The sequence below is a fragment of the Pristiophorus japonicus genome, chromosome 6 (genome assembly GCF_044704955.1).
Source record: "Pristiophorus japonicus isolate sPriJap1 chromosome 6, sPriJap1.hap1, whole genome shotgun sequence".
NCBI classification, from domain to species: Eukaryota; Metazoa; Chordata; class Chondrichthyes; family Pristiophoridae; genus Pristiophorus; species Pristiophorus japonicus.
Window position 1 is genome coordinate 171818679 of NC_091982.1, and position 144179 is coordinate 171962857.

A 144179-nucleotide genomic window follows, 5' to 3' on the forward strand; every position below is an offset into this window, starting at 1 on the left:
ATGCGGTCCTACGAGACGAATTTAAGGAGCTAGGAGCTAAATTAAAAAGTAGGACCTCAAAAGTAGTAATCTCGGGATTGCTACCAGTGCCACGTGCTAGTCAGAGTAGGAATCGCAGGATAGCGCAGATGAATACGTGGCTTGAGCAGTGGTGCAGCAGGGAGGGATTCAAATTCCTGGGGCATTGGAACCGGTTCTGGGGGAGGTGGGACCAGTACAAACCGGACGGTCTGCACCTGGGCAGGACCAGAACCAATGTCCTAGGGGGAGTGTTTGCTAGTGCTGTTGGGGAGGAGTTAAACTAATATGGCAGGGGGATGGGAACCAATGCAGGGAGACAGAGGGAAACAAAAAGGAGACAAAAGCAAAAGACAGAAAGGAGATGATTAAAAATGGAGGGCAGAGAAACCCAAGGCAAAAAACAAAAAGGGCCACTGAATATAAAGGGGCTGCAGGAGGGGTCAAAACTAAAAATCATGGTTTAAAAACTAGGATGAAAACACTCTACCTAAATGCACGCAGCATTCGAAATAAAGTAAATGAATTGATGGCACAAATCATTACGAATGGGTACGATTTGGTGGCCATTACAGAAACATGGTTGCAGGGTGGCCAAGACTGGGAATTAAACATACAGGGGTATCTGACGAATTGGAAAGATAGACAAGAAGGGAAAGGAGGTGGGGTAGCTCTGTTAATAAAGGATGATATCAGGGCAGTTGTGAGAGACGATATTGGCTCTAATGAACAAAATGTTCAATCATTGTGGGTGGAGATTAGAGATAGTAAGGGGAAAAATTCACTGGTGGGCGTAGTTTATAGGCCCCCAAATAATAACATCATGGTGGGGCGGGCAATAATCAAAGGAATAATGGAGGCATGTGAAAAAGGAACGGCAGTAATCATGGGGGATTTTAACCTACATAGCGATTGGTCAACTCAAATCGCACGGGGTAGCCTGGAGGAGGAATTCATAGAATGCATACGGGGTTGTTTCTTAGAACAGTATGTAACAGAACCTACAAGGGAGCAAGCTATCTTACATTTGGTCCTGTGTAATGAGACAGGAAAAATAAACGATCTCCAAGTAAAAGATCCTCTCGGAATGAGTGATCACAGTATGGTTGAATTTGTAATACAGATTGAGGGTGAGGAAGTTGTATCAGAAACGAGCATACTATGCTTAAACAAAGGGGACTACAGTGGGATGAGGGCAGATTTGGCTAAAGTAGACTGGAGACACAGACTAAACGGTGGCACAATTGAGGAACAGTGGAAGACTTTTAAGGAGCTCTTTCATAGTGCGCAACAAAAATATATTCCAGTGAAAAAGAAGGGCGGTAAGAGAAGGGATAACCGGCCGTGAATAACCAAGGAAATAAAGGAGAGTATCAAATTAAAAACCAGTGTGTGTAAGGTGGTCAAGGTTAGTGGGAAACTAGAGGATTGGGAAAATTTTAAACAACAGCAAAGAATGACTAAAAAAGCAATAAAGAAAGGAAAAATAGATTTCGAAGGTAAACTTGCGCAAAACGTAAAAACAGATAGTAAAAGCTTTTACAGATATATAAAACGGAAAAGAATGACTAAGGTAAATGTTGGTCCCTTAGAAGATGAGAAGGGGGATTTAATAATGGGAAATGTGGAAATGGCTGAGACCTTAAATAATTATTTTGCTTCGGTCTTCACAGTGGAAGACACAAAAACCATGCCAAAAATTGCTGGTCACGGGAATGTGGGAAGGGAGGACCTTGAGACAATCATTATCACTAGGGGGGTAGTGCTGGACAGGTTAATGGGACTCAAGGTAGACAAGTCCCCTGGTCCTGATGAAATGCATCCCAAGGTATTAAAAGAGATAAGCGGAAGTTATAGCAGATGAATTCGTTATAATCTACCAAAATTCTCTGGACTCTGGGGAGGTACCAGCGGATTGGAAAGCAGCTAATGTAACGCCTCTGTTTAAAAAAGGGGGCAGACAAAAGGCAGGTAACTATAGGCCGGTTAGTTTAACATCTGTAGTGGGGAAAATGCTTGAAACTATCATTAAGGAAGAAATAGCAGGACATCTAGATAGGAATAGTGCAATCAAGCAGATGCAGCATGGATTCATGAAGGGGAAATCATGTTTAACTAATTTACTAGAATTCTTTGAGGATATAACAAGCATGGTGGATAGAGGTGTACCGATGGATGTGGTGTATTTGGATTTCCAAAAGGCATTCGATAAGGTGCCACACAAAAGGTTACTGCAGAAGATAGAGGTACGCGGAGTCAGAGGAAATGTATTAGCATGGATAGAGAATTGGCTGGCGAACAGAAAGCAGAGAGTCGGGATAAATGGTTCCTTTTCGGGTTGGAAATCGATGGTTAGTGGTGTGCCACAGGGATCGGTGCTGGGACCACAACTGTTTACAATATACATAGATGACCTGGAAGTGGGGACAAAGTGTAGTGTAACAACATTTGCAGATGACACAAAGATTAGTGGGAAAGCGGGTTGTGTAGAGGACACAGAGAGGCTGCAAAGAGATTTGGATAGGTTAAGCGAATGGGCGAAGGTTTGGCAGATGGAATACAATGTCGCAAAGTTTGAGGTCATCCACCTTGGGGAAAAAAACAGTAAAAGCAAATATTATTTAAATGGGGAGAAATTATAACATGCTGAGGTGCAGAGGGACCTGGGGGTCCTTGTGCATGAATCCCAAAAAGTTAGTTTGCAGGTGCAGCAGGTAATCAGGAAGGCGAATGGAATGTTGGCCTTCATTGCGAGAGGGATGGAGTACAAAAGCAGGGAGGTCCTGCTGCAACTGTATAGGGTATTGGTAAGGCTGCACCTGGAGTACTGCGTGCAGTTTTGGTCACCTTACTTAAGGAAGGATATACTAGCTTTGGAGGGGGTACAGAGACGATTCACTAGGCTGATTCCGGAGATGAGGGGGTTACCTTATGATAGATTGAGTAGACTGGGTCTTTACTCGTTGGAGTTCAGAAGGATGAGGGGTGATCTTATAGAAACATTTAAAATAATGAAAGGGATAGACAAGATAGAGGCAGAGAGGTTGTTTCCACTGATAGGGGAGACTAGAACTAGGGGGCACAGCCTCAAAATACGGGGGAGCCAATTTAAAACCGAGTTGAGAAGGAATTTCTTCTCCCAGAGGGTTGTGAATCTGTGGAATTCTCTGCCCAAGGAAGCAGTTAAGGCTAGCTCATTGAATGTATTCAAATCACAGATAGATAGATTTTTAACCAATAGGGGAATTAAGGGTTACGGGGAGAGGGCGGGTAAGTGGAGCTGTGTCCATGGCCAGATCAGCCATGATCTTGTTGAATGGCGGAGCAGGCTCGAGGGGCTAGATGGCCTACTCCTGTTCCTAATTCTTATGTTCTTATGTTTATGACGAGATGCTTGCCGATGAACCCATGGCATCACCCCCAATACCACAGCAGAGGGCACGCGGAGCGTATGCCACTGCTAAATTGTTACGTCAGCAGCCCATAAATGAATGCTTTGCTTGAATGTGGAGAGCTGCGTTTTGGGACATTCATGCCTGTTACCCCAAAAGTTTGACACTGTACAAGAGTGCTTAAATTCAATTCAAACATTTATCTAAAAATTTTAAAAATGTACAACAATTTCAAAATTTTGTAAAAATTAACAACTGTTACAACTTTAATAAAAACTTTAACACAACTTACAAAACTTTAATATCAAATTTAACAAACATTTTATAACTTTAATAACAATCCCTTTACTTTCCCCGCCCACGCCCTCTGCCCCTTCCACGGCCGCATGGTACACCACCCTTGGGACTATTCCCCCTTTTCTTACTCCCGTCCTTCCCTTTCCTAGTGCCCGTGGGCATGTCCCTCCCCGGGTATATAACCAAGCCAGCATGCAGCACCACACCCAAGTGCCATTGCTGTCGTTGCGGGGGGGAGTGAGACATTGCAGGCAATATAACTGGGACCTCAAGAGAAGCTTGTGATGTGGAAGGCGAGGCATCAGGGCTGGGAGAGGATGTCAGCTCCCCACCCTCAGGTGCTGTCGACCTGACTACTATGACACGTGGGGGTCCCGCGCCATGTTCCCATCCTGTCAATTGCTGCATGACTTCGACTGCGTCGGCGGTTCGCTCCATCGCGGCAATCATATGCAACCTTTCCTCCAATTGCCACTCTGATAGAACCACACTTAGTGGCTATTGTAGTCATGGCCTTGAGCAGCTCTCGATGTCGACGCTAGCCTGTGACAGACACATCATGTCCTGGTACACGCCTACAGCAACCGACCTTTCCTGTACCAACCTCCGTCGCTGAGGCAAAGGTGCTACAACACTGGGGCTGCCTTGCTGCGCACGGCTTGGTCCAGCAGATTCAGAGGACCCATGGGAGAATTCCATGATTATAGACTCCATGGTGGATGATGTTCCAGTTGTCCCAGATGGAGCTGTTGCATCCTCCTCCATCTCCACCTCCACTGGCTGCCAGATCAGCGGCTCTTCCTGTTCTTCTTCTTCTTCCTCATCAGGAGAGGGCTGGGTGACGCCAGAAGTGGAGGCTGTCGTTGGTGTTATGTATGTAACTATGTTATACTTGCCACCAGAGGGCGCGACTGTTAGTCCTAATGGTCACCTGCACACACGTGCAGGGCCAGTATAAAAGGTTGGCTGCCATGTTGTTTAGACACTCTGGAGTTGTAATAAATAAGACTAAGGTCACACTAAATTTAGCTTACAGTACTCAGCCTCATGGAGTTCTCCTATACGTAACAGTTGGTATCACTGTGGTCTGAATCATCAGAGTCTGGAAGTACAAAACAACATTTAAAAAAGCTTGGCAGCAGGGAAGGGGTGAGGGTTACATTAATTCATAATACAGTGACTTATCACAGTCTTACTTAAATATTCACCACTGTTGCAGTACTGTATTATATATCGCAGACAGAATACATATATGAATTGTATTACATACTCCCAACATTGCAATACATCACATGAGGCCAACATTACAGTGCAATAAACTTACATTACATTACATCAGGCCAACATTACAGTTACAGTTAGATTACATGACATGAGAGGACCGCAACACAGACTGGATTGTATTCAACTTACCATCCTGTGTGAGTGGGTCAGCTCCAATGCCGGTGGTGGCACGGTTGCTATCCCCAACCAAGGACAGGGCACGGATCTCGATATCTGTAAGCGGCTCCTGGGTTGTGGGGCCGTCCCCCGTGCGACGCTGATGTCTTCCTCTGCAGAAAGTAAAGTAAATCAAAGTATAAATCTTCAATCCATTTAACATGGCACAGACACACGCGCACACACACACATTACTGCATTGATCCTCTTGTCATTGCCTGAAAAACAGGAATACATCACTTTAAGATAAATAACATCATCCGTGTGACACTGAACCTACATTTACATGGTACATAGCACATGGGGGGGGGCATAAATAAAATCATTACTTACTCTTGCCACCCTCACCAGGGTTGTTCCACCACTTACAGTACCTTTCCACAGTGCGTACCATCGTACTTCGAGGACGCAGCCTCCCCGATCTCGTCCTAAATTCGGATGTACTTCTTTGGGAGGGGCTTTCTACGACCACCCTTGGTGAGGTCGGAGTACTGTGATATGCTCCAGAAGGGCAGGTAACTCCATTTCATCGAAGGCAGGCGCCCTCAACCTCCCCTCCTTCTCGATATTCCTGTGCTTGGATGTTTTCTTTAACATTGGCATAATATTTTTCTGGATATTAATTTTCCCTTCTTAAATATCTGTTCTTGTGTTGAAACTGAATAATTATTAGTTTCTACCAATGTTTTTACCACTGTGCTATTTATTTTCAAACTCACTGGCCTTTGACTACCTTGCTGCTCCTTCTCACTCTCTCTCCTCCTCAACTCACTGCTCATGCGTGGGTGACCCCTGACCCCCAAAATCGCAGGTAAAACGCTTGTGAAAAAAAGAATCGGGAAAAACAATTTGCGCATGCGCAGTTCCGTGTCGCATCGCCCATCGAACAGAGAGTTGATCTTGTTCGACTACTAAGATGCATACCACCCGAAGCAGACCACTGACATACTGCCGACATAACACCAAAACATTTTTTACCAATTTTGCCGCCTTCAGTTTCAGTGGTATGCCGGCGGTATAGAACGATATACTGCCGGCAGACTGCCGAGAAATGGGCGGAACATCGGTTTCGACCAATTTCGGCCCCCTTGAAGTGTATCGGAAGTTCTAACAGTCACATTTTTACCGATGGTGATAATATTAGAAAAGAACATGCAGTTCTGCGTGGTCACTGCAATTGAAGAACCACGCAGTTGTTGAGCTTTTTTCTAAATAAATAAGTGCTTTATTAAGTGTTTTTTTTAACTGGGGAAAGTACATTTCAAGAAAGTAGAACACAAGAAATAATAGTAATTCCCTCAGCCATGCAATATTCCATTTTATAACAACTCCAGGAGTGTCATGGACTCTCCAAGAATTAAAGATTAATCTCCGGGACATTGCAATGAGCAACTGGGGCAAAAATCACAGGGGCATTAAAAACAAATGTTTGTTTTTCATTTTCTCTGAACTCTTTTGTTTATTCATTATAAAAATATTGGAAATGCGAGAAAAATGTCACTTGACAATCCAGAATCATGCAATCGGGTACTGAAGGATCTGATAGATCGCCAATTCGCGAGGAAAAGCGATGTGCTGCACGGATAGGTGTGTCAGGCGACCGATGGCGGGAGGGATGGGGAGGATGGAGGGGGGCGGGGGAGCAGTTGGAGATGGGAGGTTATGTGATGAAACCACCAGAAATACATCCAACCAAAGTTAGAATCCCTAGTTACAGAACAATTAGCAGTCATTTCAGATCCAGCCGATCTAGTCTGATGTGAATTCAAGATATTAAGCTGGTTTTAAATGGCAGGCACATTATCAGAGGACCTCGCTGCTGTTAAATTGCATTGACTCCTGTATTTTCCCTCATTCGTCTGCAATTGCTGTGCATTGCTCAACTTGGACTCTTATGGGGCATGAAATTGGTTGGAAGGCCTAAATTTTGTGCTTTAAAATTAGACAGCACCTGCCAAGCTCCAGTGTTATGCAGTCTATGAAATAAAGTTCTTTAAATGTGTCAGCAGTGTCCTTGGATCCTACAGGAGCTCGTTTCCAGGCCACTGGCATTGTAACTGTCAAAACAACACTACCAAATAAAATGCGCACGGAGTGAAGGTGAGAGGGGCAGCAAAGGTTTCTGTTATACAGTCTCCATTAAGGACCTATTGAAAAAGATTCATTGTCAAGCTATCACCAAATATGCTACAGATATAAGACTAATTATTCCATTTCATGTAGAAATGTCAACTGGGGCAGTCAATCGAGTCTGGATAATCAGGCAGGCAAACTTGAAATTTGTGTAGGAGCAAAAAGGCCCCTGTTACAACACACTGAAGATTTCTGCTCTGCCCAGGGCTTTCATGAAGATTTCAAGCACCGAAGCTTCTTTACTATTTAATTTTAAAAACCGAGTTGAGTTATATAAAGGCTGTTTTCCCTCAAGTGGCAGGAGCAACCAAGAACATCCTTAATAATTTTTTCTCAGCCTCTGGCTTGGTAACTGTTGAACCAGCACTGTAATCAGTTCCATTAAACCCTCCTTATCATAAGAACATAAGAAATAGGAGCAGGAGTAGGCAGTTGGAGCAGCGCGAGTCCGGGGTTGGTGAGGCCTATAAAAGGCCCAGCGGGAGAGTGAGGCGGCGGCAGTTGGAGCAGCGCGAGTCCGGAGTTGGTGAGGCCTATAAAAGGCCCAGCGGGAGAGTGAGGCGGCGGCAGTTGGAGCAGCGTGAGTCCGGGGTTGGTGAGGCCTATAAAAGGCCCAGTGGGAGAGTGAGGCGGCGGCAGTTGGAGCAGCGCGAGTCCGGAGTTGGTGAGGCCTATAAAAGGCCCAGCGGGAGAGTGAGGCGGCGGCAGTTGTAGCAGCGCGAGTCTGGGGTTGGTGAGGCCTATAAAAGGCCCAGTGGGAGAGTGAGGCGGGGGCAGTTGGAGCAGCGCGAGTCCGGGGTTTGTGAGGCGTGCTTGTGCAGCTACAGGGAGAAGGCAAAAAAGAAGTAAAAAGAAACAGAAAGGTGATGTCACAGCCAAACGGGTAAGTGATTGGCTGGTGATTGGTGAGTGGTTTTTCTTTCTTCTCTTCTATAGCAGTGAGTAAACTTTAACATTATTGTTGCCTATCTAAAGGTTAAGTCATGGCAGGACAGCTCGGTCACATGTTATGCTCCTCCTGTACCATGTGGGAACTCAGGGATGACTCCAGTGTCCCTGACGACTACGTGTGCGGGAAGTGTATCCACCTCCAGCTCCTGACGGTCCGCGTTACGGAGTTGGAGCTGAGGGTGGATTCACTCTGGAGCATCCACGATGCTGAGAATGACGTGAGTAGCACGTGTAGCGAGTTGGTCACACCACAGGAGAAGGGTCCACAGCCAGATAGGGAATGGAAGACCAGCAGGAAGAGCAGTGCAAAGAAGGTAGTGCAAGGGTCCTCTGTGGTCATCCCCCTGCAAAACAAATACACTGCTTTGAGGATTGTTGAGGGAGATGACTCATCAGGGGAGGGCAGCAGCAGCCAAGTTCATGGCACCGTGGCTGGCTCTGTTGCACAGGAGGGCAGGAAAAAGAGTGGGAGAGCGATAGTGATAGGGGATTCAATTGTTAGGGGAATAGATAGGCGTTTCTGCGGCCGCAACCGAGACTCCAGGATAGTATGTTGCCTCCCTGGTGCAAAGGTCAAGGATGTCTCGGAGCGGGTGCAGGACATTCTAAAAAGGGAGGGAGAACGGCCAGTTGTAGTGGTGCACATTGGTACCAATGACATAGGTAAAAAAAGGGATGAGGTCCTACGAAATGAATTTAAGGAGCTAAGAGCTAAATTTAAAAAGTAGGACCTCAAAAGTAGTAATCTCGGGATTGCTACCAGTACCACGTGTTAGTCAGAGTAGGAACCGCAGGATAGCGCAGATGAATACGTGGCTTGAGCAGTGGTGCAGCAGGGAGGGATTCAAATTCCTGGGGCATTGGAACCGGTTCTGGGGGAGGTGGGACCAGTACAAACCAGACGGTCTGCACCTGGGCAGGACCGAAACCAATGTCATGGGGGGAGTGTTTGCTAGTTTAACTCCTCCCCAACAGCACTAATATGGCAGGGGAATGGGAACCAATGGAGGGAGACAGAGGGAAACAAAAAGGAGACAAAAGCAAAAAACAGAAAGGAGATGAGAAAAAGTGGAGGGCAGAGAAACGCAAGACAAAGAACAAAAAGGGCCACTGTACAACAAAATCCTAAAAGGACAAAGGGTGTTAAAAAAACAAGCCTGAAGGCTTTGTGTCTTAATGCAAGGAGTATCCGTAATAAGGTGGATGAATTAACTGTGTAAATAGATGTTAACAAATATGATGTGATTGGGAATACAGAGACGTGGCTCCAGGGTGATCAGGGCTGGGAACTCAAGATCCAGGGGAATTCAACATTCAGGAAGGATAGAATAAAAGGAAAAGGAGGTGGGGTAGCATTGCTGGTTAAAGAGGAGATTAATACAATAGTTAGGAATAACATTAGCTTGAATGATGTTGAATCTATATGGGTAGAGCTGCAGAACACCAAAGGGCAAAAAACATTAGTGGGAGTTGTGTACAGACCTCCAAACAGTAGTAGTGATGTTGGGGAGGGCATCAAACAGGAAATTATGGGTGCATGCAATAAGGGTGCAGCAATTATAATGGGTGACTTTAATATGCACATAGATTGGGCTAGCCAAACTGGAAGCAATACGGTGGAGGAGGATTTCCTGGAGTACATAAGGGATGGTTTTCTAGACCAATATGTTGAGGAACCAACTAGGGAAGAGGCCATCTTAGACTGGGTGTTGTGTAATGAGAGAGGATTAATTAGCAATCTCATTGTGCGAGGCCCCTTGGGGAAGAGTGACCATAATATGGTGGAATTCTGCATTAGGATGGAGAATGAAACAGTTAATTCAGAGACCATGGTCCAGAACTTAAAGAAGGGTAACTTTGAAGGTATGAGGCATGAATTGGCTAGGATTGATTGGCGAATGATACTTGAGGGGTTGACTGTGGATGGGCAATGGCAGACATTTAGAGACCGCATGGATGAACTACAACAATTGTACATTCCTGTCTGGCATAAAAATAAAAAAGCGAAGGTGGGTCAACCGTGGCTATCAAGGGAAATCAGGGATAGTATTAAAGCCAAGGAAGTGGCATACAAATTGGCCAGAAATAGCAGCGAACCCGGAGACTGGGAGAAATTTAGAACTCAGCAGAGGAGGACAAAGGGTTTGATTTGGGCAGGGAAAATGGAGTACGAGAAGAAGCTTGCAGGGAACATTAAGACGGATTGCAAAAGTTTCGAGAGATATGTAAAGAAAAAAAGGTTAGTAAAGACAAATGTAGGTCCCCTGCAGTCAGAATCAGGGAAGTCATAACGGGGAACAAAGAAATGGCAGACCAAATGAACAAGTACTTTAGTTCGGTATTCACTAAGGAGGACACTAACAATATTCCGGATATAATAAGGGTCAGAGGGTCTAGTAAGGAGGAGGAACTGAGGGAAATCCTTATTAGTCGGGAAATTGTGTTGGGGAAATTGATGGGATTGAAGGCTGATAAATCTCCAGGGCCTGATGGTCTGCATCCCAGAGTACTTAAGGAGGTGGCCTTGGAAATAGCGGATGCATTGACAGTCATTTTCCAACATTCCATTGACTCTGGATCAGTTCCTATCGAGTGGAGGGTAGCCAACGTAATCCCACTTTTTAAAAAAGGAGGGAGAGAGAAAACAGGGAATTATAGACTGGTCAGCTTGACATCGGTAGTGGGTAAGATGATGGAATCAATTATTAAGGATGTCATAGCAGCGTATTTGGAAAGAGGTGACATGATAGGTCCAAGTCAGCATGGATTTGTGAAAGGGAAATCATGCTTGACAAATCTTCTGGAATTTTTTGAGGATGTTTCCAGTAGAGTGGACAAGAGAGAGCCATTTGATGTGGTATATTTGGACATTCAGAAGGCTTTCAACAAGGTTCCACAGAAGAGATTAATGTGCAAAGTTAAAGCACATGGGATTGGGGGTAGTGTGCTGACATGCATTGAGAAATGGTTGTCAGACAGGAAGCAAAGAGTAGGAGTAAATGGGTACTTTTCAGAATGGCAGGCGGTGAGTAGTGGGGTACCGCAAGGTTCTGTGCTGGGGCCCCAGCTGTTTACACTGTATATTAATGATTTAGACGAGGGGATTAAATGTAGTATCTCCAAATTTGCGGATGACACTAAGTTGGGTGGCAGTGTGAGCTGCGAGGAGGATGCTAAGAGGCTGCAGAGCGACTTGGATAGCTTAGGTGAGTGGGCAAATGCATGGCAGATGAAGTATAATGTGGCTAAATGTGAGGTTGTCCACTTTGAAACATAGAAACATAGAAAATAGGTGCAGGAGTAGACCATTCGGACCTTCTAGCCTGCACCGCCATTCAATGAGTTCATGGCTGAACATGCAACTTTAGTACCCCATTCCTGCTTTCTCACCATACCCCTTGATCCCCCTAGTAGTAAGGACTTCATCTAACCCCTTTTTGAATTATTTAGTGAATTGGCCTCAACAACTTTCTGTGGTAGAGAATTCCACAGGTTCACACTCTTTGGGTAAAGAAATTCCTCCTCATCTCGGTCCTAAATGGCTTACCTCTTATCCTTAGACTGTGTCCCCTGGTTCTGGACTTCCCCAACATTGGGAACATTCTTTCTGCATCTAACCTGTCGAACACCATCAGAATTTTAAACGTTTCTATGAGGTCCCCTCATTCTTCTGAACTCCAGTGAATACAAGCCCAGTTGATCCAGTCTTTCTTGATAGGTCAGTCCCGCCATCCCGGGAATCAGTCTGGTGAACCTTCGCTACACTCCCTCAATAGCAACAATGTCCTTCCTCAGGTTAGGAGACCAAAACTGTACACAATACTCCAGGTGTGGCCTCACCAAGGCCCTGTACAACTGTAGCAACACCTCCCTGCCCCTGTACTCAAATCCCCTCGCTATGAAGGACAACATGCCATTTGCTTTCTTAACCGCCTGCTGTACCTGCATGCCAACCTTCAATGACTGATATACCATGACACCCAGGTCTCTTTGCACCTCCCCTTTTCCTAATCTGTCACCATTCAGATAATAGTCTGTCTCTCTGTTTTTACCACCAAAGTGGATAACCTCACATTTATCCACATTATACTTCATCTGCCATGCATTTGCCCACTCACCTAACCTATCCAAGTCACTCTGCAGCCTCATAGCATCCTCCTCGCAGCTCACACTGCCACCCAACTTAGTGTCATCCGCAAATTTGGAGATACTACATTTAATGTCTAAATCATTACACTGTACATTAAACAGCTGGGGCCTCAGCACAGAACCTTGCGGTACCCCACTAGTCACTGCCTGCCATTCTGAAAAGTCCCCATTTACTCCTACTCTTTGCTTCCTGTCTGACAACCAGTTCTCAATCCATGTCAGCACACTAGCCCCAATCCCATGTGCTTTAACTTTGCACATTAATCTCTTGTGTGGGACCTTGTCGAAAGCCTTCTGAAAGTCCAAATATACCACGTCAACTGGTTCTCCCTTGTCCACTCTACTGGAAACATCCTCAAAAAATTCCAGAAGATTTGTCAAGCATGATTTCCCTTTCACAAATCCATGCTGACTTGGACCTATCATATCACCTCTTTCCAAATGCGCTGCTATGACATCCTTAATAATTGATTCCATCATTTTACCCACTACCGATGTCAGGCTGACCGGTCTATAATTCCCTGTTATCTCTCTCCCTACTTTTTTTTTTAAAAGTGGGGTTACATTGGCTACCCTCCACTCCATAGGAACTGATCCAGAGTCAATGGAATGTTGGAAAATGACTGTCAATGCATCCACTATTTCCAAGGCCACCTCCTTAAGTACTCTGGGATGCAGTCCATCAGGCCCTGGAGATTTATCGACCTTCAATCCCATCAATTTCCCCAACACAATTTCCCAACTAATAAGGATTTCCCTCAGTTCCTCCTCCTTACTAGACCCTCCGACCCCTTTTATATACAGAAGGTTGTTTGTGTCCTCCTTAGTGAATACCGAACCAAAGTACTTGTTCAATTGGTCCGCCATTTCTTTGTTCCCCGTTATGACCTCCCCTGATTCTGACTGCAGGGGACCTACGTTTGTCTTTACTAACCTTTTTCTCTTTACATATCTATAGAAACTTTTGCAATCCGTCTTAATGTTGTGCAAGCTTCTTCTCGTACTCCATTTTCCCTGCCCTAATCAAACCCTTTGTCCTCCTCTGCTGAGTTCTAAATTTTTCCCAGTCCCCGGGTTCGCTGCTATTTCTGGCCAATTTGTATGCCACTTCCTTGGCTTTAATACTATCCCTGATTTCCCTTGATAGCCATGGTTGAGCCACCTTCCCTTTTTTTATTTTTACGCTAGACAGGAATGTACAATTGTTGTAGTTCATCCATGCGGTCTCTAAATGTCTGCCATTGCCCATCCACAGTCAACCCCTTCATTATCATTCGCCAATCTATCCTAGCCAATTCATGCCTCATACCTTCAAAGTTACCCTTTTTTAAGTTCTGGACCATGGTCTCTGAATTAACTGTTTCATTCTCCATCCTAATGCAGAATTCCACCATATTATGGTCACTCTTCCCCAAGGGGCCTCGCACAACGAGATTGCTAATTAATCCTCTCTCATTACGCAACACCCAGTCTAAGATGGCCTCCCCCCTAGTTGGTTCCTCGACATATTGGTCTAAAAAACCATCCTTTATGCACTCCAGGAAATCCTCCTCCACCGTATTGCTTCCAGTTTGGTTAGCCCAATCTATGTGCATATTGAAGTCACCCATTATAACTGCTACACCTTTATTGCACGCACCCCTAATTTCCTGTTTGATGCCCTCCCCAACATCACTACTACTGTTTGGAGGTCTGTACACAACTCCCACTAACGTATTTTGCCCTTTGGTGTTCTGCAGCTTGAGCAGTGGTGCAGCAGGGAGGGATTCAAATTCCTGGGGCATTGGAACCGGTTCTTGGGGAGTTGGGACCAGTACAAACTGGACGGTCTGCACCTGGGCAGGACCGGAACCAATGTCCTCGGGGGAGTGTTTGCTAGTGCTGTTGGGGAGGATTTAAACTAATATGGCAGGGGGATGGGAACCAATGCAGGGAGACAGAGGGAAACAAAAAGGAGGCAAAAGCAAATGACAGAAAGGAGATGAGGAAAAGTGGAGGGCAGAGAAACCCAAGGCAAAGAACAAAAAGGGTCATTGTACAGCAAAATTCTAAAAGGACAAAGGGTGTTAAAAAAACAAGCCTGAAGGCTTTGTGTCTTAATGCAAGGAGTATCCGCAATAAGGTGGATGAATTAACTGTGCAAATAGATGTTAACAAATATGATGTGATTGGGATTACGGAGACGTGGCTCCAGGATGATCAGGGCTGGGAACTCAACATCCAGGGGTATTCAACATTCAGGAAAGATAGAATAAAAGGAAAAGGAGGTGGGGTAGCATTGCTGGTTAAGGAGGCAATTAAGGCAATAGTTCGGAAGGACATTAGCTTGGATGATGTGGGAAAAACAGAGAGACAGACTATTATCTGAATGGTGACAGATTAGGAAAAGGGCAGGTGCAACGAGACCTGGGTGTCATGGTACATCAGTCATTGAAGGTTGGCATGCAGGTACAGCAGACGGTTAAGAAAGCCAATGGCATGTTGGCCTTCATAGCAAGGGGATTTGAGTACAGGGGCAGGGAGGTGTTGCTACAGGTGTACAGGGCCTTGGTGAGGCCACACCGGGAGTATTATGTACAATTTTGGTCTCCTAACCTGAGGAAGGACATTCTTGTTATTGAGGGAGTGCAGCGAAGGTTCACCAGACTGATTCCCGGGATGGCGGGACTGACCTATCAAGAAAGACTAAATCAACTGGGCTTGTATTCACTGGAGTTCAGAAGAATGAGAGGGGACCTTATAGAAACGTTTAAAATTCTGATGGGTTTAGACAGGTTAGATGCAGGAAGAATGTTCCCAATGTTGGGGAAGTCCAGAACCAGGGGTCACAGTCTAAGGATAAGGGGTAAGCCATTTAGGACTGGGATGAGGAGAAACTTCTTCACGCAGAGAGTGGTGAACCTGTGGAATTCTCTACCACAGAAAGTTGTTGAGGCCAATTTACTAAATATATTCAAAAAGGAGTTAGATGTAGTCCTTACTACTAGGGGGATCAAGGGGTATGGCAAGAAAGCAGGAATGGGGTACTGAAGTTGCATGTTCAGCCATGAACTCATTGAATGGCGGTGCAGGCTAGAAGGGCCGAATGGCCTACTCCTGCACCTATTTTCTATGTTTCTATGTTTCTATTTGGCCCCTCGAGGCTGCTCCACCAGTCAATAGGATCATGGCTGATCTGATCATGGACTCAGCTCCACTTCCCCACCCGCTCCCCATAACCCCTTATCCCCTTCTAATTTAAGAAACTGTCAATTTATTCAATGTCCCAGCTTCCACAGCTCTCTGAGGCAGCGAATTCCACAAATATTTTAAGTCACAAATAAAGGCCTGGTTTAAACCCACTTTAAGCACAGAATTAAACTATAACTCTTAACCAGGATGTGTTGTAAAAATAAAATAGTAAAAAAAACACATGTATAACCACGGGACTGCATTAATTTATTTTCCATTTAATATACTTGATTAAAGTAGAAATCTTCAACAGGTATTTGTTTAGCTTAAAGAAGCTTCATTTGAAACACAATTCAGTCAACATGACACCTTTGTATTTTAAGAACCATACAAAAATGAATCAAGTGGCCTAAGAAATAAAACTGGACAAATTATGATTTTGTTTTTCTAAATAAACTGCTATAAAATCTAGGTGCCGAAATTGATGGCCTTAACGCCCACTGCTGCCGACTGCCGCCCACTGCTGCTGACATTCCTCTGGTCGAACTGCGCAGTGCCACTTTCGTCGTGACCTGGAGTGGGTGGGAGGGGATAGCTGCCGGGAAGCGCCACCCACGTCAGCAGATGACCAATGTGCGTAAGTAGACTCCCGCTCGCCGAGATGCCATATCAATGACCATCATCATCATCATAGGCAGTCCCTCGAAATTGAGGAAGACTTGCTTCTACTCTAAAAGTGAGTTCTCAGGTGACTGTACAATCCAATGCAGGAATTACAGTCTCTGTCACAGGTGGGACTGATAGTGGTTGAAGGAAAGGGTTGGTGGAGAGTCTGATTTTCCGCATGCTCCTTCTGCTGTCTGTGCTTGGTTTCTGCATGCTCTCGGCAACAAGATTCGAGGTGCTCAGCACCCTCCCAGATGCTCTTCTTCCACTTAGAGTGGTCTTGGGCCAGGGATTCCCAGGTGGGGAAGTTGCACTTTATCAAGGAGGGATAGACCAATGGCATAGGAAGGAAAAGAGTTGATGTTCTGCGGTCAAAGATTCAGAAATTCGTGAGGAAATGAAACAGCAGGATCCCAAAGGTAGTAATATCTGGATTGCTCCCAGTGCCACGTGCAAGTGCGTGTTGGAATTGTAGGATAAGACAGGTTAATGCGTGGTTGGTGAAATGGTGTAAGAGGGAGGACTTCAGATTTCTGGGGCACTGTGACCAGTTCTGAGGTAGGAGTTTGACAGGTTGCACCTCAACAGAGCTGGGCCCAATATTCTCATGGGCAGGTTAACCAGTGCTCTAATGCTGTGAGGGAGGGTTTAAACTAATTTGGCTGGGGATCGGTACCAGGATGAAACATTAGAGAGGAGAAACAAGGTGCACTAGGACTGGGAGAGACAAATAGCATTAGAGTAAAGAATAGTTCAGAAATAGAAGGGATCAGACAAGGGGCAAATGGGAGGCAGTCTAAGATGAGTATGGAGTGCATGTGTGTATATGCACATAGTGTGTAAATAAGGTTAGTGAGGTGTAGGCGCAAGTCATCTGATATAATGGTCATTTGAAGGGGTCTTAATGTATTTGGACTTAGAATTAGGAGTTGATACCTGAGTTATATTGCTAGTTTCATGCCAGTGCACTCTCAAAACTGCTTCCGATCAGTGGAAAACTAGCAGTGTTCCTACATCCAGTGATTAATCTTGTATTGTGAACTCCAGGGCACTGTGCAAGTATGCTTTTTTAAAGGTTTAATTTTGTTTTATAAAAGAAGTTTAGTGCATGTAATTTAATAATACCAAGAATAGCAAATATATATATACTTTACTGCATCTCTTCACATTTCTGGAAGCTTTATCACACACAAAATTAAAAAGTAAAATTGAACTGCCAGAATCCAATGGGAGTTATTGCTGAGACGGACAGCATTAAGAGCACCTTTGTAGATTGATGGCCAGGACAATTTATATCAGCCATTTCAGTGATCCATCATTTATCTGTTTTTCCACAGAACGGATCCAGATATGAGTTATTTTAAAATGTGTTTTTAAGTTAAAGCTTGTTTTAAAGGGGTTACATTCAGAGGAACATGGGGCTCGCGGGTATGTATTCAGTTCAGAGGCCCCCATCTGAGATCCAACAACCCAAAGTCAATGAACGAAAATGTTATACTCGAGCAACTGTTCACACTCTTTACTGATGCATAAACCCTACAGCAAGATAGGTTGGTGAACTTAGCTCTGGGGGAACAGGAGGAGTGGAGGCAGTAGTCAATTTTGATTAAAAGCTGACAATGTGGTCAACTTAAAAAAAAACGAAGCTCAGATACCAAAGTGTCAGGTAGCTGCAGGAAGGTTACAATGGGAAGAGACTGCAGGGAGACAGTTTCTGTCCTGGGCTGTAGATCAGGATACAGAAAGATTACTTTGTTTAAGTCACTGGAGTGAGTGTTCTTTATTTTGCATGGTTACATGAATATAATTTGTACCAATTAAACTAAACTACTCTGACCTTACCCATTGCTCTGTATGTCCACATTACTGTGCTCTAAGCAGCTTAATAATTCAAGGCAAGCTTCGCTTAGCTAATTCAGCATGGTCAGCTTTCGGAGTGATTTGAGGAAATACACTTGCAAAAGACAGGGACATCCAGATCAAATCACAAAGGAGTTCTGTGGTTACTCACCGAAACGTGCTGCCTTACAAATCGATGCAGGGTAGTGTGAGTCAAGCCCTATTAAAGTAAGGCACTCATACTGTCTACGGGAACCACTGAATCCGAGAGCAGCAGACCCGATTTATAACTGCCTTCTCAGTTCTTTGGATGCCTGTTACAGCTCCTCCACATCTTTGCCAGGAAATTATAGTTATTATTGTTATTGCTCTTATTTTGTTATTCTGCTGCATATAGCATGATATTGACCTAATATAGAATCGCAGATTTAGAGAATTTTACAGCACAGAAGGAGGCCATTCTGCCGTTTGTACCTATGCCGACTCTATTAAATATGCTGGACAAATCAGATATGTGCACAACACACATCGACTCAAATTTTTGTTCTCTCTTTCTGTCTCTCTAGATCTACTATATAGTAAAGAAAATTATAGGATGAAATAATATATTGCACACTGTAATACATACATTATATAGAAACATGAGGCAAAAAACATTTCACAATTTGGCCGTGATTCAGCCCTCCGAGGTGGGACCGAGGCGGGTGATATCGGTGGTGGATCCTGTCTCCACACGACTTTCCCCTGATTGGGCTTGTTAAGCACCGGCCAGCGCGCTTCCTGGCCAATTAACAGGAAGCGGGTCTGATGACGTCAGAGAACGTGTGCAAATTTATTTTGACAGTTGTGCTGTTGGTGTTCTACAGCATTGAGGTGCTGCAAACACTGACAAGCACTGCACAAAGGTGCAGGGCTGCACCCAGTCTCTCCCACAACACACAGGGAGGTCCTCTTCCCTTCCAATGGGCAGAAGAGACCTCCCCATAACAGCTATGCAGTGTGGTTGCATATTGCACAGGAGGTCAAAAGCAGGGATGTCATCAGGAGGACCACGCTGCAGTGATGCAAACCTTTCAATGATCTCAGCAGATCACAAAATGTTACTGCAAAGCCACACCCAACCTTATCCTGCTGTGCCACTGATCACATCCCCATCACTCTGCCTTCTCTACCCTCCCAGGAGATCACATGGCTCTGGTTGGGGTGGAGTGTAGAATCTTTTCAGTATAAGAGGTGCCGCAGTTGTGAGGCGGACAGGTTGGGCTGGGTGCTCTTTGCCTTTCCGCCATTGTTCTTAGGTTTATATGTAAGCTTTAGGGCTGCTGACCAAGGGCCGTGTGGCTCTTTGTCGGCCGGCGTGGACAGGATGGGCCGGAATGACCTACTTCTGCGCTGTAAATTTCTATGTTCTGTGTTCTATGTTCTATTCCTACACATCTTTACTCACACCAACTTACCTTGCACTTCCCTCTCTATCTACATTATCACATCCACATCTCACTAGCCACCCCTCACACTCACCCTCAGCCTAGTACAAGCATACCAACTAACACCATACAAGGGTAGGCACTTGGGTGTTACCGCCAATGTTCATACAAAGTTTCTGTTAATGTGGTATCAAACTTTGAAATCTTTATTTTCAACGCTTTGCGTCCTTGGGATGTTTTACTATGTTAAACGGTCAGTCGGGAGTTCAGCAAGTCGAGAGGTCAATTAGACGGGAGTTCAGCGAATCGGGAGGCCCTGTGAGTTCGACGAGTCGGGAGGTCGGAGGCCGGGCGTTCGGAGGCCTCAGAGGGCGGGAGTTCGGAGGTCGGGAGCTCGGGAGTTCGGAGGCCACAGAGGTCGGGAGTTCGGAAGCCGAGAGGTCGGGAGTTAGAGAGGTCAGGAGGCTACAGAGGTTGGTGAGTTTGGGAGGCCACAAAGGTTGGTGATGTGAGTTGGTAAATTTCTCTCTTTTCTCTATTTCTTTTTTTATTAGATTTTAAACTAGATAAGTCTAACTAGCGGGATGGTGGTGCAGCTCAGTTCCGTGGAGTGCACATCCTGCAGCATGTGGGAAGTCCTGGATGCTTCGTGCGGCCTAGACAACCATGTATGCAGGAGGTGTCTCCAGCTTCACTACTTGAGCTCCGCGTTTTGGAGCTGGAGCAGCAGATGGAGTCAATACGGTGCATCCGCGAGGCTGAGAGCACATTTCAGGAGGTGGTCACCCTGCAGCTTAAAGGCGTGCATGCAGGGGGGATCTGGGTGACCACCAGATGTAGTAAGTGTGCTAGGCAGGTAGAACAGGAGATCCCCCATGAGTCCATCTCACTTTCAAACTGATATTCACTTCTGAGTATCGGTAAGGACGATGGTGCCTCTGGGGAGTGCAGCCAGAGCCAATTCCAAGGCACCACGGGTGGCTCAGCTGCACAGGGAGGAGGGATGAAGAATAAAAGAGCTCTAGTGATAAAGGCTTCTATAGTTATAGGAATAGACAGCCGTTACTGTGACTGTAGACGTGACTCCCGAATGGTTTGGTGCCTCCCTGGTGCCAGGGTCAAAGACGTCACAAAGCGGACACAGGGCATTCTGAGGGAGGGAGGGTAAACAGCTAGAGTTCATGGTCCATTGGGACCAACGACATAGGTAAAATGAGGGATGAGGTCCTACAGGCAGAATTTATGGAGCTAGGAAGAAAATTAAAGGGTAGGACCTCAAAGGTAGTAATCTCTGGGTTACTATCGGTGCCACATGCTAATGAGTATAAGAATAGAAGGATAGAGAGGATGAACACATGGCTGGAAAGCTGGTGTAGGAGGGAGGGCTTTAAATTCTTGAGGCATTGGAACCACTTCTGGGGGGACATGGGCCCTGTACAAATCGGACGGGTTGCACCTGAACAGCGCTGGGACCAATATCCTCGTGGAGAGTTTTGCTAGTGCTGTTGGGGAGAGTTTAAACTAGCTTGGTAGGTGGATGGGAACCTGAGAACAAATTCAAAAGGGAAGGAAGTAAAGCAGAAATTGGATAGCAAGAATCTAGAAAGCCAATCTGTAAGACAGAGAAAACGAGGCTTAGTAAGTAGTAAGCAAGGAGGTCTTCCTGTGCTAAATGATATATACTTTAATGTAAGGAGTATAGTGAATAAGGTGAATGAGCTAAGAGCACAGGCAGACACTTGGGAGTATGACATTATAGCCATTACAGAAACATGGCTGAAAGAGGGGCAGGTTTGGCAGATCAATATTCCTGGTTACAGGGTTTTTAGACAAGATAGAGAGGGGGGTAAAAAGTGGGGGGGGGGGGTCGCAGTACTGATTAAAGAAACTAATACAGCGGGATGATATGTTAGAGGGATCATCAAATGAGACCATATGGGTTGAATTGAACAATAAAAAACGGACGAACACACTGCGCATGTATTATAGACCACCAAACAGTGGGAGGGAGATAGAGGAACAAATATGTAGGCAAATTGCTGGGAAGTAAAAAAAAACATAGGGTAGTAATAGTGGAGGATTTTAACTATCCAATATTGATTGGGACAAATTTAGTGTGAAGGGTATAGAGGGTGCGGAATTCTTGAAATGCATTCAAGAGAACATTTTTAGTCAGTATGTAGCAAGCCCAACACGAGAGGGGGTGGTCTTGGATTTAGTTTTGGGGAATGAAGCTGGGCAGGTTGAAGGGGTATTAGTGGGAGAGCACTTGGGTGCCAGTGGCCATAATTCAGTCAGATTCAAGTTATTATGGATAAGGACAAGGATAGGCCTGGAATAAAAGTTCCGAATTGGGGAAAAGCTAATTTTGCTAAATTAAGGAGTGATTTGGCCATAGTGGACTGGAAATAGCTACTTGTGGGTAAATCAGTGTTGGAATAGTGGGAGGCATTCAAGGAGGAGATCTGGAAGACTCAGGCCAAACATGTGCCCTTAAAGAAAAAGGTTGGGAATAATAATTTCAAACCCCCTGGATGTCTACGGACTTACAGGGGAGCATAAAGAAAAAAAGAGACACTTATGTCATATACCAATGGCTAAATACTATAGAATCTTGAGAGGAATATAGAAAGTTAAGAGGCAAAATTAAAAAGATTAGGAATGCTAATTCTTGGCTAATAAAATTAAGGAAAACCCTAAGGTGTTCTGTAACTATATTAAGAGTAAGAGGGTAACTAAAGAAAGGGTAGGGCCTATTAGAGACCATGAGAGTAATCTTTGTGTGGAGGCGGAAGATTTTGGTAAGGTTCTTAACGAATACTTTGCATCTGTTTTCACAAAGGAAAGGGGTAATCCAGATAGTTCTATCGAGGAGGAGTGATATTTTGGATGAAATAAATAAAATGAGAGAGGAAGTACTAAGGGGTTTAGCAGCTTTGAAAGTAGATGAGTCCCCAGGCCCAGATGAAATGCATCCCAGGCTGTTGAGCAAAGTCAAAGAGAAAATAGCAGAGGCCTTGACCATCATTTTCCAGTCCTCTTTGGATCTGGGCATGGTGCCAGAGGAATGGAGGACTTCGAATGTAGTACCCTTGTTTAAGAAGGGAGAAAGGGATAGGCCAAGTAATTTCAAGCCTGTCAGCCTGTTGTAGGGCACTTTCAAAGGCAAAGGCACCTGCTGAATATATGTATGCACGTATGTATGTTTAAAATGGTAGCCAGATATAAAATGGCTGCCAGGGACTCCGCAAAGCATGATGGGAATTCAGCTAGTCAAGTTAGCTGAATTGCTGGATAACTGCTGACACTGCAGTGTCTGGTACCAGGAATGTCTCTAATTAACAACTTCAGACAAGATACCCTAGCAGAACACTGCGGTGCCTGGTACCAGGAATGTCTCTAAGATAGGGAGGGCCTGGAAAACATCACAAAGACCCTGAGCAACCCCGAGCTCAGCACGAAGTGATCACGCAGTCACATGCTCACTAGGGGGGCAATTTGATTGGCCTAGGTAAACCTATATGTAATCTATAATCAATGTGATTGGATATGTCCAGCCGAAATGGGCTGAAGTAACTGTAATGAACTGTTGTAAAACATATAAATGTCGATGGATTTCTTTGTTCTGTGGAGTGGAGTGCCTGGAGTTGGACCAGAGACTTCCTCCCCGCCGGTGTAATAAGGACCGTTTTGATGTATGGAACCGACCCAGAGTGTCGAGTGATTCTTCCGGGAAAACATTCGCGCTAACACAGCCTAACCTAAGTGGTGGGAAAATTATTGGAAAAAATCCTGAAAGACAGGATAAATCTACATTTGGAACGGCAAGGATTAATTAGCGACAGTCAGCATGGATTTGTTAAGGGAAGATCGTGTTTGACTAACCTGATTGAATTTTTTGAGGAGGTAACCAAGAGGGTCGATGAGGATAGTGTTATGTCCAGAATAAACTAATGTGATTGAGTATTATAGACGTGAGTAAGTGTGACCTTAGTCTCTTTATTTTAACTCCACAGTGTCGGTACAGCATGGGAGGCCTGCTTGTATATGGTGCTTCCAAGAGATGCTGGGATCCCTTGGGACTCCAAAAGATACGCTCTCTGGTGGCAGTAGAATGCTGGTTACACAGGGTTGTATACATAACATCACTCCCTCCCAAAGCCAAAAGTACAATTATTTACAGGATGAGACGATCTGGGGCTTTTCGCTCCCTAGTCGATCGTCTCGGTACAAATGCAGGTGCAGGTGAGTTGGTTGGTTCTTCGCTGGGCTGCTGCACAGCTGGTCTTGCTGGACTGCTGGGGATGATGAGTTCAGCTTTGTGGTCAACCGTGATGTCGGTTGCCACTTGTGTGTGTGTCGGAGGGTCGAAGTTGGCGGTGTCCTCTTCAGGTTGCTCGTGGCTGTCTGTGAATCGCAGTTTGGTTTGGTCCAAATGCTTTCAGCAAGTTAGTCCATTGGTGGGTTTGACCTGAAACACCCTACTCCCTTCTTTGGCTATGACAGTGCCAGCAAGCCATTTGGGACCATATCCATAGTTGAGTACAAATACAGCATCATTGACTTCAATATCTCGTGACAAATTTGCGCGATCATGGTACATACTTTATTGATGCTGCTGTCCTCGACGTGATCATGGAGATCAGGGTGGACGAGAGAGAGCCTTGTTTTGAGCGCCTTTTTCATGAGCAGCTCGGCTGGGGGAGCCCCAGTGAGTGTGTAGGGTCTGGTGCGGTAGCTGAGCAGGACTCGGGACAGGCTGGTCAGCAGGGAGCTTTCCGACACGTGTTTCAAGCTTTGCTTGATAGTTTAGACTACCCGTTCTGCCTGGCCGTTGGATGCGGGCTTGAACGGGGCAGATGTGACGTGCTTGATCGCATTATGGGTCATGAATTCCTTGAATTCAGCGCTGGTGAAGCATGGCCCTTTGTCGCTGACAAGGACATCAGGCAGGCCCTGCGTGGCAAACATGGCTCATAGATTTTCGATGATGGCAGTGGATGTGCTTACAGACATTATTACACACTCAATCCACTTTGAATAAGCATCCACATTAACCAAAAACACCTAGCCTTGAAACGGTCCAGCGAAGTCAACGTGGATCCTAGACCATGGTTTGGAGGGCCATGACCACAAACTTAGCGGTGCCTCCCTTGGTGCATTGTTCAGTTGAGAGCAAGTGTTGCATTGGCGCACACAAGACTCCAAATCTGAGTCGATGCTGGGCCACCACACATGGCATCTGGCTATAGCTTTCATCATTACTATGCCTGGGTGGGTACTGTGTAGGTCGCGTATGAACATTTCCCTGCCTTTCTTGGGCAAAATCACACGATTACCCCAAAAAAGACAGTCCGCCTGAATGGACATTTCATCTTTACGCTGCTGGAATGGCTTGATCTCTTCATGCATCTCCGCTGGGACGCTGGACCAGATCCCATGGAGGACACAGTTTTTTTTACAAGAGACAGTAAAGGATCCTGGCTGGTCTAGGTCCTGATCTGGTGGGATGTAACGGGTGACTTTTCATTTTCAAATGCATCCATCACCAAAGGCAAGTCTGCAGGCTGTGCCATTTCCCGGTAGTGGGCAGTGGTAGTCGACTGAGGGCATCAGCGCAGTTCTCTGTGCCTGGGCTGTGGCAAATTACATAGTTATATGCAGACATGGGCATCCATCTTTGGATGGGAGCAGAGGCATTGGTATTGATACCTTTGCTCTCTGAGAATAGCGATATGAGCGGCTTATGGTCAGTTTCTAACTCGAACTTGAGCACAAATAGATACTGATGCATTTTTTTCACCCCGCATGCCAGAGCTTCTTTTTCAATCATGCTGTAGGCCCTTTCGGCCTTGGACAAGCTCCTGGATGCATAAGCGACCGGTTACAATGTCCCCGATTCGTTTGCTTGTTGTAACACACAGCCGACCCCGTACGAAGATGCATCGCAAGCTAACACTAAACGTTTACAAGGATCATACAGGATAAGTTGGAACATAACAGATTTCGGGCTTTCTCAAAAGCTGTCTCTTCTGATTTTCCCCAAACCCAGTCATTTCCCTTGCGTAGCAGCACATGTAGGGGTTCTAGCAAGGTGCTTAACCCAAGTTGGAAATTATTAAAATAATTGAGGAGTCCCAAGAACGAGCACAGCTCCGTCACGTTCTGTGGTCTCAGTGCGTTCTTGATGGCCTCCGTCTTGGCGTCGATGGGTTTGATGCCGTTTGCTGCGATTCTTCTCCCTAAGAACTCGACCTCTGAAAACAAACTTCGAGCGTTTCAGCCTGAGTCCCAGACGATCTGGCTGACTTAGAACCTCTTCCAGGTTCTGCAAGTGTTCGTTGGTGTCCCGACCTGTGACCAGTATGTCGTCCTGAAAGACCACAGTGCACGGAACCAACCTTAGCAGATTCTCCATGTTCCTTTGAAAAATAGACGTGGCCGATCGAATCCCAAAAGGGCATCTATTGCAGATGAACAGACCTTTGTGCGTGTTGATGCAGGCGAGGCTTTTCGAAGATTCCGCCAGCTCCTGCGTCATGTAGGCCGAGGTCAGGTCCAACTTGGTGAACGTCTTTCCTTCTGCCAGCGTAGCAAATAGGTCGTCTGCCTTGGGTAGTGGGTACTGGTCCTGCAGCGAAAAATGGTTAATCGTTACTTTATAGTCCCCGCAAATTCTGACCGTGCCATCGCCCTTGAGAACCGGAACAATCAGACTGGCCCACTCGTTGAACTCCACCGGCGCGATGGTGCCCTTTCGTTGCAGCCTGTCTAGCTCGATCTCCACATTCTCTCGCATCATATATGGCACTGCCCGTGCCTTATGGTGGATGAGTCGTGTACCGGGAATCATGTGGATCTGCACCTTCGCCCCCGAGAAACCTCTGATGCCTGGCTCAAACAACGACGGAAACTTGCTCAGAACCTGGACACATGAGGCGCCATCGACGGACGAAAGCGCTCGGATGTCGTCCCAGTTCCAGCGAATTTTACCGAGCCAGCTTCTGCTGAACAGTGTGGGGCTATCTCCTGGTAATATCCATAGTGGTAGTTCGTGCATTGCTCCATCATAGGAGACTTTTACTGTTGCCAATTACAGCTCTTTAGTGTAAGTTCTCAGCTTGGTGTGAATGGGGCTCAGCTTGGGCCTGTGTGCCTTGTTGCACCACAGCCTGTCAAAGGCCGTTTTGCTCATGATGGACTGACTCGCACCCGTGTCCAATTCCATGGATACTGGAATTCCGTTCAGTTCAACTTTTAACATGATCGGTGGACATTTCGTGGTGAAGGCGTGTATCCTGTACACTTCTGCCTCCTTGGTTTGAGTTTCTAGTTCAATTTGATCCACCATGGATCGATCTTCCTCTGCAACGTGATGATTTGCAGGGTTCGAAGCTCGTCTTCACATTCGCTGGAGGTGTCCCATTGTTCCACAGCCTTTGCATGCACAGTGTTTGAAGCGGCATTGATGTGCTCGATGATCACCTCCGCAGCGCCAACAAGATGTTAACTGCCTCACACTAATGCTTGATGGCAAACTCTGAGTCATCGGAGGTCATGCAGCTGCAAGCGTGTATGTTGTGCCATATGCATTCCTGCCTGAAAACGACGTTACTTTGCGTACTTGCCGAAACATCTTTATGCTGTGAGATTTGTTATCGCTGGTGGACATAAATGCCTGGGCTATTGTTATGACTTTGCTCAGGTTCGGTGTTTCAACAGTCAATAGTTTGTGAAGGATAACCTCATGCCAAGCACAAAAAAGTCTCTTAGCATTTGCTGCAGGAATCCATCAAATTCGCAATGTCCTGCAAGGCGCCTTAGTTCAGCAACGTAGCTTGCCACTTCCTGGCCTTCAGACCGTTGACATGTATAAAATCGATATCTTGCCATCAGAACACTCTCCTTCGAATTTAGGTGCTCCCGGACCAGCGTACACAGTTCTTCATACGACTTGGTTGTTGGTTTCACCGGAGCAAGAAGATTTGTCATGAGGCCATAGGTTGTTGCCCCACAGATGGTGAGGAGGATCGCCCTTCGTTTGGCAGCGTTCGCACTCCCTTCCAGCTCGTTGGCCATGAAGTATTGGTCGAGTCACTCCATGAAGGTCTCCCAATCATCCCCTTTTGAGAATTTTTCCAGGATAACAACAGATCACTGCATTTTCATGTGATGGTTTGTTATCTCGTTGCCAGTTGTTATGTCCAGAATAAACTAATGTGTTTGAGTACTGTAGACGTGAGTAATTTTGACCTTAGTCTCTTTATTCTAACGTCAGAGTGTTGGTACAGCATGGGAGGCCTGCTTATATACAGTGCTCCCAAGGGATGCTGGGATCCTTTGGGATTCCACAGATGCACACTTTGGTGGCGGTAGCATGCTGGTTACATAGGGTTGCATACATAACAGGTAGTGCGTATGATGTAGTGTATATAGACTTTAGCAAAGGTAGACTAGTCATGAACATTAAAGCCCATGGGATCCAGAGCAAAGAGGCAAGTTGAATCCAAAATTGGCTTGGTGGTAGGAAGCAAAGTGTAATGATTGATGGATGTTTTTGTGACTGGAGAGATGTTTCCAGTGGGGTTCTGCAGGGCTCAGTACTGGGTCCCTTGCTTTTTTGTGGTAGATATCAACGATTTAGATTTGAATATAGGGAGTATGATTAAGAAATTTGTAGACGACACTAAAATTGGCTATGTGGTTGATAATGAAGAGGAAAGTCATGGGCTGCAGGAGGATATCAATCTACTGGTCAGGTGGGCAAAGCAGTGGCAAATGGAATTTAATTCAAAGAAGTGTGAGGTGATGCACTTTGGGAGGACTAATAAGGAAAGGGTGTACACATTAAGTGGTAGGCCACTTAATAGTGTAGATGAACAAAGGGACCTTGAAGTGCTTGTCCACAGATTCCTGAAAGTAGCAGGCCAGGTGGATAAGGTGGTTAAGAAGGCATACGGAATGCTTGTCTTTGTTGGCCGAGGCATAGAATATAAGAGCAGGGAGATTATGCTTAAATTGTATAATACACTGCTTAGGCCACAGCTGGAGTACTGCGTGCAGTTCTGGTCACTATTATAGGAAGGATGAGAATGCACTAGAGGGGGTGCAGAGGAGATTTACTAGGATGCTGCCTGAGATGGAGAATCTTAGTTATGAGGACAGATTGGATAGGCTGGGTTTGTTCTCATTGGACCAGCGGAGGTCGAGAGGAGACCTCATTGAGGTGTGAAAAATATTGAGGGGCCTGGATATAGTGGATAGTAAGGGCCTATTTCCATTGGTGGAGGGGTCTATTACGAGGGGACATAGTTTTAAGGTGGTTGGTGGAAGGTTTAGAGGGGATTTGACGGCGGGGGGGGGGCTTCTTTACGCAGAGGGTTGTGGGAATTTGGAACTCTGCCTGGAAGAATATTGGATGCAGAAACCCTTTAAGAGATGGTTGGATGGGTACTTAAAGTACCGTAACCTGCAGGGTTACCGACCTAGAGCTGGTAATTGGGATTAGGCTGGATGACCTTTTGTTGGACAGCACAGATATAATGGTAAGTACTGCAGAGAATCAAATACGGCCAGGGTGATCTCCTGGACTAGTTCCGATCGCCTGGATGGATCGGAGAGGAATTTTCCCAGATTTTTTTCTCCCTAAATTGGCCTGAGTTTTTTATCTGGTTTTTGCTTCTCCCAGGAGATCACATGGCTCTGGTTGGGGTGGAGTGTAGAATGTTTCAGTATAAGGGGTGTTGCAGTTGTGTGAGGCAGACTGGTTGGGCTGGGTGATCTTTGCCTTTCCGTTTCCGTTATTGTTCATAGGTTTATATGTAACCTTTAGGGCTGCTGATCAAAGGCCGTGTGGCTCTTTGTCAGCCGGCGTGGACACGATGTGCCAAAATGGCCTCCTTCTGCGCTGTAAATTTCTATGTTTCTATGTTTCTATTTGTGAGCACCTTTGGAAGTGGCTTAGTGAGTTTCAGTGAATGGTGAGACATAAGGTCCCCCCTCCTCGCTCCTCTCCCCCCCTCCCAATGGTGATGAGTGTGAAAGGAATTGCTTGGGCATTGTAGGGCTGAAACCTTTCCTGGTGTCCCGGGCAGCAATGTGGTTGGATGCTGATGCCCTATGACCTGTGCAGCTTCAGTTGATTGCGGAGAAGGTTGGTGTTGTTGTTGCTGCTGCTAGTATGCCTGGTGCTGCTGGTGTTGGGCTGATCACGGTGGGATTCTGAGGACCAAGGTGAGATAGCTTCAAGGCACTGATGTTGATGTAATAGATGGCAGGTGAACTTGAGATGACAGAAGCGATCTGTCAATGGAGAGAGAGGTTGTTCCAATGAAGTGACATTGGATAGAGACATTGCAGCCTGCATAAAGCTCAATGTGCCTTCCAAATGCAGTAAGCAACAGCTTTTGATCTTGGAAAGTGAACAGCTTTGAGATGGGAGCTTTTATAGCACATTTTCAGCTGTCAGATAACAAAATGACTTCATGGTCGCACAACTCCCGACATCATTACCTGAATTGATCCCTGAACAGCGGGAACCTTGTGGAAAACCTGGTAAAATTGCAAGTGCAGCTCAAAATTGTCTTTAGTAGTCTCTTAACAAGGTCTTAATCACCTAAATTGCCTCCCTCGCCGTTGCATGTTGGGTCTGTTCAGCATTGACAGACCTGACATCTTGGAAAATAGCGTGGTGGCGGGTTGACAGCAGGGATCCGACCCACTGTCAATCATTATAAATTTAAAAGCTGACCCACTACAGATCCCATCCTCTGAGCGCAGGCAATATTCAGGTCTATATATATTTTTACACTAATAGGAATGGAGTGAATTTGGTTAGCAAAGTATCGTGCTGTGTTACACAGAGATATTCTCTACAGGCTTAGTTAGAGGCTGCTCATATTCATCAAGTGTGAAATAACAGATGGTCTGGGTGAGTTGCAGTCATGTTTACAAGTCTCAGGCTGGTTTGGGGTCAGTTTGTGCATTACTGGAATTACCTGTGCAATTTGTACATTATTCTTTTGATTCATATTTCATCATACAGATGGGAACAATCCCTTGACTGTTTGGCTGAAATTAGAAATTTGTTGTGTGGAAAATCACAAGCAGTAATCCACATCGTAGACCTGTGGCTGTTAACCATTTTCCCCAGCAATGTACAGTGTAAATCATTCTGTCTGGTAATAGTACATATATATGAACTATTGATAGATGAAAATATTGTTTAATGCAAATCTTCCACTGATGATTCACAACAACACAACCTTATTTATTGCATATTTTCCACTTAATTGTTAGCTGCCTCTTTCAGATCTCTGCTTCCTTGCTGGACTGTTCCCATGTTGTAGGTGACGGGACAACCTATCTAACTGCCAGAGCACCACCACTCATTACCATGGGAGCCAATGCTTCCACGACTACTTTTTCTTCAAGGATTAAATTTACTGTTTTCAATTTCTCTTTTTATGGATTTCACTTTCATTATTTTTTTGTTCCATTTTAGTAGCTTTGTTGTATTTTTCTTTGGTTTATATTTTCTTGACTTTATTCATTTTTTCATACTGCTGTTCAGCCCTCAATGCTTTCTTATATCTCTTGCAGATTTTCCTTTCCATCACCTTTTAATGGGCCCAATTTTGGCCATGAATTGCATCAATTTTTTTGGAGTAATTTGGTTTTTCTGACTTAAGTTTAAAAAAAACCATTTTCCCCAATAAACCTGCTCCAGCGTTAGGTACGATTTTTTTTAGTTCAGTTTTTTTTTCAAAGGGGAGCGTCCCCAGATACTTACGCCAGTTTTTGGCCATTTATGCCACTTTGGCCAGCTAACACTTACACCAAATCGACTTAGGTCAGCCCATGTGGCCAGCTCTGAAAGTTAAGAAATCGGCGCAGGTAAGCAAGTAAGGTCCTGCACCCAAGCACCAAGCAGAAAACATTCCAAATAAAAGTTAAAATAACTAAATAAAAATAAAGAACTCAGGTAAACAATTGATTACCAATTAAATATTTGAAGTAAATCCTACCTTGGGCTGGGGAAGGCAACGGGCTGGCCTGCACGGGAGACCTCTCGGCGTGGGATAGGGGCAGCCAGCAAAGACGCATCGGGAAGCTGGGGGGCGGTGGAGGGGTGGGGCTCGGCAGCATCAGGGGATGACATCGGGAGAGGGGTGGGAAAGGAAAGGCTGGGCTCGCCGGCATCGGGAGGCGGGGGAGGGGGTGGGGGAGGGAGAGGAAAGGCTGGGCTCGGCGACATCTTGGGTAGGGTTCTGGCAGCCTGGGCTGCACTCAGATGCGGGCGACCATTCAGCCACGGCTAATGGGCGGCGAACATCGGGTCCTGCTGACAGCTTTTGGGACACGCTGGGAGGGTGAGGAGCATGCGTGCAGACTCCACTGCGCAAGCAACAGCTGCCAGCAATGTTTTCAGCGCAGGGCTGTAGCTCCGCCCCCCCCCACTCCACTATGGACGCCGCCCAGGACCTGAGACACTTGGCAGAGGGGCCGGATACTAAGTACATTTTTTGGCGCCCTTTCCAGTGCACAAAGTCGGCGCATAAAGGGTCAGTGCGCTAAAAAATTGGGTTGGCCATAATTGGGTCCAATTAGTGTAATTTACTTTTGTTCAGTGTTTTTCCATCCTCTTTCATTTTTTTGATCTTTCTGTGTCACATCCTTCCACAATCATAGAAATTGGGCCTTGGGCCTCATTGATGTTGGAGCGGGGCATCTTGCAGTGTTCCCTGTTAGATTTTCTCCTGCACCCATTAGCTCAATTTTTTTTTTGCCCTGTAAGCAAGGGCACGGCAAGGGGAACAGGGCATCTGGGACCTTGGTGGACAATAGGTGTATCTCCTTGACCAATGCAAATTAACAATTGAGAAATAAACAGAGGAAGGAATGAGAAGGAGGGTGAATTACAGTGGGTGAATTCAATGTCACATCAGATACAGAAAGAGAAATAAAGTGAGGGGAAGAAAGATTGAATTCAGAGCAACAGAAAAAAAGAGACAGAAATGAAAAGTAAGAAAAGCAATTACAAATTTTTTAATTTAACCTTTTTAATATCTCCAACAACAATTCCTAACCAAAGGTAACAAGAGAGGTTGATTGGCAGTCAATAATTATTATCACATCATTAAAAGAGTACTTGCGCTATTAATTACTAGACTTAACTTTCTGTGGTGAGTTTAATCAGCAATTAATGTGCAACTTCATGAAACTCATGGGGAGATTAAGCGCACGTTGCTGTTTTTGCAAAGCTGAGCAACTTGTGGTGATTCGCAATTCCCAGTATTAGGGCTAGGGTTAGGGTTATGGTTAGTGGTCTTCCTCACCACAAGTTGCTAGCTGATTTGCACATTAATACCAGTGAGTGTCATTCACATGCGGTTATTTTTTCAGAAATCTCCACCCCTATATTACTTGGACGAACTGCCAGCACCTGTTGTGTCTCCAAAGGGAGCTCACCATTTGAAGAAATTAATTTTGGGACACTTGCCTCGCCAACAGCGCTGAACCCTGAGAGGGGATTGGGATGTAGAGCAATAGGGTGAGGTGGGGGTGGGTGGGGGGGGGGCAGCAATCAGTATGGAGAAGCATTCCTGCTCCTCTTGCCTACACAGCAAACATTTCTTTAAAAAAAATATTTGCCTTTTGATGGCATTCATCCAGCAATTGCTTCAGAATCCCAAGCAAAGCATTTTTGGGTTGGACATTTTTCAGCCCTCCTTTGGCCATGGGTTAGGGTTAGGGTTGTCCCTGAAAAACAGGCACAATGAGATTCAATTTCTATCACCATATATGGATCCCCTGGTAATGATGTAGTTAAAAGCTTCAGTTTTGTTTTGAAATAAGTAGAGTAGGGTGTTTGTAGGTGTAACATCTCTGTTATTCAGAGTCCCAGGTTTCCTGGCACTGCAATATACCCAACTCTCTCACCTGCAACGCCTTGGATGCATTGTTACTGGCCAGTGCCCACAGCCAGAAACTGCCTTGATTTCAGGTTAACTTAGGAGTTGCTGATGGGAATGAGGGATCCCTAACCTCCAATAGATGAAGACTGTGTGTGATAGAGCTAGCAGAGAAATCTTTTCAGTTGGTCAATGGTAGGAAAGTCGCAGTAGGAAACTATGCGGCATACAAGGAGTAAACTTTGGTATGAAGTAAGTTGCAGCCGGCTACCAGAGAGCGATTTTATGGGAACCCACTGATAATTTCTTGCTTATCAACAAAAGCACTCATGAAGTGCTCAATGAATGCCGCCAACCTCCACAACATAGATGTCGTAAGTTGAGTGGTTCACTAAAATACAGTATAATTTTCTAAAGATGGCCACATGCGGAATAATCATTGACTTTCTGAAACATCAATTTAGCGAAAGGAAAATAAACTGATGCAAATAAATTTCAATTACTTCTTTACGCACAATAAATATTTGGCCCATTGTTAGATGAGGTCAAATCTTCAAAAGGATCAATACAAATTTGAGTCAAGAAAGCCTAGAAGGGATGAAGAAAAGGTAATATTACACTTTTCAAAATTATGTTTGGTGTACTAAAAAGGGAATTATTGCTGATTCCATACAGATTGTATGCTGGTGTTAGATACAATTGCATGTACTGTATAAAAAGCAGCAAAGGTACTTTTACAGCTGGGATACCAGTCTGGGGATTGTATGCTCACAGTGGCTTACTTCTCAATGACCATTGAAGTTATAAGGCTTCTATTATAGGATTACAGGTTTCTTCTATCTATACATTAATATGCAAACACTAAAGCATATTGTCTACAGAAATTGAGTGTGTTGCTAAATACAGGAATCACCTTGCATTTGGTCAATGGGGGTAATGCAATTATTCTAATGATGCTGCTAACACTTCTCCTTTCCTATGGTAGTAGCAAAGCAAATCAAAAATCTTCTGGTGTAACAGCTTGGATATCTTGTAGGCTGGTTTTCGACATTTCCAATGTCTTCAAACCACCACTCGTACAAGTGGCCTGACCCACCGCTCCCTCCGAGCTAACATCCATCCATCCAGCTCGGAAACTTTAATAGCCACCTAACAATGTGGGACTATGCAGATGCCAACTATAATGGAGAAGAAATTATACAGTGGGCTTCACTAGAGAATAAATTCCTCCTTTTTGATGTCAAAGATCAACAATCAAGGTGGCAGAGAATATAACCCAGACCTATGTTTCCTCTCAAGACAGCAAAGGAAACCCAATCATCGTCTCCAGAACAGTTCTTGACAACTTCCCCAGCAGTCAACACAGGCCCTGAATCACTGATGTTGGCATCAAAATTCCTGTCATTACATCAACCCCCGAACCATGATGGAACTACTGGTTCTGTGAAATCTTCCAAAGGTCAGTTGACATCAACATCAGGTGGATTCCATCAACCATCAATGCCTTCGACAGATTTATTGGAATTATTAAAGCGGCTGCAAAATGCAGTATAACCCCAGGGTTTAGAAAGACATATTGGGCCGAAGATTCTGGCCTTGCTGGGTCCGTACGGAGTGCACATGGACCGGGCGAAGCCTTGCAAAAGCCGTTTTTTACGATCTGTCAAGATTTCTCTTGACAGATCCTCCGCATCGCTGAGAGAAGGACATACGAGCGGGAGAGATTGGGCTATTTGCCCAACTCATGCCCAACTAATTTTTACATTAAAAACCCTGTCCATTAAGGTAAGTTTATTTTTAACACTATTAAAACACATTAAAAAAAAATCCAAAAAATATAGATTTTTTCTAAAACATTTAATTACATTTAATTTCAATTAATTTATAAATATGTGAAGTGTTTCATTTATTTATTATACTGTGTTTCGGTGTTTTAGTTTTTTTCTCATTGATAGTAATGGGAGTCCGCACAAACAGATCTCCCATTTTTATCAATGAGAATACTGCATTGTGATTGGTGGTCCAGGCCCACGTGACTCAAGTGTGTATGTATGTACCTGAAAGACATCTTCCCATGTGCTGTGCAGCGAATCTAGGTCTCCGACCGGGATCCTACATTCCTCTGGGACCACCAGGTGCTTTCATAGATTTTTTTCGGGTCGGAGGCGATCGTACAAAGGAAGCCTCTGACCGCAATTTTCCCCCCATATTCTTTGTTAGATGGAAGAAAGCAAGGCTCTCTACCAGGAGTATTTGCTGAACAAGAACCCAGCCACAGCCACTGCAATGTTGGAGTCCTTAAACTTGGCAAGACATGAAAGGAGGAGGTATAGGCAGTCCCTCGTGACGAGGATGATGCTCTTCGCACCAAATAAAAAGGTGGGCTCACAGGTGTTACAATGAGTTACCTCTTAAAGGGTGGAAGATGCCTGTGTGTGGATTTTTTTAACGTGTAGTGACTATTGCACACCGGCCAGCACATGGGCTTGACAGAGCTAGGCCTTGGTCCAGTGGCAAGGATTGACCAAGACGACTGGAGACCAAGCTCTGTTGCACCTCCCCTGGACCCCGACCCTGCTGCTGTTAAATGCTGCACCGCTCCTGAGCCACGACCTCTCTGATGTCACCTCCGCCCCTCACTGGGATCAAACTCCGCCCCTCGCTGGGCTCGAACGCCGCCACCTCGCTGAGATTGACTGCCACCCCTCACTGGGATCGAATACCGCCCCTCACTGGGCTCGACCTCCATCCCTCGCTGGGATCAAACGCCGCCCCTCACTGGGATCAAACACCGCCCCTCACTGGGCTCGACCTCCATCCCTCGCTGGGATCAAACACCGCCCCTCACTGGGCTCGACCTCCATCCCTCACTGGGATCAAACGCCGCCCTTCGCTGGGATCAAACACCGCCCCTCACTGGGCTCGACCTCCATCCCTCACTGGGATCAAACGCCGCCCCTCGCTGGGATCAAATGCCGCCCCTCACTGGGCTCGACCTCCATCCCTTGCTGGGATCAAATGCCGCCCCTCACTGGGCTCGACCTCCATCCCTCGCTGGGATCAAACGGCGCCCCTCGCTGGGATCAAATGCTGCCCTTCGCTGGGCTTGGATGCCGCACCAATGGGCTGCCTGGACTCCAATGACGTCAGTCCAGTCACCCTTCAAGAAGTGGTCGCACTCCTGGGCCAGCTCGCGCCGCTTGCTCCTACTTATACCCAACCTGCCGATACTGTTTTCTCGCAGGTCGGGCGGTAGGTGGAGCCTTGTGGAGAAGACAGCAGAAAAGCATGGGCCCTGTTCCGTCATCTTGGCAGGGCAAACCCCGCCTATAAACACAGGACGGCCAACAAAGTAGATGCCATTGCATCCCACTTGATGTAAACATCAAAGGCTCCGATGGACAAATAATTTCGATGGCAGGTGATGCGGCAGCTTTCAACAAACTTGATGGCGGCACCAAGATTGTCAACTATTCAGCTTGGACAAACTAAATGCAGCCCTGTCGACAACCAAATCCGGTAAAGCTGCTGGTCCAGAATTCTTAAAAGCACTGGGACTCAAATCAAAGAGATGTTTGACCTCCTTCTTCTGAGGTACTGGAAACTGGTAAAATTTCACTTATTTGGAGGAAGACTAAAATAATTGGTCTCCTGAAGTAGGGGAAGAATGCTTGTGGAGCACACAGCTACCACTCGATCTCCTTACTTTGCACTTGTTATAAAATGCTGGAGAGGGAACCACTCCACAGACGAGCCCCCATCATCGAGCCAACCATTCCTAAGGAGCAAGTGGGCTTCAGGAATGGCCGTAACTGCTGCGACCAAGTGGTAGCTTTAACAGTGCACATCAAAGCAGGCCGTTTACAATATTACCATCACGTTGACACTATTACCATCACGTTGGCACAAAGAAGTTTTGAAGACATATCCATGAAAATACAGTTATCTAACTTGGGAGTCTAGTTGCCCATCTGTCTCTGGAGTATACTAAATAGAAAAAGTTCATTTGGCACAATGTATATGGCCGAAAGTATCCCAGGTACAAATGTCTTCTTAAAATAACAGAAGGTCAATCATGTAAATTTGCAGACATTAAACTAAATATGTGGTTGTTCCCAGACAGGCACAACAGAAGGTCAGTGGTATCAATCTGGATATACTATATATAGATGTTAATGCTAATTTATTGTGGCACATGTTAATATAGAGTATTTTGTCTTGAGGCCTTGTCTCACATGTTCTGTTAATTAGTCTAACAGTGACAACTGAAGCTTTAAGTGCACCAAAATGAAAAATAGTAAGTTACAGTCTTTTAAATTAATAGACTATAATGTGCAGGAGTGTGTTATTAATGTAAGCAAAAGGGAATCATATAATTGTATAGCACAGAAGAAGGCCATTTGGCCCATCGAGGTTGCACTGACTCTTTTGAAGAGCGGTCCGGATGGTCCCACTTCCCCGCTCTTTTCCCATTTCTCTGCAGTATTTTTCTTCAAGTATTTATACAATTCCCCTTTGAAGGCTACTATTGAATCTGTTTCCACCACCTTATCAAAAAGTGCATTCCAATCCCAACCACTCGTCGCGTAAAATGATTTTCCTCATGTTGCTTTTGGTTCTTTTACCAGTCACCATAAATCTGTGGGTTATCGACCCTTCAGCCATTGGAAAGGTTCTCTTTATTTACTCTATCTAAAGCCTTCAAGATTTTAAACACCTCTATCAAGTCTTAGTCTTCTCTGCTCTAAGGCGAACAGCCATAGCTTCTCCAGTCTATCAATGTAACTGTAATCCCTCATCCCTGGAACCATTCTAGTAAATCTCTTCTATACCCTCTCCAAAGCCTTCACATTGTTCCTAAAGTGTGGTGCCCAGAATTGTACTAATGTCTGTGTTCTCGACCAGGCCAACATTCTCAGCATCAAAGCATTGACCACACTCGACCAGCTCTGTTGGGTGGGCTACATTGTCCACATGCCAGACACAAGACTCCCAAAGTAAGCGCTCTACTCGGAACTCCTACATGGCAAGCGAGCCCCAGGTGGGCAGAGAAAACATTTCAAGGACACCCACAAAGCCTCTTTGATAAATCCCCACCAACACCTGGGAGCCCCTGGCCAAAGACCACCCTAAGTGGAGGAATAGCATTCGGGAGGGCGCTGAACACCTCGAGTCTCGTCACCGAGAGCATGCAGAAAACAAATGCAGGCAGCGGAAGGAGCATGCGGCAAACCAGACTCCCCACCCACCCTTTCCTTCAATGACTGTCTGTCCCACCTGTGACAGAGACTGTAATTCCCGAATTGGACTGTTCAGTCACCTGAGAACTCACTTTTGGAGTGGAAGCAAGTCTTCCTCGGTTTCGAGGGACTGCCTATGATGATGATGATGACACAATATTCCAGCTGGGGTTGAACTAATGTCTTATATAAGTTTAGGATAACTTCCTGGCTTTTCTACTCTATGGCCAGAATTTTCTGACATCCGTGTGGGCGGGATTCGAGGCGGATCGGGAGGAAAACATAAATAACTTGGGAACTTGGGAACCCATCGTCTTCCCACCCCCACGAGCCTTTCCCTCAGGCACATTTGTCAGTGTGGCAGCGACCCAACCGGCAGTGGCGGCTGAGCTAATTCAAATGATTATGAGGTACTTGTCAGATCCTTAAGCATCTTTTTAACCCTACCTTTCAAATTTCCCTGGAAGACCACAGGAATCATGCAACTCAGGAACCATGTCTGTGAACCTGAGGCAGAAGTTCAGTGGCCATTGATCCAGCTCATTAGTGGACAGCATGGAAAGCACAATAAATACTCCCACCTGACACCTGGTCACTTTCCTATGGCAGATGCTGTTGCTGAGTGCATTGTCAGCACAGATTTAGCTTTCTAAAGGTTGCTAGTTTTTTCTGCAAAGTTGAGATCCACTGTCATCTCATTGGTAGAACCTATCACACCATTGACAGATTGCTTCTGTCATCTCTACTTGACCTGCGATCTATTATTTAAGCATGGGTGCCATTTATATTGTCTCACCTTGGTCCTCAGAATTGGACCTTGATGAGCCCTAACATCAACAATGCCAGGCACACTAGCAGCACCAAGAACAACATCACCAACCTTCTCCTCACCAACCTGATGCTGCCCAGGATAGAGGACATCAGCGCAGGGCTGTACCGTGCTGGAGGTGATACCCCCAACACCTGGTATACAGGCGGAGGATGAGTTTCCTCAACATGATGGAGCAGCAGTGCCAAAGGAGGCACAGGCTACTGTGTTACATCGTCGCATACATTTGTAGATTGCTGGAGCAAGACCTGCAGCCCAGAGGAACCGGTGACCACACCTTACCAGTGGCTGTCAAAGTCATCAGCACCTTCAAATTCTTTGCCTCAGGCTCCTTCCAGGGATCTGCAGCAGACATTTGCGGCATCACTCAGGTCACAGATGCATCACTCAGGTCACTGATGCCCTGTTTGAAAAGTCAGCTAATTATATCAATTTTGCCACTGTTGAAGCCAGTGTTACTGAACGGGTGTTAGGCTTTGCTGCTCTGGCTGGCTTCCCACGGGGGTGCAGGACATCATCAACTGCATACATGTGGCCACCAGGGCACCCCAGGATCACCCAAGGGTCTTTGTCAATCGCAAGGTCTTCCACTCCTTCAATCTGCAGCTCATCTCCACTCATAGGAAGATCATCATGCAGGAGTGTGCCAAATTTGTGTCAGCCCTGGCAGCTGCTGTTATGTATGTAATAACTCGATAGACTGAATACTGTAAACTAACACAGGTACAAACCTGGCTCTGTTTTATTCGAGCCCAAAGTGGATACATTACATGATGGCTTGCCTTTTATACCTGGCCCCGCACACATGCGTACAGCCCAATGACCTCCGACAGTGGCGCCACCTGGTGGCTATTAACCCCAATCATACATACATGACAGCTGCCATGACGCTTTCATCCTGCGTCAGTCCACCCTCCCTCAGCTCTTCACTTCTCCAAACAGACTTTCTGACTGGCTGCTTGGAAACAAGGGCTATCCCCTGAAGACGTGGCTTATGATAACCTTTAGGAGACCAATTATATAGGCCAAGAAGAGATATAATAAAAGACGCATTTCCACCAGATGTGTCATACAGCAGGCAATAGGGATGCTAAAAATGCACTTCAGATGCTTTGAGGAGCTCTTCAGTATGTACCAGCCGGGGTCTCGAGAATCATCATGATCTGCTGCTCCCTGCACAACAAGAGTGCACAACCTCTTCAGAGAAGGAGGAGGAACAAGAGCAGAAGGAGCATCAACTCTAAGACAAGGAGGAGGAGGTGCAGAAGGAACCTGCAGTCCACATCCCATCAGCACCCGAGCACATTGCTGCCTGACAGGCCAGGGATGGCCTCATCATGACCAGATTTATTTAATTTCAACCATTACATCCACATGGCTGCCATTTGGTGAGCCAGGCTCCCAACACACCACATCAACACCATAAAGCATCCCGACAATGACCAAGCCATTCTTTTCACACTGACCACCATTGCTGGAGGTAACGTTATGTCTCACCATTCGCTCCAACTCAGTAAGCCACTTCCAAAGTTGCAGCCATAATTGGCATAACTGGAAAGTGGTGAAAATTAGAATTTTTATCTGTGACATCACAGTAACGGAAACTTCACATGAACAGGTATTAAAATATCCAAGTGCTTACTCTTGTGTGTCACCCTTCTCTTACGCGAGCTTCTACCCATGTGGCTTTGTAAGATTCAGGATCACAGGTCACTCACAGATACCCAAAGGGTCTTAGGAGTCATAAGGCAATTTATTAAATTCAAATATAGTCAAACATAACACACAATCAGGATAGGCAGTAGACATACGACGAGACAAGTTATTAGTCTCGACTGGACAGACGGCTGGTGGTACAGCTCTTATCTTCACTGTCTGAGCTGAAACGCCTTCTGGGTCTTTCTTTTACTCTCTTTTTAGGGGTGGGCCTGGTGTAGGATATTGGCAGGACCATTTAACCTATGATATGTTGAGTTCCTTGTATCAACTCTTGGGTGAAACCCTCCTCTTCACATCCTCCCAAGGTTGGAGTCAGACAGGCCATTCTTGGCCTTCAGGAGCTGCCTGTTTATGCTCATGCTGTTCAAGTTGCTTTAGCTAGTGTACCATGGAATGAATCCTTCAATTCTAACACCAGGCTGAAGAGACATCTTGGTCTCAAGTTATATCATCCAATCCACGATTCTCACAACCAGCTTTTGACTGCGCTAGTTATTGCCAAATTATTTGCTTGTTGCTTTCTCCACTTGGGTGTTACTTAGTAGGGAGACTCAGTAATGAAGATTTCCCCTTTCTTACAGTCCAATCCTTTGAGGGGGAGGAGCAACCTCTGACCTCTTACTCAAATTCAATTAATTGTTCCAGTGTTCGAATTCTGCCCCACCTGGGGTATCCTCTGCTTCTATCTTTCCTGATCTTGCCCAGCCTGGGGTCTCCTCTACGTTGCTTTGGATCTTTTCTTTCGGTGTGCTCAATTAATTATTTTTTTTAGTGCTGGTTAACCATAGACATATATTAAATACACTATCATTACAAGTTGGAGAACTACCAGAGTGTGAAATAATACGAATGTAAGGGTGTGCTGATAAATGAAGCGCAATGGGACAGGTCCTGTTAGACCCATAAAGCATGGTAGTTGCGGTAATAGTGACACAGGAGGCACCACCAAAACCACCTCATACTGGAATCGTACTAGCTTTTCCCATGCTCTGTTACCTACAAAACACAATTATTACAGGCACAGTTAAATTCAGTCTCTCAATCATTTCAAGCAGTTTAACATATATTCAATAAGTCATGGACTTAAAAGATTCTCCAGATCTCACTTTTACTTATATCCATCTTATGGGTAATTCTTGCTAAATTTATTTCTCCCTAGCTTTCAATTGTCCCAATCCAAAATCCATGTAACTCTCCACTTCAACTTCAATTTGAATCCCTCCAACAATGTGTTTAACTCTATCCTGATTATTTAATTAATTAGATAGTTTCTCATTAGAGTATGTGTCAATGCTTTAAAAGCTATCTCACTCTCCTAAGCCACATTAACCATTTCATGTCTTGCTGTTGTCAATTAAATGAGCATGTCTGATTCCATTCTTCAGTGCAAATTAATTTGCACACCCATACCGGTGTGCTCATGCCACATATGCCATCCGATACAAACCATTCTCGGGCTTTCAGATGATCTTATCAAAAGATTGTAGTCGTCTGCAGATCTTTTCTTATCTCCCAATGCATGGTCCCGATATCTTGGATTGTGGCTAGGCGATTAAATTCAGTTTTCTTAAAAGGTGCATTGGCAAGGACCCAAATGCTCCAAGAGAAATCTATCAGTTTACTATTCTTAACTACATTTTCCTGACTTTCACTTGAATGTTAGGAAAATTCAATTCTCTTGTTTCTATCTTATACCCTCATTCACTTGCTCTCTGCATTTTACACATCCCATTAATTATCATTGATATCTCATTCATGATATATGGAGGAGCTTTACTGTCTAGTGCAATATTAAAGATAGAATGCATAGATCAAATGTTCCCACTTGGTTCAAGTCATTAACACATTTTTAAAAAGTGTATAACCTGTTACATTTTATTTTCCTCCTGGCTGTGGGAAAACATTCACTTACAATTAAGAAACTTAAATTAATAATGTCCAATATTTAAAAAATTTAGTTCAGCGATGCTAAAGTTGTTTGGTGAACCAAAAAAAATAACTGTCAGCGGAAAGGGTTAACTCCTTTGCAGGTTTGTAAGAAGGCGGAGCAAATATTGTCAGGCGCAAGCAATTGCGTCATTTTACGTAATTTTTTAAAACCTTTCCCGATAGAAACTTTTTCCCCGTCTTTGTGCCTTCAAAACTTGCTTAGAAATTAAACATCTGTTAAAACAGCAGAAATCATTAGTAAAGCTGTCATTATTAGTTTTAAATAAAACCTTCTCATCAGGAAAGACAGCAATTTAGATTACACTCCAATTGTTTCTAAACTTCCAATTCAAATACTGCAATGATTTTTTTTAAAGGTGAGTATCTCTTGTACGGAACTATAAATTCACATAGTTAAAATAACTGTATTTTCACTGTGGTCACAATGAATTTTTACAATTAATGAACATCACACATTCTATACAAAAGGAAAAAGAGGGTTGAGCTTCCCTCAGCTTACATTCAAACAGGCTTTAAAAAAAAAAGGACACTAAAAAAGACAGTGTTTTTTAAACGTTCAAATTGATTTAAAATGAGACAATGCATTTTTAATTTAAACTATATAAGACAATAGCAATTTTGTTTACCGTAATCCAATTTAAAACAAAATACTGGCAACAGTGATTTTAAGGCCAAATTTTATCTTTTTTCATAGTTCCGAAAATCATAGTCAAAACAATCAGGGAAACTGCCAATTTTAACACATTTTCTTACAAACTACATACATTCCAGCATTTAGTTTTTTAAGGTCCCGTTCACTGAGCAAATCTTGTGTTTTATTTCTCTTGGCACAAAAGCTAAAACTTCTGTGCTGGTTCCATTTTTTTTTAAATTGTCGTCTCAGCAACATATTTTCTAATTCCCAGTTCTTATCCTTCCTTTGCTGAGTTCTCAGGTGGGATAACACATAGCTTAGATCTTTTCCCCTCGTTATCTCCAAAACCCCCTCCTGCTCATTTCGACTGTGACTTTTCTCGATAATAAGTACCATCCGATTTGTATTAGGCTTCACCTACTTGATACGTTCCCTCCCGTTCCCTTCTTTCAGAGAGAAGAAAACTCGGTCTAAATGAGCAGGAGATCCGACATCTGATACCACTAAGATTCAGGATCATAGGTCACTCACAGGTACCCAAAGAGTCTTAGGAGTTTTAAGGCAATACTTACATAAGAACATGAGAAATAGGAGCAGGAGTAGACCATTTGGCCTATCGAGCCTGCTTTGCCATTCAATAAGATGCTGGCTGATCTGATCCTGGCCTCAACTCCACTTTCTCACCCGCTCCCCATAACCCTTGGCTCCCTTATCATTCAAAAATCTGTCTAACTCCACCTTAAATATATTCAAAGAACCAGCCTCCACAGCTCTCTGGGGTAGAGAATTCCAAAGATTCAAGACCCTCTGAGAAAAGAAATTCCTCCTCATTTCTGTTTTAAATGTGCGACCCCTTATTCTGAAACTATGCCCCCTAGTTCTACATTCCCCCATGAGGGAAAACATCCTCTCTGCATCTACCCTGTCAAGCCCCCTCAGAATCTTATATGTTTCAATAAGATCACCTCTCATTCTTCTAAACTCCAATGAGTATATGCCCAACCTGCTCAACCTTTTTTCATATGATAAGCCCTTCATCTCAGGAATCAACCTCATGAACGTTCTCTGAACTACCTCCAATGCAAGTATATCCTTCCTTAAATAAGGAGACCAAAACTGTATGCAGTATAGTTGGAGCAGGATTTCTCTACTTTTATATTCCATCCCCCTTGCAATAAAGGCCAGCATTCCAGTTGCCTTCCTGATTACTTGCTGTACCTGCGTTTCATGCTCCACTAGGCCATCAGGGCAGCGTGCGACCGGAATGCCGGGCTGCACAATGGTGGCCCGGACTATGCTAGGGCCACCATCGTTGAGCCGAGCCGAAAGTCAGCAGACAAAAGAAGATGGCGGCCGAGGCGCTGGCACCCTCCCCTTTCAGGAGCTCCCCGAGAGCGCATGACAGCCAGCTTCGCTACCTACAAAGTCAGCGTTGACATCCACTCACGCCAGCCTCATGGACCATAGGGTAATTTCCCCCGTTCCCCGGTGGGGTGCTAAGTGGTCGGTGTAAGGCGGTGAGGGGTCGCTGCGCACGCCGATGATGTCATCACTGGCTGCGCAGTGGCCAGTGGCAGCGCCTCCCCAAACTACCGGGCAATTTCCCTGGAGGCGGAAGGGCCGCCCTCCCCTGGAAGAAAAGTGTCTTGCGTTCCGTTACTACCCCCCGTAGGTGCTAGCAGGGCTATAAAAAGGGGCAATTTCGCCCCCTTAAAATTTTAAATTTAACATTTTAAAAATCTTCAATAATAAATAAAACCTGAAGGAATGAGACTCTACAAGAGGAATAGTTCATTTTCAGTGCCATACAGTTTGTTTGGCAATAATTAACAATCCTCACGTTGTTAAACGGGCACTTAGACTGAAATAGATAAGACTTAACTTTCTGTGGTGAATTTAGTTCATATCTACTTTGCAAAAAGAGCAACCTCACACTGTTCAATGCATTTCAATGATGAGGCAGACAGTGAGATGCTGTATTCGGCAAACTAATGGCAGAGTGGTGCAATTTGGACAGCAATTGTTGGATATTTGAATTTAACCACGCATCTGCCCCTCGCCTAAAGCTGCTGTACCATTTGCCCATGATTAAGGTTATTTTGACAGCAAATTATGGCCCATTATTAATCCATCACATGGTTACCATGGACCAATGCTATGCTTGGACGTGGATAGATAGATTTTAAAAATAAATACAAGATAGATAAGAGAAAAATAACTGTGAAATAGAAAGTCTTGACTTTCCATCTTAACTAATGACCATTCTACCCTCAGCATGCCAACACCTAGGTAAATTAAAGATGTTGCAAGGAAAGAACAATATTGTTGTGGTGATGCTGTGCTACATTAATTAAAATATTTTGGTCCAGTACATATAAAGATGCTGTCATTATTAATAATTATGTCAATTTATAAATTTGGTGTTTATAAAAATAAAATATTTGTCTCCACATATTACTCTTAGGAGTGGATTTCTGCATTAATGTCAGAAATGCAGCAGAAATAATGTCAGAGATTTTTGTTATTTGAAGTGGAATGTTAGATGTAATGTCTGTAAGCTTGTAATGCTGTAGCTCCACACTGTGGATGTGGATGTATTGTGTACTGCAAATGTAGGGTTAATAATAAACAGCCCAGGCAGATTTCCGGAGACTTCCGAGAGAGCTGCCTGCCATGTTAGGAAGCTGTGTGTGCTGTGCTCTGTGAAGATATCACATTTGGCGACGGAAGATGGGATTTTTCGGATGATTTAAAGCTTAATTTTTGTTGGTGAAGGATTCAGCCAGCCTACAGAGAGACTTTGGAAGTTTCTGCCTTTGGAAAAAAGCTACAAAATCCGAGGTAAAATACAGCACACATTGTGAACAGCTAGAGATTAAAATGGCAGGTTTATTGGGATATTTGGGTGAATATAGACATGACCGGGAATGTTTTAAAGTGTATGTGGATCGGCTAGAAATGTATTTCACTGCAAATAACATAATCGAAGTTCCAGACAATGCAGTCCAGAACCGGGCTGTGTTGGAACATAAGAACACGATCTTCTTATCGGAGGCAGGTCCGGCATTATACGAAACCCTTGTAAATTTGCTTGAGCCTGACGAGCCAAAGGACACAACGCTTAAAGAGATTTTAATGAAGCAGGAGCAGCACTATAACCCCAAACAGTTAGAAATTGCTGAAAGCAATTGTTTCAGGATTTGGAATCAAAGGCTGATGAAAGTATCAGTGATTACTTCGTTGCATTAAAAAAGCTATCGATGCACTGTAATTTTGGAAACTTTCAAAACCGAGCATTACGGGAATGTTTTGTTTGTGGGGTGAAAAATGATGCGATCAGAAGGAAGTTATTGACGACGGATGACTTGATTTTTGAGATTGCTTGTCAGACAGCGAGGTCAATGGGCATGGCCGAACAATATTCCCGAGAATTAAATAATGATTACGGTCGTCAGTCAACCAAGGTAAATCACCTGCAGGTTCAAGGTAAAAGACGGTGGGGGCCCAAAGTCTCAGAAATTCTAACAGAGTGTCGAAATCGTGCTATAGGTGCCTGGGACAACACATTGCTCAAAGTTGTCCATACGTGAAGGCAGGGTGTTTCTTCTGCAGGAAGACTGGGCATGGAAGGCATGCCAACTGAAGGGTAAACCAGTTTTTAAAGCTATGAGTCCAGCGTTCAAAGCGATGAGTAGAAATCCCAAGAGATTACATAGCATGGAAGAACAACAACAGGACGAGGAGATGTTAGAGTTACACGTCATCAGGAGCACGAGGTTAACGGACAGCGATTCGGAAAGCATCAAAATCCACATAGATGTTGCGGGATTCAAGATACCAATGGAAATTGACAAAGGTGCATCCATGAGTGGAGTACCGGAGTCACTATACCGCGACAAATTGCGTGATTTTCAACTGGAGAAATCCAAGATAGAGCTGCAAGGCTACTCGGGAGAGAAAATTCCTGTGGTAGGTCGTATCACCGTACCGGTGAAATATAAAGCTCAATTTAAGAATTTGCCACTAATAGTAGTGAAAGGAGACAAGTCTGCCTTACGAGGAAGAAATTGGTTGAGCTGGATTGGAGTAAGATTTTCTGTGTGGAAACGAGATTTTCATCAACGGATGAGGTTATCAAGAAGTATCCGAAGGTGTTCTGTGAAACGGGCAGTCCGATCCAAGGCTTCAAGGTGGGTGCCAGGGTACAGAAGGATGCTAGATCAGTTTACTACAAGCCACGATCCGTACCATATGCACTCAAGGAGAAAGTTGAGCAAGAACTCAAAAGACTGGAGACTGAGAACATTAGATGTAAGATAGATCGATGTAATTGGGCTACATCCACTGTTGTTGTACCTAAGTCCGATGGTAAGGTAAGATTGTGTGGTGATTATAAGGTAACCGTAAACCAGGTTCTCGAGGGTAATGTCCCCAATACATTGCGAATATAGACGATTTGTTCACAACACTGACAGGTGGTCAGATCTTCTCAAAACTGAATCTTACAAATGCCTACTTACAGCTTGAACTAGATGAGGAGTCCAAGTCATGTTTGACTATAAATACTCATCTAGGCCTATATCAATTTAATAGGCTTCCATTTGGAGTATCTTCCGCCCCTGCCATATTCCAAGGGGTGATGAACCAGATTTTGCAAGATATTGAAGGGGTAGTATGTTATTTGGATGACATACTAATTTCAGCACCAAATAGGCAAATTCATAATAACATATTGAATGACGTCCTCAAACGGCTAGAGAAGCACAGAGTACAAGTGTCTGCTCGTAAGTGTGAGTTATTTAAAAACTCAGTGGAGTACTTAGGGTACAGAGTAGACAAAGATGGTTTACATCCAATCATGGAAAAATTGGATGCAATTAGAAATGCACCCACTCCCAGGAATGTCACTGAACTTCGTTCATTCTTGGGTCTTTTGAACTATTATGGGAAGTTCCTACCAACTTTGGCTACAGTATTACATCCACTGAATGAACTTTTGAAAAAACAGGTCCATTGGAATTGGTCAAAAGAATGCAATACAGCATTCAAGGAATGTAAAAGCAAATTGGTAGAGAGCACCATGTTAGTTCACTATGACATATCTAAGGAGATTAAGCTAGCATGTGATGCCTCTCCGTAAGGAGTTGGGGCAGTAATCTCTCATGTATTAAGTAGTGGTGAGGAGAGACCAATTGCTTTTGCTTCACACACTCTCAGTGCCAGTGAGAATAATTATGCGCAAATTGAAAGGGAAGCTTTGGCATTAATTTTTGGGGTCAAGAAGTTTCACAAATACTTGTATGGTCATTACGGACCATAAGCCCCTAATCGCAATCCTCCATCCAAAGTCCCCAGTTCCAACATTAGCTGCAGCCCGAATGCAGAGATGGGCTTTGATTTTAAGAACATAAGAACATAAGAATTAGGAACAGGAATAGGCAATCTAGCCCCTCGAGCCTGCTCCGCCATTCAATAAGATCATGGCTGATCTGGTCGTGGACTCAGCTCCACTTACCCGCCCTCTCCCCGTAACCCTTAATTCCCTTATTGCTTAAAAATCTATCTATCTTTGACTTGAAAACATTCAATGAGCCAGCCTCAACTGCTTCCTTGGGCAGAGAATTCCACAGATTCACAACCCTCTGGGAGAAGAAATTCTTTCTCAACTCGGTTTTAAATTGGCTCCTCCATATTTTGAGGCTGTGCCCCCTAGTTCTAGTCTCCCCCACCAATGGAAACAATCTCTCTGCCTCTATCTTGTCTATCCCTTTCATGATTTTAAATGTTTCTATAAGATCACCCCTCATCCTTCTGAACTCCAAGGAGTAAAGACCCAGTCTACTCAATCTATCATCATCAGGTAACCCCCTCATTTCTGGAATCAGCCGAGTGAATCGTCTTTGTACCCCTTCCAAAGCTAGTATATCCTTCCTTAAGTAAGGTGACCAAAACTGCACGCAGTACTCCAGGTGCGGCCTTACCAATACCTTATACAGTTGCAGCAACACCTCCCTGCTTTTGTACTCCATTCCTTTCGCAATGAAGGCCAACATTCCATTTGCCTTCCTGATTACCTGCTGCACCTGTAAACTAACCTTTTGGGATTCATGCACAAGGACCCCCAGGTCCCTCTGCACCACAGCATGTTGTAATTTCTCCCCATTCAAATAATATTCCCTTTTACTGTTTTTTTTCCCAAGGTGGATGACCTCACATTTTCCGACATTGTATTCCATCTGCCAAACCTTAGCCCATTCGCTTAACCTATCCAAATCTCCTTGCAGCCTCTCTGAGTCCTCTACACAACCCGCTTTCCCACTAATCTTAGTGTCATCTGCAAATTTTGTTGCACTACACTCTGTCCCCTCCTCTAGGTCATCTATGTATATTGTAAACAGTTGTTGTCCCAGCACTGATCCCTGTGGCACACCACTAACCACTGATTTCCAACTGGAAAAGGACCCATTTATCCCGACTCTCTGCTTTCTGTTCGCCAGCCAATTCTCTATCCATGCTAATACATTTCCTCTGACTCCGCATATCTTTATCTTCTGCAGTAACCTTTTGTGTGGCACCTTATCGAATGCCTTTTGGAAATCTAAATACACCACATCCATCGGTACACCTCTATCCACCATGCTCGTTATATCCTCAAAGAATTCCAGTAAGTTAGTTAAACATGATTTTCCTTTCATGAATCCATGCTGCGTCTGCTTGATTGCACTATTCCTATCCAGATGTCCCGCTATTTCTTCCTTAATGATAGTTTCAAGCATTTTCCCCACTACAGATGTTAAACTAACCGGCCTATAGTTACCTGTCTTTTGCCTGCCCCCTTTTTTAAACAGAGGCGTTACATTAGCTGCTCTCCAATCCGCTGGTACCTCCCCAGAGTCCAGAGAATTTTGGTAGATTATAACAAATGCATCTGCTATAACTTCCGCCATCTCTTTTAATACCCTGGGGTGCATTTCATCAGGGCCAGGGGACTTGTCTACCTTCAGTCCCATTAGTCTGTCCAGCACTACCTCCCTAGTGATAGTGATCATCTCAAGGTCTTCCCTTCCCACATTCCTATGACCAGCAATTTTTGGCATGGTTTTTGTGTCTTCCACTGTGAAGACGGAAGCAAAATAATTGTTTAAGGTCTCAGCCATTTCCACATTTCCCATTATTAAATCCCCCTTCTCATCTTCTAAGGGACCAACAATTACTTTAGTCACTCTCTTCCGTTTTATATATCTGTAAAAGCTTTTACTATCTGTTTTTATGTTTTGCACAAGTTTACCTTCGTAATCTATCTTCCCTTTCTTTATTGCTTTTTTAGTCATTCTTTGCTGTTGCTTAAAATCTTCCCAATCCTCTAGTTTCCCACTAACCTTGGCCACCTTATACGCATTGGTCTTTGATTTGATACTTTCCTTTATTTCCTTGGTTATCCACGGCTGGTTATCTCTTCTCTTGCCGCCCTTCTTTTTCACTGGAATATATTTTTGTTGAGCACTATGAAAGAGCTCCTTAAAAGTCCTCCACTGTTCCTCAATTGTGCCACCGTTTAGTCCTAGTTTCCAGTCTACTTTAGCCAACTCTGCCTTCATCCCACTGTAGTCCCCTTTGTCTAAGCATAGTACGCTCGTTTCTGACACAACTTCCTCATCCTCAATCTGTATTACAAATTCAACCATATTGTGATCACTCATTCCGAGAGGATCTTTTATGAGGAGATCGTTTATTTTTCCTGTCTCGTTACACAGGACCAGATCCAAAATGGCTTGCTCCCTTGTAGGCTCTGTTACATACTGTTCTAAGAAACAATCCCGTATGCATTCTATGAATTCCTCCTCCAGGCTACCCCCTGCGATTTGATTTGACCAATCGATATGTAGGTTAAAATCCCCCATAACTACTGCCATTCCCTTTTCACATGCCTCCATTATTCCCTTGATTATTGCCCACCCCACCATGAAGTTATTATTTGGGGGCCTATAAACTACGCCGACCAGTGACTTTTTCCCCTTACTATCTCTAATCTCCACCCACAATGATTCAACATTTTGTTCATTGGAGCCAATATCATCCCTCACAACTGCCCTGATATCATCCCTTATTAACAGAGCTCCCCCACCTCCCTTCCCTTCCTGCCTATCTTTCCGAATCGTCAGATACCCCTGTACGTTTAATTCCCAGTCCTGGCCACCTTGCAACCATGTCTCTGTAATGGCCACCAAATCATACCCATTTGTAATGATTTGTGCCGTCAACTCATTTACTTTATTTCTAATGCTGTGTGCATTTAGGTAGAGTGTTTTCATCCTAGTTTTTAAACCATGATTTTTAGTTTTTACCCCTCCTGCAGCCCTTTTATATTCAGTGGCCCTTTTTATTTCTTGCCTTTTGTTTTTCTGCCCTCCACTTTTACTCATCTCTTTTCTGTCTTTTGTTTTTGTCACCTTTTTGTTTCCCTCTGTCTCCCTGTATTGGTTCCCATCCCCCTGCCATATTAGTTTAACTCCTCACCAACAGCACTAGCAAACACTCCCCCTAGGACATTGGTTCCGTTCCTGCCCAAGTGCAGACCGTTCGGTTTGTACTTGTCAGCAAATACATGTGATATTGAATACAGATGATCAGCTGATCACAGTAATGCTGATGCAATGTCTAGATTGCCTTCCCCATCACAAGTTACACCCGATAGGGAAGAAGTGTTTTATTTTTCATACATTGATGAACTGCCAGTCACAGCTGAAGAGATTGGTAGAGCAACCAAACATGACCCAGTGATGTCAAAGGTGTATCAGTATATTGCAAATGGATGGCCAAACCAGGTAACAGACAAAGATACACATCCATTCTTCATTCATAGGAATGAATTATCAGTCGATAAAGATTGTATCATGTGGGGTGCAAGAGTGGTTGTACCAAATAAATTCAGGTCCAAATTATTAGGAGACCTCCATGACCAGCACCTGGGAATGTACTTGACCAAGAGTTTTTCACGCAGTTATTTATGGTGGCCAGGTCTTGATAAAGATATAGAGTACATCATGAGTCAGTGTACAACATGTCAATCGGTAAGCAAGCAACCACCACCAGTACCATTACAGCCATGGAAATGGCCTCCCAGGGTGTGGCAAAGGCTACATATTGATTTTGCTGAGTTAGAAGGACAACAATTGTTCATTGTGATTGATAGCCATTCAAAGTGGGTTGAGGTGTTTCCAATGTGGAAAATAACAACAAGTAAAACATTGGAAATTTTCCAAAAATTATTTTCTGCATTTGGCCTCCCTGAAGAAATTGTTTCGGATAATGGACCACAATTTCGTTCAGAAGAATTTGCACAATTCACGAGCAAAAATGGTGTGAAACATACCAAGTTTCCACCATACCACCCTGCTTTGAATGTTGCAGCAGAGCGCACTGTACAAATTGTAAAACGTGCCCTCATAAAACAAATGTTAGATCCAAATCCAAGGAAATGACAGTTGGCATTGGATCACAAATTGGCTAATTTTTTGATTACATATCAAAATACTCCTCATAAAACTACTGGTAGAACACCAGCAGAATTGTTTCTCAAACTATAGCCTCGAACCAGATTCTCGTTGTTAAAGCCAAATTTGGCACAGTCCGTAGAAGAGACACAATTAAGACAGAAAGAGAATCAGGATAGAGGTAGAGTAAAAGAGAGAAGTGTGAAATTAAACCAGAAGGTGAGAGTGAAGAACTATCACCATAAATGGTTAAAGTGGTTACCAGGAAGAGTGGTGAAGATATGTGGTCCTCGCACATATTTATTTGGTGAAGATGTTCAATAATGGACAGGTTAGGTTTGTTCATATTGATCATATTTTACCTACAGACATGGAAGGAGTTGAAGGTAGAAATGATTCAATTATTTCTGACTCTTCAGATAGTTTTGATACACCAGTAGCAAATCCTAAATCCAATGAACTGGAAACAAATCCAGGAGAGAATCAGAATGAAAGTCTGAGTCCGAGTCAGGAAAACAAAGAGCCTGAAGTTAGAGTGAGTTCAAATGAAAATCAAGGAAACTCTGTGGAGGAAAACATTCCTCAGGATGAGCCTCAAATGAGTTTGAAATCGAAACCATGTTTGGAAGGTTCTGTTCGAGAGCAAAGGTATCCTTTTCGAAACAGAAAACAAGTGGTAAAGTTAAATTTGTAAATATGTAAAAAAATAAGTTTATATCCTGTGTTATGTATAAACATGAAAGTTATGTATGATGTTTGTTATGATGGCTTCTTCATTAAGGAGGGAGAAGTGTAATGTCTGTAAGCTTGTAATGTTGTAGCTCCACACTGTGGATGTGGACGTATTGTGTACTGCAAGTGCAGGGTTAATAATAAACAGTCCAGGCAGATTTCCGGAGACTTCCGAGAGAGCTGCCTGCCATGTTAGGAAGCTGTGTGTGCTGTGCTCTGTGAAGATATCACATTAGGATACTTTAGAAAGCGTGAAAAATATGATTAATGCTAACAAGTTGAAAAGCTATATATTGTATTGTTAAATGTAAAATGAATAGCAATAATAGAAATAATGAAATGTGCATTCAACAGTGAATATTCATTTCAAAAATACATTTGTTTCACATAACATTGGGAAATCAATAAATTAATTAAAAATTGCATGTCGCTCATTCATATTTTTTTCAATAAACGAAACTGCTGAGTGAATCTGGTTTCTATTTCTCCTATCTCCTACTGGAATTAAATTATTTAATAGTACCATGCATTGGACACAAAAAACATTCTGTGATTGTGATTGTGGTGTATTATCTCTCCTTGGCCTCCTCAACTTCTCTGCAGCCTCTTCCATTATCCAGCTCAGTGGGACATCCGTTCCTAGTCTCCACTCGTACCTATCTGTTTGTAACTAGAGCAGTGGTGGGAAAAATACAGCCTGCGGGCCATATCTGGCCCGCCAGGTAATTCTATCCAGCTCACTGGATGGGACAGAAATAGAACGTGAGCCAGAACTCGACTGCATATTCGTCTATCCACCTTCATCTCATGTGTCAGAGACAGACCCGAACTGCAGCCAAGGAAAAACAATAGTAGTACTTCATTCAAATTAATAATTCGCAAAAACGATTCTCCCTGGCCCGATCTTAAAAGGATCCATTCCGTGATTCTGGGCCCCAGTGGCAGATGTCCGTACCCAGAATGCACTGCGCACTCAAATTTACCCTATCCATGTTAGAGTGGTGTCATGGCTGCTCATCTCCACTACGCTTTTACCAAAGAAAGTGCTGCATCTTTCCTCTCCCGGTATCCAGAGTACGACGGTAGGGGAGTTTTCATCTGGCATCAATTGGGACTGCATTAGTAATCTTTGCAGAGGGTCATAAGGATGATTGAGGTGGGGAATTGATGCTGACAGGCTCTAAAGAGGGTACAGTCTATTTCACGGCACTGATTTACAGAGTCCAGAAGACACCACCACATTTTCAACTTTTATCTTTTGATTCATTTCTAAACAGTATCCAATACAAATTGTGTATGTAAGATAGCATCTGACTAATATCTGAATTTATGTTTATGCAATATTTATGTTTATACAATGTTCCCCCTAATTTTTTTCAAGCGCTCCCTTTAAATTTCTTCCAGTATCTCTTCCAGCGGCAGGAGCGAGGGAGTGGTGTGCGCGAGACCACACGATTGTTGTGACCGTGCAGCCACACACCTTGGGGGGAACATTGTCGTGCGGCCCTCAACAGCTCACCAAAAACTTGTTAAGTGGCTCTCCAGCCCAAATAATTGCCCACCCCTGAGCTGCAGCATCTGCTGCAATGGGTTCTCTTCCCTCCCTTACATGAAGCTATAATTTCTTACAGCTACAGATAATCAAGCCACGTTCTCGCCAATCATGGCGGGTCCGGGGCAGTCAGTGCAGGGTAGCGACCCCGCTCCTGACTCCATCGCACTCTCTGTGAAGAATCTTCTATTGATGGGGCTTGTTAAGCTCACCCTGCGAGGTTCCCAGCCAATGAAGGAAGTGGTTCTGATGATGCCATTTGATGATGCGTCATCAGCCGGTTTTCTTCAAGGGACCATGCGCCAATTGATTTTGACAATTATGCTGTCAGTGTCCTACAGCATTGAGGTGTTGCAAACACAGCCAAGCACTGCACAAAGGTGCACAGCTGTACCCAAGCTCTCCCATGATTCCCTCCAGATGCTAATGGAGGGAGTAACAGCATGCAGGGAGGTTCTTTTAATTTCCAACGGGCGGAAGAGATCTCCCCAGGAGACCAACGCAGCCTGGTTTCACAATGCACAGGAGGGCACAAGCAGGGATGTTGTCAGGAGGACCAGGCTGCAGTGGCGCAAAACTTTCAATGATGTCAGTCGATCACGAAACACGACTGCAAAGTAACACTTAATCTCATCCTGCTGTGCTACTCATCACATCCCCATCACTCTGCCTTCCCTACCCTACTCCTGCACCTTCTTACTCTTAGGTATGTAATAACTCGATAGGCTGAATACTGTAAACTAACACAGGTACAAACCTGGCTCTGCTTTATTAGGACCCAAAGTGATTACATTACATGATGGCTTGCCTTTTATACCTGGGCCGCACACACGTGCGTACAGCCCAATGACCTCCGACAGTGGCGCCACCTGGTGGCTAGTAACCCCACGCATGCATATATGACAATATCTCTCTTTAAGATATTAGGAACAGTCTTTTTACAAATTGAGACGCTCCAGAGCTTTCTGTTCCTGAGTTGATCGTCTCAGTTCAACTCCAGCTTGGGCGAGCATTCTGAGTCTGTCATGACTGGGGGCTGGGTAGCCGATCTGATGGGAGTGACAATAACCATGTCAGGGATTGAAAGTCCAGATTCATTGATAACAGCAGAGTCCTCTGATGACTGAGGGTAGGTTGGTTGGTCACCGATTGTGTCTTCCTCAGACTGTTCCGGTTCATCCGTGTGCCACAGCTTTATCTGATCAATATGTTTCCTGCATGTTTGCCCATTCTTGAGCTTGACGATAAACACTCTGTTACCCTCCTTGGCCGTAACAGTACCGGCGATCCACTTGGGACCTTGACTATAATTTAGTACGTACACAGGATTGTTAACAGAAATGTCGCGTGACACAGCAGCGCGATAATTATACCACTGCTGACTTTGACATCTGTATTCAACATGATCGTTTAAGTCAGGGTGGACAAAAGAGAGTCTTAAGACCTCTCTTCGTCAATAGTTCAGCAGGGGACACCCCGGTAAGCGTGTGGGGTCTTGTCCTGTAACTAAGCAATATGCATGACAAGCAAGTCTGCAGTGAACCTTTAATTACACGTTTCATATCTGCTTGATGGTTTGAACAGCATGCTCTGCTTGACCATTAGATGCAGGTTTAAATAGTGCTGACCTCATATGTTTGATATCATTGAGTTTCATGAACTCTTGAAACTCCAGACTAGTGAAGCAAGATCCGTTGTTGCTTACAATGGTGTCAGGCAGACCATGAGTGGCAAACATGACACGAAGGCTCTCAATGGTAGCTGTGGATGTACTGGATGACATGATTATACACTCTATCCACTTGGAATATGCATCCACCACAACTAAAAAATCTTTCCCAGGAAGGGACCTGCAAAGTCAATGTGGATCCTGGACTATGGTTTAGATGGCCACGACCAAAGACTCAGCGGCGATTCCACTGGTGCTTTACTTAGCTGCATGCAAGTGTTGTACTGATGCACACATGATTCCAGATCAGCGTCAATTCCAGGCCACCATACATGAGACCTGACAAGGGCTTTCATCATGACAATACCGGGATGAGCGCTATGTAGGTCATGTACAAATTTCTCTCTGCCTTTCTTCGGCATAACAATACAATTACCCCACAGTAAACAATCTGACTGAATGGATAGTTCGTCTTTGCGACGATTATAAGGTTGCATCACCCATTTGCTTGGGTTTGACAGACTAATCACCACTAAGGACACAATGTACCACAACTGATAACATTGGGTCCTGGCTGGTCCAGGTCTTAACTTGTTGAATCATGACAGGGGTTCCTTCACTTTCAAAAGCATCCATAACTAACAGTAGGTCTGCAGGTGTGGCGTCTCCATCTCCGGTGTGGGCAACGGCAGACGGCTCAGTGCATTGGCACAATTCTCGGTGCTAGGTCGATGATGAATTACATAATCATAGGCAGATAATGTCAGCGCCCACCTCTGGGTGCGGGACGATATATTGGTATTGATATCTTTGTTTTCCGAAAACAATGAAATGATTGGCTTCTGATCTGTTTCCAGTTCAAACTGAAGACCAAACAGGTACTGATGCATCTTTTTAACCCCATACACACAGGCTAATGCTTCTTTTTCTACCATGCTGTAGGCTCTTTCCGCCTTTGACACACTTTTTGAAGCATACGCAACAGGTTGTAGTTTACCCGACTCATTAGCTTGTTGGAGCACGCAACCAACTCTATATGACGAAGTATCACAGGCCAATACTAGATGCTTACATGGATCATAATGTACCAGCAGCTTGTTAGAGCAAAGCAGATTAGTAGCTTTCTGAAAAGTTCTATCTTGAGATGCATCCCAAACCCAGTTGTTGCCTTTTCTTAGCAGCATGTGCAATGGCTCTAATAAAGTTCTCAATCTAGGTAGGAAATTATCAAAGTAGTTGAGTAGACCAAGGAACGAATGCAACTCCGTCACATTCTGAGTCCTGGGTGCATTTTTGATGGCTTGGTTTTCGAGTCCGTAGGCCTGATGCCATCAGCAGCAATTTTCCTCCCCAGGAATTCGACTTCCGGTGCCATAAAGACGCACTTCGAACGTTTCAGTCTGAGTCCCACTTTGTCCAGACAATGTAGAACCTCTTCCAGGTTGTTCAGATGTTCGGCGGTGTCACGGATGTGACCAGGATGTCATCTTGGAACACGACAGTTCGAGGGACGGACTTCAGTAGACTCTCCATGTTCCGCTGAAATATGGCTGCAGCCGAGCAAATTCCGAAAGGACACCTGTTGTAGATAAACAGTCCTTTATGAGTGTTGATGCACATAATTTTCTTTGACATCTCGACCAGCTCCTGTGTCATGTAGGCCAACGTCAGATCCAGTTTAGTGAATGACTTCCACCCGGCTAGCGTTGCAAACAGGTCATCAGCTTTCGGTAACGGGTATTGATCTAGTTTTGAAACTCTGTTGATCGTTACCTTGTAGTCTCCACAAATCCTGACAGTGCCATGACTCTTCAACACAGGAACAATGGGGCTGGTCTATTCGTAAATTTGACCGGTGATATGACCCCTTCACGCTGGTGTCTGTCCAGTTCGATTTCAACCTTCTCCCTCAACATGTACGGAACCGCACGAGCTTTATGATAGATGGGTCTTGCATCTGAGTCCACAAGGATCTGCACCTTGGCTCCCGTGAATTTGTCAATGCCTGGTTCAAATAGCGAGGGGAACTTGCTCAGCTCTCTGACAACAACGCTTTGATATCGTTCCAATTCCATTTGATTTTTTCAAGACAATTCCTGCTGAACAGCATTGGACCATTGCCTGGAGCAATCCATAATGGTAATCATGAACCGCACCAACATATGACACCTTGACTACTGCACTGCCAATCACCGTTATGAGTTCTTTAGTATACATACGCAACTTGGCATTGACTGGACTCAGCTTAGGCCTCACAGCCTTAGTATCCCGCAGCTTGTCGATGTCTTCTGGCTCATTATTGATTGACTCGCACCCGTGTCCAATTGTATTAGTACCGGCACACCGTTAAGTTTCACATTAATCATTATTGGTTGGCTCTTTGTTAGGAACGAATACATTCAATACACTTCCTCCCCTGGTATCTCGGATTGCATATCCGGATCTGTGCTATACTGGTCATCATCCTCCACGTGGTATGTCGCAGCACGCTTGCTCAGTTGCAGACACATGCGCTGGAGATGCTCCAGTCTCAAACAGCCTTTACAAATGTACTGCTTAAACCAATATTGATGAGGCCCCCACAACACCAACATGGTGAAATCGGATACATTCCCGTTGGTGGACTTTGGACAGCCATAGGTTTCACATACGCAGTTGAGCAGGCCCTGCCATATGCAGCTCTGCCAAACGACGATGCAATCTTGTTTACAGTACTTGCCGAGTTCCAATTTTTCGATGATATCTGCTTTAAGTTTTTGTTCGTCGTCATGCATGCCTGGGCAATCATGATGGCCTGGCTTAAATCCAGTATCTCCGCCGCCAGTAGCTTACACAGGTTCATCTCGTGGTTGATGCTGATTACAAAGGAGTCCCACAGCATGTCTCTCAATGCATTTTTGAACTTACACGGTCTAGCTAGACGTCTTAGATTGGCAACAAATTTCGACACATCCTGGCCCTCAGAACGAACGTGCACGTAGAATCGATATCATGAGATGATGATGCCATCTTCTGGTTTGAGATGGTCACGTACCAGAGCACACAATTCCTCATAGTCCTTGTCCATTGGACTTGCAGGCGAGAGAAGATTCTTTATGAGTCCATAGATTTTCGGACCGCAAACCGTGAGGAAGACCTCCCTTCACCTGACTGCGTCAGTGGGTTCCTCCATCTTGTTGTCCACGAAGTACTGGTCCGGGCGAGCTACAAAATCTGCCCAGTCCTCTCCCTCCACGAATCTCTCCAGAATTCTAATTGTGCTCATTTTTGCATGCAAAGGTTCTTAAGTTACCTCGTCGCCAAATATTATGTATATAATAACTCGATGGACTGAATACTGTAAACTTACACAGGTACAAACCTGGCTCTGCTTTATTAGGGCCCAAAGTGATTACATTACATGGTGGCTTGCCTTTTATACCTGGGCTGCACACATGTGCGTACAGCCCAATGATCCCCAACATTGGCTACCTGGTGGCTAGTAACCCCAAGCATACATACATGACACTTACCCACAACAACTCACCTTGCATCTCCACCATCCCTCTTTACATTATCACATCCCCATCTCACTAGCCACCCCTCACTCTCACCCTCATCTTTGTCCAATCATACCAACTAACAACACACAAGGGTAGGCACTTGGGTCTTTTAGTCAATGTTTATGTAGAGTTTCTGCTAATGTGTTGTCAAACATTGAAATATTTATTTTGAACACTTTGCGTTCTTGGACAGATTTGTATGAACCTTTTAAAGTGGCTCATTGAGTTGTAGTGAATAGTGAGATGTAAGGATACCCCCGCAATGGTGATGAGTATGAAAGGAATGGCTTGAGCATTGCAGGGATGCTTTATGTTGCTGATGTGGGGTGGTACCAACCTGGCGTATCATGTGGCAGCCAGGGTGTATAGTATCAAGTGCAGTAACCATGGTCATGGTGAAGCCATCCCTGCCGTCCCGGGCAGCAATGTGGTCGGATGCTGATGCCCTGTGTTTTGTGCAGTATCGGGTGATTGCGGAGAAGATTGGTGTTTTTAGTGATATTGGTGTTGGGCTGATCGTGGTGGGATTCTGAGGACCAAGATGAGATTTTTTCAAGGGCACCGATGTTGATGGAATAAATGTCAGCTGAATGTGAGATGACAGAAATGATCTGTCAATGTTGAGAGAGGTTGCTCCAAGGAGGTTACAGTGGATAGAGAGTTCACTGCAAGTACTTCCAAACTGCACACAGCTGAAAAGTGTCTTCCAAATCCTGAAGTCTTGAGCTTCTGAGATTGTAAAGTGAACAGCTGTGAAATGGTAGCTTTTATACCACTTCTGGAGCTGTCAACTAGTCAAAGCAAAGGAGAGTCATTGAGAACCTGGCACACTTACCAGACGTGAAGCCCAATTGATGGGAAACTCCTGAAAAAGTTGGAAAAATGGTAAATATCTGGTTAAATTCTTTTTGCATACCTTAAAATACCTCTTAATGATGTTAATTGGCTGGCCCATCACTTGGTGTTGGGTCTATGAACTGCAACCAGACCCGGCACTTGCGAAAATGACAAGGAGGTGGGTTCAGAGCAGGTCCTGCCTCTTTGTCAATCGTGGCCATTTTGACAGTGGGCTCGCCTCCAAACCCGCACTCGCAGGGCTGGTAAGATTCCGGCCTCAGTGTGAATGCATCAATGTTAAAGATCAACTTGTTGTGTTTTGGGTTTTCTCCAGTAACCTTTCATTGTGTGAACAACTTGACAACAATTTCCATCAGCAGCTCAAGTCTCCTATGAAATGCTTTGTATTCTCTGCACCATTGAGTTGGTGTAGTCCAGGTTTAACAACTAATCCCAGTAAATTGGAAACTGAGGATCACAGGAATAATGGCAAATACTTCAATAAATCTCACAGGGCAGTTAATCTACCCTTTTAAGAATGCTTTCTTTAGATTTACTTCATTTCTTGGAATGGACAGTTTCTTTGGATGGATGAGGTAAACCTTCTCTTGATCCTCCGCAAACATTGATTGCGTTTGGCTATGGAACTTTCATTTGTTAGAACATTTGGCAGTCGATAAACTTTATTAGAGGAAAGTCTGGAAGCAAATAGTACAAACGGTTTATTTCCAGGAATTAAGAGAACTGTAAAGACAACTAGACATAAAACAAATGTATGATGTATAAATAGAACTATAAAATAATTGAAACGGACATCAATAGATATGGAAATAAAAGATGCTTTAATAGAAAGATCAATAAATAACACCAATAAATGCCTGCATTGAGAGTGAACATTTGGCTAATGCATTGGCTAATGACAGAACAATTTTCTCTGTCAGAATGAACGGTTACACATGAGCTGTTACACATAGAGCCTGCTACATCTATTCCAGAGCTACAAAATAAAAATAGACTACAATGTTTGTCCTGCTGATTTACTTTTATGTAAAGCCATTTTTTTGAATATGTCTAGCAAACATTCTCCTATTAGCAGCCCTCATACCTTGTTACAATGCAATAATGGACTGTAATACTGTGGCCGGAATCTTCCCAGCTATGTGAGGGCAGGTTTGGAGGTGGGCCCACTGTCAAAATGGCCCGAATTGACAGTGGGTGGGGATCCCTCTCTGAACCCGCCTCCATGTGAGTTTCTGACCCGTCAGATCGTCGTTTGGATTGCAGACCCGACAGCAAGCGGCAGGACAGTTAATGAACATCATTAAAAGGTACACTTTTACCAACTTTTTCACGGGTTTGCCCAACCTTTGGGGAACACGCCAAGAAAGTGGAGTCAGGTTCTCAGTGACTCTCTATAGCTTTAGCTAGTTGACAGCTGCAGAAGTGCTATAAAAGTTACCATTTCACAGCTGTTCACTTTCCAATGTCAGAAGCTGAAGCCTTCAGGTTTTGGAAGAGATTTTTGACCTGTATGCACTTTGGAAGTGTTTGTAGTGAACTCTCCTTTCACTGTCACTTCCTTGGAGCAACCTTACTCACCATTGACAGATCGCTTCTGTCATCTCAAACTCATCTGCTATCTATTCCAGCAGCATCGATGCCCTTGAAAAAATCTCAGCTTGGTCCTCAGAATCCCACCACAATCAGCCCTAACATCAACATCACTAAATACGCCACCATCACCACCAACAATACCAACCTTCTCTGCAATCACCTGATGCTGCACAGTACACAGGGCATCAGCACCCGACCACATTGCTGCCAGGAATGGCCTCACCATGGCAACATTTACTTCACTTCAAGTTGTACACCCTGGTTGCCACATGATGCACCAGGTTGGTACCACCCCACACCAGCTCTATAAAGCATCACTGCAATGTCCAAACCATTCCTTTCACACTTATCACCATTGCAGGGGGTACCCTTATGTCTTGCCATTCACTACAACTCACTAAGCCACTTCCAAAGGTGCCCACAAATCTGTCCAAGAATGCAAAGCGCTGAAAATAAACATTTCAATGTTTGACAATGCACCAACATTTACTCAACATGAACATTGGCTAAAAAGACCCAAGTGCCTATCCTGGTGTGTTATTAGTTGGGATGATTGGACAAGGATGAGGGTGGCTAGTGAAATGGGGAACTGATAATGTAGAGAGAGAGAGAGAGTGATGGGTGGAGGTGCAAGGTAAATTGGTGTGAGTAAGGATGTGCAGGAGTAGGGTAGGGAAGGCAGAGTGATGGGGATGTGATGAGTGGCACAGCAATATTAGGTTGAGTGTGGCTTTGCAGTAACTTTTCGTGATCTACTGAGATCATTGAAAGGTTTGCACCACTGCAGCCAGATCCTCCTGACAACATCCCTGCTTGCGCCCTGCTGTGCAATGTGCAACCAGACTGCGTGGTGTCCTGGGGAGGTCCCTTCTGCCCATGGGAAGCCAAGAGGACTCCCTGCATGCTGTGACTCCCTCCATAAGCATCTGGAGAGGGTCGTGGGAGTAGTCGTGCACCTCTGTGCAGTGCTTGTCGGTGTTTGCAGCACCTCAATGCTGCAGAACACTGACAGAAGAACTGTCAAAAGTAATGTGGGCATGGTCCCTTTAAGGCAATGGCTGATGATCACACTGGCTTCCTCTTAATTGGCCGGGAAGCCTGCAGGGCAGGCTTACAAGCATAATCATCAGAAGATTCGGGACAGAGGGCGGTCTCGAATCGGGTGCGGTCTTACCACACGGCACCAACACCAGCTGCATCAATCCTGCCGCGTGTGGAGAAATTGCAGCCTGTATTTCCTTTCCTACATTTCAGCAAGACTACTTTAATACAGGACAGAAAAAAAACAGTGTATTTAATGGTATATGTCAGGAATGGAGTTCCAGGAAATTTGGTGCCAACATATTCTACCAAAAAGTTGTGTCCATTTATATTTTAAAGATAACTGTTTCATATTAACTGATTCCTGATGAAAGGTAATTTCTCTTTCTTTGTAGCCTGGTTGTCTTAAGTTTTCCATTTTCCACCGAGCAAAATGAACAGATTCTGGTTTAAACACTAGCCATTCAAAACTTTTTAAAACTAAAGACAGAAATCTTTAATTTTGCCACACCCTCTACTGCTCCAAAAATCTATTGACCTCAAAGGCGTCAGCCTTGGCTCAGTGGTAGTGTTAGAAGGTTGCGGGCTCAAGTCCCACTGCAAAGATATGAGCATAGAATCCAGATTTACACCTCAGTGCATTCTTGAGGGAGAGCCGCACTGTCAAAGGTGCCATCTTTCAGATGAAATGTTAAAACCGAGACCCTGTCTGCCATCTCAGGTGGACGCAGAAGATCCCATTGCACTATTCGAAGAAGATCAGAGGAGTTCTCCTGGTGAGAAATGGTGAGCAGTATTTTGCTTTTGTATTAGAGTTCTCCTGGGGTCCTCACCAATATTTATCTCTCAACCAACATCACTTTAAAAAGAACACATTATCTGGTCATTATCTTATTGCTGTTTATGGGACCTTGCTGCATGCAGATGGACTTCAGCAATTCCTACATTACAACAGTGACTACATTTCAAAAGTATTTCACTGGCTGTGAATTGCTTTGGGACATGTTATAGAAATGCAAGTTCGATCCTTCTCTCTTTCCTTCTCTCTTGCTTTCCTTCTCATTTAGTCAGAGGTTAGAGAGCCAAAATAATAATTTCCATCACTGTAATTGGGGAACTACTCCCCACTGTTCCTCCACATTGTTTGAAAAGCAAAAATAATTAGTGCCATTTAATATTATCCATCAAAGCCAGAGTCGATCACGGGATAGGGCGGGAAAGTGGAGTTGATGTAAAAGTTCAGCCGTGATCTTATTGAATGTTGGAGGAGGCCTGAGGGGCCGTATGGCCTACTCCTGCTTCTATTTCCTGATTCTTAAGAGAATAATTCATGTAGGGTGATCACTGTCAACTCATTTGTAAAATGTTTTTTATGTGTGGAGGATGAGTTAGAGGAGAAAAATGTTTCCTCACATGTACAGCTGTTGAGAGTTATTTGAAAAGAAAAAAGTTGCATAATTAATTTGGGGAGTAAAACGGAATTTCTATGAAATATCTAAAATGCTGCATTCTAGCTAATCATCACACTGACAATCGACCCTTTTGGAAAGCTAAGAGGGTGAAATTGGTCTTCAAAATGAGCTATAGCAAATCAGCAGCCTATTTTAGACTGCGCCTGCTTTATTTTCCATTGTGGAAGAGAAAATCAGGCAGTGTGTAAAATGTGCTTCCGAATAGTTATCACCCGATTTGCACAATTGCCAAAAGACCAATTTTACCCCTATGTTACCAGAAAATAACTCCAAAATGTTTGAAAGAATTCTGTATTTTTGTCAGCACTATAGATCCCAACATATTTTTTGACAAGCACTGAAAATTACAAATAAAAGAGAAACCTATTGAATGGTATGAACGAGTGAAAAATAAAACAAAGTTAAGAAGCCCTATGATATTGTGTACCTCGAGTTTGAAAAGCTGCTCGATAAAGCTCCACACTAAACATTATGAGTTCTGCTCAAAGCTGTGGGATTCAAGGTAAACACTGTGAATGGATAAGAAACTTTAGAGGATGAGCCTGGGGAATTTATAATGGGAAACAAAGATATGGCAGAGACTTTGAACAAATATTTTGTATCTGTCTTCAAGGTAATAGACAGTAAAAGCACCCCAATAATAGTAGAAAATCAGGGAGCAAAAGGGAGAGAGGAAATTAAAAGAATCATTATCACTAGAGAAAAAGTACGAGGCAAGCTAATGGGACTAAGGCTGACAAGTCCCCTGAAACTGATGGCCTGCAGCCTAGGATCTTAAAAGAGGTGGCTGCAGAGATAGTGGATGCATTGGTTATAATCTTCCAAAATTCCCTAGATTGGAAAACTGAAAATGTAACGCCACTATTCAAGAAAGAACGAAGACAGAAAGCAGGAAACTATAGGCCAGTTAGCTTAAAATCTGTCGTTGGGAAAATGCTGGAGTCCATTATTAAGGAAGTAGGAGCAGGACATTTAGAAAATCATAATTCAATCAAGCAAAGTCAGCATGGTTTTAGGAAAGGTAAATTGTGTTTGACAAATTTATTCGAGTTCTTTAAGGATGTTACGAGCAGCGTGGATAAAGAGGAATCAGTAGATGTAGTGTATTTGGATTTCAAAAGACATTCGATACGGTGCCACATAAAAGGTTATTACACAAGATAAGGGCTCATGATGTTAGGGGTAATATATTACCATGGATAGAGGATTGGCTAACTAACAGAAAACAGAGAGTCAGAAAAATGGGTCCTTTCAGGTTGGTAAACTGTAACAAGTGAGGTGCCACAGGGATCAGTGCTGGGGCCTCAACTATTTACAATCTCTATTAATCACTTTGATGAAGGGACCGAGTGTATTGTAGCCAAATTTGCTGATGAAACAAAGATAGGTGGGAAAGCAAGTTGTGACAAGGACACGAAGGGGCCGAAATTGCCACTCTCCTTAAGGCCTGTTAGCACCATAAATCGGCAGCCATGCTGCGGAGTGCAGTGGCCGCTGAGTTTTTGTGGACTGGCCGCCGATAACCCAATTGCCCTTCTGTGGTTTTCTGGCAGTGTGCATCACCACACCGCTCCCCCCCCACTACTTCCGCGGCAGTGATGGCCAGCACTCCTAAGTGCATCATCACTGCACGCACTGCAGCGGTCCCGGGCCGGAAGCCCCGTTGCCCTATATATGTCGTTGCACATTGGGTGGTGCCAAGAGTTGTTTTTTTTGGGTGGTGCATAGTTCTTGATGCACACCTGAAAGGTGTGTTGCTTTCAGTGGATTTTGTGTCAACAGCTTTTTCCTGTTGTTTCAAAAGCAGTGCAAGGATACAGTGCACGCTGCTTTGCGAATGCTGGAGACGCCATCCACCTGCTGAACAGGGAGGCTACTTTGAGGAGGCTGGGCTTGGGAAGGGCTTTGAAATGGGGGCAGTGCTGGCAGGCCAACGCCTCCTGCACATTGTGCGTGCCGCCGAGGCACGAAGGAGAAGGTGGCGTCGGGGGCAACGGCTGCAGAGGCAGTGGACAAGGGCCTCAGGCATCATTGCAGCCCAGCATGGAGAGGGCCAGGGAGATGGTCACAGAGGGGAGACAAGAGAGGTGCCACAGGAAGGCTCTCAGCAAGGGCATCCCCTAAGGAGGAGAATTGAGGTACGTGAACCCATCACACCAGATACTGGGCCAGGAGGCAGTCTGCAGCGGAGGCAGATGCTGGGCAGGAGCAGCCTCAGAGGTGGAAGAGCCAGCAGAGCAGCAGAAGAAGCCAAAGAGCCGCCTCACAGAGCAAGATGACTACACAGACATGGGGGCGTCAGGCCATATCAAGAAAGGATCTTCCGCCACCAATTCTCATTCAGGGATATGAATGATCATCAGTGCCTGCGCAGACGCCGTGACTGAGTTCTGTAATCTCCTGCAGACAGACTTGGAGCCACAGACAAGGGTGAGGACAACCCTGAGCGTGGCATCGAAGGTGACTATCACCCTCAACTTTTATGCTACTGGATCCTTCCAAACTGCCATTGCAGAAATCTGCAACATCTCGCAGTTTGCAGCCTACACATCAGTATGGGAGGTCACAGATGCTCTGTATAGGAGGAGGGCCGATTACATCTCCTTCCCCGTGACCAAGGACAAGCAACTGGAGCGGCAGACTGCATTCCTGTGCATTGCGGGCATCCCCAGGGTCCAGGAGGTCATTGATTGCACCCATGTCACTCTCCAGGCACCCCAACAAACTCTCGAGCAATTCAGAAACCATAAAGGATTCCTCTCCCTCAATGTTCAACTCGTTTGCAACCACAAGCGTAAGATTATGCAACTGGATGCCCGGTTTCCTGGCAGCAGCCACGACTCTTTCATACTGTGGCAGAGCGGTGTGCCACACCTCTTCACTGGTCCCAATGAAGATTGTGGTTGGCTCCTGGGTGACAAAGGTTATGTGCTGAGCACTTGGCTCATGACTCCTCTGCGTAACCCTAGAACTGATGGGCAGCTCGCGAACAATGAGAGTCTCTTGGTCACCAGGACCATCATCAAACACACAATTGGGATTCTCAAGCAGAGGTTCCGTTGCCTGGACCGCTCATGGGGTGTGCTGCAGTACTTGCCTGAGCATGTCTCCATGTTTGTGGTGGTGTGCTGCATGTTCCACAACCTAGCCATCATGAGGGCACAGCCATTGGAGGACGAGGCAGCAGTGGCACCTGGGGAGGAGGAGGAGGAGGAGGAGGCACAGGAGGAGGAGCAGGATGCGGGTGGGCAGCCACGCAGGAGGCGGCATCGCCATCGTGATCCTGCAAGGGAAGCACAAAACCATCTGATAGCTGCACAGTTTACATAATTCAATGTGCAGCTGAGCCTGTATCTGGCCATGTCCATGGGCCAACCTGTGAGCCCTCTCACACATCATTCACGTACAGTAAAATGAGAGACCTGATCACAAATTCCGAACACAAAATAAAGATTTATTGGAACCCAAACAATGGGTTTCCAAAACATTCACATAATTTTCACCCTTGTGCAACTCTTTATAACCCCTCTTACGCAAACCTATCCTTACACTACGCTGCAGTGTCTCCCCTGTGGCTGCCTCATGGCTTTGGGAAGGCTGCTGTGAGTCTATAGAGAAAACTGCAGATGTCCTTCTCGGACGCCCTCGACCAGCTCTAACCCTGGAAGGGTCGGCTGCAGATTGGGCCACATCCTCTTGTGTGCCTTCAATCAGAAGTGGCTGGGACGAAGCCATGGTTGGCAGCAATTGAGCAGTGGCAGGTCTCGGCTCAGGGCTGTTGTGAACCGGAGAGCCCACATCAGGATCCTGGCCCGAGAAGCCAGTGATACTCCCCCGGGGCAGCACCCCACCTCCCCCACCAAGCTGTTGGAGCACAGGTCGGCGAAGTGTGGTGGCACCATTAGGCCCCCGGTGGATCCTGGTGGACCCAGCCGCAATGGCAGCAGTCAGATCTCGCGTAGTCTCCAGCTGCGACTGCATGACAGCAGTCAAACTCTGGAAGCCATCAAGAACAACAATAATCAGATGCTCCGTGCTCTGTTGTCCAGAGTGCATGAGAGCATTCTGAGCTTCCAGGACAGTGGCCATCCTGTCCAAAGAAGCACAGGCACGCTTGTTCCCTCGCACCTGTGCATCAATGGCAGCTGTCACCTCGGCCAAGAGACGCGTCATCACAGCTGGATCCGCACGCTCACTCTGGGATTCCACCATCGCCTGCACACTGTCAATGATGGTCCCCATGGTGTGTGCAGAACTGTCCACAATGCGGGAGGCGGACTCCTCCACACTCCTCACCACTTGTGACAGCCTCTCGGGCACCCCTTGCATTGCCACCAAGAGCTCCGATTGCATGACCTCCACCCTTTGCTCATAAGCCCCAACATCGATGGGCTCGTCTGAGTCCTCCTCAGCAGGACTCGGCTGTGCACTCATCCCCCGGAGAGATGGCACCTGAGGTTCCCTTTACCCTACACCATGCTGCAGCCTGCTAGGCCCCGGTGCTTCACCCAGTGCAGACCCCTCTCCTAAATCTATGTTACCCCACCGCGGACTCCCAGTAGCTGAGCTGGTGGGGGGACTGTATCAAGCAGTGAAGCACTGTTGCTGGCAGAGCTCTCCCCCTCTGCATCTCCCTCATTCGAGATGCTGCCAAGATCATCCAGGGTGTCAAGTGTCTCCTGACTGTGACTGTCAGTCACGTCAAGGGTCTCTGTGTTGCTCATTATGACACTCTGAGTCTCATCTGCAAGCATAAAAGAGAGAAGGGTAGCCGTGAAGTTGAGGAGCCGCATTGCACCATGCAGCAAGCAGCTTGCACAGAGGCATAAGCAATAGCCAGGTAGGCCATTACACTGTGAGGGAGAGATGGGATTGCACAAAGGCCTTCACTTACCCACGCTGCCCCCAGCACCATCAGAGCACCCAGAAGCCACAGGGAGACCAACATGCACGCCCACTAGCCGCTACAACCTCTGCTCAAGATCGGTGAGCTCCACCTTCTGCGATTCGCCCCCATCAGTGGCTTGTTGGTCGGCATGGTTGTGCGCCACTTTGGCCTGCAAAGCAATGGAGGGTTGGTAAGTGGCAGCTTCAAGAGGTCTCGACAATGAGTGCAAGTCTGGGTCCATTACACGCAGCTGTGAATCTCAGATGCAAGGCATCCTCCATTGTGAGTGTGCACACATACAGGCCTAGCAATCAACAGGCACTTCAACTATTAAGTAATGTTGGCGATAAACAAGTTAAGGTGAGGGAGAGTATGGCAGATGTAATGTGAGGAGTTAGGGCAGCATGTACTCACTTTGAACAATCAAATAAGGTCAGTTAGCCTCTTCCTGCATTGGCTCGGGGTCCGCTGGTGAATGGAGGTCCCCAAAACCTCCTCCACTATCTCCTTCCAGGCTTCGGTGAAGACGCCACAAATTGGTCTCGCACCACTTTCAGGGAAGAGTAGTTGCCTCGTTCTCTCCACACCTTTGATTACAGTTTCCAGCTCTGCGTCGCTGAAGCGCCTCACCCTCCTCAAACATTCTCTGGCTCCGAGGGGAATTGCGTTGTGCAAAGTGCACGTCGCAGCCACACCGCTGAAAGCAGTCCTTACCACGGCATTACTACTCTGCTTAGTTTTGGGCCTGAAAAAGGTGAATTTCTATCTTAATACCACTCCATAGCGGCAGCACTGGACGCACAAATGCAGTGCGTACGCCCCGTTTCAGGCGGGAGGCAATTTCGGCCCCAAAGAGTCTGCAAAAGTATATAGATAGGTTTATTGGGCTCAAATTTCCCCAGAAGTTGCCCCGTTTTTTTTGGAGTAAGTAGCTTTTTTTGGAGTAACTTAAAAATCGCAAATCTCCCCATTTAACTTGCTCCAGTGTAAGTCAGTTAGGTTTTTTTCTAGTTTTGTTTTTTCTCTCCAAAAGAGGGCGTGGCCAGCCATTTACGCCTCTTTTGGCCATAGAAGCAAATTTGGCCAGCTGAAAGTTATTCCAAACTAAATTAGGCCAGTGTATGTGGCCACTTTTGTCGGCACAGAAAAACCTTACCTACATTTAAGAGATCAACGCAGGTAGCCAATGATAGTATGGTGGGGGGGAGGTGAGTTAGAGGATTCCAAAGCACTAAAGACCTTCACAATATCAGCATAACATCACAACATCTTCAGCACAACAGCTGCACAACATCATCAAAAATAAATGAAACATAAATCAGGTACTGAAAATAGAGCAGTCCTACCTTGCCAACTGCAGAACGCACCGTGCTAGCCCACCCGCCAGGGCCAGGGGCAGCAGGCACACCTGACTGTAGGGGTGAGGGATTTTTACTTTTTATAGTTGTCCCTAAATGTTGTGTAGTCCTAATGGAACATGATTCAGTTTTAATGCAAAATATCTTTTATTGGATATTTTACAGTGCACTTCAACGACAACAACAACAACAACAGCAGTAACAACAGAAAAAACAGCAAAGAAAGGCTGCACCCATCCCTCACCCACATCTCTGGGAAAGTGCACTTCCTCATAGGGTCGGTGATGGTGGTGGGGGGGGTTGGGGGCCCGGCTTGGGTCTCACTGGTGGCTGGTGCGTGGTTTGAAGTGGAAGTGGCATTTGAGTATCCGGCCTTTGTACCCTTATTGCAGAAGCTAGCTCTCTCATGGCATCAGCACACCCTCTGAAATGCCCACCCTCAGTTCACGTCTCAGTGCTGAAATTTCATCCGATGGTGTCGCTACCTCATCACGCACCCCACTGATGGCCACCATGAGTGATCTTGTAAGGGCATTAGTCTCCTCACCCAATGAACCTCTGCTGAGGGATGCATCTCAGGAGAGACTGGTCGGCTTCTCATTCCCCTCACCGTGGGTCTGCCTAGAGGCACACCTCCAGTGTGAGGCTCAGGCTGGGATGGTGGGGAACTGGATGTTCCAACATACATTTCACCACCGCCACTAGGACCCGCAACCTTGGAAGATGTGAAACCATGGAATGTCACCGAGGAGCTCATGGAGATTTCTGGCAGTGTGATGCCTTGTACTATGGACTGATCCATATCGCGATGAGCATTCTCCCGTGAACATATTTCCATGGACCCCTCCTCTCCACACCCGCCTTGGTCTGGAGCACATGCAAATGGATCCTCTGGTGGATCTTCAGGATGTTGAGGAGTGTCTTCTTCTTCTGCAAAGTACAACAGAACAATCAAATGGTTAGCAGCACAGGAGGGGGCAGGATGGGTGGCATGAGTAGTCTGATGTGTAGCAGGCCAGTCAGCAGGTTGATTTGAAGGCCGATTATGTATTTTAATGACTCACCCTCTTTTTCTGCCGGTGCGACTCAGCAAGGCAGCAACCCTCTATTCCAAGGGTGACAGTTGATGCAGATTTGGCGGACCTCCTCCTGTTCTAAGTCTTTCCCTTTTGTTGTGGGCCAATTTCTTCTGCAAAGATGAAAATATTAATTTTCACACATGGTGCGCTTCTGATGGGTGGCACACATACAGATGGTCACATTTTCAATTGCAATTCAATTTAAAGATGAAGATATTACTTACAGTCACTACTCGACCAATGTCCTGCCATTTCTTTTGGCACTGGCTTCCAGATCTTGCACTATTCACCCCTGCGGAGTATTCTTCTGCAACTAGGTTCCATCTTCTTCTCATTTCCTTGGGTGAAACATTTGTGGGACCACTCTTGCTGATGTCCAGCTCCAACCATTTGTCCTCAATGACAGTGACTAGTTTCTCCACTTCCTCATGGAGGAAATTCTTTGTTCTTGTTGCCTACTCTTGCTTCATTCGTACATTGGACTTACACTCAAGTAATGTTCAAAAATCACAGTTCTCACCTTTCTTCCACCTATCCAGCACTCCTTTGCACTCCCTCAGTGACACAAAAATCAATATTTAAACCTTACCTTTATATATGCTCCATTGGCAATGATACTGAGGACGCTCTCCCTTTAATTGGCCAATTGCCAAGCTTCCTGCTCCACTGCGCATGCACGCATGCTGAAAAGCACATTGCGCATGCGCGCACGCTCAAACAAATATGCGTCCATCTGTCAGCACTCCACGTGATGCAGGGCCCAAGCCCCGCCCCCGCCGGCTGTGCTGAGCAAGCATGGTCGAAGCTCCGCCCCCCCCCCCCCGCAGGCTCTGCAGTGCCACGCCGATGGAACCGGGCGACGAGTGAGCGGCCAAGTTACCAGGTACATTTTTGGCGCTTTTTTTGCCCAAAAGGATGGCGTGCCACCCCTAACTATGCCGCTCTAGGCAGCTGGGGAAATTTGGGCCCATTGAGTGGGTAAAAATTTAGCAGCTGGAGTATAATATGGGACAATGTTAAGTTATCCACTTTGGTAGGAAGAATAGAAAAACAAAATATTATTTAAATGGTGAGAGACTATCGAATGCTGCAGCGGTCAGCATCGCGAGACCTGAGCGGGCGCGGGAGTAAAGAAGGGCGGCGGCAGTTTGGAGCAGCGGCAGATCGGGAGCAGCGGCCAGCATCGCGAGACCTGCGCGGGCGCGGGAGTACAAAAGCGGCAGCAGTTTGGAACAGTGGCAGATCGGGAGCAGCCAGCTGCAGCAGGGCAAAAGAAAAAGTTAAAAAAATCAAAAATCGAAGTGTGACGTCACAGCCAAGCAGATAAGTGATTGGCTGGTTGATTGGTGAGTATTTTTCTTTTCTTTAAGAAACCTTGGGCGTTGTTGTAAGTTAGGAACTACAATTAAATATATGTGATTATTATCTAAGGAGAACCAATTAACTAAATCAACTGTTTGCTGAGTAGCGGTTGGGTGCGTTATGCTAAGGTGTAGAGTTTAGTTCTGCTCTGTCATATATCCGACATGGTTATTGCTTGTACTATTACAAGATGTGCCACCAGAGTGCACCTCAGTGGGAGACTTGTAGGTTACCTGTACAGGTGTGCCAGGCCTAGTATAAAAGGCAGGCCACCAGGTGTGATCCTCACTTTGGAGTTAACAATAAAGGACTAAGGTCACTACAGTTCAAGTACAACACATTGTCTTGTGAAGTCATTATCAGAGCATCTAAAGACATAACAATTGGCGACGAGATTACGGACGTTCACACGAAAATGGCTACCCTTTGTACATTGCAGCAGTTCACCGATGGTGATGATTGGGACACCTTTGTGGAGAGGCTCGACCATTTCTTCACAGCAAACGACCTGGCAGGCGACAATCTGGCCACACTGGCTGATAAGTGCAGAGCTACCTTGCTAACCAGTTGTGGGCCCACTGTCTATGGCCTCGTCAGGGACTTGCTGGCACCAGCGAAGACAACGACCAAGACGTATGAGGAGCTTGTAACACTGATCCAAGAATAACCCAAGCCCAAAGAGAGCATCCTCACAGCCAGACACCTGTTTTACATCCACCGACGGCCCGAAGGCCAGGAAATCGCGAAATATGCTGCATACCTCAGGAGGCTGGCGGCACCATGTGATTTTGGCAACGACCTCACCGAAGTGCTGCAGGATATCTTTGTCCTTGGAAGTGGGCATAAGGGCCTTCTTCATAAGCTACTGTCGGCGGATACCACAGGCACACTGCAGAAGGCCATCTCCATGAGCCAGACATTTATGACCTCGACCTGCGGCTCTAGGCAGATGACCTATCCTCAGGACTCAAACCCGGCAGGTACTGTGCACCGATTGGTGCCTTTCAGAGGCTGGACTGTAGAATGTGAACCTTCTCAGGGAAGAGAGAACAGGCCCCCGAGTTCCTTAACTCAGAGTCCGCCGAGGGGGGCTAACCGAGTAACTCCATGCTGGCGTTGTGGAGGGAATCACAGGGCTCAACAGTGCCGTTTTAAAGACTGTGTGTAAAGGCTGCAGCACAAAGGGCCACCTCCGGCGAATGTGTAAAAGAAATATGACTCACTGTGTTGCTAAAGAGTCTGCAGATGGCCATGAATCCAGCGCGGATTATGAAATAATAGGCAGAGAGGCGACTCAGCCCCACGACGAGGTAGATGGCATGTTTACCTGCACCACCGAGTGTTCCCCGTTGAGGATGGAAGTCAAGATAGATGGCATTCCAGTCTTCATGGAAGTGGATACAGAGCGAGCCAGTCAGTAATGAATCAGGAAGCCTGAGAGGCTATGGGATAATCAAGCTGAACGACCCAAGTTGGTCACGGTTCAGGCAAAGTTGCGCACCTACACTGATGAACTTTTCCCAGTCATTGGTAGTGCGGATGTAAAAGTACTCCATGATGGCGCGGTGCACAGGTTACCTCTGTGAATTGTTGCAGATGATGGACCAACGCTACTCGGAAGAAGGTGGATGAAGAAGATCCATTGGAGTTGGGAAGATTTCATCCCTCCAGTGATCGACGTCCTCCACGCTCAGTGGCAAAGCAAGCCCTACCTGAGAGTGGACCCAGCACCAGAGAGCAGACCAGCACAGCACCCGAGGCACAGATCGCTCAGCACGACTGCGCGGAGATGATCCAGCTGAGATGACCCGAATGCACCTTCCAGGCTCCAGTGGCAGGACTGTGGAGGAAGAAAATCGGATCTAAAGGCGACTTCCCAGCTTCGGTGGCAGAACCCGGGGAGAAGAGGATCACTGCAGTCGACATCGTGGATGGAGGAAAGATAGCGCCCAAATCATGAGATGATGCACTGAAGAAAAAGATGGCGGAGGCCAGACCATGAGGTGCAGCGCTGATGGAGCAACACGTGGCACCAAGCGAAGAAGAGGATTGGGGTAAAGATAGCAAGGCTCTCTTAAAGGAGGCCTGCAACCCAGCACACTTAAAGGGACAGTCCCACACTCTCAATCAATGTAAGAGCAACTGTGAGTGAGATGTAAAATGTGCAATTGATGATCAGAGTTGTGTACATGCAATAAGCAAAGAAAAGTCGTGTGATCACGATCGGAGCTACAGGTTATTTATGTGAGTAATGAAACGTTGTGCGATGTAGCATTTCAACTGCATACAGTCAATGCAGCGGGCAGACACCCATCGGGAGCACACAGGTCCAGCGAGCTACCCAATGTAGTAGCCTGCGTCCCTGGGACCAGAATTATGCACCATAAAGTGTGGCCAAAAACAGCCAATACATACAAGCTGCAGAGCAAGCGATCTCAGGAGGGCAACGACACCGGTATCGATACCCTGCCCCTGATTGGCTCCACCTCTCAGGCACCCGATGACACCAACCGCCACAAGCCTGAAAGAGCAAACCATGCTAAGGCACAGCCCCCAGACCCTATTACCACCAAGGCTACACCCGGGAACGAAGGGTCACCCGCAATGGTTCTCCAAAATGGGACCGGGACAAGCCAGGATCGCAAACCAAATAATGCCCAGGCAAGCGAGTCAGCAGTTCCTTGTGCACTTCCAGACGACTGCTCCTCAGGGAGCAGCAGCAACCCGGGGTGCAAGAAAAGGACAGTGAGATCACAGGCATCTGTGAACCTGCCCGACGCAAGGAGCAACGGCAAAGTCCCTGAGAGCAGGCAACTTGAGCCAACCGGGTTCTCACTGCCAGCACTGGGCACCGCGCCGCCACCAGACTACCTGGACACCATCCAGCAGTTCTTGTACTGGTTTATCCTCATACACCAGTACTGATTCCAAGTATGTATCAAGTATGTATCACACCAGTCAAATGTACTTGCCTCACAACTGTACCACAAATGTAATGATGTAATTGCAATTTTTTTTTCTGGACTTGAGTTTATATGAATGTAATGAGCCACCGGCATAATCTATATGTGGGGGGAAGGGGGGGTGGGGGCGGGGGGAGAGAGAATGAAGTGGTCATGGACGCACAAACAGAAACCACCAGCACCCCCACTGCCAACGAAACACCACCTACTCACCCAAGATGGAAACGACCCTCCAAGGGTCAACCAGATAGAGCTAAGCCCAGAGCACTGTCAATGCAAGAAGGAGATTTGCACTAACGGCTTGGGGGAGAGTTATGTCATGTATCCTACATGGTTACTGCTTGTACAGTCAACTCTCGATTATCCGTACACGGGTCTAACGGAGAACCCGCTGCAACGGCACTTTTGAAAACTGTCGTACACGTGAATATCTCGATCAGCTCAAGTGTCAATTACACATAAATTGACTCAGGCGTGCACTCCTTTCTCACTTCGTATCTAACACAGGCATTAAATAATTGCTTCACACGTGAAAATCTCGATCACTTTAACTAGCAAGCACACATAAATTGAAGCAGGCATGGACTTCTTTCTCACTTTGCAACTGCCAAACGCATTGAGAGCAGTTCAAGCAGTCGGGTGCACAACTTAAAATGTCTGTGGAGGCACTAAAAGGAAACGAAAGGTATTGTGCATCCAGCAGAAGTTAGAAATTATAAAGAAGTATGAAGCTGGCAGAAATGTGCGTAACTTGATGGAGAAATATGAAGTTGGATCATCAACAATTTACGATATCAAGAAGCAAAAGAAAGATCTTGAAAGATTCACCGATGCTTCTGAATTGCCCGTGAAGGTAATGGCCCGCAAGAATTTGCGAAAGTCGAAGCTTGACAAACTCGACCAGGTGCTTTATGAATGGTTTGCTTTGAAGCGGTCTGAAGGTGTGGCAATTTCAGGGCCATTGATTATAGCAAAGGCCAAGGACTTCAAGGTGAGAATGAATCCAGATGAAGAGTGCATTTTCTCAGAGGGGTGGCTCACACAATTTAAGCAGTGCTATGGCATTCGGCAGCTGGATGTGTCGGGCGAGAAAAGATCGGCAGACAATGAGGCTGCTCAGAATTATGCAAGAACATTTGCTAGAATGGTACAGGAAATGAAATTGACCGCAGATCAACTGTACAACGCCGATGAGACTGGCTTACTGTGGAGGTGTTTGCTGACTACTACATTGGCTGCAGCAGGGGAGAAGGAAGCTGCAGGCTTGAAGATGAATAAGGACAGGTTAACAATCTTAAATTGTGCCAATACCTCTGGTGAACACCGACTTCCATTGTTAGTGATTGGCAAATCAAGAAGACCATGTGCTTTAAAGGGAATTGCTCATTTACCAGTCAGCTACAAGGCTCAGAGAAGTGCGTGGATGGACAAGGACATATTCATGGAATGGTTCTCAACAGAATTTGTCCCCAAGCTCGAGAAAACATGAAGAAAATAGGCACCTAATGGGAAGTGTGTCCTGCTTCTGGACAATTGCAGAGCACACCCGCATGAATCAAAATTAGTGTCCAGTTGTGGCAATATCTTCGCAAGCTATCTGCCCCCCAATGTGACCTCGCTCATTCAACCTATGGATCAGGGTATCATACAAAATTTCAAGTGTCATTATAGGAACAACTTCATGTGCAGGTTGATTAATCGTGATCTATCAAGCATTGATTTCCAGAGAGCATACACTATTAAAGATGCCATCGATGCATGTTCTCTGGCATGGAGAGAAGTAAAAAACGTAACACTGATGAGTTGTTGGTGCAAGTTGTGGCCCGATGTCATAATTGAATACAGTGCTTCTGAAGACGAAGAATTCGAAGGTTTCTATGCTGGGGCTGATACAGAACAGGCTGTCAAAGAAATCGTGGAGATTGTCAACAGTGCTCATGATACAAACGCACTTAAATCCCTAGCAGAGGATGAGATTGCTGAGTGGATACATGTTGACATCGACACAGCTGTAGCACAATCTTATACCAACGAGCAGCTTATCAGCATAGTCACCAGTAGAGACAAATCTGATGAAGAGATGAGCGATTCAGACACTGAGATTGAAGTAAAAGAAAGAAAAAGTTGGACACGTGCTGAAGAGACAATGAAATATGCCGTAGGTTTCTTTCAGGAGAATTCTCATTTCACTTCTCACGAGATTCTGCAAGCTCATATCATCCACAACACTTGAATAAAGAAGAAAATGAATTCATTTAAACAAGCAGATATAAGATCACTTTTTTAAAAATCAGCTAAGTTTTAACAATTTTAACTCTTTTAACATAATCAAATAATTTCGAGACAAAATGAATCCATTGTCATTAACTTCATGCCATGCTAACACAAAATAAGTCTTCGTGGTTGGTTCTATCGACATCAAATTTCAGCTCTGAGACGTGCACTCGCCCTAGCAGCAAAATCGTTTACCCGGAATGGCCCGATCCCCGAGGGACCCGGATAATCGAGTGTTGCCTGTACTATTACAAGAGGTGCCACCAGGGGGCACCTCAGTGGGAGACTTGTAGATTACCTGTACAAGTGTGCCAGGCCTAGTATAAAAGGCAGGCCATCAGGTGTGATCCTCACTCTGGAGTTATCAATAAAGGACTAAGGTCACTACAGTTTAAGTACAACACATTGCCTCGTGGAGTCATTATCAGAGCATCTAAAGACATAACATGCTCGATAGTTGCGAGTGTAACTAGAGGGATGGCAGTGCAGCTCAGTCCCATGGATTGCGCATCCTGTGGCATGTGGGAAATCCTGGATGCTTCGCGCAGCCTGGATGACCACGTGTGCATGGAGGTGTCTCCAGCTGCACCAACTCGAGCCCTGTGTTTTGGAGCTTGAGCGGCAGCTGGGGTCACTGCGATGCAGACTGAGAGGAACGTGGATAGCAAGTTTCTAGAGGCGGTCACCCCGCAGCTTAAGAGTGTGCAGGCAGATAGGGGGTGGGTGACCACCAGACAGAAGAGGAGGACCAGGCAGGTAGTGCAGAAGTCCTCGGAGTCCATCGCGCTCTCCAACCGGTACTCTGTTCTGAGTACCAGTGGGGGCTCTGGGGAGTGCAGCCAGAGCCAAATCCATGGCACCATGGGTGGCTCAGCTGCACAGTGGGGGAGGAAGAAGAATGGAAGAACTATAGTGGTAGGGGATTCGATAGTCAGGGGAGCAGACAGGCGTTTCTGCAGCCGCAGACGTGACTCCAGGATGGTATGTTGCCTTCCTGGTGCCAGGGTCAAGGATGTCACTGAGCGGCTGCAGGACATTCTGGGGGGAGAGGCTGAACAGCCGGAGGTCGTGGTCCACATTGGTACCAATGACATAGGTAGGAAGAGGGATGAGGTCCTGCAAGCAGAGTTTAGGGAGCTAGGAGAGAGATTAAAAAGCAAGACGTCAAAGGTAGTAATCTCCGGATTACTCCCAGACCATGAGCTAGTGAGTACAGAAATAGGAGGATAGAGCAGATGAATACGCGTCTGTAGAGATGGTGCAGGAGGGAGGGCTTTAGTTTCCTGAGGCATTGGGACTGCTTCTGGGGGAGGTGGAACCTGTACAAGCCGGATGGGTTGCACCTCAACAGAGCTGGGACCAATATCTTCGCGTGGGGGGGAGGGGGGGGGCGTTTGCTAGTAATGTTGGGGAGGGTTTAAAGTAGCTTGGCAGGGGGATGGGAACCTGAAAATAGATTCAGTAGGGAGGGGAGTAAAGCTGGAATTAGAAAGCAAAAATAAAAAAGTGAGTTTGAAGGAGAGAGGAAACAAACAGGAAAAAAGGGTAAAAAAAACAAATTTAAAGGCACTTTGTCTAAATGCACGTAGCATTTGAAACAAAATAGATGAGTTGACGGCACAAATTGAGACAAATGGGTATGATCTGATAGCCATCACAGAGACGTGGTTGCAAGGTGACCCGGACTGGGAATTAAATATTCAGCGGTATTTGACAATCCGGAAGGACAGACAGAAAGGAAAAGGAGGTGGGGTAGCTCTATTAATAAAGGATAGAATCACTGCAATAGTGAGAAACGATATTGGCTCAAATGATCAGGATGTTGAAACAGTTTTGATACGCTCATAATAAAGGATGAAACTGAGTACCATGAACAATGAGTAAGTATGACCTTAGCTCTTTAATAAGACTCCAGAGTGCTGGGGATGGTGAGTTTGGCTTCGTGGTCACCATGATGTCGGTTGCCACTTGAGAGTGTGTTGGAGGGTCAAAGTTGGTGGCGTCTTCTTCGGGTTGTTCGTAGCTGTTGGTGAACCGCAATTTGATTCAGTCCAAATGTTTTCTGCACGTTAGTCTATTGGCCAATTTGACCTGAAACATCCTACTCCCTTCTTTGGCTATGACCGTGCCAGTGAGCCATTTGGGATCATGTCCATAATTGAGTACAAACACAGGATCATTGATCTCAATATTGCATGACAAATTTGCGTGGTCATGGTACATACTTTGTTGATGCCGCCTGCCCTCCACGAGATCATGGAGATCAGGGTGGACAAGAGAGAGCCTTGTTTTGAGCGCCATTTTCATGAGCAGCTCGGGTGGTGGAACCCCGGTGAGTGAGTGGGGTCTGGTGCGGTAGCTGAGCAGCAATCGGGACAGCCGGGTCTGCAGGGGGCCTTCCCCTGCACTCATTTCAAGCTTTGCTTGATGTTCTGAACTGCCCGTTCTGCCTGACCGTTGGATGCGGGCTTGAACGGGACAGATGTGAGATGCTTGATCCCATTGCGGGTCATGAATTCCTTGAATTCAGCACTGATGAAACATGGGCCATTGTCGCTGACAAGGACATCAGGCAGGCCGTGTGTGGCAAACATGGCTTGTAGGCTTTCGATGGTGGCAGTGGACGTGCTTACAGACATAATTACACATTCAATCCATTTTGAATAAGCATCCACGACAACCAAGAACATTTTGCCTAGAAATGGGCCCGCATAGTCCACGTGGATCCTAGACCACGGTTTGGAGGGCCACGACCACAAACTTAGCGGTGCCTCTCTGGGTGCATTGCTCAGCTGGTGCACGCATGACTCTAAATCTGAGTCAATGCCGAGCCACCACACATGGGATCTGGTTATTGCTTTCATCATTACAATGCCTGGGTGGGTGCTGTGGAGGGCACAAATGAATGTTTCTCTGCCCTTCTTGGACAAGACCATACGGTTTCCCCACAACAGACAGTCCACCTGCAAGGACATTTTATCTTTGCGCCTGTGGAACGGCTTAATCGCCTCCTCGCAGGACCAGCTCCCATGGAGGACACAGTTTTTTTTACCAAGGTCCTGATCTGGCGGGCTGTAACGGGTGACTTTTCGTTTTCGAATGCATCCATTACCATGAGCAAGTCCGCAGGCTGTGCCATTTCCACCCCGGTGGTGGGCAATGGTAGCCGACTGAGAGCATCAGCGCAGCTCTCTGTGCCCGGTTTACGGCGGATTACATAGACAGTGTGAGCACCCATCTTTGAATGTGGGCAGAGACATTGGTGTTAATCTCTTTGTTCTCAGAGAATAGTGATATGAGCGGCTTGTGGTCAGTTTCAAGCTCAAACTTAAGGCCAAACAAGTCCTGGTGCATTTTTTTCATCCCGTCAATGCATGCCAGAGCCTCTTTTTCAATCATACTGTCGGCCCTTTCGGCCTTGGACAGACTCCTAGACAAATAAGCGACCGGTTGCAAAATCCCTGATTTGTTAGCCTGTTGTAACACACACCCGACCCCGACACATTGCAAGCTAGCACTAATTGTTTACATGGGTTATACAGGACAAGCAATTTGTTTGAACACAACAGATTTCTGGCTTTCTCAAAGGCAGCCTCTTGTGATTTCCCCCATACCCAGTTGTCTCTCTTGCGCAGTACCACATGTAGGGGTTCTAGCAAGGTGCTTAACTCGGGTAGGAAATTACCGAAATAGTTGAGGATTCCCAGGAACGACCGCAGCTCCGTCACGTTCTGTGGTCTCAGCGTGTTCTTGATGGTCTCCGTCTTGGCGTCAGTGGGTCTGATGCCTTCTGCTGCGATTCTTCTTCCCAAGAACTCGACCTCCAGCGCCAGGAAAACACACTTCGAGCATTTCAACCCGAGTCCCACGCGATTCAACCGACTAAGAAGCTCTTCCAGATTCTTCAAGTGCTCAATGGTGTCCCGACCTGTGACCAGTATGTCATCCTGGAAAACAACGGTGCGAGGGACCGACTTTAGCAGGCTCTCCATGTTCCATTGGAAGATTGCCGTCGCTGATCAAATCCCGAACGGGCATCTGTTATAGATGAACAGACCTTTGTGCGTGTTGATGCAGGTGAGGCCTTTCGACAATTCCTCCAGCTCCTGCGTCAGGCCGAGGTCAGACCCAACTTGGTGAATGTCTTCCCTCCAGCTAGGGTCACAAATAGGTCGTCTGCCTTGGGTCCTGTAACGAAAAACGGTTAATTGTTACTTTATAGTCCCCCCAAATTCTGACCGTGCCATCACCTTTAAGTACCGGGACAATTGGACTGGCCCACTCGTTGAATTCCACCGTCGCGATGATGTCTTCTCGCTGCAGCCTGTCCAGCTCAATTTCCACTTTCTCACCCATCATATACAGTACCGCCCATGCCTTGTGGTGGATGGGTCGCATACCGGGAACCAAATGGATCTGCACTTTCGCCCCCAAGAAGCTTCCAATCCCTGGCTCGAACAACGATGGAAATCTGCTCAGAACCTGGGCACATGAGGCATTGTCGACGGACGAAAGCGCTCGGATGTCGTCCCAGTTCCAGCGGATTTTTCCCAGCCAGCTTCTGCCTAACAGTGTGGGGCCATCCCCTGGCACAATCCACAGTGGGAGTTCGTGCACTGCTCCATCATAGGAGACTGACTTCTGCACTGCCAATTACAGGGATCAGTTCCTTGGTGTACGTTCTTAGCTTGGTGTGAATGGGGCTGAGCTTGGGCCTGTGTGCCTTGTTGCACCACAGCCTGTCGAAGGCCTTTTTGCTCATTATGGACTGACTCAAACCTGTGTCCAGTTCCATGGATACTCGAATTCCCATTCAATTCAACTTTCAACATTATTGGTGGACATTTCGTGGTGAAGGTGTGTACCTCGTACACTTCTGCCTCTTCGGTTCGAGTCTCCGATTCAGCCTGATTCACAGTAGATCGATCTTCCTCTGCAACGTGGTTTGCAGGGTTTGCAGCTCGCCTGCACACTCACTGGAGGTGTCCCATTGTTCTGCAGCCGTTCACGCATAGTGCTTGAAGCGGCATTGATGGGCCTGATGATCATCTCCACAGTTCCAACAAGGTGTTAACTGCCTCGCATTAACAATTGATGGTGGACTCTGGATCATCTGAGGTCATGCAGCAGCTGGCATGTACGTTCTGCCATGTATATTCCTGCTCGAAAACTATGTTACTTTATGCACAGTACTGGCCGAAACCTATTTAAGCTGTGAAATTTGTTTGGTGTTATCGCTGGTGGACATAAATGCCTGGGCTATCGTTATGGCTTTGCTCAGATTTGGAGTTTCAACATTCAATAGTTTGCGAAGGATTACCTCATGGCCAATGCGAGGCACAAAAAAGTCTCTCAGCATTTGTTCTAGGAATCCATCAAATTCGCATTGTCCTGTGAGGCGCCTTAGTTCGGCAACGTAGCTCGCCATTTCCTGGCCCTCCGATCGTTGACACGTAGAACCGATACCTCGCCATCAAAACGTTTTCTTTAGGATTTAGGTACTCCCAGACCAGCGTACACAATTCTTCATAGGACTTTGTTGTTGGTTTTACCGGAGCTAGAAGATTCTTCATGAGGCCATAGGTTGTTGCCCCACAGATGGTAAGGAGGATCGCCCTTCATTTGGCAGCGTTCTCTCGTACCCTTCCAGCTCGTTGGCCACGAAATATTGGTTGAGTCTCTCCACGAAGGCCTCCCAATCAACCCATTGGAGAACTTCTTCAGGATACCAACTGTTCTTTGCATTTTTGCGTGGTTGTTCGTTATCTCTTCGCCAATTGATACGCTCATAATAAAGGATGAAACTGAGTACTGTGAGCAATGAGTAAGTGTGACCTTAGCTCCTTTAATAAGACTCCAGAGTGCAGGTACGGCGTGGGTGGTCTGCTTATATACAGTGCTCCCAAGCGATGCTGGGATCCCTTGGGACTCCAACAGGTCGGCCCTCTGGTGGTGGTGTGATACAGGTTACCAAGGATTAAATAGATAACAAGTTTGGGTTGAGATAAGGAACAATAAGGGGAACAAGTCATTGGTGGGCATAGTCTATAGGCCCCCTAACAGCAGCAACTCTTTATTGGAGCATAAACCAGGAAATAGTGAGGGCTTGTAAAAAGGGAACAGCAATAATCATGGGTGATTTTAACCTCCATATTGATTGGACAAATCAAATTGGTCTGGGTAGCCTTGAGGAGGAGTTAATCGAGTGTGTCATGTATGTAACCACAATGTAACACCACTGTATTACTGTATACAATCAACCTTGATGCACACCTTGACCACAAGGGGTGAACTTGTGGGAGACACTCCTTACCTGGTCACACAGGTATAAAAAGGGAGGTCCCACGCAGGGTCATCGTCTTTGGAGTCCTGTGAATAAAGAGTTAAGGTCACAGAGTGATCTTGTCCCCAGAATGTGCCTCATGTGGTTTCATACTGTAGAGTAAGGACTTTACATTGGTGACGAGAAACGGGAATTCACGACCCACGAAAATGGCCACCGGTAGCACAGAGGAATGGTACTGTGTTGGGGAAGACTGGGACGATTTTGTCAAGAGGCTTCAGCAAAACGTCGTTATGAAAGAATGGCTGGGGGATGCAGCGGCCGACAAGAGAAGGGCTCATCTTTTGACCAGCTGCGGACCAAAGACTTACGCGCTCATGAAGGACTTACTAGCACCCGAAAAGTCAGCGGACAAAACCTTTGAAGAACTTAGCAAATTGATCGGGGAGCACCTTAAACCAGTGAGTAGCATACATATGGCCCGACACAGATTCTACACCACCGACGTCGTGAAGGACAGAGCATGCCAGACTTCATAGTGGTCCTCCGGCGTTTGGCCAGCCTCTGTAAGTTCATAGACGCCTGCAGTGGGGAGATGCTAAGGGACTTCTTTATCGAGTGTATCGGTCATGCGGGAATTTTCCGCAATTAATTGAAACCAAGGATTTGATCTTGGAAGCGGCGGCGTTTATAGCTCAAACTTTCATGGCGGGAGAGGAAGAGATCAAAATAATATACGTGCGCAATTCTGTCTCTAACGCGGTGATGGATCAGGGAGTCAATATCATCAATGTGACTCGGAGCCCCGCAGGCAGGCAGGTGCAGTCCGACATTCCCCAGGTGGCAATAGACCCCAGAGTAGGATTTCAACAGAGACAATGGCAGGCTGAACGGACATTCACGCCATCGCAGTGGACAATGCGGCCCGGGATGGGGCCATTGACACCCACTAATAGGGTACCTAAGAGCAGGCAAAGGGACAGTCAGCGCGAAATGCCTGGCCATAGTCCCCTTGTTCCCAACAATGGAAATTTAACTCATGCTGGAGGTGTGGGGGAAAACACTCAGCTAGATCTTGCAGATGTCAACAGTTTGTCTGCAGGAACTGCAATCTCAGTGGCCACTTAGCTCGAATGTGCAGGAAGTCTGCAACCAGGCTAATATATGAGGCGGATGGACTAGAAGAGGGTTCTTTGAGGCAGGATGACTTTTGGGGCAAATCGATTGACGCTGAGCTTCAGCGGGTCCATGTGGCGAATATTCACAGTTCATACACCAAAACACCACCAATGATGATGAGGGATTTATTAAACGGTATGCCAGTACGCATGGAGCTGGACACTGGGGCCAGCCAGTCACTCATGGGCGATCAGCAATTTGAGAAGCTATAGCTACTTAAAGCCAGTAGACCCAAAATAGCATGTATTGAGACACAATTACAGACTTACACTAAAGAAATCATTCCGGTGCTAGGCAATGCAATGTTGGCTGTCACACACAATGGGTTAGTGAATCGGCTGCCGCTCTGGATTGTCCCGGGCAATGGTCCCACACTGTTGGGGAGGAGCTGGTTAGCCGGGAGTTCCTGGCGTTGCTGAGGCCTATAAAGGCTCAGCGGCAGAGAGAGACGGCGGCAGTCCGAGAGGCGGGAGTTCCTGGCATTGGCGAGGCCAATAAAGGCTCAGCGGCAGCGAGAGGCTGCGGCAGTCCGAGAGGCGGGAGTTCCTGCCATTGGTGAGGCCTATAAAGGCCCAGCGGCAGCGAGAGGCTGCGGCAGTCCGAGAGGCGGGAGTTCCTGGCGTTGGTGAGGCCTATAAAGGCTCAGCGGCAGCGAGAGGCGGAGGGAGTCCGAGAGGCAGGAGTTCCTGGTGTTGGTGAGGCCTATAAAGGCCCAGCGGCAGCGAGAGGTGGCGGCAGTCCGAGAGGCGGGAGTTCCTGGCGTTGGTGAGGCCTATAAAGGCCCAGCGGCAGCGAGAGACGGCGGCAGTCCGAGAGGCGGGAGTTCCTGGCGTTGGTGAGGCCTATAAAGGCTCAGCAGCAGCGAGAGACGGCGGCAGTCCGAGAGGCGGGAGTTCCTGGCGTTGGTGAGGCCTATAAAGGCTCAGCGGCAGCGAGAGGCTGCGGCAGTCCGAGAGGCGGGAGTTCCTGGCGTTGGTGAGGCCTATAAAGCCTCAGCGGCAGCGAGAGGCAGCGGCAGTCCGAGAGGCGGGAGTTCCTGGCGTTGGTGAGGCCTATAAAGGCTCAGCGGCAGCGAGAGATGGCGGCAGTCCGAGAGGCGGGAGTTCCTGGCGTTGGTGAGGCCTATAAAGGCCCAGCGGCAGCAAGAGATGGCGGCAGTCCGAGAGGCGGGAGTTCCTGGCGTTGGTGAGGCCTATAAAGGCCCAGCGGCAGCGAGAGGCGTACCTGTGCAGCTACAGTGGGGAGAGAAGGCAAAAAAGAAGTAGAAAGAAATCAAAAGGTGACGTCACAGCCAAGAGGGTAAGTGATTGGCTGGTGATTGGTGAGTAGTTTTTCTTTTTTCTCTTCTATATCAGTGAGTAACTTTTAACATTGTTGTTGCCAATTTAAGTGTATCGAAGGGTTAAGTCATGGCAGGAGAGCTCGGTCGGGTGTTATGCTCCTCCTGTACCATGTGGGAACTCAGGGATGACTCCAGTGTCCCTGACGACTACGTGTGCAGTAAGTGTATCCACCTCCAGCTCCTGACGGTCCGCGTTGCAGAGTTGGAGCTGAGGGTGGATTCACTCTGGAGCATCCACGATGCTGAGAATGACGTGAGTATCACATGTAGCGAGTTGGTCGTACCGCAGGGAAAGGGTCCACAGCCAGATAGGGAATGGAAGACCAACAGGAAGAGCAGTGCAAGGAAGGTAGTGCAGGAGTCCCCTGTGGTCATCCCCCTGCAAAACAGATACACTGCTTTGGGTGCTGTTGAGGGGGATGATTCATCAGGGGAGGGCAGCAGCAGCCAAGTTCATGGCACCGTGGCTGGCTCTGTTGCACAGGAGGGCAGGAAAAAGAGTGGGAGAGCGATAGTGATAGGGGATTCAATTGTAAGGGGAACAGATAGGCGTTTCTGCGGCCGCAACCGAGACTCCAGGATGGTATGTTGCCTCCCTGGTGCAAGGGTCAAGGATGTCTCGGAGCGGGTGCAGGACATTCTAAAAAGGGAGGGAGATCAGCCAGTTGTCGTGGTGCACATTGGTACCAACGACATAGGTAAAAAAAGGGATGAGGTCCTACGAAACGAATTTAAGGAGCTAGGAGCTAAATTAAAAAGTAGGACCTCAAAAGTAGTAATCTCGGGATTGCTACCAATGCCACGTAATAGTCAGAGTAGGAATCGCAGGATAGTGCAGATGAATACGTGGCTTGAACAGTGGTGCAGCAGGGAGGGATTCAAATTCCTGGGGCATTGGAACCGGTTCTGGGGGAGGTGGGACAAGTACAAACCGGACGGTCTGCACCTGGGCAGGACCGGAACCAATGTCCTAGGGGGAGTGTTTGCTAGTGCTGTTGGGGAGGATTTAAAATAATATGCCAGGGGGATGGTAACCAATGCAGGGAGACAGAGGGAAACAAAAAGGAGGCAAAAGCAAAAGACAGAAAGGAGATGATTAAAAGTGGAGGGCAGAGAAACCCAAGGCAAAGAACAAAAAGGACCATTGTACAGCAAAATTCTAAAAGGACAAAGGGTGTTAAAAAAACAAGCCTGAAGGCTTTGTGTCTTAATGCAAGGAGTATCCGCAATAAGGTGGATGAATTAACTGTGCAAATAGATGTTAACAAATATGATGTGATTGGGATTACGGAGACGTGGCTCCAGGATGATCAGGGCTGGGAACTCAACATCCAGGGGTATTCAACATTCAGGAAAGATAGAATAAAAGGAAAAGGAGGTGGGGTAGCATTGCTGGTTAAGGAGGAAATTAAGGCAATAGTTCGGAAGAACATTAGCTTGGATGATGTGGAATCTATATGGGTAGAGCTGCAGAATACCAAAGGGCAAAAAACGTTAGTGGGAGTTGTGTACAGACCTCCAAACAGTAGTAGTGATGTTGGGGAGGGCATCAAACATGAAATTAGGGGTGCGTGCAATAAAGGTGCAGCAGTTATAATGGGTGACTTTAATATGCACATAGATTGGGTTAACCAAACTGGAAGCAATACGGTGGAGGAGGATTTCCTGGAGTGCATAAGGAATGGTTTTCTTGACCAATATGTCGAGGAACCAACTAGGGGGGAGGCCATCTTAGACTGGGTGTTGTGTAATGAGAGAGGATTAATTATCAATCTCGTTGTGCGAGGCCCCTTGGGGAAGAGTGACCATAATATGGTGGAATTCTGCATTAGGATGGAGAATGAAACAGTTAATTCAGAGACCATGGTCCAGAACTTAAAGAAGGGTAACTTTGAAGGTATGAGGCGTGAATTGGCTAGGATAGATTGGCGAATGATACTGAAGGGGTTGACTGTGGATGGGCAATGGCAGACATTTAGAGACCACATGGAGGAACTACAACAATTGTACATTCCTGTCTGGCGTAAAAATAAAAAAGGGAAGGTGGCTCAACCGTGGCTATCAAGGGAAATCAGGGATAGTATTAAAGCCAAGGAAGTGGCATACAAATTGGCCAGAAATAGCAGCGAACCCGGGGACTGGGAGAAATTTAGAACTCAGCAGAGGAGGACAAAGGGTTTGATTAGGGCAGGGAAAATGGAGTACGAGAAGAAGCTTGCAGGGAACATTAAGACGGATTGCAAAAGTTTCTATAGATATGTAAAGAGAAAAAGGTTAGTAAAGACAAACGAAGGTCCCCTGCAGTCAGAATCAGGGGAAGTCATAACGGGGAACAAAGAAATGGCGGACCAATTGAACAAGTACTTTGGTTCGGTATTCACTGAGGAAGACACAAACAACCTTCCGGATATAAAAGGGGTCGGAGGGTCTAGTAAGGAGGAAGAACTGAGGGAAATCCTTATTAGTCGAGAAATTGTGTTGGGGAAATTGATGGGATTGAAGGCCGATAAATCCCCAGGGCCTGATGGACTGCATCCCAGAGTACTTAAGGAGGTGGCCTTGGAAATAGTGGATGCATTGACAGTCATTTTCCAACATTCCATTGACTCTGGATCAGTTCCTATGGAGTGGAGCGTAGCCAATGTAACCCCACTTTTTAAAATAGGAGGGAGAGAGATAACAGGGAATTATAGACCAGTCAGCCTGACATCGGTAGTGGGTAAAATGATGGAATCAATTATTAAGAATGTCATAGCAGTGCATTTGGAAAGAGGTGATATGATAGGTCCAAGTCAGCATGGATTTGTGAAAGGGAAATCATGCTTGACAAATCTTCTGGAATTTTTTGAGGATGTTTCCAGTAGAGTGGACAAGGGAGAACCAGTTGATGTGGTATATTTGGACTTTCAGAAGGCTTTCGACAATGTCCCACACAAGAGATTAATGTGCAAAGTTAAAGCACATGGGATTGGGGGTAGTGTGCTGACATGGATTGAGAACTGGTTGTCAGACAGGAAGCAAAGAGTAGGAGTAAATGGGGACTTTTCAGAATGGCAGGCAGTGACTAGTGGGGTACCGCAAGGTTCTGTGCTGGGGCCCCAGCTGTTTACACTGTACATTAATGATTTAGACGAGGGGATTAAATGTAGTATCTCCAAATTTGCGGATGACACTAAGTTGGGTGGCAGTGTGAGCTCCGAGGAGGATGCTGCGAGGCTGCAGAGCGACTTGGATAGGTTAGGTGAGTGGGCAAATGCATGGCAGATGAAATATAATGTGGATAAATGTGAGATTATCCACTTTGGTGGTAAAAACAGAGAGACAGACTATTATCTGAATGGTGACAGATTAGGAAAAGGGGAGGTGCAAAGAGACCTGGGTGTCATGGTACATCAGTAATTGAAGGTTGGCATGCAGGTACAGCAGGCGGTTAAGAAAGCAAATCGCATGTTGGTCTTCATAGCGAGGGGATTTGAGTACAGGGGCAGGGAGGTGTTGCTACAGTTGTACAGGGCCTTGGTGAGGCCACACCTGGAGTATTGTGTACAGTTTTGGTCTCCTAACCTGAGGAAGGACATTCTTGTTATTGAGGGAGTGCAGCAAAGGTTCACCAGACTGATTCCCGGGATGGCGGGACTGACCTATCAAGAAAGACTGGATCAACTGGGCTTGTATTCACTGGAGTTCAGAAGAATGAGATGGGACCTCATAGAAATGTTTAAAATTCTGACGGGGTTAGACAGGTTAGATGCAGGAAGAATGTTCCCAATGTTGGGGAAGTCCAGAACCAGGGGACACAGTCTAAGGATAAGGGGTAAGCCATTTAGGACCGAGATGAGGAGGAATTTCTTCACCCAGAGAGTGGTGAACCTGTGGAATTCTCTACCACAGAAAGTTGTTGAGGCCAATTCACTAAATATATTCAAAAAGGAGTTAGATGAAGTCCTTACTACTAGGGGGATCAAGGGGTATGGTGAGAAAGCAGGAATGGGGTACTGAAGTTGCATGTTCAGCCATGAACTCATTGAATGGCGGCGCAGGCTAGAAGAGCCGAATGGCCTACTCCTGCACCTATTTTCTATGTTTCTATGTTTCTATGAACTGCAAATGGGGGGATGTTCACGTAATGTCATCTGTGGAGCGAAGTTCATGCTCACAAGTCCTATAACAATTAGATTCACTATTCCAACCTGGCGTTGGGACTTTCAAAGGCACTAAAGTAGTGATACACATCACCCCGGCCATAAGGCCAGTGCACCACAAAGCCAGAGCGGTGCCATTTGTGATGCGGGAAAAGATCGAGAGCGAATTGGATGAGCTGTTGAGAGAGGGCATCATCTCGCCTGTTGAATTCAGCGACTGGGCGAGCTCCATCGTTCCCATCCAAAAAGCGGATGGGTCTGTCAGGATCTGTGGTGACTACAAGGCCACCATCAATCGGGTGTCCCTACAAGATCAATACCCGCTCCCGAGAGCGGAGGACCTCTTCGCCACGCTGGGGGGCGGCAAGTTATTCACCAAGATGGACCTCACTTCAGCCTATATGACCCAGGAACTGGCCGACGAATCTAAACTACTGACCACCATCACCACGCACAAGGGACTATTCGTTTATAACAGGTGCCCGTTTGGCATTCGATCAGCGGCCGCGATTTTTCAAAGAAACATGGAAAGCCTGCTTACATACATTCCTGGAACGATCGTATTCCAGGACGACATCCTCATCACGGGTCGAGACACCGAGGAACACCTCCACAACCTGGAGGAGGTGCTACGCCGACTGGACCGGGTAGGCCTGCGACTCGAAGTCTAAATGTGTGTTCTTAGCTCCTGAGGTTGAGTTTCTGGGCAGGAGGGTTGCTGCAGATGGGATTCGGCCCACCGAATCCAAAACAGAGGCGATTCGACGAGCACCCAGGCCCTGCAACACATTGGAGTTGCGTTCATTCCTGGGACTGTTGAACTATTTCGGGAACTTTCTGCTGAACTTGAGCACGTTTTTGGAGCCGCTACACGTGCTCCTGTGTAAGGGTTGTGATTGGTTTTGGGGGGACTGTCAGGAACAGGCTTTTGATCGGGCGCGAAACCTACTTTGTTTAAACAAGTTGTTGACCCTGTACGACCCCTGTAAAAAATTGGTTCTGACATGTGATGCATCGTCCTATGGGGTTGGGTGCATGTTGCAACAGGGCAATGCTGAGGGTCAATTACAACCTGTGGCTTATGCTTCCAGGTCGCTCTCTCAAGCAGAACGGGAATATGGGATGGTCGAGAAGGAAGCGCTTGTATGTGTCTATGGTATAAAAAAAAATACATCAGTACCTCTTTGGTAGGAAGTTTGAATTAGAGATGGACCACAAGCCATTAACATCCTTGTTGTCAGACAGCAAGGCTATCAATTCCAACGCATCAGCTCGCATACAGCGATGGGCTCTCATGCTGGCTGCTTATGACTACTCCATCCGGCAATTGCGCTGACGTGCTCAGCAGGCTTCCACTGACCACCACTGAGGGGGCAGCGGAGCAAAACGCCGAGATGGTCATGGCTGTCGATGCTTTTGACAGTGCAGACTCCCGCATCACAGCCCGCCAGATCAAAATCTGGACAAACAGAGATCCCCTCCTATCCCCGATTAAGAAATGTGTCCTGACTGGGGATTGGGTGCCCGCACACGGAGCATGCCCTGAGGAGGTCAGACCATTCCACAAACGGATGGATGAGCTCTCCATCCAAGCCGGCTGCCTACTATGGGGCAGCCGGGTGGTTATGCCCCAGAAGGGCAGGGAGGCATTCATCAGGGAACTCTACAGCGAGCACCCAGGCATTGTGCTGATGAAGGCCATTGCCCGGTTGCACATTTGGTGGCCTGGAATTGATTCAGACCTGGAACACTGTGTTCGCAGGGCACAATGTGTGCCCAGCTGGGTAATGCCCCCAGGGAGACTCCCCTCAGCCCGTGGCCCTGGCCCACCAGGCCATGGTCACGCATTCATGTTGACTACGCGGGCCCATTCATGGGAAAGATGTTCCTTATTGTGGTAGATGAGTGCTCGAAATGGATCGAGTGCATCATTCTGAATTCATGCATGTCATCCACCACCGTGGAAAGCCTACGTGCGATCTTTGCAACCCATGGCTTGCCGGACATCCTGGTTAGTGTTAATGACCCATGTTTCACAAGCTACGAATTCCGAGAGTTTATGTCGGGCAATGGCATCAACCACGTCAGGACTACACCGTTCAAGCCCGCCTCCAATGGCCAGGCGGAACGTGCGGTCCAAATCATTAAGCAAGGTATGCTCAGGATTCAAGACCCTCCCTACAATGCTGCCTATCATGTCTCCTGCTGGCCTATAGATCCCGACCGCACTTGCTCATGGGGGTCCCGCCCGCAGGGCTACTAATGAAATGGACACTCAAAACTCGGTTGTCCCTCATTCACCCAATCCTGACCGACATAGTTGAGGGCAAGCGCAAGTCACAAAACGAGTACCATGACCGTAATTCGACGGGGAGATGTATAGAAATAAATGATCTTGTATTCATCCTCAATCACGCCATGGGGCCCAAATGGCTTGAGGGCACTGTAATTGACAAAGAGGGGAATAGGGTCATCGTGGTAAAACTCAACAATGGTCAGATATGCCGTAAGCATCTGGACCAAGTAAAAAATAGGTCCAGCATTGAGACAGAGGAACCTGAAGAAGACCATGAGATGGAGCTCACAACACTGCCAATGAACAAGCAACAAGAGCAATCAGAAGAATGCACAGTCCCTGCGGTCAGCCCGGTCAGGCTGGAATCACCACAGGTGACAGACACTCACGTCAGTGTCCAACAACCAGAGCCCCAACTGCGGCACTCCATGAGGGAGCGTAGATCACCTGAAAGACTAAACCTATGATCCCCATAAGACTTTGGGGGGGGAGTTGATGTCATGTATGTAATCACAATGTAACACCACTGTATTACTGTATACACTCAACCTTGATGCACACCTTGACCACAAGGGAGACACTCCTTACCTGATCACACAGGTATAAAAAGGGAGGTCCCACGCAGGGTCATCGTCTTTGGAGTCCTGTGAATAAAGAGTTAAGGTCACAGAGTGACCTTGTCCCCAGAATGTGCCTCGTGTGGTTTCATACTGTAGGCTAAGGACTTTACAGAGTGCATAAGTGACGGCTTCCTTGAGCAGTATGTAATGGAACCAACCTGAGGGCAGGCTATCTTAGATGTGGTCCTGTGTAATGAGACAGGATTAATAAACAATCTCCTAGTAAAGGATCCCCTTGGAATGAGAGATCATAGCATGATTGAATTTCAAATTCAGATCGAGGCTGAGAAAGTTGGATCTCTAACCAGCGTACTAAGCTTAAATAAAGGAGACTATGAAGGTATGAGGGCAGAGTTGGGTAAAGTGGACTGGGAAAATAGATTAAAGTGTAGGACAGTGATGTACATTTAACAGTGGTGTACATTTAAGGAGATATTTCACAACTCTCAAGAAAAATATATTCCAGTGAAGAGGAAAGGGTGTAAGAGAAAAGAGAGCCATCCGTGGCTAACTAAAGAAATAAAGGACGGTATCCAATTAAAAACAAGGGCATACAAAGTGGCCAAAACTAGTGGGAGGACAGAAAACTTTTAAAAGCCAGCAAAGAATTACTAAAAAAATGATTAAGAAAGGGAAGATAGACTATGAAAGTAAATAGCACAAAATATAAAAACAGATAGCAAGAGTTTCTATAGGTATATAAAAAGGAAAAGAGTGGCTAAAGTAAATGTTGGTCCCTTAGAGGACGAGACCGGGAAATTAGTAATGGGAACATGGAGATTGAGGAAACTCTAAACAAATATTTTGTATCAGTCGTTATGGTAGAGGACACTAACAATATCCCAACAGTGAATCGTCAAGGGGCTATAGGGGGAGAGGAACTTAACACAATCACAATCACTAAGGAGGTGGTCCTCAGTAAGATAATGGGACTAAAGGCAGATAAATCCCCTGGAACTGATGGCTAGCATCCTAGGGTCTTAAGAGAAGTAGCGGCAGGGATTGTGGATGCATTGGTTGTAATTTATCAAAATTCCCTGGGGAGGTCCCAGCAAATTGGAAAACTGCAAATGTAATGCCCCTATTTAAAGTAGGAAGCAGACAAAAACCAGGAAACTATAGAGCAGTTAGCCTAGCATCTGTGGTTGGGAAAATGTTGGAGTCCATTATTAAAGAAGCAGTAGCAGGACATTTGGAAAAGCAAAATTCGGTCAGGCAGAGTCAGCATGGATTTATGAAGGGGAAGTCATTTTTGATAAATTTGCTGGAATTCTTTGAGGATGTAACGAACAGGTGGATAAAGGGGAACCAGTGGATGTGGTGTATTTGGACTTCCTAAAGGCATTTGACAAGGTGCCACACAAAAGGTTACTGCACAAGATAAAAGGTCACGGGGTTGGGGGTAATATATTAGCATGGATAAAGGATTGGCTAACTAACAGTAAACAGAGAGTCGGGATAAATGGTTCATTCTCTGGTTGGCAATGAGTAACTAGCGCAGGGATCATTGCTAGGACCCCAACTATTTACAATCTATATTAACGACATGGAAGAAGGGACTGAGTGTAACGTAGCCAAGTTTGCTGATGATACAAAGATGGGCAGAAAAGCAATGTGTGAGGAGGACACAAAAAATCTGCAAAAGGACATAGACAGGCGAAGTGAGTGGGCAAAAATTTGGCAGATGGAGTATAATGTTGGAAAGTGTGTGGTCATGCACTTTGGCAGAAAAATCAAAGAGCAAGTTATTATTTAAATGGAGAAAGATTGCAAAGTGATGCAGTACAGCGGGACCTGGGGGTACTTGTGCATGAAACACAAAAGGATAGTATGCAAGTGCAGCAAGTGATCAGGAAGGCCAATGGAATCTTGGCCTTTATTGCAAAAGGAATGGAGTATAAAAGCAGGGAAGTCTTGCTACAGCTATACAGGTTATTAGTGAGGCTCCACCTGGAATACTGCGTGCAGTTTTGGTTTCCATATTTACGAAAGGATGTACTTGTTTTGGAGGCAGTTCAGAGAAGGTTCACTATGTTGATTCCGGAGATGACGGGGTTGACTTATGAGGAAAAGTTGAGTAGGTTGGACCTCTACTCATTGGAATTCAGAAGAATGAGAGGTAATCTTATCGAAACGTATAAGATTATGAGGGGGCTTGACAAGGTGAATGCAAGGAGGATGTTTCCACTGATGGGGAAGACTAAAACTAGAGGGCATGCTCTTAGAATAAGGGGTCACCCATTTAAAACAGAAATTTCTTCTCTCAGAATCTGTGGAAATCACTGCCTCAGAGAGCTGTGGAAGCTGGGACATTGAATAAATTTAAGACAGAAATAGACAGTTTCTTCAACGATATGTGGGTAAGGGATTATGGGGTGTGGGCAGGGAAGTGGAGCTGAGTCCATGATCAGATCAGCCATGATCTTATTGAATGGCGGTGCAGGCTCGAGCGGCCGTATGACCTTCTCCTGTTCCTATTTCTTATGTTCTTATGTTCTTATGTACAGAGGGATATGGGTGTCCTCGTACATGAAACAGAAAAGGTCAGTGTTATATATGTAAACCTGTAAATACCTTGTTTAACGACCAGGAGGCTCATCCCCTGGAGTCTCAAGGGATCCCAAAATCCCTTGGGGGCACCTGTTCATAAGGAGGCCTCACAGGCTGGAGAGGCACTCTGGAGACCTGTAATAAAGGACTACGGTCACATATTACTTTGAGCTTACAGTATCTGGTCAGATTCTTTATTCAAGACATAACAACTGGCGACGAGATACAGATGACGAACTCCACCGCAATAATGCAGAGAACAGTGGGCATCCTGGAGACATTTTTGGAGGGAAATGATTGCGAAACCTTCGTGGAGCGACTCGACCAATGCTTCGTGGCCAACGAGCTGGAAGGAGAAGCGAACGCTGCCAAATGAAGGGCGATCCTCCTCACCGTTTGTGGGGCACCAACCATGAAAAATCTGCTCGCCCCAGCGAAACCCACAGAGAAGTCGTACGATGATTTGTGCACACTGGTCCGGGAGCATCTAAACTAGAAGGAAAACGTTCTGATGGTGAGGTACCCGTTCTACATTTAGAAGAGGTCTGAAGGCCAGGAAGTGGCAAGCTACGTCGCCAAGCTGAGACGCCTTGCAGGACATTGCGAATTTGAAGGACACTTGGAGCACATGCTCAGGGACTTCTTTGTACTTGGCATTGGCCATGAAGTAATACTTCGCAAACTTTTGACTGTAGAGAACCCAACCTTGAGTAAAGCCATAGCGATAGCCCAGGCGTTCATCGCCACCAGTGACAATACCAAACAAATCTCTCAGCACACAAGTGGTGCTGCAAATACTGTGAACAAAGTAATGTTGTTTTCAAATCGTAACGTACAGGGCAGGACTCACATGCTTGCAGCTGCACGACCGCAGATGTCTCAGAGTCCACCATCAAGGGTGGTGAATACAAGGCTATTAACACCTTGTTGGCACTGTGGGGGTGATCATCGCTTCCATTCATGCCACTTCAAAGGATGCAGTTGCAAGGGTTTTGGAACAATGGGACACCTCCAACATATGTGCAGGCGAGCTGCAAACCCTGCTAATCCTGCAAACCACCATGTTGCAGAGGAGGACAGATGCACCAGAGCCTCAGACTGAGGAGGCAGATGTATATGGGGTGCACACATTTACAACAAAGTGTGCACCAATAATGCTGAAGGTTGCATTAACTGGACTCCCAGTGTCAATGGAGCTGGACACGGGTGCGAGCCAGTCCATAATGAGCGAAAAGACTTTCGATAAATTGTGGTGCAGCAAGGCCTCAAGGCCAGTCCTGACTCCCATTCGTAATAAACTGAGAACATACACAAAGGAACTGATTCCACTAATCAGCAGCGCTACCGTAAAGGTCTCCTACGATGGAGTGGTGTACAATTTACCACTCTGGGTGGTACCGGGCAAGGTCCCCACGCTGTTTGGCAGGTTCTGGCTGGGAAAGATATGCTGGAACTGGGATGACGTCTGAGCGCTCTCGTCCGTCGACGATACCTCATGTGCCCAGGTCCTAAACAAGTTCCCCTCGCTGTTCGAACCAGGCATTGGGAAGTTCCAAGGAGCAAAAGTACAGATCCACTTGATTCCGGGGGTGCGACCCATCCATCCATCACAAGGCGAGAGCGGTACCATACATGATGAGAGAGAGGGTAGAGATCGAGCTGGACCGGCTGCAATGAGAGGACATCATTTCGCCGATCGAATTCAACGAGTGGGCCAGTCCGATTGTTCTAGACCTCAAGGAAGACGGCACCATCAGAATCTGTGGTGATTACAAAGTCACTATCAATCGTTTCTCCCTGCAGGATCAATACCCGCTACCAAAGGCAGACGACCTATTGCGACGCTGGCGGGAGGGAAAACGTTCACCAAGCTGGACTTGACCTCGGCCTACATGACGCAGGAGCTGGAGGAATCATCAAAAGGCCTCACCTGCATCAACACGCACAAAAAGTCTCTTCATTTACAACAGATGCCCGTTTGTGATTCGATCACCCGCGGCGATATTCCAGAGGGACAAGGAAAGCTTGCTGAAGTCGGTCCCGCGCACGATGGTCTTCCAGGATGACATCTTGGTTACAGGTCGGGACACCGTCGAGCACCTGCAGAACATGGAGAAGGTTCTTAGTCAGCTTAATTGTGTGGGGCTCAGGTTAAAACACTCGAAGTGCGTTTTCCTGGCGCCTGAAGTGGAGATCCGGGGGAGGAGAATCGCGGAGGATGGCATCAGGTCTACTGATTTGAAGACAAAGGCAATCAAGAACGCACCGAGACCACAGAACGTGATGGAACTGCGGTCGTTTCTAGGACTCCTGAACTACTTTGGTAACTTCTTACCGGGTCTTAGCACACTGTTAGAACCACTGCACTCTTTACTGCGTAAAGGAGATGAATGGGTATGGGGTAAAACCCAAGAAAATGCCTTTGAGAAAGCTAGGCAACTGTTATGCTCAAACAAATTACTTGTGTTGTATGATCTATTTAAACGTTTGGTACTAGCATGTGATGCGTCGTCATACGGTGTCGGGTGTGTATTGCAACAAGTTAATGAATCTGGGAAATAACCAGTTGCTTATGCATCCAGAAGTCTATCTAAGGCTGAGAGGGCCTACAGCATGATCGAAAAAGAAGCATTAGTGTGTGTTTATGGGATAAAGAAAATGCATCAATATCTGCTTAGGCTCAAATTTGAATTGGAAACCGATCCTAAGCCACTTATATCCCTCTTTTCTGAAAGTAAGGGGATAAATACGAATGCATCAGCCCGCATCCAGAGATGGGCGCTCGCGTTGTCCGCATACAACTACGCCATCCACCACAGGCCAGGCACAGAAAACTGTGCCGATGCTCTCAGTAAGCTGCCATTGCCCACCACAGGGGTGGAGATGAAACAGCCCGCAGATTTCGTTATGGTAATGGAAGCATTCGAGAGCACCTGTTACCGCCCAACAGATTAGAACCTGGACGAGCCAGGACTCCTTACTGTCCTTAGTAAAAAAACTGTGTGCTCCACGGGAGTTGGCCTAGTGTCCCGTTGGAGATGCAGGAAGAAATAAAGCCATACCAATTGCGCAGAGATGAAATGTCCATACAGACAGACTGCTTCCTATGGGGCAATCGGGTAGTGATGCCAAAAAAGGGCAGGGATACTTTCATTAGTGACCTCCACAGTACCCACCCAGGTATTGTAATGATGAAAGCGATAGGCAGATCCCACGTGTGGTGGCCCGGTATCGATGTAGACTTAGAGTCCTGCATGCACAAATGTAACACATGTTCACAGTTAAGCCACGCACCCAGGCAGGCGCCACTAAGTTTATGGTCCTGGCGCTCCAAACCATGGTCCAGGGTCCAGGTCGACTATGTAGGCCTGTTCTTGGGAAAAATGTTCCTTGTGGTCGTAGATATGTACTCCAAATGGATTGAATGTGAGATAATGTCGGCAAGCACGTCCGCTGCCACCACTGAAAGCCTGCGGGCCATGTTTGCCATGCAATGCCTGCCTGATGTCCATGTGAGTGACAATGTGCCGTGCTTCACCAGTGCCGAGTTCAAAGAGTTCATGACCCGCAACGGGATCAAACATGTCACATCTGCCCCAGTTAAACCAGCGTCCAATGGTCAGGCAGAGCGAGCAGTGCAAACAATCAAGCAGACCTTGAAGAGGGTAACTGAAGGCTCACTGCAGACTCGCCTATCCCGATTCCTGCTTAGTTACCACACAAGACCCCACACGCTCACTGGGGTTCCCCCCGCTGATCCCACAATCCCTTGGGAGCACCTGTATATAAGGAGGTCTCATAGACTGGAGAGGCACTCTGGAGACCTGCAATAAAGGACTATGGTCACACATTACTTTGAGCTTACAGAATCTGGTCAGATTCTTTATTCAAGAAATAGCAGTTAGTTCACAGGTACAGCAAGTAATCAGGAAGGCAAATGTTCACCTTTAATGTAAGGGGGTGGAGTATAAAAGTAGGGAAGTTTTGCTGCAACTGCACAGGGTATTGGTGAGACCACACCTAGAGTACTGCGTACAGTTTTGGTCTCCTTATTTAAGGAGGGATATACTTGCATTGCAGGCAGTTCAGAGAAGGTTCACTAGATTGATTCCTAGGATGAAGGGGTTGTCTTATGAGGAAAGGTTGAGCAGGTTGGGCCTGTACTCATTGGAGTTTAGAAGAATGAGATGTGATCTTATTGAAACATATAAGATTCTGAGGGGTTTTGACAGGGTAGATGCTGAGAGGGTGTCTCCCGTCGGGGTTGGGGGGAATCTAAAACTAGGGGACATCATTTCAGAATAAAGAGTCACCCATTTAAGATGGAGATGAGGAATTTCTTCTCAGAGGGTTGTGAATCTTCGGAATTCTCTACCCCAGAGAGCTGTGGAAGCTGAACCATTGAATATATGCAAGGCTGAGATAGACAGATTCTTGAACTATAAGGGAGTCACGAATTATGGGGAACAGGCAGGAAAGTGGAATTGAGGCCAGTATCAGATCAGCCATGATTTTGTTGAATGGCGGAGCAAACTCCAGGGTCTACTCTTGCTCCTATTTCTTATCTTCTTTTATGTTCTGCTCCACATCAAGAATGTAATGCAATGTACTCTTACTTCTCTGCTTGAAATTATGCTTGAAATCTGTCATAAAAAAGATTACATTGATTTTTAATATCATCATCACCGTCATAGGCAGTCCCTCAAAACTGAGGATGACTTGCTTACACACCAAACAAAAGAATGAGTTCACAGGTGTTTCGAAAGAAGGACCCGAACTACATCCCGAAGGGTGGAAGATGCCTGTGCGTGGATTTATTTAACGTGTGATGACTGTTGCACATCAGCCACCACATGGGCTTGACAGAGCTAGGTCTTGGTCCAGTGGCAAGGATTAACCAAGACAACTGGAACCTGCTCTGCTGCACGGACCTAGTGCGTGCACATATTGCAGTGTGGGCTGGCACGTGCTGCCCCTGGGCCCCTGGCCCCAAACTCAAGCCTCTCCTGGCCCCGATCACATCCCTCCATAGTCTCTCACAGCTACTTTGCCCTGATCTCAGTCGCTCACACACATGCACACACACACAGAACCCCCTCCTCCCCTACACATACTCACTCAGTCCCCCACACAAGCTCACACCCACACTCACTCAGACCCCCCCCACCCCACACACTCACATACACACACCTCCACAGACCACCCCCCCCCCCCCACACACACACAGACCCCCACACACACTCACACCCACAGGTAATGGTTGTACCGAATGCGATCCCCTTAGATGAGTGAAGGTATGTTATTCCCGCCGCTCCTGGATCCAGGGTGACTGGAACTGTTACTGAAGCGAGATCTGAAGCCTCAATCACCCACTGACCCCTATGCAGTCATATCTGATTTGGCAGGCTGAACCCAAATTATACTTAGAGACAAGTATATCATTATCCTACAGTGCTTCCAGCAAGGAGAAACAATTGGTGAGAGAAAACACATTTGATGCCTTAGTCTGGTTTGTCTGGTTCAATCAAGTCTAATCCCAAGGCTGTAAATGCAAGCAAACATAGAGTATCTTTGTCACTAACATAGGGCTGTTTCTGTTGCTCACTGGCACACTGTTTATCAACAAATTTTCCTCCACCCGAGTTTCAGTTATATATATAAAAATCACTTAAAAAGGCTTACGTTTAAAACGCCTGCCCTTGAATCCTTTTAATATCATGGAAAGGGAGTGGTTCAATGGATAGTTATACAGTATAACTTGACAATTTCACTAAAATATCATTTTCCTATAATGCTTCCTTTATTTTATTAGGAGATAGCTAAAATATAACCTGTTGCAGAAGTGAAGTTTGCAGTTAATGAAGAAGCCCAAGGATCTATCCTTGGCCCCCTCCTATTTCTCATCTACATGTTGCCCCTTGGACGTCAGCTGAAAACACAGCATCAGTTTCCACATGCACGCTGATGACACCCAGCTCTACCTCACTATCACTTCTCTCAACCCCTCCACGGTCTCTAAATTATCAGACTGCTTGTCCGACATTTAGTTCAGGTGTCTGCGCTTCTCTAATTCTGCCCTCTTGAGCAACCCTGATTATAATCGCTCAAACATTGCTGGCCGTGCCTTCTGTTGCCTAAGTCCTAAGCTCTGGAATTCCTTGTCTAAACCTCTCCACCTCTCTACCTCCTTCAAGGCGCTCCTTAAAATCTACCTCTTTGACCAAGCTTTTGATCATCTTTATGTGGCTCGGTGTCAAATTATTTGTCTCATAATACTCCTGTAAAGCGCCTTGGGATGTTTCACTACGTTAAAGGAGCTATATAAATACAAGTTGTTGTTGTTATTTAATAGACAGTGGCATCTCTATGTGTATGTGTATAATATATCCCTTACACTTCCCCAATCCCTTCATCCCACCATTGGTGACCATGCCTTCAGCCATCTAGGTTCTAAGCGCTCTGGAATTCCCTTCTGTCACACAGCAACTTCCTTTTCGAAAGCTTTTACTATTGAAATGCTGTATTTGCATTTACCTGCAGTTACATGCTCTGACCACCAAGTGGGGCTACAGCACCTTATTCTGACTTGTCAAAGTCCTCTGTGACAGATATGTTAGTAAAAGTTAATCCTTTTCTGGAATTTCTTTCTCACAAATCTTAAGCTCTTTATCCTGTTCAGATTTTCCTTCCTCCTACAACCTAAGGATTTGAAAATCCAAGCTTGACATCATCTAACAGTGGCTTTCTTGGTTCCTCTGCTGCTCTCCTTGGCCATGATGGACTATAATTGCACTATATGTCTTAGCCCTAGGTTTCCAGGTTTCTCACTAAAAAAGGAATCCTACAGTTAGATAAATTCTTTCAATATCCTAGTGGTACTGGAAGTGAAAAGAGTTCTGAACTTGTGGCTGATCTAAGTCACTGTGCCTTTATTTAATGATGTGGAGCGGACTTTTTGACTAAATAACTTAGTTCAAGTAAGAAGGACCTTTACTATGAAATACTTGATACTACAAATACATTTACTAACTGTTGCTTACCAGCTACAAGCCAGGAGAAAGTCCATCCAGTCTTTCTACTTCTGGAAAGATTGACCCTCACTAAGTAAATTGCAATTTTTAGTAAGGGTCAGGGTGACTATGGAATAGAAACAGAAAATGCCTACTGCAATGTTCGAAGATCTTTGGGCTACATCCCCATTTCCCTGTTCCATTATGGATTTATTGATGCAAATTTCCAAATTGCCATTTAGATTTACTGGCACATGTTTTTAATTTGGGCAGCCTGTCTATTTTTAATAGTGGTGCCTTCATTCTAGAGGTACTTGTCATTGTTCTGGTGGCATTGAGCATTGGCCAATGCTACCCTATTGGTCTGAGCAAAGCAGGTCACTAACTGAAGAAAGTGAATTCTATAAATGCTCATACAATATACTAGCTTTGGCTTTCATTCCCCTTACATAAGTAAAATTCCAGTAGAACTGACATTACCGTAATGCTAAAGGAAAGGCAGCATATGTTCTGTATATGTATCATCAATAAGTATTTGATAAAGTGCCACACAAGAGGCTTGTTGATAAAATGATGGTGCATGTTATTAAAGTGAGTGTGGCAGAATGCATAGGAAGGTGGTTAAAGGACAGAAAACAGAAAATAGTGGTTAATGGATTGTTTTGGACTAGAGAAGGTAAATAGTGGTGTGTCACTGTGGTCATTGTTGGGATCATTGCTCTTCTATATATACATATATATTATATATATATATATATAAATTATGTGCACTTGGATATCAAAATTTGCAAACATCACAAACTTGCACAGTTAGCTGTGAAGAGAACTGCAAGCAGCTTCAGGAAGATATAAGCAGGCGAACAAATTGACCAAATATATGTTGGATTAAATTTAATGCAGAGAAATATGAGAAGATACATTTTGGAAGGATGAATAAGGAGAGGACATAAGAAATAGGAGCAGGAATAGGTCATTTAGCTCCTCGAGCCTGCTCCGCCATTTAATGAGATCATGACTGATCTTCTACCTCAACTCCACTTGCCTGCATTATCCCCGTATGGCTTGATTCCCTTAATATCCAAAAATCTATCAATCTCTGCATTGAATATACTCAACGACTGAACTTCCACAGCACGCTGGGATAGAGAATTCCAAAGCTTCCCAATCCTCTGAGTGAAGACATTTTTCCTCATCTCGGTCCTAAATGGCCGACCCTTTATTCTGAGACTGTGATCCCTTGTTCTAGACTCCTCAGCCAGGGGAAACATCATCCCTGCATTTACCCTGTCAAGCCCTGTAAGAATTTTGGATGTTTCAATGAGATCACCTCTCATTCTTCTAAACTCTAGAGAATATAGGCCTAGTCTACTCAATCTCTTCTCATATGACAATCTCCCCATCCCAGGAATCAGTCTGGTGAACCTTCGTTGCACTCCCTCTATGACAAGTATATCCTTCCTTAGGTAAGGAGACCAAAACTGTACACAATACTCCAGGTGCGGTCTTACCAGGGCCCTACTCAAATTCTCTTAAAGATCAACATACCATTTGCTTTCTTAATTGCTTGCTGTACCTGCATGTTAGCTTTCAGTGATTTGTGTACAAGGACACCCAGTTCCCTCTGAACACCAACATTTCCCAATCTCTCACCATTTAAAAAATACTCTGCTTTTCTATTTTTCTTACCAAAGTGGATAACTACACATTTCCCCACATTATATTCCATTTGCCATGTTCTTGCCTACTCATTCAACCTGTCTATATCTGCTTGAAGCCTCTTTGTATCCTCCTCACAACTTACATTCCCACCTAGCTTTGTATCATTAGCAAACTTGGATATATATTTGGTTCCCTCATCCAAAGCATTGATATAGATTGTGAATAGCTGAGGCCCAAGCACCGATCCTTGCGGCACACCACTAATTACAGCCTGCCAACCCGAAAATGCCGAGTTTATTCCTATTCTCTGTTTTCTGTTCGTTAACCAATCCTCAATCCATGCTAGTATATTACCCCCAATTCCATGAGCCCTAATTTTGTTTAATAATCTCTTGTGTGGCACCTTATCGAATGCCTTCTGAAAATCCAAATACATCACATCCACTGGTCCCCCCTTATCTATTCTGCTAATTATAACCTCACAAAACTCTAACAGGTTTGACAAACATGATTTCCCTTTCATAAATCCGTGTTGACTCTGCCCAATCTTATTATCCTTTTCTAAATGCCCTGTTACCACGTCCTTAATAATAGATTCTAACATTTTCCCTGCTACTGATGTCAGGCTAACTTGTCTGTAGTTCATCGTTTTCCCTCTCCCTTCTTTTTAAAATATAGTGCGTTTACATTTGCTACCTTCCAATCTGCGGGAACCGTTCTAGAATTTGTGGAATTTTGGAAGATGACAAACAATGCATCCACTAACTCTATAGCCACCTATTTCAAAACCCTAGGATGTAGGCCATTAGGTCCAGGGGATTTATCAGCTTTCAGTCCCATTAATTTCTCCAGTACCATTTTTACTAATATTAATTTCTTTCAGTTCCTCATTCTCACTAGACCCTTGGTTCTCCACTATTTCCGACAAGTTTTTTGCGTCTTTTTCCGTGAATCAGACACAAAGTTCTTGTTCAATTTCTCTGCCATTTCCTTATTCCCCATTATAATTTCAACTGTCTCAGCCTGTAAGGGACCCACATTTACTTTTGCTAATCATTTCCTTTTTACATACCTATAGAAGCTTTTACAATCTGTTTTTATGTCTCTCGTTACTTTACTCTCATAATCTATTTTACCTTTTTTTAAATCAATTTCTTGAGCCTTCTTTGCTGAATTCTAAAATCCTCCCAATCCTCAGGCTTACTGCTCTTTTTGGCAACATTATAAGCCTCTCCCTTTGATCTAATACTATTTTTAACTTCTCTTATTCACCATGGTTGGACCACTTTTCCTGTGGGGTTTTTGTGCCTTAAAGGAATGCATATTTGTTGCAAATTATGTATTAATTCTTTAAATGATATCCATCACATATCTACCATCATACCTTTTAATGTAGTTTCCCAATCTACCTTAGCCAACTCTCCCCTCATTCCTACATAGTTTGCTTTGTTTAGATGTAAGATCCTAGTTTCAAATTCAACAAAATTATTTTCAAACACAATATAAAATTTGATCATATTATGATCAATCTTCCCTAAAGGCCCCTTTATTACAAGCTTATTAATTAACCTTTTCTCATTGCACAATATTAGATCTAAAATAGCATGCTCCCTAATTGATTCCTCAACATACTGATCTGGAAAATTATCTTGTATACATTCCATGAATTCGTCCTCTACACTATTACTGCAAATTTGGTTTGCCCAGTCTATATGTAGATTAAAGTCCCCCATGATTACTGTATTACCCTTATTACATGCATTTCTAATTTCCTGCTATATACTCTGCCCTACATTACCACTACTGTTTGGGGGCCTAGAAACAACTCCCACCAATGTTTTCTGCCCCTTGCTGTTCCTTAGCTCCACCCAATACTGATTTTACTTCTTGATTTTCTGAGCTAAGATCCTTTCTCTCTACTGTCTTTATTTCATCCTTTATTATCAGGGCTACCCCTCCTCCTTTTCCATTTTACCTACCTCTTCTAAAAGTTAAGTAACCTGGAATATTTTGTTCCCAACCTTTGCAACCACATCTCCGTAATGGCTATTAGATAAAACCTATGTCACCTTAGTAACTGATGCCTTATTACCATTGTTACTATCTCTGTCCCTTCCTGACCCACTCTGCTTTTTTTAACCAAAACTCTACTCTGCTCCAGAGCCTTGACTTTTCTCTTGCTGCTTTTAAATTTACTCTTTCCTGAATCCTCCACCACCGCACCCCCCCTTCATTAGTTTAAAGCCCTATCTACTGCTCTAGTTATTTGGTTCACCAGGACACTGGTCCCAGCCCGGTTTAAGTGGAGCCCGTCCCAACAGAACAGCTACCTCTTTCCCCAGTACTGGTGCCAGTGCCCCATGAACTGAAACCCCTTCCTCCCACACCTCTCTTTGAGTTATGCATTTAGACCTCTAATCTGTTTGTACCATGGCTCAGGTAAAAACCCAGAGATTATTACCACTGAGGTTCTGCTTTTTAATTTGGATCCTATCTCCTCAACTCACTCAGAGAAGCCTCATTCCTGGTTCTACCTATGTCATTGGTTTCTACATGGATCACGATAACTGGGTCATCCCCCTCCCACCCCAAGTTCTTCTCCAGCCACGAAGAGATATCCTTAATCCTGGCACCAGATAGGCAACACAACTTTGGAACTCCCTGTCATGGCTGCAGAGAACAGTATCTATCCCCCTGACTATACGTCACCTACCACTGCAAAATTCCTTTTTACTACCCCCACTTGAATGGTGTTCTATACCATAGTGCCATGGTCAGTTTGTCCATCCTCCCTGCAGTCCTTGTTCTCAGGCAACAAGTACCTCAAACATGTTGGACAGGGTCATGGGCTGAGGCTTCTCCATCTCTATATCCTGGGTCCCCGTATCTTCCTGACTCACAGTCACACCTTTCTGTCCCTGACAATTGAAAAACTCTACAGTACAGGTAACTCTCGATTATCCGGGGCCCTCGGGGATTGGGTTATTCCGGGTAAACGATTTTGGCTCTAGGGCGAGTGCACGTACTTGCCGAGAATGTTTGGATCCCAAATTTATACAGTACTTTGATACTTTTCTGCTTCTGTGCACTCCAGGATGGAATTGTCCACCTATTCATTTTAATATAAAGTGAAGAGACCCATGTTATACTCTGGCTACTTTTTCTTAAAATGGCCAGTCTAAAGGCTTCAACTGCTGGAGGTCAAATGAGACTCGGCTTTACTTACCCCCCGAAGCCGGGCAGTACCCTCAGTGATACTCCTATTGAGTTCCTAACACAGATGAGACTGCACACAGGGAGGTTAAAGTAACAGTGACCTCAGTCTTTATTAAGACACTCCAGAGTGAGGAACAGGCTTTAGTGGGCCAGCTTATATACGGTGCTCCCAAGGGATACAGTGCACCTCCTGACTGCACAAGAGCACATTCACGAAGATCAGAAAATGGAAAGATAGCAGGGAATGGAGGAAGAGTGGGATAAATCTTTTGCCCCTCTGAACTTGCTTCCAGCATGATGATCTGGACAGTGCCCTAAAATAGCAGGGTTGGGAGCAATGCCTTCGATCTGATAACGTGAGGATGGGTTGCAGTATGAGCGGACAGACTGTCCAGGTCTGAGTTAATTTGATTGCTCTACAAGGATTCATTTAAGGTCGAGACAGCATTAAACTTTATTGTAAAATAAAGCCCTTCCTCTGTGTGTAGTGATAAAGCTGTGTGTCAGCGCAGGACTGTGTGTGGGGTAGGTTTAATGGTCATGTGCAGCTGTACACGGGACAGAATCACAGTTTTTAAAAGTGCCGTTGCAGCGGGTTCTCCTTTAGATCCATGTACGGATAATCGAGAGTTGCCTGTATGGCTTAACCTAAAGGGTGTGACTGCCTCCTGGAACAAAATGTCCAGGTAACACTTCCACTCCCTGATGCATCGCAATGTCTGCAGCTCAGACTCCAGCTCAACAACTCTGAGCCGAAGTTCCTCGAGCTGCAGGCACTTATGGCAGATGTGGTTGCTCAAGATCTCATTGGTCTCCACCAACTCCCACATGCTGCAGTTATGACACACCACCCGTCCTGCCATCTCGATCAACCATATTTTATTTATATAATTAGTTACTATTTATTGAATCAATTACTTTTACTTTTAATTTGTAGTTTTAAATAGTTAATTTAATTTAAGTTATTAATTCAATAAAGTTATAGCATTTAATACTCTCCAGTTCAGAAGTTAATCCACTTACCTAACCTAGAGAACAAAGGAGCTGTAATACTCACCAACCAATCACCTACCGACAGATCCTAATATCTGTCATTGGGAAAATGCTGGAGACCATTATTAAGGAGGCAGTAGCAGGACATTTGGAAAAGCATAATTCAATCAAGCAGATTCAGCATGGTTTTATGAAAGGGAAATCATGTTTGACAAATTTTCTGGAGTTTTTTGAGGATGTAACGAGCAGGGTGGATAAAGGGGAACCAGTAGATGTGGTGTATTTGGATTTCCAGAAAGCATTCGATAAGGTGCCATATAAAAGGTTACTGCACAAGATGAGTTCACAGGGTTGGGGATAATATATTAGCATGGATAGAGGATTGGCTAACTAACAGAAAACAGAGAGTTGGGATAGATAAATGGTTGCCCGGTTGGCAAAAAGTAACTAGTGGGGTGCCGCAGGGATCGGTGCTGGGGGCTCAACTATTTACAATCTATATTAATGACTTGGATGAAGGGACCGAGTGTAATGTAGCCAAGTTTGCTAATGATACAAAGATGGGTGGGAAAGCAAATCGTGAGAAGGACACAACAAATCTTCAAAGGGATATAGACAGGCTAAGTGAGTGGACACGAATTTGGTAGATGGAGTATAATGTGGGAAAATGTAAGGTTATCCACTTTAGCAGAAAAAATAGAAAAGCAAATTATAATTTAAATGGAGAGAAATTACAAAATGCTGCAGTACAGAGGGACCTGGGGGCCCTTGTGCATGAAATACAAAAAGTTAGTATGCAGGCACAGCAAGTAATCAGGAAGGCAAATGGAATGTTGGCCTTTATTGCAAGGGAGGTGGAGTATAAAAGCAGAGAAGTCCTGTTACAACTGTACAGGGTATTGGTGAGGCCACACCTAGGCCCCGACCCTGGTCAAGGTGCCGCCCACTACTGCTGAGATCCACCGAGGTTCCACCCAAAAATATAATTTTTGAGGAATATCCTCAGGTACCGCTGATGTGCTGCTCATGTCCCGCCCGGCAGGAGATTAATTGGGGAAGTACTGCCCGCCCATGCCAGAGTCTGAAAAATCACGATTTTGGTCGCTACGATCGTCTAAAATCCTGCTCCCGCCCGCCAGAACAACCGCTGGGGAAAAACTGGTCTGAGCTGGCTGTAAATCGGGCGGGAGGGACAATCGTGTAGTGGTCCAGTGCTGCACATCCCGGCTCACATGCATATGCTGGACCCGGTATAATACCCTCAGAATGAGTTCACACATGGAAATGACACTGCTCAGAGAGACTTTATGCATGGAAATGAAAAGTGCCCCATTGATGGGCAGGTGTGGGATAGGAAGCGGAAATGAGGTGTGACAGACACTGAAAGCTCCATGGAGATGTGCTGTAAGGGGTTTGAAACCATTGCACACAAAACAGAGTTAGTGAGACAATGTAAGTGTACAGATGGTATGAGGTATGCAACAATTAAATCCTGTGAGGTTCTCTTAGGTCACAGGATGTGATCTTGAGAACAACATGAGCTCAAGTACAGAAGACAGAAAACTATCTACAATGGACTGCAACTGAATGTCACTGAACAACATGTCATGTCAAGGGTGTGGCTTAGCGATGTTGCACCTACGAGAATGAGGACTCAAATGCCAGCCTTAATGTCTGCCCTCTGAGTTCTGCAAGTATCTGTGATTCAATGGGAGCCTTCCTGCATTGCTGACCCTTACTTGGTAAAATTGTCTGATGTCAGGACCCATTATAGAGTCGAATAATAAGTGCACGGCCAGATATTGCTCAGAGAAAAGTGATGGAGATTTGTCTTTTTCTCAGCACATACCCCAGAATATCTAAAAGTGAAACAAGAGTTGGTAAAAAATGTGTCTGTATTGATTTGTCCAGCATTCCAAAGTGACAGAAAATGCAAACATGTGAAGCCAAATCTTTTACATTATTTCAAATACCATTAAAGTGACAATCAAAAGGAACCCATATGAAACAACAGCGACAACATTAAGAAGATTTAACACCATCACCACCACCGACAACCAACCCTCTACCCACTACCACTACCTCTCTCCACCCACCACCCCTCGCCCCCCCCCCTCGATGTGAGGCCCATTGTCCTCTTCATGGCTCCGCCATCACCACGGTGACCCGCACCCCTGCCACTCACCACCTCTGCTCCATCACGTTGTGCAGGAGGGCTGCTGGAGCGCTGCTGCCGTGTTCGTCGTGGAGAGAATGTGGGGGCGGGGGGGGGGCGTTGGGGTTAGATGGAAGCTGGTGGCATCTCCGGCTCCTCGGGGTGTGTCGGCGTCGCTGGTATGGCATCGGGGGGCTCCATGACATGGTCCGAAAGCATCAATTGGGGCAAGGCTTCTACAGAGTCGGTGTTTTGCTCCACCGCACTGATGAGCCGCGACATACTGGCAGTATGCTGCTCTGTAAAGGTGGCGATGCTGGCAGCTACCCCAGCCATGGCATGCAGCTGATTGTGACCTAGGTCGTCCTCGACAGCTGCACCATTTCCTGGATTGCTGCCACCCGTCCTGCATCCTCATCTGTTTGAGGCATCATCCTGGGTGGAAGCAGCTTGGTGACTTCACCAGCACGGCCGCTACGCCTCCCAACACTTGATCCCGCTTTGTCCGATTCGAAGCCCAAAATCTCGGCCCCGGAGACCGATGTTGGCCGCACAGGTGGCACACATGTCAGGAGGCTGCAGTCCTCCTCTTCCACCTCCTCGACCTTATGTGGTACAAACACTGGGCCTTCTCCTTCCTCTTCCTCCTGGTCTTCATCCCTCTGGGTGGGGGAGGTGGATGCGGTGGATATGGGGGATTGGGCCGGTGGGGGGGGTGTGGGAACGGAAGGAGCTGGTGTGTTGGGCTGCTGGAGACTTCGGGGTGGAAGGTGTTGGTGTTAGAGTTTGCCTTTGTGTGCCAGAGGTGGATGGGGTACATAGATCGGTGCTGTCCGATTGATCAGCTATAAGTACAGGACAACATTTAAGTGTTTAACTTTGGGGTGGGGTTGTTCATCCTGACATGAGAACCATCACATTTCACATTCTTACTTCAAGGACTACCATCGATACATCACTGCACCATGAATGGCCGACAGACTGTGCATTAAAAAGCATTTTCATCACATTACAAGACCTTCCATGACAGACTGGTGAGTCACTTAAACTTAGCATCCTCTAGCACGGGATCGGCACCGCCATGTGTGGTGGCACGGGGGTGGTCACCTACCACCATCAATGCACGCTCCTCTATGTTAGTCACCTCAATGACATTTGCTGGGCCCCCTCCCACGCCACACTGCTTTGATGCGTAGGTTGTTCTTTTCTTCTGCAGAAATAAAAGTTGCAGCCTTTACCCAATTTGCACATGCAACACACTCACACACACAGACAACGGCCACAGAACCTTTCTGAGTAGTACGGGAGTGCATCAATAAGATGTTTACTCACTCGTGCTGATGCAACCACATCGTTCCATCGTTTCCGACACTGGTCTCCATACCGCACAATGTTGCCCACTGAGGACACGGCCTCACCAATCTCCCGCCAAATGCTTCTATATTGGGGTGGTGCAGACTTGCCACGACCATCCCAGGTGAAATCTTTATAACGGCACTCCACCTCTGAGACAGGTGCCTCCAGCTCATCCTCAGTAAACCAGGGAGCTCTGAGCCTCCCTCCATTAGGCTTCTTGGCAGCTTTTCTTTCACTCGAGAGCTTTGTATTATGGATGGCTGCAGATAATGTTGATTCTCTCTCTCTAAATTTGACCAGTCTATAAATGGCAGGTGCAAGTGAGTAACCAGGTTATATGCACATGCGCAGCTGAGCCCTCAGCCCTAATCGCGGTAAAAGTGATGTCATCGGCCACAAGAAATGGCCTCCGATGTTTGCCGAGAGGCCTGCACCTACCGCCCACTGCTGCTGCCGCCCACTTACACCCACCCCCTGCCCGCCGACTCCCACTGCCTGCCACTCCCGCTGCCACCGACAGAAGCGCGATTAAACTCGCACCCGACTGGCCTCAGTGGCAGCGGGCAGCTAAAACTCACATTCCGCCCGGGGACCACTGAGAAACGGACGGCCCAATACTCGCACCAAGTTCGGGGCCCTAGAGTACTGCGTACAGTTTTGGTCTCCGTATTTAAGGAAGGATATACTTGTATTGGAGGCTGTTCAGAGAAGGTTCACTAGGTTGATTACTGAGATGAGGGGGTTGACTTATGAAGATAGGTTGAGTAGGTTGGGTCTATACCCATTGGTGTTCAGAAGAATGAGAGGTGATCTTATCGAAACATATAAGATAATGAGGGGGCTCAACAGGGTGGATGCAGAGAAGATATTTTCACTCATAGGGAAACTTAAACTAGGGGGCATAGTCTCAGAATAAGGGACCACCTATTTAAAACTGAGATGAGGAGGAATTTTTTCTCTCAGTGGGATGTAAATCTGTGGAATTCTCTGCCCCAGAGAGCTGTGGAGGCTGGGTCATTGAATATATTTAAGGTGGAGATAGACAGATTTTTGAGCGATAAGGGAATAAAGGGTTATGGGGAGCGGGCAGGGAAGTGGAGCTGAGTCCATGATCAGATCAGCCATGATCTTATTAAATGGCGGAGCAGGCTCAAGGGCCAAATGGCCTACTCCTGTTCCTATTTCTTATATTCTTATGTTCTACTTGCTGTCCTGTGATGTCACTCCTCGATTTTTTTTCTCTCTCCTCGGCTCATTATTTCCCTGGCTCTGCTCTGTCCCCGACCAGGTCTGCTCTCGCCGCTGCTCTCAGTGTGTTTTGGAGCATATATAAACTAAATAACATAGGCTGATGGAATGGGCGGACACGTGGCAGATAAAATTTAACGCAGGAAAATGCAAAGTGTTACATTTTGTTAGGAAGAATGAGGAGAGGCAGTATGAACTAAAGGATTCAATTCTAGGGAGTGCAGGAACAGAGAGGCTTGGGGTGTATGTGCACAAATTATTGAAGGTGGCAGCGCAGGTTGAAAAATTCGCTAAAAAAGCATACGGGATCCTGGGCTTCATAAACAGAGGCAGAGAGTACAAAAGCAAGGAAGTTATGATGAACCTTTATAAAACAGTGGTTCAGCCTCAACTGGAGTATTGTGTCCAATTCTGGGCACCGCATTTTCGGAAGGACGTGGAGGCCTTAGAGAGGGTGCAGAAAAGATTTACAAGAATGGTTTCAGGGATGAGGGACTTCAGTTACGTGGGTAGACTGGAGAAACTGGGGTTGTTCTCCTTGGAGCAGAGAAGATTGAGAGAAGATTTGATAGGGGTGTTCAAAATCGTGAGGGCTCTAAGCGTAGATAGTGAGAAACTGTTCCTATTGGCGGAAGTGTTGAGAACCAGAGGACACAGATTTAAGGTGATTGACAGAAGAACCAAAGGCAGCATGAGGAAAAACTTTTTTACTCAGAGTGGTTAGGATCTGGAATTCACTGCCTGAAAGGGTACTGGAGACAGATTCAATTGTGATTTTCAAAAGGGAATTGGATAAGTACCTGAAGGAAACAGATTTGCAGGGCTACGGGGAAAGGGCAAGCGAGTGGGACTAGCTGAAGTGCTCTTGCAGAGAGCCGGCACAGGCTCGACGGGCTGAATTGCCTCCTTCTGTGCTGTAACCATTCTATGATAAAACTTTATATGGAGCAGAGAGACTTAAGGGTTCTGTGAAACAAATCTTTAAAAGTGGGACTGCAAATTGAAAAATCTGTATTAAAGAAAGCACATGGATCTGAGGTATTATAAGTAGAGTAGAGAAGCAATTAGTTAGAATATTGTATCCAGTTTGGTGCCTTATTGGGAAGCAAGTCAAGGTTATGGAGAGGGTACAGGAATGATTCATGAAGATGATACCAGGATTGAGCAACTTTAATTATGAAGAGGGACTCGAGAAACTGGGGCTGCTTTCATTAGAACAAAGAAGGTTAATAGGAGATTTAACAGAGGTGTTCAAGATTATAAAAGGTTTTGATAAAGTAAATTGGGAAAAACAAAAGGACAAACATTTATGATCATCAAAATAGAAGAATTCTTATTTTTTACTCAAATGGTTGTCAGGACATGGACTTCCCTTCCAGAATCATAACCCATAATACCCGTTAAAGGGAGGTGGATAAATATTTGAATAAATTTTTAAAAAAGGGTCAGAGAATGGGACTCAGTACGTTCTTCCAGAGAGCTCGTGCAAATGCAAAGGGCCTTTGTCTGTACTATAACATTCCAAATTCTGTCATTAATGTGACAGAATTTAGAACTGAAATTTCACCCTTGCTAGCCTGATTGGTGGTACAAACAAATTTGTGAGATCAAATTCTACTTATAAGTAAATTGTTCTATCGGCTCTGTTGTGTTTCTTAAGCCAATTCACTTACCTTAATTCAAGGAGACTCAATTTCAAAAAAGGCTTCAAAAGGTAATGTTTTCACTAAACTAAGGTTTGAATAATTCCAACAAATTCCTAAATTGATTAAATGATTAAATGTACTTACATTTGCAGTTGAAAGATTTTTTTTTTAAATTAATTCACGGGGTGTGGGTATTGTTGGCAAGGCCAGCATTTATTGCCCAATGCTCGTTGCCTTTGAGAAGGTGGTGGTGAGCTGCCATCTTGAACCGCTGCAGTCCGCGCAGTGAAGGTACTCCCACAGTGCTCTTAGCGAGGTAGTTCCAGGATTTTGACCCAGCTACGATGAAGGAACGGCGCTATATTTCCAAATCAGGATGGTGTGTGACTTGGAGGATACCTTGCAGGTGATGGTGCTCCCATGCGCCTGCTGCCCTTGGTCTTCTCGGTGGTAGAGGTCATGGGTTTAGAAGGTGCTGTTGAAAAAGCCTTGGCGAGTTGCTGCAGTGCATCTTGCAGATGGTACACGCTGCAGCCACGTTACCTCTGGAATTCAGCTCTTTTGTCCATGTTTGGACCAAGGTTGTAATGCGTTCTGGAGCCGAGTGGTCCTGGCGGAACCCAAACTGAGCAACGGTGAGCAGGTTATTGATGAGTAAGTGCCACTTGATAGCACTGTCAATAACACCTTCCATTGCTTTGCTGATAATTGAGTGTAGACTGATGGGGCAGTAATTGGCTGGATTATAGGTGTCCTGCTTTTTGTGGACCAGACATACCTGGGCAATTTTCCACTTTGTCAGTGTTGTAACACTTGATACAACTTCTGCAGTTGCTGCAAACCAGTATGGAAAGTTTCACAGCCTTCTGTTGTGTTTTATCAGACTCTTTAAATGTAAAGGAAGGATTGACTTTGCTTAAAATTCAAATACCAGAATTACTAGGGAGCATGCATTACTGTTCTGTGGAAAAGCTTACCAAACTGATTTCAATAAAATATTGTTTCAGCACAATTTCCATCTGGGTAATTTAATGAAACCCAAGGTCACAGTGGAAATGGCAAGACACCAGTAAATTGTGATGCACCTATAATAATGCTCCCTGTGCACTATTCAATTCGTTAAATTACCACTTAAGCAATAGAAATGATGAGAAATTTGTTTATTGAGCTGTGAAGTGCAAGATACTTTTGCGTAATAGTTTCCGTTTTTCTTAATTCTCAGGATGAACATAGAGCTAAATGGTACAATTTTATTAGGGGTGCAGGAACAGAGAGACCAAGGACAGTACATAAATCTTTGAAGGCCAAGTTGATAAAGCTGTTTAAAACACATATGGGTTCCTTGGCTTTATAAATAGAGACAATAGGGAGAGGCAACAGGCAACTGGCAGGAGGTAATTGGCAATAGAACCAGAGGGGAAATGAGGAGAAATATTTCCACGTAGCAAGTTGTTGTGAACTGGAATGCACTGCCTGAAAGAGTGGGGGAAGCAAATTCAATAATAGCATTCAAAAGGAAATTGGATACATACTGAAAAGGAAAAAATTGAAAGGATATGGGGAAGGATCAGGGGTGTGGGACTAATTGGATAGCTCTTTCAAAGAGCTGGCATGGGCACAATGGGCTGATTGGCTTCCTTCTGTGCAGTATGATTCAATGATTGTAATGGATGTGAACCAAATTTTAATTTGACTTGATATGTTTTAAAGTTTAATTTGTTTTAATTGCTGGGTTTTAGTGTCCCCCTCCCCTTTTATAGGGGGCACTTGTAAATTATATGATTTTAATGTCCAAAAAAAAAATCACAAAAGGAAAAAAAAAAACACAAAAAAAAAAAGAGGGCAGTTATAAGTGTCTGGAGTGTCCCCCAGATCGGGGGGCACTCGATCTAATGTTTGTTTTGTATTCCCTAAAAGAGTTGTAATGGATGTGGGTGATACCGATACATTTACTGCCTATCCCTAGTTGTCCTGAGCAGTTGTTATACAATGAATGGCTTGCTGGGGTACTTCAGAGGGTAGTTAAAAGTCAATGACAGTGGTGAGGGACTGGGATCACATGTAGGACAAATCCAGCAAGGGCAGTAGGTTTCCTTCCTTAAAGGACATTAGTGAACCAGTTCGGTTTTTTTTGCAACAATCAGACATCTTCCTGGTCAATTTTACTACTGCCAGTTTTTTGTTTTATTTTTTATTTTATTTTGGTTCTGTCTTCACTAAGGAAGACACAACTAATGCTCTGGAAATACTAGGGGACCAAGGGTCTATCGAGAAGGAGGAACTGAATGAAATCCTTATTAGCCAGGAAATTGTGTTAAGGAAATTGATGGGATTGAAGGCCGATAAATCCCCAGGGCCTGATAGTCTGCATCCCAGAGTGCTTAAGGAAGTGGCCCCAGAAATAGTGGATGCATTGGTGATCATTTTCCAACAGTCTATCGACTCTAGATCAGTTCCTATGGACTGGAGGGTAGCTAATGTAACACCACTTTTTAAAAAAGGAGGGAGAGAGAAAACAGGGAATTATAGACCTGTTAGCCTGACATTAGTAGTGGGGAAAATGTTGGAATCAATTATTAAAGATGAAATAGCAGTGCATTTGGAAAGCAGTGACAGGATCGGTCCAAGTCAGCATGGATTTATGAAAGGGAAATCATGCTTGACAAATCTTCTAGAATTTTTTGAGGATGTAATTAGTAGAGTGGACAAGGGAGAACCAGTGGATGTGGTGTATTTGGACTTTCAAAAGACTTTTGACAAGGTCCCACACAAGAGATTGGTGTGCAAAATTAAAGCACATGGTATTGGGGGTAATGTATTGACATGGATAGAGAACTGGTTGGCAGACAGGAAGCAGAGAGTCAGGATAAACGGGTCCTTTTCAGAATGGCAGGCAGTGACTAGTGGGGTGCCTCAGGGCTCAGTGCTGGGACCCCAGCTATTTACAATATACATCAATGATTTAGATGAAGGAATTGAGAGTAATATCTCCAAGTTTGCTGGGTGGCGGTGTGAGCTGTGAGGAAGATGCTAAGAGGCTGCAGGGTGACTTGGACAGGTTAGGTGAATGGGCAAATGCATGGCAGATGCAGTATAATGCGGATAAATGTGAGGTTATCCACTTTGGTGGCAAAAACATGAAGGCAGAATATTATCTGAATGGCGGCAGATTAGGAAAAGGGGAGGTGCACCGAGACCTGGGTGTCATGGTACATTAGTCATTGAAGGTTGGCATGCAGGTGCAGCAGGCAGTGAAGAAGGCAAATGGCATGTTGGCCTTCATAGCTAGGGGATTTGAGTATAGGAGCAGGCAGGTTTTGCTGCAGCTGTACAGGGCCTTGGTGAGGCCTCACGTGGAATATTGTGTTCAGTTTTGGTCTCCTAATCTGAGGAAGGACGTTCTTGCTATTGAGGGAGTGCAGCGAAGGTTCACCAGACTGATGCCTGGGATGGCAGACTGACATATGAGGAGAGACTGGATCGACTGGGCCTGCATTCACTGGAGTTTAGAAGAATGAGAGGGGCTCTCATAGAAACATATAAAATTCTGACGGGATTGGACAGGTTAGATGCAGGAAGAATGTTCCCGATGTTGGGGGAGTCTAGAACCAGGGGTCACAGTCTAAGGATAAGGGGTAAGCCATTTAGGACCGAGATTAGGAGAAATTTCTTCACTCAGAGAGTTGTTAACCTGTGGAATTCTCTTCCGCAGAGAGTTGCTGATGCCAGTTCGTTAGATATATTCAAGAGGGAGTTGGATATGGCCCTTATGGCTAAAGGGATCAAGGAGTACAGAGAGAAAGCAGAAAAGGGGTACTGAGGTGAATGATCAGCTATGATCTTATTAAATGGTGGTGCAGGCTCGAAGGGCCGAACGGCTTACTCCTGCACCTATTTTCTATGTTTCTATGTTTCTAGATTTTTAAACTGAATTCAAATTCTGAAACTACCCATGGTGAGATTTGAACTCATGTTCTCTGGATTACTAGTCCAGTAACATAACCACTAGATTACCATACCCCAGAAATCCCGATTTACCCACAAGGCTCTGTATGTTGCAGGATTACATTTGTTTGACCAAAATGCTTTGATCGTCTTTAAACATTGATAGTTAATGACGGTCTTTATAGAACTGCTTATGCATCGAGTTAAAGGATAGCACAGTTTCTTCAGTAGATGTTCAACACTAAGCTGTCCTCTAAAGTAAAAGGTGCAAACCTAAACTGTTCAGTATTCCATTTGAAAGGGATATTTTCTCCATTTTTGCCCATGAGTAGAGGCTGAGACCAGATGGAACTGTAGAGCTTATGTAGGAAATTGTTACTTCTGTGTTACCATGATGCTTCTTCCAGGCCTTGAGGAAGGCCTGAAATTATACAAGGTTTGTTTTTAGCAGTTGTATACTGTGATATATTCACAGAGCATAGCACACACAGCTTCTAACGTGGCGGTAGCTCTCTCGGAAGTCTCCGGAAATATGCCGAGTTCTGTTTATTATTAACCCTGTACTTGCAGTACACAAAACGTCCACATCCACAGTGTGGAGCTTACAGACCGAGCATTACAAGTTTACAGACATTACACTTCTCCCTCCTTAATGAAGAAGCCATCATAACAAACATCATATATAACTTTCATGTTTACACATGACACAGGATATAAACTATTTTTTTCATATATACAAATTTAACTTTACCACTTGCTTTCTGTTTCGAAGAGGATACCGTCGCTCTCGAACAGAACCTTCCAAACATGGTGTTAAATCTAAACTCATTCGAGGCCCATCCTGGCGAACATTTTCCTCCATAGACTTTCCTTGATTTTCATTTGATTCTCTTTTTGTCTTAATTGTGTCTCTTCTACGGACTGTGCCAAATCTGGCTTTAACATGAGAATCTGGTTCGTGGCTGTTGTTTGAGAAACAACTCTGCTGGTGTTCTACCAGTAGTTGTATGGGGAGTATTTCGATATGTAATCAAACAATTAGCCAATTTGTGATCCAATGACAACTGTCGTTTTTTGGATTTGGATCTAACATTTGTTTTATGAGGGCACGTTTTACAATTTATACAGTGCGCTCTGCTGCACCATTTGAAGCAGGGTGGTATGGTGGAACCTTGGTATGATTCACACCATTTTTGTTCGTGAATTGTGCAAATTCTTCTGAATCAAATTGTGGTCCATTAGCCGAAACAATCTCTTCAGGGAGGCCAAATGAAGAAAATAATTTTTGTAAAATGTTCAATGTTTTACTTGTTGTTATTTTCCACATTGGAAACACCTCAACTCACCTCGAATGGCTATCAATCACAATGAATATATCGATTGGTCAAATCAAATCGCATGGGGTAGCCTTGAGGAGGAATTCATAGAATGCAGACAGGATTGTTTCTTAGAATAGTACGTTACAGAACCTACAAGGGATCAAGCTATCTTAGATCTGGTCCTGTGTAATGAGACAGGAATAATAAATGATCTCCTAGTAAAAGATCCTCTCGGAATGAGTGATCACAGTATGGTTGAATTTGTAATACAGATTGAGAGTGAGGAAGTAGTGTCTCTAACGAGCGTACTATGTTTAAACAAAGGGGACTAAAGTGGGATGAGGGCAGAGTTAGCTAAAGTAGACTGGAAACACAGACTAAATGGTTGCACAATTGAGGAACAGTGGAGGACTTTTAAGGAGCTCTTCCATAGTGCTCAACAAAAATATATTCCAGTGAAAAAGAAGGGATAACCAGCCGTGGATAACCAAGGAAATAAAGGAGAGTATCAAATTAAAAACCAATGCGTATAAGGTGGCCAAGGTTAGTGGGAAACTAGAAGATTGGACACATTTTAAACGACAGCAAAGAATGACTAAGAAAGCAATAAAGAAAGAAAAGATAGATTACGAAAGTAAACTTGCGCAAAACATAAAAACAGATAATAAAAGCTTTTACCGTATATAAAACGGAAAAGAGTGATGACTAAAGTAAATGTTGGTCCCTTAGAAGATGAGAAGGGAGATTTAATAATGGGAAATGTGGAAATGGCTGAGACCTTAAACAATTATTTTGCTTCGGTCTCCACAGTGGAAGTCACAAAAACCATGCCAAAAATTGCTGGTCACAGGAATGTGGGAAGGGAGGACCTTGAGATAATCACTATCACTAGGGGCGTAGTGCTGGACAGGCTAATGGAACTCAAGGTAGACAAGTCCCCTGGTCCTGATGAAATGCATCCCAGGGTATTAAAAGAGATGGCGGAAGTTATAGCAGATGCATTTGTTATAATCTACCAAAATTCTCTGGACTCTGGGGAGGTACCATCGGATTGGAAAGCAGCTAATGTAATACCTCTGTTTAAAAAAGGAGGCAGACAAAAGGCAGGTAACTATAGGCCGGTTAGTTTAACATCTGTAGTGGGGAAAATGCTTGAAGCTATCATTAAGGAAGAAATAGCGGGACATCTAGATAGGAATAGTGCAATCAAGCAGACGCAACATGGATTCATGAAGGGGAAATCATGTTTAACTAATTTACTGGAATTCTTTGACGATATAATGAGCATGGTGGATAGAGGTGTACCGATGGATGTGGTGTATTTAAATTTCCAAAAGGCATTCGATAAGGTGCCACACAAAAGGTTACTGCAGAAGATAAAGGTACGCGGAGTCAGAGGAAATGTATTAGCATGGATCGAGAATTGGCTGGCGAACAGAAAGCAGAGAGTCGGGATAAATGAGTCCTTTTCGGGTTGGAAATCGGTGGTTAGTGGTGTGCCACAGGGATCGGTGCTGGGACCACAACTGTTTACAATATACATAGATGACCTAGAAGAGGGGACAGAGTGTAGTGTAACAAAATTTGCAGATGACACAAAGATTAGTGGGAAAGCGGGTTGTGTAAAGGACACAGAGAGGCTGCAAAGGGATTTAGATAGGTTAAGCGAATGGGCTAAGTTTGGCAGATGGAATACAATGTCGGAAAATTTGAGGTCATCCACCTTGGGGAAAAAAAAAACAGTAAAAGGGATTATTATTTGAATGGGAAGAAATTACAACATGCTGCGGTGCAGAGGGACCTGGGGGTCCTTGTGCATGAAACTCTTTTGAGTTTACCTGAAAAAAAACATAAACATTAAACCATGCCACCCGCCTGGGTGACACAGCAGACATTTTCATGGCCCCTTTTTTTCCTTTTTTTGTGTTTTTTTTTTCTTTCTTTTTTTTGGGGCGCTAAAATCAAAATTTTCCAAGTGCCTCCTATAAAAGGGGAGGGGGACACTAAAAGCACCGGCAATTAAAACAAATTAAACTTAAAAAACGTAAAATCAAATTAAAATTTGGTTGCCGGGCGTGATGATGCACTCCAGTCCCTCCGGTACCCACCTCTCGCGGAAGGCCGCGAGCGTACCGGTGGACACCGCGTGCTCCATCTCCAAGGACACCCTGGACCGGATGTAAGAGCGGAAGAGAGGCAGGCAGTCAGGTTGAACGACCCCCTCGACCGCCCACTGCCTGGACCGGCTGATGGCACCCTTGGCCGTGCCCAGGAGCAGTCCCTCGAGGAGGCCTTCGGACCTACCCGCTCCCCTCCGCACAGGGTGCCCAAAGATCAGGAGAGTGGGACTGAAGTGCAGCCAGAATTTCAGGAGCAGCCCCTTCATATAATGGAACAGGGGCTGCAACCTTGTGCATTCAATAAAAACATGGAACACGGACTCCTCCAGACCGCAGAAATTGCAGGCGGCCTGGGAGTCCGTGAACCGGCTTAAAAATTTGTTGCACGGCACTGCTCCGTGCACCACCCTCCAGGCCAAGTCCCCGATGAATAGTGGGAGGACCCCTGCGTAGAGTGCCCTCGAACTTGCAATCTTCTGATAAGATGACAGTTACAATTGAAGTCAGACGTCTTATCCATTAGGCCACGCGGCCGCTACCTCCTTGTGCATGAATCCCAAAAAGTTAGTTTGCAGGTGCAGCAGGTAATCAGGAAGGCGAATGGAATGTTGGCCTTCATTGCAAGAGGGATGGAGTACAAAAGCAGGGAGATCCTGCTGCAACTGTGTAGGTATTGGCGAGGCCGCACCTGGAGTACTGCATGCAGTTTTGGTCACCTTACTTAAGGAAGGATATACTAGCTTTGGAGGGGGTACAGAGATGATTCACTAGGCTGATTCCAGAGATGAGGGGGTTACCTTATGATGATAGATTGAGTAGACTGGGTCTTTACTCGTTGGAGTTCAGAAGGATGAGGGGTGATCTTATAGAAACATTTAAAATAATGAAAGGGATAGACAAGATAGAGGCAGAGAGGTTGTTTCCACTGGTCGGGGAGACTAGAACTAGGAGGCACAGCCTCAAAATACGGGGGAGCCAATTTAAAACCGAGTTGAGAAGGAATTTCTTCTCCCAGAGGGTTGTGAATCTGTGGAATTCTCTGCCCAAGGAAGCAGTTGAGGCTAGCTCATTGAATGTATTCAAATCACAGATAGATAGATTTTTAACCAATAAGGGAATTAAGGGTTATAGGGAGCGGGAGGGTAAGTAGAGCTGAGTCTACGGCCAGATAAGCCATGATCTTGTTGAATGGCGGAGCAGGCTCGAGGGGCTAGATGGCCTTCTTATGTTCTTATGTTCTTATGTTCTTGTCCTTCTAATTCAGCAAAATCAATATGCAGCCTTTGCCACACCCTGGGAGGCCATTTCCATGGCTGTAATGGTACTGGTGGTGGTTGCTTGCTTACCGATTGACATGTCGTACACTGACTCACGAGGTACTCTATATCTTTATCAAGATCTGGCCACCATAAATAATTGCATGCAAAACTCTTGGTCAAGCACATTTCCAGGTGCTGGTCATGGAGGTCTCCTAATAATTTGGACCTGAATTTATTTGGTATAACCACTCTTGCACCCCAAATAATACAATCTTTATCGACTAATAATTCATTCCTACAAATGAAGAATGGATGTGTATCTTTTTCTGTTACCTGGTTTGGCAATCCATTTGCAATATACTCATACACCTTTGACATCACTGGGTCACATTTGATTGCTCTACCAATCTCTTCAGCTGTGACTGGCAGTTCATCAATGTATGAAAAATAAAACACTTCTTCCCTATCGGGTGTAACTTGTGATGGGGAAGGCAATCTAGACATTGCATCAGCATTACTGTGATCAGCTGATCGTCTATATTCAATATCATACGTATATGCTGACAAAATCAAAGCCCATCTCTGCATTCGGGTTGCAGCTAATGTTGGAACTGGGGACTTTGGATGGAGGATTGCTGTTAGGGGCTATGGTCCGTAACGACCATACAAGTATTTGTGAAACTTCTTGACCCCAAAAATTAATGCCAAAGCTTCCCTTTCAATTTGCGCATAATTAGTCACTGGCACTGAGAGAAAAGCAATTGGTCTCTCCTCCCCACTACTTAATACATGAGAGATTACTGCCCCAACTCCATATAGAGAGGCATCACATGCTAGCTTAATCTCCTTAGATATGTCACAGTGAACTAACATGGTGCTCTCTACCAATTTGCTTTTACACTCCTTGAATGCTGTATCGCATTCTTTTGACCACTTCCAATGGACCTGTTTTTTCAAAAGTTCATTCAGTGGATGTAATACTGTAGCCAAATTTGGTAGGAACTTCCCATAATAGTTCAAAAGACCCAAGAATGAACGAAGTTCAGTGACATTCCTGGGAGTGGGTGCATTTCTAATTGCATCCAATTTTTCCATGGTTGGATGTAAACCATCTTAGAAACATAGAAACATAGAAAATAGGTGCAGGAGTAGGCCATTCGGCCCTTCTAGCCTGCACCGCCATTCAATGAGTTCATGGCTGAACATTCAACTTCAGTACCCCATTCCTGCTTTCTCGCCATACCCCTTGATCCCCCTAGCAGTAAGGACCTCATCTAACTCCTTTTTGAATATATTTAGTGAATTGGCCTCAACAACTTTCTGTGGTAGAGAATTCCACAGGTTCACCACTCTCTGGGTGAAGAAGTTCCTCCGCATCTCGGTCCTAAATGGCTTACCCCTTATCCTTAGACTGTGACCCCTGGTTCTGGACTTCCCCAACATTGGGAACATTCTTCCTGCATCTAACCTGTCTAACCCCGTCAGAATTTTATATGTTTCTATGAGGTCCCCTCTCATTCTTCTGAACTCCAGTGAATACAAGCCCAGTTGATCCAGTCTTTCTTGATAGGTCAGTCCCGCCATCCCGGGAATCAGTCTGGTGAACCTTCGCTGCACTCCCTCAATAGCAAGAATGTCCTTCCTCAGGTTAGGAGACCAAAACTGTACACAATACTCCAGGTGTGGCCTCACCAATGCCCTGTACAACTGTAGCAACACCTCCCTGCCCCTGTACTCAAATCCCCTTGCTATGAAGGCCAACATGCCATTTGCTTTCTTAACCGCCTGCTGCACCTGCATGCCAACCTTCAATGACTGATGTACCATGACACCCAGGTCTCTTTGCACCTCCCCTTTTCCTAATCTGTCACCATTCAGATAATAGTCTGTCTCTCTGTTTTTACCACCAAAGTGGATAACCTCACATTTATCCACATTATACTTCATCTGCCATGCATTTGCCCACTCACCTAACCTATCCAAGTCGCTCTGCAGCCTCACAGCATCCTCCTCGCAGCTCACACTGTCACCCAACTTAGTGTCATCCGCAAATTTGGAGATACTACATTTAATCCCCTCATCTAAATCATTAATGTACAGTGTAAACAGCTGGGGCCCCAGCACAGAACCTTGCGGTACCCCACTAGTCACTGCCTGCCATTCTGAAAAGTACCCATTTACTCCTACTCTTTGCTTCCTGTCTGACAACCAGTTCTCAATCCATGTCAGTACACTACCCCCAATCCCATGTGCTCTAACTTTGCACATCAATCTCTTGTGTGGGACCTTGTCGAACGCCTTCTGAAAGTCCAAATATACCACATCAACTGGTTCTCCCTTATCCACTCTACTGGAAACATCCTCAAAAAATTCCAGAAGATTTGTCAAGCATGATTTCCCTTTCACAAATCCATGCTGACTTGGACCTATCATGTCACCTCTTTCCAAATGCACTGCTATGACATCCTTAATAATTGATTCCATCATTTTACCCACTACCGATGTCAGGCTGACCGGTCTATAATTCCCTGTTTTCTCTCTCCCTCCTTTTTTAAAAAGTGGGGTTACATTGGCTACCCTCCACTCCATAGGAACTGATCCAGAGTCAATGGAATGTTGGAAAATGACTGTCAACGCATCCACTATTCCCAAGGCCACCTCCTTAAGTACTCTGGGATGCAGTCCATCAGGCCCTGGGGATTTATCGGCCTTCAATCCCATCAATTTCCCCAACACAATTTCCCGGCTAATAAGGATTTCCCTCAGTTCCTCCTCCTTACTAGACCCCCCGACCCCTTTTATAACCGGAAGGTTGTTCGTGTCCTCCTTCGTGAATACCGAACCAAAGTACTTGTTCAATTGGTCCGCCATTTCTTTGTTCCCCGTTATGACTTCCCCTGATTCTGACTGCAGGGGACCTACATTTGTCTTTACTAACCTTTTTCTCTTTACATATCTATAGAAACTTTTGCAATCCGTCTTAATGTTCCCTGCAAGCTTCTTCTCATACTCCATTTTCCCTGCCCTAATCAAACCCTTTGTCCTCCTCTGCTGAGTTCTAAATTTCTCCCAGTCCCCAGGTTCGCTGCTATTTCTGGCCAATTTGTATGCCACTTCCTTGGCTTTAATACTATCCCTGATTTCCCTTGATAGCCACGGTTGAGCCACCTTCCCTTTTTTATTTCTATGCCAGACAGGAATGTACAATTGTTGTAGTTCATCCATGCGGTCTCTAAATGTCTGCCATTGCCCATCCACAGTCAACCCCTTAAGTATCATTCGCCAATCCATCTCAGCCAATTCACGCCTCATACCTTCAAAGTTAGCCTTCTTTAAGTTCTGGACCATGGTCTCTGAATTAACTGTTTCATTCTCCATCCTAATGCAGAATTCCACCATATTATGGTCACTCTTCCCCAAGGGGCCTCGCACAACGAGATTGCTAATTAATCCTTTCTCATTACATAACACCCAGTCTAAGATGGCCTCCCCCCTAGTTGGTTCCTCGACATATTGGTCTAGAAAACCATCCCTTATGCACTCCAGAAAATCCTCCTCCACCGTATTGCTTCCAGTTTGGTTAGCCCAATCTATGTGCATATTAAAGTCACCCATTATAACTGCTGCACCTTTATTGCACGCACCCCTAATTTCCTGTTTGATGCCCTCCCCAACATCACTACTACTGTTTGGAGGTCTGTACACAACTCCCACTAACGTTTTTTGCCCTTTGGTGTTCTGCAGCTCTACCCATATAGATTTGTCTACTCTGTACCCTAAGTACTCAACTGAGTTTTTAAATAACTCACACTTACGAGCAGACACTTGTACTCTGCTTCTCTAGCCGTTTGAGGACTTCATTCAATATGCTATTATGAATTTGCCTATTTGGTGCTGAAATTAGTATGTCATCCAAATAACATACTACCCCTTCAATACCTTGCAAAATCTGGTTCATTACCGCTTGGAATATGGCAGGGGCAGAAGACACTCCAAATTGTAGCCTATTAAATTGATATTGGCCTAGATGAGTATTTATAGTCAAACATGACTTGGACTCCTCATCGAGTTTAAACTGTAAGTAGGCATTCATAAGATCCAGTTTTGAGAAGATCTGACCACCTGTCAGTGTTGTGAACAAATCTTCTATATTTGGCAATGCATTGGGGACATTACCCTCCAGAACCTGGTTTCCAGTTACTTTATAATCACCACACAATCTTACCTTACCATCGGACTTAGGTACAACAACAATGGGTGTAGCCCAATTACATCGATCTATCTCACAAATAATGTTCAGTCTCTAGTCTTTTGAGTTCTTGCTCAACTTTCTCCTTGACTGCATATGGTACGGAACGCGGCTTGTAGTAAACTGATCTAGCGTCCTTCTGTACCCTGACACTCGCCTTGAAGCCTTGGATCGGACTGCCTGTTTCGCAGAACACCTTCCGATACTTCTTGATAACCTCATCCATTGATGAAAATCTCGCTTCCCCACAGAAAATCTTACTCCAATCCAGCTTCAGTGAGCTCAACCAATTTCTTCCTCGTAAGGCAGACTTGTCTCCTTTCACTACTATTAGAGGCAAGTTCTGAAATTGATCTTTATATTTCACTGGTACGGTGATATGACCTACCACAGAAATTTTCTCTACCGAGTAGCCTTGCAGCTCTATCTTGGATTTCTCCAGTTGGAAATCACGCAATTTGTCACGATATACTTACTCTGGTACTACACTCACGGATGCACCCGTGTCAATTTCCATTGGTATCTTGAATCCCGCAACATCTATGTGGATTTTGATGCTTTCCGAATCGCTGTTCGTTAACCTCGTGCTCCTGATGATGTGTAACTCTAACATCTCCTCGTCCTGTTGTTGTTCTTCCATGCTATATAGTCTCTTGGGATTTCTACTCATAGCTTTGAACGCTGGACTCATAGCTTTAAAAGCTGGCTTACCCTTCAGTCGGCATGCCTTCGCAAGATGCCCAGTCTTTCTACAGAAGAAACACTCTGCCTTTACGTATGGACAACTTTGAGCAATGTGTTGTTCCAGGCACCTAAAGCATGACTTCGACGCTCTGTGAGAATTTCCAGTTTCTGAGACTTTCGGCCATGCCCGTCTTTTACTTTGAACCTGCAGGTGATTTACCTTTGTTGACTGACGACCGTAATCATTATTTAATTCTATGGAATATTGTTCGGCCATGCCTATCAACCTCGCTGTCTGACAAGCAACCTCAAAAGTCAAGTCTTCCATCATCAATAACTTCCTTCTGATCACATCATTTTTCACCTCACAAACAAAATGGTCCCGTAATCCTCGGTTTTGAAAGTTTCCAAAATTACAGTTCATCAATAGCTTTTTTAATGCAACAATGTAATCACTGATACTTTCATCAGCCTTTTGATTCTGAATCCTGAAACAATAGCTTTCAGCAATTTCTAACGGTTTGGGGTTATAGTGCTGCTGCTTCGTTAAAATCTCTTTAAGCGCTGTGTCCTTTGGCTCATCAGGCACAAGCAGATTTACAAGGGTTTCATATAATGCCGGACCTGCCTCCGATAAGAAGATCGCTATCTTATGTTCCAACACAGCCCGGTTCTGGACTGCATTGTCTGGAACTTCGATTATGTTATTTGCAGTGAAATACATTTCTAGCTGATCCACATACGCTTTAAAACGTTCCCGGTCGTGGCTCTAGTCATCCAAATGTCCAATTACCCCTGCAGGTGCTGCCATTTTAATCTCTAGCTGTTCACACTGTGTGCTGTATTTTACCTCGGATTTTGTAGCTTTTTTCCAAAGACAGAACCTTCCAAAGTCTCTCTGCCGGCTGGCTGAACCCTTCACCCACAACATTTAAGCTTTAAATCATCCAAAAAGTCCCATCCTCATCACCAAATGTGATATATTCACAGAGCACAGCACACACAGCTCATAACATGGCTGGCAGCTCTCTCGGAAGTCTCCGGAAATCTGCCTGATTCTGTTTATTATTAACCCTGCACTTGCAGTACAAAATACATTCACATCCACAATGTGGAGCTACAAATATTACAAGCTTACAGACATTACATATACCTGGACCAATTAACACAGTGCGCTCTGTCTGTTTAATGTCCGATTCTTGGGGAATAAAATCATTATGAGCTTGATTGGTATAAAATTGGGTCCTTTAGAGATAGGAGGAGAGAACATTGTTTGGCAAATCTGTTTTCAGTCAGATGGGATTTTAATTAAATGCATTAGATTGTATTAAATTAATGTCATGAAATAAAACTGAAACTGTCCATTGATGTATGATATATATTCTAAATAGTTCAATGGAGTTTTTTTTTTAAAACTACTTGCAGTTGCAAGAAATAAAGGAGTAGATGTTGAGGCCTCATGCTTATTGCAGACAGGTAATGCCTCAGAAACTGTAGCAAAGACCTTGCCATTGTGTCCCCGCTGTCAGCATTTTGCTGGTGTCCATGGAATAGGCCGCCCAGTCAAGCTCACATCTAATTTAGGTATTTAAATTGGGGTCCCGTGACATTAATAGGACCCTAATGCCATTTTAGAAATCAACCGGAAAGGGTGGGGAGCCAGGAAGAGCTACCCTTAAATGCCCTGGGAATGTGAATTATAAATCTGTATTTTCTACCATACTGTCAAAATCAAAATATACATTGCACTGGCATAAAAATCATCCTCCTATTTTACATTCACCATTTTTGTTCAGAATAAGTTTGTAATGGGATACATTCCCCTTTCTGAGCTGGCCGCCTGATCGTGCCGATGGGGGCTTGACCCATTTTGAGGACCGGATCTTATTACCACGGGGCCGGTGGGATGCAGGCGCTCTGAGATGCTCCTGCTCCTCCTAGCCCCACACAAAATAAATAAGTATTTACGTTTTAGGCTTGTCATCGGCTGGACCTCCAGTGAAGGCCAATAAATCCCCAGGACCTGATGGTCTGCATCCCAGAGTACTTAAGGAGGTGGCCTTGGAAATAGCGGATGCATTGACAGTCATTATCCAAAATTCCATAGACCCTGGATCAGTTCCTATGGAGTGGAGGGTAGCCAATGTAACCCCACTTTTTAAAAAAGGAGGGAGAGAGAAAACAGGGAATTACAGACCGGTCAGCCTGATATCGGTAGTGGGTAAAATGATGGAATCAATTATTAAGGATGTCATAGCAGCGCATTTGGAAAGAGGTGACATGATAGATACAAGTCAGCATGGATTTGTGAAAGGGAAATCATGCTTGACAAATCTTCTGGAATTTTTTGCGGATGTTTCCAGTAGAATGGACAAGGGAGAACCAGTTGATGTGGTATACTTGGACTTTCAGAAGGCTTTCGACAAGGTCCCACACAAGAGATTAATGTGCAAAGTTAAAGCACATGGAATTGGGGGTAGTGTGTTGATGTGGATTGAGAACTGGTTGTCAGACAGGAAGCAAAGAGTAGGAGTAAATGGGTACTTTCAGAATGGCAGGCAGTGACTAGTGGGGTACCGCAAGGTTCTGTGCTGGGGCCCCAGCTGTTTACATTGTACATTAATGATTTAGACGAGGGGATTAAATGTAGTATCTCCAAATTTGCGGATGACACTAAGTTGGGTGGCAGTGTGAGCTGCGAGGAGGATGCTATGAGGCTGCAGAGTGACTTGGATAGATTAGGTGAGTGGGCAAATGCATGGCAGATGAAGTATAATGTGGATAAATGTGAGGTTATCCACTTTGGTGGTAAAAACAGAGAGACAGACTATTATCTGAATGGTGACAGATTAGGAAAAGGAGAGGTGCAACAAGACCTGGGTGTCATGGTACATCAGTCATTGAAGGTTGGCATGCAGGTACAGCAGGCGGTTAAGAAAGCAAATGGCATGTTGGCCTTCATAGCGAGGGGATTTGAGTACAGGGGCAGGGAGGTGTTACTACAGTTGTACAGGGCCTTGGTGAGGCCACACCTGGAGTATTGTGTACAGATTTGGTATCCTAACTTGAGGAAGGACATTCTTGCTATTGTGGGAGTGCAGCGAAGGTTCACCAGACTGATACCCGGAATGGCGGTACTGACATATCAAAAAAGACTGGATCAACTGGGCTTGTATTCACTGGAGTTCAGAAGAATGAGAGGGGATCTCATAGAAACGTTTAAAATTCTGACGGGTTTAGACAGGTTAGATGCAGGACGTATGTTCCCAATGTTGGAGAAGTCCAGAACCAGGGGTCACAGTCTAAGGATAAGGGGTAAGCCATTTAGGACCGAGATGAGGAGAAACTTCTTCACCCAGAGAGTGGTGAACCTGTGGAATTCTCTGCCACAGAAAGTTGTTGAGGCCAATTCACTAAATATATTCAAAAAAGAGTTAGATGTCCTTACTACTCGGGGGATCAAGGGGTATGGCGAGAAAGCAGGAATGGGGTACTGAAGTTGCATGTTCAGCCATGAACTCATTGAATGGCGGTGCCAGCTCGAAGGGCCAAATGGCCTACTCCTGCACCTATTTTCTATGTTTCTATGTTTCTGTTTCTAATACTGGGCGGAGCTTACACGGTGCAGTTTCTGCCCAGCTAATTTCCAAAATGCCATCAGAGTCCTACTGATGACATAGGACCCCGATTCATCCTCGGCTCCGAGGGTCTGCCTAAGAAGAAGATAGGACGCTGATTTCAATACCTAAATTAGTTGTGAGTTTGCTTCAGAGAGCTGTCCAAGCCCCCTATTCCGAGGACCCCGTCAAAATGGCAACGGCCATAGAGATAGCGGGGACAGGGCAGTAAATTCTTCCCCATGCATTTTTGGGACCCTCGCAGCTCATTTCCGTCAGGCGGGAAGCCTAAAAAAAAAGTATTTTTTAAACTTCCAACAATTTAAATAAGCAACAACATAATCAGTAGATACTGGCAAAGTCTCAAGAATGTGAACTACTCTTTAGCAGCTATTCAATACATTTTCTCCCAAATTCTCAATGGCAAGTCCCTTCGCATTGAGATAAACTGAATTTAGCGATTTACAAATGCACTGGGGCTGTGCAGACTGTTAACTGCCACAAAAGTCTTCTGAAGATGCTATAATTTTTGTGTTGCGGAACAGGATGTTTCTTTGTTGTTCCTGACAAATTGAGGCCTCCTGCCCAGCAGAAATGGCATGGTAGCATGCCTCAAAAGTGGTGGGAAGAGACTTATGGCATCATTCCCACCGTTATTGTGGCTGCTGCAATCTTCCTCCGGACCAACCGCTGCGCAGCCAGACGCCTGCAGATTTTATGCCAATCAGGATATTCTGACATACATAAGACCCTGTTTGCCATTTTAGGACAGTACTGAACGGAGCAGTCATTGGCGATCCAATTGAAAAGATTGAAGGATTTATATAGCGCCTTCACCGGACGTCTCAAAGCGCTTTGCAGCCAATGAAGTACTTTTGGAGTGCAGTCACTAATGTGGGAAACACGGCAGCCAACTTAACATTGAAACATAGAAACATAGAAATTTACAGCGCAGAAGGAGGCCATTTTGGCCCATCGTGTCCACGCCGGCCGACAAAGAACAGCACGGCCCTTGATCAGCAGCCCTAAAGGTTACATATAAACCTATGAACAATGATGGAAAGGCAAACAGCACCCAGCCCAACCAGTGCACCTCACACAACCACGACACCCCTTATACTGAAACATTCTACACTCCACCCCAACTGGAGCCATGTGATCTCCTGGGAGAGGCAAAAACCAGATAACAATCCAGGCCAATTTAGGGAGAAAAAATCTGGGAAAATTCCTCTGCGACCCATCCAGGCGATCAAAACTATTCCATGTCATCACCCTGGCCGTATTCTATTCCCTGCAGTACTTACCATTATATCTGCGCCATCCAACAAAAGGTCATCCAGTCTAATCCCAATTACCAGCTCTAGGTCCGTAACCCTGCAGGTTACTGCACTTCACTTTAAGTGCCCATCCAACCATCTCTTAAAAGTGGTGAGGGTTTTTGCATCCACCACTCTTCCAGGTACCGAGTTCCAGATCCCTATAACCCTCTGCGTAAAGAAGCCCCGCCTTCAAATCCCCTCTAAACCTTCCACCCACCACCTTAAAACTATGTCCCCTCGTAATAGATACCTCCACCAATGGAAATGGACCTTTACTATCCACTATGTCCAGGCTCCTCAATATTTTGTACACCTCAATGAGGTCTCCTCTCAACCTCCTCTGTTCCAATGAGAACAAACCCAGTCTATCCAATCTGTCCTCATAACTAAGATTCTCCATTCCAGACAGCATCCTCGTAAATCTGCTCTGCACCCTCTATAGTGCAATCACGTCCTTCCTAAAACACGGTGACCAGAACTGCATGCAGTACTCCAGCTGTGGCCTAGCCAAACTATTATATATTTTAAGTATAACCTCCCTGCTCTTATATTCTATGCCTCGGCCAATAAAGGCAACCATTCCGTACGCCTTCTTAACCATCTTATCCACCTGGCCTGCTACTTTCAGGGATCTGTGGACAAGCACTCCAAGGTCCCTTTGTTCATCAACACTATTAAGTGGTTTACCGCTTAATGTGTATATCCTTTCCTTATTAGCCTTCCCAAAGTGCATCACCTCGCACTTCTCTGAATTAAATTCCATTTGCCACTGCTTTGCCCACCTGACCAGTAGATTGATATCCTCCTGCAGCCCATGACTTTCTTCTTCATTATCAACCACACGGCCAATATTAGTATCGTCTGCAAACTTCTTAATCATACTTCCTATATTCAAATCTAAATCGTTGATATATACCACAAAACAAAAATTTGGGCACAACAAGCTCCCACAAACAGCAATGTAATAATGACCAGAAAATCTATTTTGTTATGTTGATTGAGAAGCCAAAAGGTAGGTTTTGCTGTATTTTTTGAGGGGCAGGAAGGACTTCTCCAGACTCCACAAAGTCCCCCTCCCCTCTTGGTCCCACCACCCCTCCCCGCCCTCCCCCATCCTTATGAAACTATGTTCTTCCAGCCCAGAGGCTGACTGAGCTGTCCAATATTATGGTGGGCTCGGATCCAGAAAGCTGCCCTGGCGCTCTCATTTCTTCCCACAGTGTGCTGGCCTGCTCCTCAAAATGGCCTGGGCCTCCCACCAAATAGCTGCCTAAAGTCCACACCGTGGGAACAGCTCCAATTAGATCAGGGAACAAGCCATGTGGCATAGAAAGATTGTGCTGGAATTGTGCAGCAGGATGATTAGCATCTGAAAGAGAGAGAAATGTTTTCCTATTTACATGTAAGCATTTTTTTTAATAATTCGTTCAAATTACTGGCATTTATGATTCTTCTTTTGGTTTACTATAATTGCCTGAAATAAGCAGTTATACATTTGCTTCAGTCATAGAATGTAAAGGATAATTATATTCTGACATGAAACAGATCAAATGGCTCATGCCGTAGTCATATGTGAAGGAGAATAGATTCAGCTTCCTAAGCCTCTTTACATAGGTTAATGACCTAAAATGTGAAATTGATTTTTGTTACCTTTCTCTGAACCCATTCCATTCTTTAAAGGGGCGAATTTTAACCTCCCAAAATACGTAGGATAGGGTTGGGTGGGAGATTAAAGAGTTACAAAACTGAATTCCGACCTCAACCCGCCTATTTCTCATTTTAACGGAGGCGGGATGGGGGGTGGGCAGCCAACCCGCTCCCAGGATGCTGGTCACCCATTTAAATATTATAATGAGACTGGCGTGTCCCATGGTGATCCACCAGTTCACATTTAACTCACGCTGGAAGGGTTTCCCAAGCCTCGGGGAACCTGCCAGCTAAAGGGAGTGCCTTTACATTTACCTGCTGGGTCCAGCGTCCCCGCCTCACACACCCCCTGCGATCAGAAACCCCCCGACTCTTTCGATCTCATCCCGACTCCCCACCTCCCGAGGCCTCTGACCTCCCCCCACAAGGTCTCCGATCTCCGCATGACCTCCCCCCTCCCCCCCCCATCCCCGAGGCATCTGATTCCTCCCCCTTCCGGCCTCCGACCTCCCCCCTACGACCGTCGATCGCCTTCCTGGCCTCTCTTCTCAGGCCCCGATGATCCTCCGGCCCCGACCACCCACCCATACTCCTCCAGCCCCGATCCTCTGCCCCCAATGCTCCTCTGACCACCAACCAGCCCACCCACCCTCTCAATCCCTCCCTCCTCTCTGTGGTCTAGTGCCATAGGCCGACCCATCCGACAGCCAGCCTTTCTATCTGACTGGATGCAGGCAGGAAACAGAGCTTTCAAGTACTAATCACACACTGCCATGAAATTCACCTGGATTTCCCGACCGCTTTCTAGCAGCCCCCATCCCACCCCGGACCCACCTCCAGATTAAAATTCTAGCTTTCGTTCACTACTATGGTGATCACTGCTATGGTGTTGCAAATACAATGCTTCAGAAATTGTTTCATTTTAGATCTACTTATGTGCCTCCAACACTTCTCTTTGCAATTGCTGCCCTACACTGTAATGAAACATTCAATCTTTGGTAAACTATTACATTTACATCTTATTTAAAAATACATACCCTTTATTTTGCAATGATAGTTTTGAAATATACTAAACATGTTTCGGTATTAATTTTCATTTGAGACTTATCTGTCCGGTTAACAATCTGCAGATTTTTATTTTGGGAAATTTTCTTCACTTTCCTCTGAACATTCACTTTTTGATATCATTTGAGAACCTAGACATTCTTCTTTCTAAAGTGAAAGATATATTTTTTGTGAATGTTTGTGCTCATCCAGATGAGGGGTGTCAGGGCTGGAGCTGCATCTCACCAAGCAGCATGATTATGGGGCCTTGTTGCTGGCTGCCCAGCCCTCATCAGGGTTACCTGTTCCATGAGCCCTTCCTGCTTCCCGGAAACCTTCCTAACCCTATCCCGATGACTCAACCAAAGGTTACCACCATCATCAACTGTTTTCTTTCCACAGGCATTGTTCCTTCTCACTTCAAAATTGTTATCAGCTCCCTTTCTTTAGAGTCTCACCCTTAATTCCTCGGTCCTCTCCAACTACTCCAGTCTGTCTTTCCTCTCTAAGGTTTGCTAATGCGTCATAGCCACTAAACTCTGCATTCTTCCTACCACACCCTGTTCAAATCCCTTCAGTCAATATTCCACCGCGGCTACATCTGTTTGTAACATTCACTTTTCACTCGTTTACATTTAAACCCTCCTGCTGCACTACTGAGCAGATTTGTCATTGTACTTTGTTACAAGTGTAAGAGAGGTGTTGGAAAGGCTTCCTCATATATGGAAACTATATTCAAATCTTGGACATGGTTAGATTTTGCAGAGCATTGAAGTATTGTTGATGGAGAAGGTAGTGTTTGACATGAAAGAGGAAATTGAACTTCCCTGAGCTTCAGCAATGGTGGGATCAAAAGGTAGAGAGGTCAAGATTGTCAGTAGGTAAAGAATAACTATTTCATAACCATTGAAGACATGGAGGTGGTAAATATTTAATTGATGATCCATTGCATTATGAGAGGATTGTAGTTTGTTCACACCAAGGATGTGTGATATTCAGGAGGTCATATATGTGAATTTTTTTTAAAGCCTTGTTACTGTGACTTCAGCTACAGATGTCAACTAACAACTGAGAGGACAATTGGGGCACGATATGGAAAATGTCTCCATCTATAAACAGAAACTGTGCCAAACATAGAAAATGCTTCTCTTTGAATGTGCTAATTGTATTGTTTAGGGTTAATCACATAGGGTTAATTATGATATTCTGACATTTACAGTGTGTTTCTGCTTCATGCCTCATGGAATGTTGTTGGTGCAGAAAGAGAGAGAGAGACCTTGATGCGCACACCATCTTGTTTATGGGACGATCGGCGCCTCGAGATCTCATGCTTTGTGGAAGAACAGCTGGGGCCTTACAGATTAGGAGTTGGTCATAAGCCACATGCACCCATGTTTGTTCAATAGTATAAAGGAACAGAACTGTCCAGTAGTTCTTTGAACTTCACCTTGGACCGTGATTCGCGAGCGGTGCCGGGACCCCCAAGGCGCCTGACCAGCTGTCGTTGCGGAGTTCCCGACGGGCCGAAGGCTGTGAGCTTTATTGCATCTTATCATACTTCTCTTTTCTTCGTAAACTGTATTATGTTTCTTTTCTCTCAGTAAATAGTGTTTTATCTTTACTTCATTTGTCTTGTCTCATATTTAACATTCATCCAGATCCCAAACCTGGGTCTATTATTATTGATTCAAAACATTTTGGCGTCACGAACAGGATCTAGTAAAATGTTTAAGAGAAAAGACAAGAAGCAGTCTCCTCCTGCGGGAGAGAAGTATAGGATACCAGGGTGGAGTACGAGGGATGAGGGTTTTGGCTCTCTTGCCAATGTGCTAGCCCGGTTTGGACCCCCGCAATATTGGGATACGCAGTTATTGGAACAGAGCAAAGATAGAACCATACCCCACGCGGTACTGTCTCTCCTGGAGGAAGCGGACTTCCCACAGGAGAAAAATAGTCCCCCACAAATGGGATGGATTTTGTTGACAGCATTAAGGGCGATGTGTAAACAACGTAAGGAAAGTGAGGCAGGAAACCTACAGTTAAAAACAGCTGTTAAGGTTTTGGAAAGTCAAAACTCGACTCTGACTGAAGCGGTCCGCACTGCACAAGAACAGGCAGACAAAGTCAATGAATAATAATAAACTTTAATATGCCGTCTGGTGACAGTACAAAATAAAAAGAAAGCCAGACGATGGAAATTATAGATGGATTTGAAATATATCCTTTGTACTGCACTGATTTGCTGCTACATGTGGTATGGACTTGCTCAATCAGATCCCAGTGAGTGTTTAAAAGCCAATGCAAAATCATGTGGGGAATGTATACAAGTTGGAAAATATTATGGGTGGTGCACCAAAAATATCTGGTACTCCTCTGACTCAGAATATGAGTGGACAGATGGAGAGGGGGGTGAACGGGAGGAAACTAAAGACCCTCTCCCATACACTCCGAGCACGGAAGCTGGACCCCTTATGACAAATAAGATGAGACAGCAAGATGGGGAACAGCCGGTAACCACTAGAGGGGTGCGTGACTTCACCACTAGTGAGCTACAAGAAATAGGGTCTCGATTTTGCCAAAAACCCAGGGAATCATTGTCAGAATGGCTAACCCGGATTTGGGACCAGTGAGCATGAGGCGTAATACTTAGCCCCAAAGAGTTAACAAAAATGTCTATGACTACGGACTACAATATCGCAGACAGTGCAAGTAAAGGAAAAGAAGGAATCACCCGACTACATGAACATGTGACTGAATACCCACAAACAGCTAAGAATGAACTTACGCAGTCATCTGTCAGTTTAACCAAAGAGTCACTGATCTCCTGGGGCATGTCTTTTGAACAGTTAACACCTGAAGAACGTAGCCATGCCTGGTTCACAGATGGCTCAGCGGTCTGGCGAAACGGCCTTCAGCGATGGCGAGCCACTGCCTTCAATCCAAAAACCCAGACAATTGTGCATGATGAGGGCGTGGGAGGCTCCAGCCAGCTAGCAGAACTAGCAGCTGTAGTCCTTGCATTAGAAGAGGAACAGCAACAAATACACATATATACTGACTCATGGGCAGTAGCCAATGGCATGGCAAGCTGGATGTGAAACTGGCATGAACATAACTGGCAAATAACTGGGAAAGACTTGTGGGGAAAGTACCTATGGGAACAAATGGCATAGGCAATTGGGCCCACCACAAATCTGGATATTTGGGCATTCAGGGTATGATACAATGGGCACGAAATAGGGGGTTACATTTGACTACGGACGTTGTTAAACAGATCATAAACACCTGTGAAATTTGTCAAAAGGTGAAGCATTTTCCCCTACAACGACAACCCACTGCCCATATTAAGAGAGGGATTCAACCAGCACAAATATGGAAAGTTGATTATGTAGGACCTTTACCATTGCAACAACGGTTCCAATATTTGCTCACTGCTGTTGATACCTATTCTGGACTTTTGATAGCTTATCCAGTGACTAAAGTGAATCAACAATGTACGATTAAAGGACTGGAGAATTTAATCACATACAACGGTGAGCCAGCAGAAGTACAGTCCGATAATGGGTCGCACGTCACAGGTCAAACAGTGCAACAGTGGGCGGGATCTATTGGATGTTTCACATACCTTACTATCCGCAAGTTGCAGGGTTAATAGAATGCATGAATGGACTACTTAAGCAACAGATTAAAATATTAACTCCCACTAACACATTGCAAGGGTGGTTAAAGGTCTTACCACAAGCAGTGCGCAATCTGAATCACCGACCATTGCGGGGGGGGGAACTCCCATAAGCCACATGTTAGGGAAAGTTAGTGTCCCTACTACTGAAAAAGAAAATCAGACTCAGGACACAGTTTGTGAAGGGGAAAATGTGTGGGTGCAGTACCCCCAGAAACCCTTACAAGCAGGGGAAATCTTAGCGAAAGGAGAAGGAAACACTTATTGGGTGCTCCCGACTGGTCAAGATATTCCTCTCTGTGTTGATAAGGGTAAATTGACTAAACGCGGCTGAATTAATATACATATGCTTCCTCCCACTGGAATTCTGCCCAAAATGGCGACTTACCAACTCGTGCTGGCCAGTCTCATTATCTGTGACTGTGCTACTTCCATCCTCAAACACAGCATGGGATGGCCGTATAGGATGGCAGTTAGCTAACACTGATCGTACGCAAGACAATTTTACCCTGTCCTTCTGGGCAAGCCTGCACTATAGGACACTGGAGCGTCACTTGTGATGCATACGGGTACTGGGGAGGCCCAGAACAGGTGCTATTAACAGTAAGCACGGGGGCCATCATTACGTTATCAATAAAGTGGCAAAAAGCTATGACAATGATATGCAATGTGCATGCCAATGTGTCGTTATTGCACAACGTCACATGGTTAAGGAGTTGGGCCTGCAACATTACGTCAAGCAATGACACTATGTCAGACGAAATTAAGTTAAATGCGTCTCTATGGTATGGATGTACAAATGCCTCCGTAATCACTGGTAGGGGGATTATGGGCCACTTTTGGTCAATGCGTGTAGTTAAGCATTCTAGGAGCCCCATGGATCATTTGCAACGACTAAACTCTACATGTACACCTGTGCTTACATCCCCACCCATATTAAATCTCACACTACAAGTCCGGTATGCGGATAAGCCATCTGACACTTGTAATATAACAACAATTAAAGCAAATCTGAAAACGTCAGTGAGACAAAGGCGTGATATATTAGCCACAATATTAGGAGGCGTAGGAACAGGAATAGGAGCATTAAACTCTATGGATATCGAGACCTTACAAAACAAAATACAAAAGGTAGGGAGACTCACTGGAGATGCAATTCGATTGCGAAATGCATGGGACAGAGGTCTCACAGGACAGATGTTTTCTAGTTGGCTGTTGGACGTAATGTGGTGGGAACACATAGATAAAACTACTCAAGAGACAGGGAGTGTCACCGGGCGACAACAAGAATTAGGTCATCACACACAATGCATGTTTGAAAAAGTAACCCGGCAACTATTACGGGCCTAGTTAGAACGTATTGCCATGTCAGGGCATGCAAATAGTTGGAGCAAAATATTCTACTTCGGCAATAGAAATCTAGGGGTAAAACCTGATATGCAACATACACATTGTGATGACCAGGGGTGTAACTTTACTATGAGAATAGTCACTATCACAAAAACCAACATTTGGTGCCAGTTTATAGTGCTTCCCCACCTGTATGGCCAAAATCTGTGGGTACCCGAGTTCAAGGGTGGATGGATTGATGCTAGCAATAGAACTCACCAAGCTCAAGTTTGTCAAATATGGCCTTTCGGTATGGTGTGACCTTTGCACACACCTGTGTTTGAACCATGCTCCCTACAGCATACAGCGGGAACATGTATTTGGACACTTGTACCATACAATGATACAATTTTACATGAAATCGGACAGAAACATGTTTGTATTACTAGTGCCTCTCCCATTTATCTTGACGGCGCCCAAAAAGATCCTCCTCTATTTGCTTGCTTTAAAGATGTGTACACCATATATGACCTTCATTCTAAAAGGTCATATCGATTGGGACGATGGAAAAATGTTGTGCGCCATCGCACCGTCCTAGGCATTACTAACCTTCCTCCCACTGTAGATC

At 45.3% G+C, this 144179-nt stretch overlaps 1 protein-coding gene and 1 pseudogene across 1 annotated transcript; one reads left to right on the forward strand and one right to left on the reverse strand.

Moving 5' to 3' along the window:
- Positions 1 to 315: 315 nt before the first annotated feature.
- LOC139265862 (cyclic AMP-dependent transcription factor ATF-5-like) lies at positions 316 to 31858 on the reverse strand. The gene is made up of 3 exons (XM_070883379.1): positions 31510 to 31858; positions 5121 to 5260; positions 316 to 4809 (listed from the first exon to the last, which is right to left on the reverse strand). The coding sequence occupies exons 1-3, from the start codon at positions 31737 to 31739 to the stop codon at positions 4766 to 4768; spliced, it is 414 nt and encodes a 137-aa protein (XP_070739480.1). The 5' UTR covers positions 31740 to 31858; the 3' UTR covers positions 316 to 4765.
- A 45154-nt stretch (positions 31859 to 77012) lies between these two features.
- On the forward strand, positions 77013 to 79604 carry LOC139266221 (jerky protein homolog; annotated as a pseudogene).
- Positions 79605 to 144179: the final 64575 nt, after the last annotated feature.

Excerpts from the sequence above, each read along its gene's own strand:
- LOC139265862 (XM_070883379.1), bottom strand. The coding sequence starts at position 31,739 with ATGTCGCCGAGCCCAGCCTTTCCTCTCCCTCCCCCACCCCCTCCCCCG. Across the intron at positions 5,261-31,509 it reads GTTGCCTTCCCCAGCCCAAG|AGGAAGACATCAGCGTCGCA; the intron begins GTAGGATTTACT and ends TACTTTCTGCAG. Across the intron at positions 4,810-5,120 it reads TGACCCACTCACACAGGATG|ACTCTGATGATTCAGACCAC; the intron begins GTAAGTTGAATA and ends TTGTACTTCCAG.